Consider the following 108,120-nt stretch of genomic DNA (forward strand, 5'->3'; position numbering starts at 1 on the left):
ACCCCAGGAACATTTCTGTAGCCAAAGCATGGGCAGACCCCAGTACCAGTTCTGTAGCAAGAGTACAGGCGGACCCCAGTAACATTTCTGTAGCAAAAGTATAGGCAGACCCCTGTAACATTTCTGTAGCAAGAGTATAGCCAGACCCCAGTAATATTTCTGCAGCAAAAGTATAGGCGGACCCCAGTAACATTTCTGTAGCAAGAGTATAGCTAGACCCCAGTAACGTTTCTGTAGCAAAAGTATAGGCGAAACCCTTAAACCATTCAGTAGAAAACGTATAGGCAGACTCCAGTAACATTTCTGTAGCCAAAGTATAGGCAGACCCCAGTAACAGTTCTGTAGCAAAAGTTTAGGTGAACCCCAGTATGATTTCCTGTAGCAAGAGTATAGGCGAACCCCTCAAACCATTCAGTAGAAACTGTATAGGCAGACCCCAGTAACATTTCTGTAGCAAGAGTATAGGCGAACCCCTCAAACCATGCAGTAGAAACTGTATAGGCAGACCCCAGTAACATTTCTGTAGCAAGAGTATAGGCGGGCCCCTGTAACATTTCTGTAGCAAAAGTATAGGCAGACCCCTCAAACCATTCAATACAAAACGTATAGGCAGACCCCAGTAACAATTCTGTAGCCAAAGTATAGTTAGACCCTAGTAACATTTCTGTAGCAAGAGTATAGGCAGACCCCTGTAAAATTCCTGTAGCAAGAGTATAGGCAAACCCTTAAAACCATTCAGCAGAAACTGTATAGGCGGACCCCAGCAACATTTCTGTAGCAAGAGTATAGGCAGACCCCTGTAAAATTTCTGTAGCAAGAGTATAGGCGAACCCTTAAAACCATTCAGTAGAAACTGTACAGGCGGACCCCAGTAACATTTCTGTAGAAAAAGTATAGGCAGACCCCCGTAAATTTTCTGTAGCAAGAGTATAGGCGAACCCTTAAAACCACTGAGTAGAAACTGTATAGGCAGACCCCTGTAACATTTTTATAGCAAGAGTATAGGCGGACCCCAGTAACATTCCTGTATCAAAACTATAGGCGAACCCCTGTAACATTTCTGTAGCAAAAGTATAGCCGAACCCCTTAAACCATTCAGTAGAAAATGTATAGGCAGACCCCAGTAACATCTCTGTAGCAAAAGTATAGGCGGACCCCAGAAACATTTCTGTAGCAAAAGTATAGGCAGACCCCAGTAACATTTCTGTAGCAAAAGTATAGGCGAACCCCTCAAGCCATTCAGTAGCAACTGAATAGGCGGACCCCAGTAACATTTCTGTAGCAAAAGTATAGGCGAACCCCTGTAACATTTCTGTAGCAAGAGTATAGGCGAACACCTCTAACATTTCTGCAGCAAGAGTAAAGGTGGCAGCGAAAAGATTCTTTAGGATCCGCTGCTTTCCACCGGTGGAGAAGAGAAGTCTGGGGAAATCCAGCCTTTGTTCATGAGGGTAAGCATGTCGGCGCTGTCAGTGGACAGGCGGGTACGATTATCTGTGATGACTCCCCCAGCAGCACTAAACACCCTCTCTGACAAGCCACTAGCGGCAGGGCAAGCCAGCACCTCCAGGGTCTACAGCGCAAGTTTGTGCCTTGTGTCCAGCTTTGACACCCAATAGTTGTATGGAGCAGAGGCATCACGGAGGACGGTGGTACGATCGGCTACGTACTCCCTCATCGTCTTTTTACAGTGCTCCCTCCTTCTCAGCCTTAATTGGGGAGTGGTGACGCAGCCTTGCTGGGGAGCCATAAAGCTAGCACAGGCCTTGGAGAGGGTTCCCCTTCCTGCGCTTGACATGCTGCCTGATCCCCGCATCTCCCCTGCTTGTTGGCCCTCAGAACTGCGTCTTCTGCCACTAGCATTGTCAGATGGGAACTTTAGCATCACTTTTTCCACCAGGGCCCTGTGGTATTGCATCACTCTCGTTCCCCTTTCCTCTTTGGGAATGAGAGTGGAAAGGTTCTCCTTATACCGTGGGTTTAGAACGGTGTACACCCAGTAATCCGTGTTGGCCAGAATGCATCTAACGCGAGGGTCACAGGAAAGGCAGCCTAACATGAAGTCAGTCATGTGTGCCAGGGTTCCAGTATGCAACACATCACTATCCTCACTAGGAAGATGACTTTCAGGATCCTCCTCCTCCTCTTCAGCCCATACACGCTGAACAGATGAGAGGCAAGCAGCATAGGTACCCTCTGCAGTGTGGCCAGCTGTCTCTTCCCCCCCCCCCTCCTCCTCCTCCTCCTGTTCTTCCTCCTCCTCCTCCAAAGCAAGCTGAGATATAGACATGAGGGTGTTCTGGCTATCAAGCGACATACTGTCATCCCCCATCTCCTGTTTCAACCACAAAGCGTCGGCCTTTATGCTTCGCAGTGAACTTCTCAGCAGGCAAAGCAGCGGGGTGGTAACGCTAATGATTGCCGCATCGCCGCTCACCATCTGGGTAGACTCCTCAAAGTTTCCAAGGACCTGGCAGATATCTGCCATCCATGCCCACTCTTCAGTAAAGAATTGTGGAGGCTGACTACCACTCCTTTGCCCATGTTGCAGCTGGTATTCCACTATTGCTCTACACTGCTCATACAGCCTGGCCAACATAGAATTCCAGCGTGTGGGCACGTCGCACAGCAGTCGATGCTCTGGCAGCTGAAACCGATGTTGCAGGGTCCTCAGGGTGGCAGCATCCGTGGTGGACTTGCAGAAATGCGCGCAGACGCAGCGCACCTTGTCGAGTAGGTCAGAGAAGTGGGGGTAGTTTTTCAAAAAACGCTGAACCACCAGATTAAAGATGTGGGCCAGGCATGGCGCGTGTGCGAGGCTGGCGAGCTGCAGAGCCACCACCAGGTTACTGCCTTTGTCACACACGACCATGCCAGGTTGGAGGCTCAGCAGCGAAAGCCAGAGGTCGTTTTGCTCTATTAGACCCTGCAACAGCTCAGGGGCTGTGTGCCTCTTGTCGCCTAAGCTGATTAGTTTCAGCACGGCTTGCTGACGCTTGCCCACCATTGTGCTGCCATGCCGTGCGCTACCAACTGCTCGCACTTCTTAATAGAGAGGTGGAGGTGGCGGAGTAGGGGGAGGGATTGGTGGAGGTAACATAAAACGCCGCAGATACCAGCTCCGAGGTAGGACCCGCTATTCTGGGTGTGGGTAGGACGTGAGCGGACCCAGGCTCTGACTCGGTCCCAGCTTCCACCAAGTTCACCCAATGTGCCGTCAGGGAGATATAGTGGCCCGTCAGTACTTGTCTACGTGTCCGTGGTTAAGTGGACCTTCCCAGTAACCGCGTTGATGAGGGCAAGACTTATGTTGCAGGAGACGTGCTGGTGTAGGGCTGGGACGGCACACCGTGAAAAATAGTGGCGACTGGGGACCGAGCAGCCATCATGTTTTTGAAAGCCTCAATTTCCACAAGCCTGTACGGCAGCATCTCCAGGCTGATAAATTTGGCAATGTGCACGTTTAAAGATTGTGCATGCGGGTGGGTGGCGGCATATTTCCGCTTTCGCTCCAATGCTTGTATTAGCGACAGCTGAACACTGCACTAAGAGACATTGCTGGATGGAGTGGATGACCGTGGAGGTGAGGGTGTGGGTGTAGGCCAGAAGGCATTCGTGCCTGCAATCTGGGAGTGGGATTGGATCTGTGTGGAAGGTTGTGGCACAGGGGAAGAGAGAGTGGTGTGACCTGGAGGCAGTGAATGTCCTTCGTCCCACCTTGTGGGGTGTTTGGCCATCATATGCCTGCGCATGCTGGTGGTGGTCAGGCTGGTAGTGGTGGCTCCCCGGCTGATCTTGGTGCTGCACAGGCTGCACACCACTGTTAGTCAGTTGTCCACGCTCTCACTAAAAAAACATCCACAACTTTGAACACCTAGCCCTCTGCACAGAGGCTTGCCGCGAGGGGGTGCTTTGGGAAACAGTTGGGGGATTCTTCGCTCTGGGCCTGCCTCTACCCCTGGCCACTCCACTGCCTCTTCCAACCTGTCCTGCTGCTGCACTTGTCTCCCCCTCTGAAGCCCTGTCCTCAGTAGGCTTAGCAAACCAGGTGGGGTCAGTCACCCCATCGTACAGCTGCTCTTCCTGAGAATCCTCTGTGCGCTCCTCCCTCGGACTTACTCCCCTTACTACTACCTCACTGACAGACAACTGTGTCTCATCATCCTCATCCACAAAAAGCTCTTGAGACAATTGCCGGAAGTTCCCAGCCTCATCACCCAGACGCCGGGAACTTTCGAAATGTTGGGCATCGGTCACGACAAACTCCTCAGGTGAGAGAGGAACCATTTTGTCCCACTCAGGGCAAGGACCCAAGAACAGTTCCTGGGAGTCTGCCTACTCAGAGTATGTCATTTTCATGGAGTGAGGAGGCTGGGAGGAAGGAGGAGCAGCCGGAGGATTCAGTGTTGCAGTCCCTAGGGCAGGAGTAGGGGACTGCGTAGAAGACTGGGTGGTGGATACCTTGCTGGACGCATTTTCTGCCATCCACGACAGGACCTGCGAGCACTGCTCTTTTTGTAATAAAGGTCTACCACGCGGACCCGCAAATTGTAATATGAAGCTGGGGAGCCCAGAAACTTGCCTCTCTCCTAATCCCTCAGCAGCTGTCTGTGATTCACCCCGCCCAGGAACTTGGCCTGCGCCCACACCCTCACTTGGACGCCTGCATCCACGTCCTCGACCCTTACCCCTACTCCTCATCATGGCGGATTAAGGATAGAGCAGGGCCCAAATAAATTACCCCACTGGACAGTGCTGACAACTGTGGCTAATTCACCTCACACAATCTTGTAGATAGCGGGGGCTCTATGCTGTGACTTGAAAAAATTAACCCGCTGTCTTGCGCTGATACCTAGGGGTAATTTACCGCTCACAGAGACTTGTAGATAAGAGAGGCTGTATGGAGTGGAAGAAGACTCTAAAGCCAGTGGATAGTGCTGGTAACTGCGGCTATCTCAACCCCCCAAGGGAAGGGTATTGTGAGACACTCTGCACAGTGACAGAGCTGAAATAGTTTGCAGTGGCCCAGGAAATATTACAGTACTGTTTAGCAGTGAGACCTCTGTCTAATGCACTGCAAACTGAGAACGGTATAACTAAAAAACTTTGCAGTAGCCTAGGAATTATTACAGTACTGTTTAGCAATGAGACCTCTGTCTAATGCACTGCAGACATAGAACGGTATAAGTGAAAGGCTGATAACAAGCTTAGAAGCATAAGAAAAAAAATGGTGCACTACTGCTCCAAGCCAGCCACCACTATAATACACATGGTGATAAATAGCCCTAAAAGGACTGTTGGGGTACTTGTAGAGAGGATCACAACTGTAAAACTTTCCCTATATAAGCAGCTCTGTCTCTAAACTCTGCCTAATGCACTGCAGACTGAGAATACTATAGCTGAAATAGCCTGCACAGCCCCAGATGCTTAAAAAAAAATGGTGCATTACTGCTCCAAGCCAGCCACAACTATATGCACGTGGTGAGAAGTATCCCTAAAAAGGACCGCTGGGGTTCTTGTAGAGAGGATCACGTCTGTAAAACTTTCTCTATATAAGCAGCTCTGTCCCTAAACTCTGCCTTATGCACTGCAGACTGAGAATGCTATTGTTGAAATGGCCTGCACAGCCCTAGATGCTTAATAAAAAAAAAATTGGTGCACTCCTGGTCCCAGCCAGCCACTACAGTAATGCACACTATGAAGAGTAGACCTAAGAAGGGCCGTTGGAGCTCTTGAAGACAGGACCCTACTCTAACACTGTCCCTATATCAGCAGCAGCACTTTACCTAACCTCTGCTAGCATGAGTCTGAGGTGAGCCGCTGGCGGGACCAGTTTAAGTACTCGGCGGTCATCTGATCGGCCCAGCCACTAACTGCTGTTGGTGGGCAGAGGGCTGGCACGTCACAGCAGGAAGTGGTAATGCCTTCCCCGCATGTTTATTGGCTAGAAAATGGCACTAAACATGCGGGCAAGGTAAATGCAATTGACTCGAGTACCGCGTGGTGTTTGTCTCGAGTAACGAGCATCTCGAGTACCCCAAAACTTGAACGAGGCTCGGACGAGTATGGCTTGAATCAGGCTCGGACGAGTATGCTCGCTCATCTCTAGTCATAATGTTAAAGAACTAAGGAAACATCGTTTTATTCCTTCACAAGGTAGTCAAGAGAGAAAGTTTGCTTAAATGTGTTATTCTGTGAGAATTGTTTTGAAATGTATAGCTACAAAGGGGATGTCCAAAATGTCTGCCAGAAACTAAAAATTTTTTACTGTGCCACAGCTTCACAAAATGACTGGACCTTTGGAGATGAGCCGGAGATGGATTCAATGTAGCAAATGCCTGTTGAGGCCTGTGGTTCCCTCACTGCGGGACACAATGCTCCTTCTGCTAGTGGGAGAGCCACCACTGCCACTATTGACTATGCAGACGATCAAGGAGCAGGGGGTTTGCGTAAGCAAACTCCATCGGCCCTGCTAGGCCCTGCTGCCCCTGTTAATTCCACCACTAGTTGCCCCTGCTTCTCCAGGCCTCAGCCCTCCTGCTGCCATTTGGGCTGTTCTCTCAGCCGCAGATGCCACAGTCCCTGGCAAGCTCCTTGGCCCTGTTGCTGATCTAGATTCTCTAGGCCCTGTTGTGGATTGCACCATAATCAAGCTGCTGTGAGTTTGATGTACCACCAGAAACACTGCTATTATAAAGTCCTAATTATTACTAGTCTCTATATAAAAAAGGGGTGTGTGTATGTATGTGTGTATGTGCCACCATAGCTCATGAACGCCTGGAGCAATTTCAACCAAACTTGGCACATATATAACTCATGGGGACAAATTTGGTGGGGATAAGACAGCCCCACTACTCCTGGGGGGAGGGGAATGCCAGAATTGCACTTTATAAAAACACACACATATATTTAAATCCATTTTGTGTCTAAAAAAAAACTGCACGGGCAACACCAGGTAATCAACTGGTAAAGATATGATGTACATGTCAGTATCTGAATCTAAGGGCTTTTTTTGACGACCGTATATCGGCTCAGTTTTCACGCCGAGACGATATACGGTGTCTTTGTTTGCAGGGGGGGGAGGATGGAAGAGCCAGGAGCAGGAACTGAGCTCCCGCCCCCTCTCCGCCCCTTGCCACTATTTGCAATGGGAGGGGCGGGATGGGGGTGGAGCTAAGCGGCGGGACTTAGCTCCGCCCGTCTCACCCCCTCCTATTGCAAATAGTGGCTAGGCGGCGGAGAGGGGGCGGGAGCTCAGCCCCTGCTCCTGGCTCTTCTACCCCCTCCCCCTGCAGACAAGGACACTGTATATCGGCTCGGCGTGAAAACCGAGCCGATATATGGTCAACTAAATAAGCCCTAAAATTGTGGAAGTCAATGTAGGGTCGCCAGAATCAATAAATTGAGGGATGACTAACAGGTATGACTATTGATGACTAATAGTAAGCTTTAAGAAAATTTCCAGCCCAATCTTCTATTTCCACATTATCAACTACACTTTGCCCATCACATTCTGCTCATTGAGTGAGAGTCACGGCTTTTATCCTCCAGCATTTTTTTTCTATGCTGCGATATAACTGCATTTTTTTCTTTTTCTAATGTTAGAATTAGAGATGAGCGAGCACCAAAATGCTCGGGTGCTCGTTACTCGGGACGAAATTTTCGCGATACTTGAGGGTTCGTTTCGAGTAACAAACCCCATTGAAGTCAATGGGCGACTCAAGCATTTTTGTATTTCGCCGATGCTCGCTAAGGTTTCCATTTGTGAAAATCTGGGCAATTCAAGAAAGTGATGGGAACGACACAGCAACGGATAGGGCAGGCGAGGGGCTACATGTTGGGCTGCATCTCAAGTTCCCAGGTCCCACTATTAAGCCACAATAGCGGCAAGAGTGACCCCCCCCCCCTCCCAACAATTTTTACTTCTGAAAAACCCTCATTAGCAATGCATACCTTAGCTAAGCACCACACTACCTCCAACAAATTACAATCACTGCCTGCATGACACTCCGCTGCCACTTCTCCTGGGTTACATGCTGCCCAACCCCCCCCCCCCCCCCGCACGACCCAGTGTCCACAGCGCACAGCAAAGTATCCCTGCGCAGCCTTCATCTGCCCTTATGCCACACCACCCTCATGTCTATTTATAAGTGCGTCTGCCATGAGGAGGAACCGCAGGCACACACTGCAGAGGGTTGGCACGGCTAGGCAGCGACCCTCTTTAAAAGTGGCGGGGCGATAGCCCACAATGCTGTACAGAAGCAATGAGAAATATAATCCTGTGCCACCGCCATCAGGAGCTGCACACGTGGGCATAGCAATGGGGAACCTATGTGCCACACACTATTAATTCTGTCAAGGTGTCTGCATGCCCCAATCAGACCGTGTTTTTTTATAAATAGTCACAGGCAGGTACAACTCCGCAATGGGAATTCCGTGTGCACCCACAGCATGGGTGGCTCCCTGGAACCCACCCGCTGTACATAAATGTATCCCATTGCAGTGCCCTGGACAGCAGAGCTAACGTTAGATTAAATGCAGGTGGGCTTGGGCCCACACTGCATGCCCCAGTCACACTGGGGTTCTTTAGAAGTGGACACATGCAGTTACAACTCCGTGTGGACAGACAGCATGGGTGGCTCCCTGGAACCCACCGGCGGTACATAAAATATATCCCATTGCAGTGCCCAGCACAGCTGAGGTAATGTCAGGTTTTAATGCAGGTGGGCTAAAAATTAATAGGATTACACTGTTGGCGAGGGCCCAAAAAAATTGGTGTACCAACAGTACTAATGTACCTCAGAAAAATTGCCCATGCCCAACCAAGAGGGCAGGTGATCGCTTTGGTTAATGTGGCTTAATTTGTAACTAGGCCTGGAGGCAGCCCAGTTAAAATAAAAATTGGTTCAGGTGCAAGTTTCAACGCTTTAATGAGCATTGAAACGTATAAAAATTGTTTACAAAAATCATATGACTGAGCCTTGTGGGCCTAAGAAAAATTGCCCGTTCGGCGTGATTACGTGAGGTTTCAGGAGGAGGAGCAGGAGGAAGAGGATGAATATAATACACAGATTGATGAAGCTAAAAGGTCCCCGTTTTTGATGGTGATAGAGAACGATGCTTCCATCCGCGGGTGCAGCCTACGTATTGTTTAGGTATCGCTGCTGCCCGCTGGTGGAGAAGAGAAGTCTGGGGAAATCCAGGCTTTGTTCATCTTTATGAGTGTAAGCCTGTCGGCACTGTCGGTTGACAGGCGGGTACGCTTATCCGTGATGATTCCCCCAGCCGCACTAAACACCCTCTCTGACAAGACGCTAGCCGCAGGACAAGCAAGCACCTCCAGGACATACAACGCGAGTTCAGGCCACGTGTCCAGCTTCGACACCCAGTAGTTGTAGGGGGCAGAGGCAACATGGAGGACGGTCGTGCGATCGGCTACGCACTCCCTCACCATCCTTTTACAGTGCTCCCGCCGACTCAGCCTTGACTGGGGAGCGGTGACACAGTCTTGCTGGGGAGCCAGAAAGCTGTCAAAGGCCTTAGAGAGTGTTCCCCTGCCTGCGCTGTACATGCTGCCTGATCTCCGCGCCTCCCCTGCTACCTGGCCCTTGGAACTGTGCCTTCTGCCACTAGCGCTGTCGGATGGGAATTTTACCATCAACTTGTCCGCCAGGGTCCTGTGGTATAGCATCACTCTCGAACCCCTTTCCTCTTCGGGTATGAGAGTGGAAAGGTTCTCCTTATACCATGGTAGTAGACTCAGTAATCCGTAGTGGCCAGAATGCATGTAACGCGAGGGTCACGAGAAAGGCATCCTAACATGAAGTCAGCCATGTGTGCCAGGGTGCCTGTATGCAACACATGGCTGTCCTCACTAGGAAGATCACTTTCAGGATCCTCCTCCTCCTCAGGCCATACACGCTGAAAGGATGACAGGCAAGCAGCTTGGGTACCCTCAGCAGTGGGCCAAGCTGTCTCTTCCCCCTCCTCCTCATCCTCCTCATGCTCCTCCTCCTCCTCAACGCGCTGAGATATAGACATGAGGGTGCTCTGACTATCCAGCGACATACTGTCTTCCCCCGCCTCCGTTTCCGAGCGCAAAGCGTCTGCCTTTATGCTTTGCAGGGAACTTCTCAAGAGGCATAGCAGAGGAATGGTGACGCTAATGATTGCAGCATCCCCGCTCACCATCTGGGTAGACTCCTCAAAGTTTCCAAGGACCTGGCAGATGTCTGCCAACCAGTCGCACTCTTCTGTAAAGAATTGAGGAGGCTGACTCCCACTACGCCGCCCATGTTGGAGTTGGTATTCCACTATAGCTCTACGCTGCTCATACAGCCTGGCCAACATGTGGAGCGTAGAGTTCCACGGTGTGGGCACGTCGCACAGCAGTCGGTGCACTGGCAGATTAAACCGATGTTGCAGGGTGCGCAGGATGGCAGCGTCCATGTGGGTCTTGCGGAAATGTGCGCTGAGCCGGCGCACCTTTCTGAGCAGGTCTGACAAGCGTGGGTAGCTTTTCAGAAAGCGCTGAGCCACCAAATTAAAGACGTGGGCCAGGCATGGCACGTGCGTGAGGCTGCTGAGCTGCAGAGCCGCCACCAGGTTACGGCCATTGTCACACACAACCATGCCCGGTTGGAGGCTCAGTGGCGCAAGCCAGCGGTCAGTCTGCTCTGTCAGACCCTGCAGCAGTTCGTGGGCCGTGTGCCTCTTCTCTCCTAATCTCAGTAGTTTCAGCACGGCCTGCTGACGCTTGCCCACCACTGTGCTGCCACGCCGCGCGACACCAACTGCTGGCGACGTCCTGCTGCTGCTGACACATCTTGATTGCGAGACAGAGGTTGCGTTGGAGGAGGAGGAGGGTGGTTTAGTGGAGGAAGCATACACCGCCGCAGATACCAGCACCGAGCTAGGGCCCGCAATTCTGGGGGTGGGTAGGACGTGAGCGGTCCCAGGCTCTGACTCGGTCCCAGCCTCCACTAAATTCACCCAATGTGCCGTCAGGGAGATATAGTGGCCCTGCCCGTGTGTGCTTGTCCACGTGTCCGTTGTTAAGTGGACCTTGGCAGTAACCGCGTTGGTGAGGGCGAGTACAATGTTGCGGGAGATGTGGTCGTGCAGGGCTGGGACGGCACATCGGGAAAAGTAGTGGTGACTGGGAACCGAGTAGCGTAGGGCCGCCGCCACCATCATGCTTTTGAAAGCCTCCGTTTCCACAAGCCTATACGGCAGCATCTCCAGGCTGATCAATTTGGCTATGTGCACGTTTAACGCTTGAGCGTGCGGGTGCGTGGCGGCGTACTTGCGCTTGCGCTCAAACAGTTGCGCTAGCGACGGCTGGACGCTGCGCTGAGAGACATTGCTGGATGGGGCCGAGGACAGCGGAGGTGAGGGTGTGGGTGCAGGCCAGGAGACGGTAGTGCCTGTGTCCTGAGAGGGGGGTTGGATCTCAGTGGCAGGTTGGGGCACAGGGGGAGAGGCAGTGGTGCAAACCGGAGGCGGTGAACGGCCTTCATCCCACCTTGTGGGGTGCTTGGCCATCATATGTCTGCGCATGCTGGTGGTGGTGAGGCTGGTGGTGGTGGCTCCCCGGCTGATCTTGGTGCGACAAAGGTTGCACACCACTGTTCGTCGGTCGTCTGCACTCTCAGTGAAAAACTGCCAGACCATTGAGCACCTCGGCCTCTGCAGGGTGGCATGGCGCGAGGGGTCGCTTTGGGAAACAGTTGGTGGATTATTCGGTCTGGCCCTGCCTCTACCCCTGGCCACCACACTGCCTCTTCCAACCTGCCCTGCTACTGCACTTGCCTCCCCCTCTGAAGACCTGTCCTCAGTAGGCTTAGCAAACCAGGTGGGGTCAGTCACCTCATCGTCCTGCTGCTCTTCCTCCGAATCCTCTGTGCGCTCCTCCCTCGGACTTACTGCAATTACTACTACCTGAGTGATAGACAACTGTGTCTCATCGTCATCGTCCTCCTCACCCACTGAAAGCTCTTGAGACAGTTGCCGGAAGTCCACAGCCTCATCCCCCGGACCCAGGGAACTTTCCAAAGGTTGGGCATCGGTCACGACAAACTCCTCCGGTGGGAGAGGAACCATTGCTGCCCATTCTGGGCAGGGGCCCGAGAACAGTTCCTGGGAGTCTGCCTCCTCCTCAGAATGTGTCATTGTAATGGAGTGAGGAGGCTGGGAGGAAGGAGGAGCAGCAGCCAGAGGATTCAGAGTTGCAGCAATGGACGGCGTAAAACTCTGGGTGGTCGATAGATTGCTGGATGCACTTTCTGCCATCCACGACAGGACCTGCTCACACTGCTCATTTTCTAATAAAGGTCTACCGCGTGGACCCATTAATTGTGAGATTAATCTGGGGATGCCAGAAACGTGCCTCTCTCCTAATCCCGCAGCAGTCGGCTGCGAAACACCTGGATCTCGACCTGTGCCCACACCCTGACTTGGGCCTCCGCGTCCTCGGCCGCGTCCACGTCCTCTAGGCCTACCCCTACCCCTCAGCATGGTGTATTACGAGTAGAGCAGAAACAGAACGCTGTAATAAAATGTGTCGCTTATTGGCCTGTGCTTGGAGGCTGACTTCGCTTACGGAACGCACAGCAGAGCCAGGAAAGAATTTTGCACACGACTGTAGTGAGACGTAGGTGCGTATGACTGAGATAGTGGAATTCACAGCGCAGAAGCAGTCAAGTGGCCAAACGCCACTAGTAGGCCTTAAGTATTTTACTTCTATTTTTTGAACGGCAGAGCTGAGACAGTAGACAGATACTGTAGGCAGCGTATATATGTATACTGTTTCAATGTGGACAGGATGACGACAATGATGTAACGGGCACCGCAGAGCCAGGAAACACTTTTGCGCACGCCTGTAGTGAGACGTAGGTGCATATGACTGAGATAGTGGAATTCACAGCGCAGAAGCAGTCAAGTGGCCAAACGCCACTAGTAGGCCTTATAGGGGTTGTCCGCCGCCCAAACTGATTTTTTTTTTCCCCATGAATGCCCTGGGGAGTAGAAGCATCACACACAACAGCCTTTCCCATAAAAATAGATATTCTGCTCACCTTTTTATTCCTTTTCTTCCGTTTATAAAGTTTGTCTGAAGAATTTTCCAAAGATGGCGCCGCTGGCTAGTTCCCATGATGCACTGCTGCCTCTCTCTCCTCAGCGTGCGCGCTCCCGATGACACCGGTCACATGACTGGAGGATCGGCGTCATAATGCAAACGCACACTTCACTGCTTTGAATGGAGCCGGCAGCCGTCCGGTCCCATTCAGAGCAATGAGAGGGCAGGGAGAGCAGTGCGATCTCCTGCTAGAGCTCTGACAGCAGTAGCAGGAGATTCCTTCATCTCCCTGGCATGTCCCCTCATCACTGACAGCCCTGTCACAGTGTCCAGTAATGAGGGGACATGCTGAGGAGATGAAGGAATCTCCTTCTACACCTGTCAGAGCTCTAGCAGGAGGTCGTGATCTCCAGCAGCACTTTAATAGCAGAGAATCGCGATCCTCAGCTATTGAAAGTGAAAGTAGCACCAAGCATGACACACACACACACATGCCCCCTCCACACTGCCCCCACACACATGCACCCCACAGTGTCCCCCTCCAGTGCCTCCCCCCCCCCCGCAAGCCACCAGCTGACAGCTCCGACCAGCAGCCCCCGCTCTCCGCAAGCCACCAGCTGACAGCTCCGACCAGCAGCATGCTCCTCCCCCCCACTGGCTGACAGCTCCGACCAGCAGCCCCCGTTCCCCGCAAGCCACCAGCTGACAGCTCCGACCAGCAGCATGCTCCTCCCCCCCACTGGCTGACAGCTCCGACCAGCAGCTCCCCCACCTTCCCCCTCACCCCCATCCCGGGACTACTGACTGACAGGTCTGTCACCCCTACACCTCCCCACCCCCACCCCTGACTACTGACAGCTCACAGCACCCTTCCCCCGTGAGAGACCGGCACTCCACTCCCCCTCCTCCACTCCCCTTACCTGTCAGCTGAAGATCCCGCGGCCGTGTGTCCCCTGCAGGCAGACCAGAGCTTCCTGAAGCAGCCGGCAGAAGATCTACTACGCATGCGCGGAGTAGAAGAAGCGCGTCCCCGTGCAGAGAACACCTGGAGCTGACCCGACAAGAAGAGGACAAGAGACTTGTCGGAACCAATGGCAACCAAGGAGCAACACAGGGGGGGGGGGGGACGCCAAAAGGTAAGTGAATAACTTCTGTTTGCCTAATTTACAATGCACAATGTATATTACAAAGTGCATTGTATTGGGCAAACAGAAGTAATGAGATTCATTCTTTATGGCTGGACAACCCCTTTAAGTATTTTGTTTCTATTTTTTGAACGGCAAAGCTGAGACAGTAGACAGATACTGTAGGCAGCGTATATATGTATACTCTTTCAATGTGGACAGGATGACGGCGGTGATGTAACGGCACCGCAAAGCCAGGAAACACTTTTGCGCAAGCCTGCTGTAACGCTTAGCTACGTATTAATTAGGACTACTACCCCCAGCAGACACACAGTACACTGAGGACGCTCACAGGCAGCCCAAATATAGTTTTTTTCCCAAATTTGTTTGAAAAAGCCCACTGCCTATATAGACAGTATATCTCTTTCACCTTTGTCAATGTCCCTGCCTCACCAGTACTGGCCCTATACTATGTACAATGACTGCAGACTGAGGACGCAATGCTCTGCACGGCCGATATACAAAAAAAAAATGTGCAACACTGCTAAAAGCAGCCTCAACAGTACTGCACACGGTCAGATGTGGCCCTAAGAAGGACTGTTGGGGTTCGTCAAGCCTAAAATAACTCCTAACGCTCTCCCTATAGTAGCAGCACTTTCCCTGAGCTATGTCAGAATGCATCTGTGGCGAGCCGCGGGAGGGGCCGATTTATATACTCGGATGACACCTGATCTCGCCAGCCACTCACTGCAGGGGGGTGGTATAGGGCTTGAACGTCACAGGGGGAAGTTGTAATGCCTTCCCTGTCTTTCTATTGGCCAGAAAAGCGCGCTAATGTCTCAGAGATGAAAGTGAAAGTAACTCGAACATCGCGTGGTGCTCGCCTCGAGTAACGAGCATCTCGAACACCCTAATACTCGAACGAGCATCAAGCTCGGACAAGTACATTCGCTCATCTCTAGTTAGAATCGCATTGCACAAAAATTGGAAAGCACCAACTTGCAAAGCGTTTTTGACATTAGAAAGTCCCATTGACAATCGCGTTAAAAAATGTAGCAATATCGCAGCGTAAAGAAAACCGCAAGTGGGTGTTCACCCTTAGCGCACAGCATCAGAGGTCAGACAGAGACAGCAGGAGGAGGATTTGGGTCATGCTGTAATATTATCATGCAGCGCATGAGGTCAAACTACTATGCATGTGTATGCAAGGAAAATGTTTTAACACTCTATCAGTGGCGCAAGGTCACACAGAGCCAAAGGCCATAGAGGGGTCTTACAAGTAATGGCCACAGAGGGGGAGTCTAGTATGAATTTCAAGGCGTGGGTCATACCAGTAATTATTCCAGGGGGATTCCTACTGTAGAGGTGCACAACACAGAAGGGCCTGTAGAGGGCTGCAGACAGGGCTTCTGCTGTAAGGCCTCATGTCCACTAGCTAAATGGAATTGCGGATTCCTGCTGCGTAATCCACAGCAAATTTTGCCCATAGAGAATCATTGGCAATCCGCGGTCCATTAAATTGATTTTTGCACCCGCGGATGGTATTTTAAGTGATTTGCGTTTTTCATGCGTGGAAAAAAAAATGCAGCATGCTCCATTTTACAGCGGATTCCACGCGGATCGGCGCATTGATCTCTATGGGTGCGGATATCCGCGTTGCATCCGCAATTACATTTGCGGATGCAATGCGGATTTGTAGGTGGGGAAAAGTCTGGGAGGTGTGTGAAAGAACTGGGGGCGGGGAAATAGTAGAAAAACAACACCACCAGCGGCCATTTTGGAGAGAGATTTGCCAAAGCTCTTGTGGAAGAACGTGTGACACAGGGAAGCTCATCACCCTAAAAGAAGATTACCCATGCATATGGAACCCTGCTGATGAACAGTATAAGAATAAAGATAAGAGAGAAATGGCCTGGGAGGAACTGGCCCTGCTGCTCCACAATGCAGAGTGGACATCAGCAACCACAGACAAAAGAAGAACTATGTGTAAGTAATGTATTCCCCCTCTTCTAACAAGCATGCGTGCCTGCATGCGTGTGCGCAAATGTGTGCATGCTTGAATGCATGTTTGCCTGTGTGGATGTAGGTTTGTGCGCACACAATGCATGGTGTTTGCATAAATGCTGCATTGCATGCAAGTTTGCAATGTTGCATGCCGGCACGTGTGTTCGTGCTGCATGCATGGATGCTTGTTGGTGCTCTGGCGTGCATGCCATGGACACATGCTTGCGCTCATGCATGTGTGCACTTATGTTTCTTCTGAAGCATTCATGCAGCCATGTGTGCTGCATGCCTACATAGATGCATGGTTGTGCTGCTGCACGCATGGTTGCACAGATGCATGCATGCGTGCACTTATGTTTCTGCTGAAGCATCTATGCAGGCATGCGTGCTGCATGTCTGCATAGATGCATGGTTGTGCTACTGCATGCATGCATGCACACGTGGTTGCACAGATGCATGCATGTGTACATGCTTGCAATGCATGAATGTTTGCTTACATTTTTGGAAGCTTTATGATATGTAGTTTAAGAGCTAAGAAATAATTATACAATTAAGGGAGAGCTGGAGGAGCGCCAAAGATCAGTGGCGTAAGGAGCATTTTGCAGTACCAAAAAGTGGCGATGGGGGAAAGCAGAAAAGGCAGTATGTCCACTACATGGCGTTGTCCTACCTGCCCTGCACAGTGGAGATGCGACCGTAAGTAAACAATAGCACTGACACATCCAAAAAAGGGATGTTTTAGACGGGAGGATTATTGCTATTGTTGTTCACACTACAGGGCTGATGTGGTTTTTGGATCGCTGATTGTGCCATGTAAGATCTGGATTTTTATATCTTTATTTCATAATTTTTTATGTCTTCTCCGCAGGTCAAGCCATAACTTGCAAAATGTAGCGAGACCATCCGTGGTTGATAGCAGCCCCTTACCGGGATCTATAGACTCGCCAGCAACACCGTTATTGGAGGATGCGGGGGAGCAGCAACCGGAGAAAAGTAGCAGGTCTACTGCAAGCAATTGAAGGGGCAGGCCCTCGGGCGCACAGGCTGCCGCAGCCGCCGCGGCTGCTAAGGAGGAGTCGGCAAGTGCGAAAAAAAAAGGATACAACTAGAAGTGCTGGAGATGGTCCAAAAAATAAATAAACCACTAGATCCAATAGATGCCTATGGTCAATTTGTGGCCTCCTTTTTACGTGCAATGCCTGATGAGCTGAGGCTGAGCACTGAGGAGTTCTTGTCGTACCTCCTGCAAATGTCAACCCCGCCAAACTTGCCATTTGAGCTGCATGTGCACATTGCAGAAAGAAATCGGCATTGAAATCAATGTTTAACATGTAGATTTCAATGCGGGTTTGAAAATGGCTTAATTCTCCTGGGAATTACACCTCAAAGTCTGTACTTGGGGGTGTGGAATTTAGTGGGGAGTGTGAGCGCAGAATACTTCACAGCATATTGCGTCTTGTTTCACGGTGTGTGAAAGCGCCTTTCTTTCTTGCCCTATCGGAGGCATTATCTATCTGTTGTGTAGTTTTCAGTGTTGTTGTCTCTGTGGAAATGTTTTTGTTTCGGCGGGGGCCACTATAGATATGGCAGCATTGTTTATGAAATACAGTATCTGGGGCACCATGCCATGCAGCTGGTACAGTAATAGAGGGGGCAGTTGGGGCAGCAACAGGCACAGAATTGGAAGAAGCAGGATGTGGAGTTTATGTTGTTAGGTAATAGGTGTTAGAAAAGTGACGAGTCAGACCTGTTTGGGCAAGAAACCCTATAGAAACAACTTGTGGCTTGAAGAAGCCTGACTGAGAAAGTGAATAACTCAGGAGGTGACATTCTTGACAACTGGATAAACTGGTACTGTAACCATTTATATGGTCTGCATTAGCATCGAGCAAACTGAAACAGTCAAACCCTTTTTGGGGTCACACCCGATCTTGGGTGGTTCATTTCAGCAAATTCACTTTTTTCCCCTCTTTTTCCTCTTCTTATAGCGTTTCAAACACCATGCTAAATACTGTACAACGCCTCCATTGATATCAACCGGGTTTCTCAGACTAGTGTTCGAATGCGGTTAGTGCAGTATTTCTACCACCGCAATCTTTAAAGGGCTGTCAGTTCTATTCTCGGGCATTTAAGCACTTTTCAACATACCTCATCACCTATTACAATAAAAACCGCTGTAGAATGCGTTAGTAAACGCAGCTCAAAATCCCAGTAAAACGCAGCGTTTTCAAAAGCGGCGATTTGCTAATACCTGTATGAGAGTGGCCTCCTACTGCCCGCTGCTCACCCCTGATGCCCCACCCCTCCGAGCATGCTCGGACCAGTAAGCAGTTACTCGAGAAGAGCGATGCTCGCTTGAGTAACTGCTGTACTCGAGCGTGCTCGCTCATCTCTGGAATGAAACTATTATAATTAATTGGTTTCATAATCATGCGTTTTCACTCATTCACTCACACTCACAGTGTGAGAACATCACCCAATTTTCTTGCTAGTGGAAAGGCTCTGAACTAATCATAGCCAGTCAGTGAAAGGCTGCAATTGGTTCATCGAGTGTCATCTCTGATTGGCTGAGCCACAGCGCTCGTGATCCAATCACAGCAATGTTTTGCTGGACACGGGGTATTGAAACTCCGTTACCAGGAAGAGAATGCTCTGTCACTGCCGAGGACTACACTGAAGCCTGTCCGAGTGCCGCAGCTCAGTGGGAGGAACCAGAACGGTTTCTACACCGACATAGAAGGAAGAGCATTACTGTAAGGCCGTCTGCACAGAAAAGGATTGGATTCTGCGAACCCACAGAGGAATCTGACCCTGTGCCCAGTCAGCATCCGTGCGTACCTGCTGCTTGTCGTCTTTTCCTGTACTGCGGATAGTCCGCATGGCTCGCCATCAGACATGCGCAGTACAGTTTTTTTGTTTTTTCTTTCTGTTTTTTAGCCCCTGTTTTTCCTGCGCAATTGCTAGGCTATGACGCGGGTACCTGCGACCTTTCCACAATGTCTTTCTATTTAGTTCAATAGAAGCTGTCTATGCGCAGCCTGCACAAAAAAAAAAACATGGACCATGTTGCGATTTTTCTCTCTGCTAGTGGAAGCTGCAATTCATTTCCACTAGTGTGCAGGAAGCAGTGGTTTTACATAGGATATAGTGAATGGTAATTGCTGCAGATCCGGCGTGTGGACGCAAACAACAAATTCCGCAATGTATATCCATTCATTTATTGCTGGCCTAGGAGCAGTGAACTGTGGAACTCTGTCTGAGGATGTGGGGAGGGCGAATTTCATTAAAAAGTTTAAGAGGGATCTTGAAGCCTTTTTTGAGCTTTACAATATTATATGTTCTAGTCACTGATTAGTTCAGAAAGGTCGATGATCTGGGGGTTATTCCGATTGCCAGACTCGGAGTAGGGAAGGAATTTTTTTTCCTTTAAATGAGTAAAATTGGCTTCTACCTCATTGGGATACTTTTGCCTTCCTCTGGATCAACATTGTAGGGGTGGTAATAGGCTGAACTAGAAGGACATATGCCTTTTTTTCACCCAGATATATTATGCTACTATGTTTTATGATATCCCTACAAGCTGGATGGCTTTTGGCGTAGCATAATTGCCAGGAGATGTTTTTAGGGATGGATTTTCTGGAATGACTAGCAGGTTTTGTAAAGGGCCTGTCATTCTCTCCTAAACAGAGTTTTCCTGCAGCACACAATCGCGACACTCCTTGTAAATAAAGAAAAAAAAAATCAAGCCCCTCGAAGGAGTTGTCATTTTGCTGCAAAACTTTGCATACAATATGCAAAAGATTACAGTTGTGATGTGATTAGATGAATGGTGTCCTTTAAAAGTAACTCTATGAGATATGTCTCTACAATGCCATTCTAGAGGCACTTACCAGAGTTTGAGAGGGTGAGTGTTATTGGAATGCAAGAAGTTGGATGGTCATATCGATGAATTGTCTACCACCTAGCCCATTCTGACCAGACTGTTAAGAGGTGTTGGGACCACTGAATGGATGAGGGCATGCACACAAGATAACCAGGCTCAGGACACCCTCGACAGACCACTAGTAGAGAGAATCGGCTGATTGTCTGACAAGGGCCCTGTGTCTATCAGAATAATTTCGAAGCAATTGGCTGAATGACTTCGGTCCAATGGTGCGCATTCTGTGTACTGCCTTTTGAAACCCACCCACAGTGGCCTCCGTTTGCAGTGGTATCGAGGATGATAAAACTGGACTGCTAGAGAGTGGAACCAAGTTCTCTTCAGCAACGAATACGGGTTTAGTTTGCACACTGCTGATGGCCAGGTTTTGGGTCTGGAGACCTTGGGGTGCAGCCTCAATCCTGCCTTTGTTGTGGAGCGGCACACTGCTACCACCATGTGATGGTCTGGGGCCATTGAATATGACAGTGAGTCACCCCTAGTAGTGGTAGAAGGGACAATCACAGCTCGGTGACATGTTCAGGACATCCTGCAGCTACATGTTCCTCTCATGGTGGCTTCCAGGAGGCATTTTTCAGCAGAATGATGCTTAGCTGCGCACAGCAAGGGTATCACAGAAATGTCTCAATGACATTACCATACTGCTATAGCTGTCCACTTGTACAGATATATCACCAAAAGAGCATTTATAGGACCATCTGGGATACCAACTTCCTCATCCTACGAGTTTGGATGATCTAGAAGCCCAGTTACAGCAAATGTACACTGATATGCTGCAGGATTCCACACGGAATCTGTATACTTCCATGTCCGTATCACATCTTGTATCCATGCTAGAGGTAGCTCACCAGGGCACTAAAGCCTCCTTTCAAGTGTTTCCCACAATAAATTATCCTTTTCCTCCGATATTGCAATCACTTCTATTAATTCCTATCTGAATTGGCCCACGTAAAGTTCCTGTAAATGGGTGCCAATCTTCTTGATTGCCAATAATCTACCTGAAAAAAATGGATTACCTAAGGTCGATTACAATATGTACTGAGCCTAACATCATTAGGTATAGGTAATTGTCCATGAAAGCATAGAATCCATTAACCTGGTGACTATTCCATGGATAAATGACTGAGAATTCAGGAAAAACATGTTCTTGGCATGCAGTTGATGATCTACTTGAAGTCAAATTCCATATCTTCCATGTTTAGAACAATGGAGTCTCTGAACAAGATATTTGTTCTTTTGATAATCCAAGAGTCAAGTCTTCTACAATAAGAGTTAACACTTACTGATAACAGGGCTAGCAGTGGAAAACCATTGGTCTGTCCAAGGGTCATTCGTCATCAATTGGTTTTCAAATACATTTTATTCACTGCAAAAAGTGGAAATCGCCATGACTTTCTAAAAAGGCTGAGAATTAAATGAATAGAATATATGTACATGTATGGGGTATTAGTGTATCTTGACGCCACCAGAAGCTAGGGGGTTGACAGGAACGCTCCCGATAGGGTCAAGACTGTAAGGTCCTGGAAGCTGTGAAACCACATTTGTGTGAGGCGTGTATGCAGCTTTGGCCTCTAAACTGTATGCACTGTCAGCAGCAGCGATCAGAGGCAGTGCAGTGCGGTGCTGCCCTGTCCCTGGTGTCCTGCTGCTGTGCCGGAGTTGTCAGTCGTCCCCCATCCACTCCCTACCGCTGTGTCCTCTGTGCTGCCAAACATGGTGGGGAAAGCGCCTTCAGTGGCGCTTCTGGGCACTGTGCCGTCTATTATGCCGACGCAGCTCTGCTCTTGTACAGAGCGGGGTAGTGTATTCAAAGCAGACACGGCCAGGAACGGGTTTTCACTTTGCCCAATGTGCACGGACCCCACTCTGCTCTTAAACACAGAGCGGGGTGGTGTGTTCTGAATGGGCGACGGGGAATGGCCTTTCAGGTAGCCCAATGTGCACTTGCTGCGGGGTACATTAATGTAAAAGCTGCAGGCCCGCTTGCAAGCTAAGCTGTTCCACGTACAGCTTTAAGTTTGTGGGCTGCCAGGACCTGCTGGCAACTATGAAGCTCAGCCCGTCAGGTACAGGGAGCGTCACCCCTGCCCCTGTCAATCTTGACTCCACCAGGACTTCCTGGTGGCGTCAAGATACACTAATACCCATGTATGGAATGGTTTGTTGCTCATTAAATGCCAGTTTATCATTGATGTGGAATGAAAGCTACATCTGAATTGCCAATTCAAAAAAAAAAAAAATCACATGATAATTATTAAAAAGTACTGTTGCTCGCCATGATGAAAAAATTCTGAAGATTATTATGAGATCTGCTCTTCTGGAGCGGATATTTTTTCTTTTGCAAAAAGCAGCCAGATAATTGCTTTACAAATTGTGTGTTTTTGAATGTGGCTCAGTTTTTAGCAATGCTGCCTTTCAACTCCCATCACAGGTAACATCTGCATGAATTTTGAAAAACTCCGTCCACATATTGCCCTACGTCAGATTTGAACCTAAAATTCCAGGACGGCAATGTAGCAGTGCTAACAACTGAGCCACCATACCTTCTGGTATAGTAGGTGGTAATTTAATACTTTTTATTCTTTTTTCTTTTTTCCTCCCCACCACAGGTTCTGCTGAAGACATGTTTCCCCTCGATCCAGTCACAGTTCTTTTGTCCATTGTAATATGTATTTTCTTAGCAGCCATATTATACAAAGAGAAGGAAAACATTCATCTGCATTATCCTCCTGGTCCAAAGCCCTTGCCGATAATTGGAAATATTCTTAACTTGAATGTGCAAAAGCCTCACTTATCATTTCAAGAGGTACGCTCCAGAGATCAACGACATCTATAGCTTCTTCTGGTTTGATACATTCCCAGCCTGGGGATATCTACAAAGATGTTCTTACTTCAGATTATCTAGCAGTTGGTTGATTTAGCTCAAACTAGATTACTTGTAGAGATGAGCGAGCACTAGAGATGAGCGAGCGTACTCGTCCGAGCTTGATACTCGTTCGAGTATTAGCGTGTTCGAGATGCTCGTTACTCGAGACGAGTACCACGCGATGTTCGAGTTACTTTCACTTTCATCTCTGAGACATTTGCACGCTTTTCTGGCCAATAGAAGGACATGGAAGGCATTACAACTTCCTCCTGTGATGTTCCAGCCCTATACCACCCCCCTGCAGTGAGTGGCTGGGGAGATCACGTGTCACCCGAGTATTTAAATCTGCCCCTCCCGCGGCTCGCCACAGATGCATTCTGACATAGATCAGGGAAAGTGCTACTGATGCTGCTGCTGCAGCTATAGGGAGAGCGTTAGGAGTTATCTTAGGCTTGAAGAACCCCAACGGTCCTTCTTAGGGCCACATCTGACCATGTGCAGTACTGTTGAGGCTGCTTTTAGCAGTGTTGCACTTTTTTTTTTTTTTTTTGTATATCGGGCGTGCAGAGCATTGCGTCCTCAGTCTGCAGTAATTTTACATAGTATAGGGCCAGTACTAGTGAGGCAGGGACAGTGGGAAAGGTGAAAGAGATATACAGGCTATATAGGCAGTGGGCTTTTTCAAACAAATTGGGGAAAAATACAATATTTGGGCTGCCTGTGACCGTCTTCAGTCTACTGCTTGTCTGCTGGGGGTAGTAGTCCTAATTAATACACAGCTAAGTATTACAGCAGGCTTGCACAAAATTGTTTCCTGGCTCTGCTGTCTCCGTTACATCACCGCCGTCATAGCGCCAGAGGGAAACTGTATACATAATATACGCTGCCTACAGTATCTGTGTGCTGTATCAGCTCAGCATTTAAAAAAATAGAAGCAAAATACTTAAGGCCTACTAGTGGCCTTTGGCCACTTGACTGCTTCTTTATGTGAATTCCACTAGCTCAGTCATACGCACGTACGTCTCAGTGCAGGCGTGCGCAAAATTGTTTCCTTGCTCTGCGTTGCCCGTTACATCACCGCCGTCATCCTGTACAGAGGGAAACAGTATATATAATATACGCTGCCTACAGTATCTGTCTGCTGTATCAGCGCAGCATTTAAAAAAATAGAAGCAAAATACTTAGGGCCTACTAGTGGCCTTTGAACACTTGACTGCTTCTGCGCTGTGAATTCCACTAGCTCAGTCATACGCACCTACGTCTCACTACAGGCGTGCGCAAAATTGTTTCCTGGCTCTGCTGTGCCCGTTACATCACCGCCGTGATAGTGGCAGAGGGAAACAGTGCACATAATATACGCTGCATACAGTATCTGTCTGGTGTTTCAGCTCACCATTTAAAAAAAGGGAAGCCAAATACTTAAGGCGTACCACTGCCCTTTAGCGACTTGACTGCTTCTGCGCTGTGAATTCCACTAGCTCAGTGATACGCACCTACGTCTCACTACAGGCGTGCGCAAAATTGTTTCCTGGCTCTGCTGTGTGTTCCGTAAGGGAAGTCAGCCTCCAACTACAGGCCAATAAGCGGTACATTTAATCACAGCATTCTGTTTCTGCTCTACTCGTAATACACCATGCTGAGGGGTAGGGGTAGGCCTAGAGGACATGGATGCGAGCGAGAACGCGGAGGCCCAAGTCAGGGTGTGGGCACAGGCCGAGCTCCTGATCCAGGTGTATCGCAGCCGACTGCTGCGGGATTAGGAGAGAGGCACATTTCTGGTGTCCCCAGATTAATCTCACAATTAATGGGTCCACACGGTAGACCTTTATTAGAAAATGAGCAGTGGGAGCAGGTCCTGTCGTGGATGGCAGAAAGTGCATCCAGCAATCTATCGACCAGCCACAGTTCTACGCCGTCCACTGCTACAACTCTGAATCCTCTGGCTGCTGCTCCTCCTTCCTCCCAGCCTCCTCACTCCATTACAATGACACATTCTGAGGAGCAGGCAGACTCCCAGGAACTGTTCTCGGGCCCCTGCCCAGAATGGCAGCAATGGTTCCTCTCCCACCGGAGGAGTTTGTCTTGACCGATGCCCAACCTTTGGAAAGTTCCCGGGGTCCGGGGGATGAGGCTGGGGACTTCCGGCAACTGTCTCAAGAGCTTTCAGTGGGTGAGGAGGACGATGACGATGAGACACAGTTGTCTATCACTCAGGTAGTAGTAATTGCAGTAAGTCCGAGGGAGGAGCGCACAGAGGATTCGGAGGAAGAGCAGCTGGACGATGAGGTGACTGACCCCACCTGGTTTGCTAAGCCTACTGAGGACAGGTCTTCAGAGGGGGAGGCAAGGGCAGCAGCAGGGCAGGTTGGAAGAGGCAGTGCGGTGGCCAGGGGTAGAGGCAGGGCCAGACCGAATAATCCACCAACTGTTTCCCAAAGCGCCCCCTCGCGCCATGCCACCCTGCAGAGGCCGAGGTGCTCAAAGGTGTGGCAATTTTTCACTGAGAGTGCAGACGACCGACGAACTGTGGTATGCAAGGTTTGTCACGCCAAGATCATCCGTGGAGCCACCACCACCAGCCTCCCCACCACCAGCATGCGCAGACATATGATGGCCAAGCACCCCACAAGGTGGGACGAAGGCCGTTCACCGCCTCCGGTTTGCACCACTGCCTCTCCCCCTGTGCCCCAACCTGCCACTGAGATCCAACCCCCCTCTGAGGACACAGGCACAACCGTCTCCCGGCCTGCACCCACACCCTCACCTCCGCTGTCCTCGGCCCCATTCACCAATGTCTTCCAGCGCAACGTCCAGCCGTCACTAGCGCAACTGTTTGAGCGCAAGCACGCCGCCACGCACCTGCACGCTCAAGCGTTAAACGTGCACATAGCCAAATTGATCAGCCAGGAGATGCTGCCACATAGGGTTGTGGAAACGGAGGCTTTCAAAAACATGATGGCGGCGGCGGCCCCGCCCTACTCAGTTCCCAGTCGCCACTACTTTTCCCGATGTGCCGTCCCAGCCCTGCACGACCACGTCTCCCGCAACATTGTACGCGCGCTCACCAATGCGGTTACTGCCAAGGTCCACTTAACAACGGACACGTGGACAAGCACAGGCGGGCAGGGCCACTATATCTCCCTGACGGCACATTGGGTGAATTTAGTGGAGGCTGGGACCGAGTCAGAGCCTGGGACCGCTCACGTCCTACCCACCCCCAGAATTGCGGGCCCCAGCTCGGTGCTGGTATCTGCGGCGGTGTATGCTTCCTCCACTAAACCATCCTCCTCCTCCTCCTACGCAACCTCTGTCTCGCAATCAAAATGTGTCAGCAGCAGCACGTTGCCAGCAGTCGGTGTCGCGCGGCGCGGCAGCACAGCGGTGGGCAAGCGTCAGCAGGCCGTGCGGAAACTACTCAGCTTAGGAGAGAAGAGGCACATGGCCCACGAACTGCTGCAGGGTCTGACAGAGCAGACCGACTGCTGGCTTTCGCCGCTGAGCCTCCAACCGGGCATGGTCATGTGTGACAACGGCCATAACCTGGTGGCGGCTCTGCAGCTCGGCAGCCCCACACACGTGCCATGCCTGGCCCACGTCTTTAATTTGGTGGTTCAGCGGTTTCTGAAAAGCTACCCACGCTTGTCAGACCTGCTCAGAAAGGTGCGCCGGGTCAGCGCACATTTCCGCAAGTCCAACATGGATGCTGCTACCCTGCGGACCCTAAACATCGGTTTAATGTGCCAGTGCACTGACTGCTGTGCGATGTCCCCACACGGTGGAACTCTACGCTCCACATGTTGGCCAGGCTCTATGAGCAGCGTAGAGCTGTAGTGGAATACCAACTCCAATATGGGCGGAGTAGTGGGAGTCAGCCTCCTCAATTCGTTACAGAAGATTGGGCCTGCCTGGCAGACATCTGCCAGGTCCTTGGAAACTTTGAGGAGTCTACCCAGATGGTGAGCGGCGATGCTGCAATCATTAGCATCACCATTCCTCTGCTATGCCTCTTGAGAAGTTCCCTGCAAAGCATAAAGGCAGACGCTTTGCGCTCAGAAACGGAGGTTGGGGAAGACAGTATGTCGCTGGATAGTCAGAGCACCCTCATGTCTATATCTCAGCGCGTTGAGGAGGAGGAAGAGGAGGTGGAGGGGGAGGAGCCTGAGGAGGAGCAAGGGAAAGAGACAGCCGGGCCCACTGCTGAGGGTACCCGTGCTGCTTGCCTGTCATGCTTTCAGTGTGTATGGCCTGAGAAGGAGGAGGATCCTGAAAGTGATCTTCCTAGTGAGGACAGCCATGTGTTGTGTACAGGTACCCTGGCACACATGGCTGACTTCATGTTAGGATGCCTTTCTCGTGACCCTCGCGTTACACGCATTCTGGCCACTACGGATTACTGGGTGTACACACTGCTCAACCCACGGTATAAGGAGAACCTTTCCACTCTCATACCCGAAGAGGAAAGGGGTTCGAGAATGATGCTATATCACAGGACCCTGGTGGACAAACTGATGGTAAAATTCCCATCCGACAGCGCTAGTGGCAGAAGGCACAGTTTCGAGGGCCAGGTAGCAGGGGAGGCGCGGAGATCAGACAGCATGTACAGCACAGCAGGGGAACACTCTCCAAGGCCTGTGCCAGCTTTATGGCTCCCCAGCAAGACTGTGTCACCGCTCCCCAGTCAAGGCTGAGTCGGCGGGAGCACTGTAAAAGGATGGTGAGGGAGTACGTAGCCGATCGCACGACCGTCCTCCGTGACGCCTCTGCCCCCTACACCTACTGGGTGTCGAAGCTGGACACGTGGCCTGAACTCTCGCTGTATGCCCTGGAGGTGCTTGCTTGCCCGGCTAGCGTCTTGTCAGAGAGGGTGTTTAGTGCGGCTGGGGGAATCATCACGGATAAGCGTACCCGCCTGTCAACTGACAGTGCCGACAGGCTTACACTCATAAAGATGAACAAAGCCTGGATTTTCCCAGACTTCTCTTCTCCACCAGCGGACAGCAGCGGTACCTAAACAATACGTAGGCTGCACCCGCGGATGGAAGCATCGTTCTCTATCACCATAAAAAACGGGGACCTTTTAGCTTCATCAATCTGTGTATTATATTCATCCTCCTCCTCCTGCTCCTCCTCCTGAAACCTCACGTAATCACGCCGAACGGGCAATTTTTCTTAGGCCCACAAGGCTCAGTCATATTACTTTTGTATACGATGTTTATACGTTTCAATTCTCATTAAAGCGTTGAAACTTGCACCTGAACCAATTTTTATTTTAACTGGGCTGCCTCCAGGCCTAGTTACCAATTAAGCCACATTAACCAAAGCGATTAATGGGTTTCACCTGCCCTCTTGGTTGGGCATGGGCAATTTTTCTGAGGTACATTAGTACTGTTGGTACACCAATTTCTTGGGGCCCTCGCCTACAGTGTAATCCTAGTAATTTTTATGTGCTTCGCCTGCACTCATGCTACAGCAAGGTGTGTGGGGTTGGCCTACACTTTTGCTACATAAATGTAACTGGGGCCTTGTCTATACTGCAACTACTGAAGTGTGAAAGAGACTGTTATCTCCCTAAACTGCTGCAACGGGAATGTTACTGTGGCCTGTCTTGACTGCTACTACTACTGAAATGGAACTAATACTGTGCTCCCCCTATACTGCTGCTTCGGAATTGTTACTGGGGCCTGTCTTGACTGCTACTATTACTGAAATGGGCGATTGGGCAGCATGTTACCCAGGAGACGTGGCAGCGAAGTGTCATGCAGGCAGTGATTGTGCTTTGTTGGAGGTAGTGTGGCGCTTAGCTAAGGTATGCCTTGCTAATGAGGGTTTTTCAGAAGTAAGAATTGTTGGGGGGGGGGGGCACTCTTGCCGCTATTGTGGCTTAATAGTGGGACCTGGGAACTTGAGATGCAGCCCAACATGTAGCCCCTCGCCTGCCCTATCCGTTTCTGTGTCGTTCCCATCACTTTCTTGAATTTCCCAGATTTTCACAAATGAAAACCTTAGCGGAGCATAGGTCCCATACAAAAATGCTCGGGTCGCCCATTGACTTCAATGGGGTTCATTACTCGAAACGAACCCTCGAGCATCGCGGGAAGTTCGACTCGAGTAACGAGCACCCAAGCATTTTGGTGCTCGCTCATCTCTAGTTTTTAACATTGGAAACTCCTATTGACTTTCGCAATAATTTCATCACGGGCGGCAGAGATGCAATGCGAGATTATTCTCAGGAAAAAATATCGCTAATGCTAAAAAAATAACAGGAACAATGACACAAATTTGCCGTAAGTCTCTCGTGGCAAAATCATGATCACCTGTGTGAAACCAGCCTAAGTGTTTCAAGTTTCTTCATATTTGAATGAATCACTGTGTAGTTGCTACATACAGTATATATATTGGCTACCATCTCTATGCATATATAGTCTTACCTTGGCTTCCAAGTGCCTCAGCTTGCGAGCTTCTTGACTTGCGAGCAGTCTCTTTCCCAAATTCTTTACTGTTATAAGCTGCTGACCCGCAGTGCGCAAGCGTGCCGCGTCAGAGCCTAGCGGCTTCCTGATTAGTTCTGTAAATGATTTTTTTAAAGAGCATCTACAGCATCAGTACAGTACTGTACACTGTATTTACACCTCCTGTATCAATTCTACATTACAATACAAAGGGAGATTTTGCTATGCAACTCCGAGGACACTTTCCCCTTGGTGAAATACCTTATCACAAACTCAATATTATTCCTTGATTGTTTCCGTATTTAAAGAAATTGCTGTGTTTTGGGAGGTCCGGAACGGATTAATGGTGTTTGAATTCATTTCAATGGGGAAAATTGATTTGATGTAAGAGTGTTTTGAGTTAAGAGCGCTGTAACTGAACAAATTAAACTCTTAAGGGCTCCTGTCCATGGACGATAGTGCATTGCGTTACTCACGGCCATAATTCGTCTGTGAATAATGCAGTGCACGCTTTTCATAGTGTTGCTATGAAAAGCACAGCCTCCTGTTCACGAGCAGAGAATCATAGCGATTCTCCACTCGTAGGACTCAAATCGCATCAGATAGATTACTGCAGAGAACTGTCAGTTCTCACCCCTGCTCCTCGGAGGAGGAGTATCGCTAGCCATATTCCGCCTCACCCGTGGACAGGGGGCCTAAGCCAAGGCACCGCTGTATATCGTTTTCTCTCCATATGTTATGATTCTGATGTTTCTTTATTTATGCATCTTCTTATACAGTCTGGGGCCTTATTTAGATGTCCGTATATCGGCTCGGTTTTCGCGCCAAGCCGATATACGGTGTCCTTGTCTGCAGGGGGTGGGGGAGGGGGGGCATAAGCCCGAAACCGTGTAGCTGTACTTAGTGGGAACATCTGGCCTATTTCAATAAACCTAATAATTAAAAACCCCGGCGTGTGTCCAACTGGTTATTTAATGACTGGCCAGCTGAAAAACACAGCGGTAGTGACAGAGCCCAGAAGGGGAGGCAAGAAGCGCTCCTCTGCTGAACTGTTGGTCACCTCTGGAATGAAGATTGACCTGTTAGGTAACATCTTTCAGGGGTGTCCCAGGATTACTGCGCTTACTCCTCATAGCAGGCAGCAGCTACACAAGGAGCTCTTCTACGTGTGTATGTAGGTAAGGTTTTACATGGGACTGTAAGTTGGTGGGGAGTTAAATATTTTACATGGGGCTGTATAGTGGAGAAAATCGAGAAAGGAAAGTGAGGTGTTTACATGGGACTGCATGCTGGAAGGGGACTGAGTGATGGAAAGTGTTGTTTGTTTTTTTTTACATAGAAGTGTATGTTGCAAGTTATTGAAGGGAGAGGAGTGAGACTTTTGCATAGGACTGCATGTTTGTTTGTTTTTTCTTATATGGGATTGTTTTTTCCATGGAACTTTATGCAGCAGTGACTCTAGATTCTAAAGCTGACAGCAGCCGGCTGTTCAGGGTGCTTTCACACACGTGATTGTTCTCAGTAAGCAAGCTTTTGCATCTACTTGGGGTTCTTCCTCAGGCTTATGGAATAGATCTGATGAAACATGCATTTATATACACAACGCTCTACTCTGCAATATGCTGCAAAAATATTCCGTTATGTGAAAAAATCTGCATTGGAATTAATGTTTAACATGTAGATTTCAATGCAGGTTTGAAAATGGCTTAATTCTCCTGGGAATTACACCTCAAAGTCTGTACTTGGGGGTGTGGGATTTAGTGTGGAGTGTGACCACAGAATACTCCACAGCATATTGCGTCTTGTTCTGTTGTGTGTGAAAGCGCCTTTCTTTCTTGCCCTATCGGAGGCATTATCTATCTGTTGTGTAGTTTTCAGTGTTGTTGTCTCTGTGGAAATGTTTTTGTTTCGGTGGGGGCCACTATAGATATGGCAGCATTGTTTATGAAATACAGTATCTGGGGGCACCATGCCATGCAGCTGGTACATAATAGAGGGGGCAGTTGGGGCAGCAACAGGCACAGAATTGGAAGAAGCAGGATTTGGAGTTTATGTTGTTAGGTAAGATGTTAGAAAAGTGAAGAGTCAGACCTGTTTGAGCAAGAAACCCTATAGAAACAACTTGTGGCTTGAAGAAGCCTGACTGAGAAAGTGAATAACTCAGGAGGTGACATTCTTGACAACTGGATAAACTGGTACTGTAACCATTTGTATGGTCTGCATTAGCATGGAGCAAACTGAAACAGTCAAACCCTTTTTGGGGTCACATCCGGTCTTGTGTGGTCCATTTCAGCAAATTCATCCCTTTTTTTTCTCTTATGCCTCTTCTTATATCGTTCAGCGCAGCATTTCAAACACCACACCAAATGTTGTACAACGCCTCCACTGATTTCAACAGGGTTCCTCAAACTAGTTTTTGAATGAGGTTAGTGCGGTTTTTCTAACACTGTGATTTTCGAGGGCTGTCTGTTCTATTCTCGGGCATTTAAGTGCTTTTCAACGTACCTCATCAAATATTACAATAAAAAACGCTGTTGAACATTGTAGAATGTATTAGTAAACGCCTGTGTGCTGTTCCTAAGTATCATGAAAACAAAGGTTTGGTACTGTGTTAGCCAGAAGAGCAAAATGTGATTGTTCCCAGCAAGAGAAACCACATAATCTTGTAGATATGATACCTTTTAATGACTAACAAAAATACATGATGTAATAATAGCGAGCTACCGAACCAATGCAGGGTTCTTTCTCAGGCTTAAAATCAGCATATTCCGGCCAGGAAGATTGTCCATAGCCAGCAATGGAAGTGAGCAGGACAGAGCAGAGCTTAGCTCTGCCCCATCCTGCCCCCTCCCATTGCAAACGCAGGAGTGGAGGAGAGAGGCAGAGAGCCGGTGAGTGGGAGGGAAGGGGGGTCTGTTTAGACGGAAGCGATATACGCTCATGGGAATCAGCCCTAAGGGTAGCTTCACACAAGCGTGTTTTTGTGCGTGCATATGTGTGCACAAAAACACGCGTCTATTAGAAACAATGCATTCCCTATGGTGTGTTGCCATGTCCATGTTTTACAGGTGCATGCCTGTAAAGATAGGACATGCGTGCACCATAGGGAATGCACACATTGTCTTCAATGAGCCGCGGCTGCTGCCAGCTACTCCATTAAAGACAATGATCTGCCGGAACCCCTGAATTGTTTTTCAGGGAAGAGCTTTACATATAAGCTCTTGCCTGAAAAACAAGAATTTTAGTGTTAAAAAAATAAATAAATAAAATACTCACCTGTCTGCCGCTGCCATGTCCTTGCAGGGATGAAGAACACATCTGCCGTATACGGCAGATGTTTCCTTCATCCCTGTGAGGAAAAAGAATTCCCTGCTGCACCTGCCACATCTGTGACAGATGCAGCAAAGGAATTCTTCATCCCTGTGGGGAATAAAGAATTCCCTACCACAGCTGTCACAGATGACAGCTGTGGTAGAGGATCCAGCTGCCAGTATCCTGTAATTGTTTTTCAGGAAAGGGCTTAAATATAAGCGCTTTCCTAAAAAACATGAAAGAAAGGTGATTAAAAAAAAAAAAAAACATACTCACCTTTCTTCAGCTGCCGGGGCTCAGCCGCGTCCAGCCGTCTCTTCTCCTGCACTGCTGTTAGGAGTATTCAGCAGGAAGGGATTTAAAATCCCCGCCTGCTGAATGGGCTGCCTCTGATTTGCTGAGCACTGTTACCAATCAGAGGCAGCTCTCAGGTATTTAATGAGAGCTGCCTTTGACTGGTCCCTGCACTTAGCCAATCAGATCCAGCACTCATCCATTCATGTATATAAGTTGACCCCCCTACCACCCTTCCTCCTCTGAAGTGCTCCCAGTCCAGGAGCGTTGCCGTACAGATAACGTGGACTGTAGTACTGGTTTGCATCCTGTGTATCCTCCCTACCTCTGAGCTCTAGCCTGCTGTAACTTTAAAATAATTGTACCTGCATTGCTATTAGTAAGTAAAAGTTATACCGACCCTAACCGTTCCTGCGGACCCAATGTGCGATACACAATTCTGTGTTCTTTTCTTTTCTCCGCTGCATAGCATACCAGTGTGCGGGAACGGTGGTGTCACGCCTCAAACATGTTTCATCCGGCGGTGCTCTAGAAGTGTTGAACGGCTGTGGAGGAAGTCACAAATGTCCGCAGACTTTCTCCACTACAAATTCATGCTCAGAACCTACAACCTTGCCCTCTACCATGCCAAACAAGTCTACTTCACCTCTCTTGTCACTTTAATATCACGCAACACTAAGCGGCTCTTTGATACTTTTTACTCCCTTCTCAGCCCTATACCGCAGCCTCCAGTGATGGATCTCTCTACTTCAAAAAGAAAATTGATGATATCCATCAGGAAATAACTTCCAGATCCCAGAATAGCCCTGACCCTAGTCTTGTCAGCATGGCATCTTACTGCTGCTCACTCAGACCAACAACAGAGGAAGAAGTCTCCAAATTGCTTTCCTCTGCTCGCCCCACCACCTGTGCTAGTGACCCTCTCCCCTCACACCTCCTGCAATCTCTCTCCCCAGTGGTCATCTCCCATCTCACCACTAGATTCAACCTCTCTGGCATCTTTCCCTCTTCTTTCAAACATGCCATCATATCCCCACTGCTAAAGAAGCCGACTCTGGATGCGACTGATGCTGCCAACTACCGACCCAACTCTAATCTCCCCTTCATCTCTAAACTACTAGAACACCTAGTTTAGTCCTGCCTTGTAAGCTATCTATCAGAGAACTCTCTCCTAGATCCCCTACAGTCTGGCTTCCGACCCCAACACTCGAATGAAACTGCCCTTACAAGGGTATCAAATGACCTCCTGACAGCCAAATTGAGGGGTGATTACTCCCTACTGATCCTCCTCGACCTCTCCGCAGCTTTCGACACTGTTAACCACAAACTCCTCCTCAGTATGCTTCGCTCCATCGGCCTAAAGAACACTGCTCTCTCCTGGTTTTCCTCCTACCTATCTGACTGCTCATTCAGCAACTCCTTTGTTGGCTCCACCTCCCCTCCTCTTCCTCTTGCTGTTGGGCTCCACAAGGGTTTGGTCCTTAGCCCACTCCTTTTCTCTACATGCTTATTTTTGCCCTCATCCACTCTCTACTCAATTATTGCAGATCGTTGCTAATCGGCCTCCCCTGCACCAGACTCTACCCTCTCCAATCCATCCTGAATGCAGCAGCCAGGCTCCTCTTCCTGTCCAGACCCTACTTGGATGCCTCTGCCCTGTGCCAGTCACTGCACTGGCTGCCCGTTAAATACAGAATTCAATTTGAACTCCGTACTTGCATCCACAAAGCCCTCCACAGCACAGCGCCACCCTATATTGCCTCCCTCATCTCAATCCATCACCCAGCCCAGTCTCTCCGCTCTAACGAAACTAGACTGCATGCTCCTCTAATTTGAACTTCTCATTCCCGCCTCCAAGACTTCTCCAGAGCAGCATCGGTCCTCTGAAACGCACTACCAAAGGATTCCCGGGCAATCCAGGACTCTCAGAACTTCAAGCGTGCTCTAAAAACGCACCTCTTCAGGGAGGCATACTGCATTCTCTAAACAAATTCCTCTGTACGCCGCCTGATAACATGCTCCCTGACCTAATGAGTGCAATCCTTGCCAGCCACCATCAACTGCCCTTGCAGTCATACCGATTCTGCCATCACACAGCTAAATGTCTGACCCTTGTTTGTGTATAGCATCTGTGTCTGTGGTAATATACAAGTAATACTACCCCCATCAACCCGTTTATTGGCATTCCCTATCCTAGGGGTGTCAAAGGTGACCTGCGATCCTGCTCTGCTCTTGGCTACGTGATATCCCTCAGGTACCAGGGCCTGGTAAGTGCCGCGTGACAAGCCAACATTTATCCCTTCCAACTCTGCACAGTAGTCAAGTGTCTAGGGTCATCTCTCTGGAATGTTGCAGCTGCTGTCACAGTGTTCAGTGATGAGGGGACTCCCCACAGGGATAAAGGAATCCACTTCCGATGCTGTCACAGCAGCAGCAGATCGCAATGTTCTCCCTATCTATGTTTTCAATGGGACTGGCGCTGCTGCCGCCGGCCCTATTGAGGATAAGGTTAAACCCCTGGATCTTGCAGTGTCATATCCCTGCAAGGCAGAAGGAATCCCCTGCCACAACTGTGGCAGCTGCGGCTGGGGATCGCAACCTTCTCCCATTACTTTCAATCGGCCCAGGGCTGCTGCTGGCCCCATTGGAAACGATCGGTGATGTTGCAAAGAGAATGGGTATGCTGCAATTTTATTTTTTTATTTTTTCATGGAGCATCACCAGAGTGAAAATATTGCAAATGAGAATGAAACCATTGGAATTCATTGGTTTCATAATCATGCATTTTCACTCACTAACAGCATGAGAAAATCAACTGATTTTCTTGCCAGTGGGAAGGCTCTGAACCAATCACAGCCATTCAGTGAATGACGACATTGAATGGCTGCATTTAGTTCATCGAGCTCCGGCTCTGATTGGCTGAGCCATGGCGCCCGTGATCCAATCACAGCAATCTTTTGCTGGAGACGGAGTATTGAAGCCTTGCTACCAGGAAGAGAATGCTCTGTCACCGCCGAGGACTACACTGAAGCCTACCAGAGTGCTGCAGCCCAGCCCAGAGTGCTGCTACCATGACCCCTGCTTGTTTTTTGGGTGCGCAAGCAAATGTAACCTGTGGATATTTTTTATATGACATTCGGGTGGTGTCTATGTCTAGCAAGTGTGTCTCCTGGATACATACTATGTCTGCGTTACTGTGCTCTGCTTCCTTCCAAACGAATCTTCTCTTGCATGGAGAGTTTAGACCGTTGGCGTTCAGAGACAGTAATTTTGTAGCCATTTCGGTGGTGACAACGATCGGATCCGCTGAGCAGGAGAGAAGGAATAGTAAACGATGCCTAATAAAACAAAACTGCAAAAGAAACAAACAAAAGGCATGCTATATGTCTCTAACAAGTAGTGAGGTAAACCAGTTGGAGGAATCTCGCTACAGGAAAAATAGCAAGACTGTAGGGGAAAGCAGGACAAGCTAGTGCTTGTACTCTCGTTTGGGGTATGCAAGTTCGCTGGAGTGTGTAGACACTCTATTAAGCAGCATCTGTAATACAGCAGGACCAGAATGATATGGTCGTCAGCGTCTATTCGGGGTAAACTTATTTCTCTTTTCTTCCTTGGAATCCTTTTTTTTCCCTTCTCTTAGGTCTTTCTCTCTTGGGAGCCTTTGGGGCCAGCTCCAGCGCGGACAGGGGGAGAGTCTTGTATCTTTACTCCCCAGGTTTTTAGAATGTCCATTGCCGAAGCAGGATTATGAAAAACGTAGACTGCGTTTTCTTTTGTAGCAATGATTTTTGTTGGGAAACCCCATCTATAGGGTATGTTCGCCTCTCTCAGCGCTGAGGTTACCCAAGCAGAGCCGCGTCTCGCTTCCATGGTGGCTTGAGACAGATCAATAAATAGGCGAATGTCGGTGTAGGGGCTCGGGAGCCTTTTCAGCTTCCTTGCTTTGTTCATGAGAGTTTCCTTTGTGCTGTAATAATGGATACGCACTATAATGTCTCTAGGGCTATTTTCTTTAAGGAATCGTGGGAGAGGGAGTCTATGAGCCCTGTCAATTTTAAGTTCTTGGTCAGGAAGGTCCGGGAGGATTTTCCGTATGAGGCAGGTGACATAATCGGAGATTTCTGCGTTGGAGACTTTCTCGGGTACACCACGGATTTTAATATTATGCCTATCCCTGTCCTCGAGGTCTGTTAGCTTGTTTTGTAGTTTGGTGACCATCCCCTCCAACTCATAGTGCGCGTCTATAAGTTCGTTATGCGACTTGACTAGTTCTTCCATTTTGTTTTCTGTGTTGTTCAATCTGTTGTTAACCTCCAAAACAGAAGAGTTTACATGCTGTGTAAGGCTCTTTAAATCATTATAAATGGTGTTTTTTTAGAGCCATTATTGCTTCTTTAATGTAGGACTCTGAGGCTGGCTTATCAGATGCAGAGAGGCCAGCCAAACCTCCTTCACTCTCATTGTTGAGATCCAGCAGATCAGAGTCCTCCACCTCTGCATCTGCAGACAGCCTCTGTCTCTGTTTGGCTGGGCTGCTGACAATGGAGGAGCTTCCCTGCCTCGCAGTCGACGCCATCTTTTTCTCTGGATGCTGTGCTGTGGAGCCTCATGAAATCTGCAACGTCTCCCCCTCTGCTCCCTCTTCCTCCCGCTCGTCTCTGGTAAGTGTGCCCCGCTCACTGTGCTTATCATCATTCTCTAAGGGCATTAGATCAGGGGAGTCCCGATGTTCCCTTACCAGGAGCTCAGCTGCAGGTGCGTCCTCCGCCGCCATTACAGAGAGGGGGCCACACGGCACAAAGAACTCCTCCAGCCTTGTCGGGTTCGCTCTGGAAGCTCTCCTTCTAGCCATTTTTTTGGTCCTTGATGTTTTCCCCAGCTGTTTATCGGGCAGAAAGGGTCCGCTGGTCGCTGTGTCAGTCGCTGAGTGTCTTACCGAGCGGAGCCTAGAGAAACACGGCCATCTCGGTGTCTCTCCAAGCCACACCCCGATGGGCCAATGTAATTTCATCAAATTATATACCAAGAATGTTGCATTATTTAATGTAGTTAGAGTATTGATTATAGGTATGTATACCTCTAATAGTGAATGTATTTTGCATGCTGTTGCCATTTTTGGTTTCTGCTTCTACTGTATGTTGCAGCCATGGTTTAATGTGCACCTATATATTTCTATTGAGATATATTTCTATTGGGTAGTGCTGACCTATTTTATTCTTTTTTTGTACAATTGCTAAGCGAAGACGTGGGTACCTGCGACTTTTCCACAATGTCTTTGCATAAGGGCCACTATTGAGTTCAATGGAAGCTGTCTGTGCAGAGCCCGCACAAAAATAGAATATGTCGCTATTTTTCCTATGCTCGCGGAAACCACAACTGGTTTCTGCGAGTGAGCAGGAAGTAATTGTTTTACATAGGTTGTAGTGAACGGTATTTGCTGCAGGTCCACGGTGCAGACGCCATCTGTGGCTTCCGCAATGTAAATCCGTTCATATACAGCTGGCCTAAGAGCAGGGAACTGTGGAAGTCTGTGAGGATGTGGCGAAGGTGACTTTTATTAAAAAGTTCAAGAGTGATCTGGAAACCTTTTTTGAGTTTTACAAAATTACATGTTCTAGTCACGAATTAGTTCAGAAGGGTCGCTGATTCGGGGGTTATTCCGATTGCCAGACTTGGAGTCGGGAAGGAATTTTTTTTCCTTAAATGAGTAAAATTGGCTTCTACCTTATTGGGATACTTTTGCCTTCCTCTGGATCAACATTGTAGGGGTGGTAATAGGCTGAACTAGAAGGACAACATGTCTTTTTTCATTCGAATATATTATGCTGCTATGTTCTATGATCTCCAAGCAAACTGGATGGTTTTAGCAAAGCATAGTTGCTAGGGTATGATTTTTAGGGATGGATTTTCTAGAATGATAAGCAGGTTTTGTAAAGGGTCTGTCATTCTCTCCTAAACAGAGTTTCCCTGCAGCACACACTCGTGAAACTTTTTTTTTTCTTTACAATCAAGCACCTAGGAAAACTTGTTATTTTGCTGCACAACTTTGCATACAATTACATCGCAAACAAAATGCAAATGATTATAGTTGTGATGTGATTAGATGAATGGTGTTGCCACAAGTTACTAAAAGTAATTCTACGAGATATGGCTCTACAATGCAATTCTAGAGGCAGCTACCAGAGCTTGAGAGGGGGGGCGATATTGGAATGCATGAAGTTGGATGGTCATATCGATGAATTGTCTACCACCTAGCCCATTCTGACCAGACTGTTAAGGTGTGGGGCCACTGAATGTATGAGGGCACAGACATAAGATGACTGGGCTCAGGACACCCTCGGCAGACCTCCAGTAAAGAGAATCATCTGATTGTCTGGCAAGGTCCATGTGTCTATCAGATTAATTTCCAGGCAATTGGCTGAATGACTTTGGTCTCAAAGCGCACCTTACGTGTACTGCCTTTTGAAATCCACCCACAGTGGCCTCCGTTTGGAGTGGTGTCAGGGATGATAAAACTGGACTGCCAGAGAGTGGAACCAAGTTGTCTTCAGAAACGAATATAGGTTTAGTTTGGACACTGATGGCTGGGTTTGTGTCTGGAGACCTTGGGGTGCAGCCGCAATCCTGCCTTTGCTGTGGAGTGGCACACTGCTAATGTGATGGTCTGGGGCCATTGTATATGACAGTGAGTCACCCCTAGTAGTGTAAAAGGCACAATCACAGGTGAATGATATTTTCAGGACATCCTGCAGCCACATGTGTTCTTCTCATGGCAGCTTCCCAGAGGCATTTTCCAGCAGAATAATGCTTAGCTGCACACAGCAAGGGCATCACAGAAATGTCTCAATGATATTAGCATACTTATATGGCTGCCCACTTGATAGATTTATCACCAATACAGCATTTATGGGACCATCTGGGATACCAACTTTCTCATCCTACATTTAGATGATCTAGAAGCCCAGTTAAAGCAAATGTACACTGATAAGCTGCAGGATACCACACAGAATCTGTATAACTCCATGTCCCGTATCACATCCTGTATCCATGCTAGAGGTGGCTCAACAGGGCACTAAAGCCTCCTTTCAAGTGTTTCCCACAATAAATTATCCTTTTCCTCAGGAATTAATAGAAGTGATTGCAATATCAATCTGAATTGGACCATGTAAAGATCCCATGATATGTGCCGATTTTGTTGATCGACGATAATCAACCTGAGTAAATTGATTATCTATAAGGACCATTGCAATATGTACTGGACCAAACATTATTAGTAGAGATGAGCGAGCACCAAGATGCTCGGGTGCTCATTACTCGGGACGAAATTTTCGCGATGCTCGAGGGTTCGTTTCGAATAACGAACCCCATTGAAGTCAATGAGCGACCCGAGCATTTTTGTATATCGCCGATGCTCGCTAAGGTTTCCATTTGTGAAAATCTGGGCAATTCAAGAAAGTGATGGGAACGACACAGCAACGGATAGGGCAGGCGAGGGGCTACATGTTGGGCTGCATCTCAAGTTCCCAGGTCCCAATATTAAGCCACAATAGCGGAAAGAGTGGGCCCCCACACTCCCAACAATTTTTACTTCTGAAAAGCCCTCATTAGCAATGCATACCTTAGCTAAGCACCACACTACCTCCAACAAAGCACAATCATTGCCTACATGACACTCCGCTGCCACTTCTTCTGGGTTACATGCTGACCAAGCCCCCCCCCCCCCCGCACGACCCAGTGTCCACAGCGCACACCAAAGTGTCCCTGCGCAGCCTTCAGCTGCCCTCATGCCACACCACCCTCATGTCTATTTATAAGTGCGTCTGCCATGAGGAGGAACCGCTGGCACACACTGCAGAGGGTTGGCACGGCTAGGCAGCGACCCTCTTCAAAAGGGGGGGGGGGGGCGATAGCCCACAATGCTGTACAGAAGCAATGAGAAATATAATCCTGTGCCACCGCCATCAGGAGCTGCACACGTGGGCATAGCAATGGGGAACCTATGTGCCACACACTATTCATTCTGTCAAGGTGTCTGCATGCCCCAGTCAGACCGCGTTTTTTTTATAAATAGTCACAGGCAGGTACAACTCCGCAATGGGAATTCCGTGTGCACCCACAGCATGGGTGGCTCCCTGGAACCCACCAGCTGTACATAAATGTATCCCATTGCAGTGCCTTGGACAGCAGAGCTAACGTCAGATTAAATGCAGGTGGGCTTCGGCCCACACTGCATGCCCCAACCTGACCGGGGTTTTTAATTAATAGACACAGGCAGGTACAACTCCCTATTGTGAAGTCCCTGTGGACCCACAGCATGGGTGGGTGCCAGGAAGCCACCGGCGGTACATAAATATATCCCATTGCATTGCCCATCACAGCTGAGGTAATGTCATGTTTAATGCAGGTGGGCTTCGGCTCACACTGCATGTCCCAGTCAGACTGGGGTTCTTTAGAAGTGGACACATGCAGTTACAACTCCGTGTGGACCGACAGCATGGGTGGCTCCCTGAAACCCACTGGTTGTACATAAATGTATCCCATTGCAGTGCCCTGGACAGCAGAGCTAACGTCAGATTAAATAATGCAGGTGGGCTTCGGCCCACACTGCATGCCCCAGTCAGACTGGGGTTCTTTAGAAGTGGACACATGCAGTTACAACTCCGTGTGGGCCGACAGCATGGGTGGCTCCCTAGAACCCACCGGCGGTACATAAATATATCCCATTGCATTGCCCATCACAGCTGAGGTAATGTCATGTTTAATGCAGGTGGGCTTTGGCCCACACTGCATGCCCCAGTCAGACTGGGGTTCTTTAGAAGTGGACACATGCAGTTACAACTCCGTGTGGACCGACAGCATGGGTGGCTCCCTGAAACCCACTGGTTGTACATAAATATATCCCATTGCAGTGCCCAGCACAGCTGATGTAACGTCAGCTTTAATGCAGGTGGGCAAAAAATGAATTGGATTACACTGTAGGCGAGGGCCCCAAAAAACTGGTGTACCAACAGTACTAATGTACGTCAGAAAAATTGCCCATGCCCAACCAAGAGGGCAGGTGAAACCCATTAATCGCTTTGGTTAATGTGGCTTAATTTGTAACTAGGCCTGGAGGCAGCGCAGTTAAAATAAAAATTGGTTCAGGTGCAAGTTTCAACGCTTTAATGAGCATTGAAACGTATAAAAATTGTTTACAAAAATTATATGACTGAGCCTTGTGGGCCTAAGAAAAATTGCCCGTTCGGCGTGATTACGTCAGGTTTCAGGAGGAGGAGCAGGAGGAGGAGGATAAATATTATACACAGATTGATGAAGCTAAAAGGTCCACGTTTTTAATTCCAATGATTTTTTTTTTTTTTTTTAATTTAACTGTTGGCAAGTATCCACATTTACATTGTCAATAACATATTTCTAATCGGTACATATGGATATCTCTGTGCATCAAAACCTTATAATATGTATATATATATATATTTTTTTTTTTTCCTTTATGTTTAAACATATTTTGTGAACGTATGAAAGGGTAGGGAAGGTGGGGAGGGGGAGTTGACAGGGTTGGGGTGTATGGGTGGGTATCAGGCACAAAACAAATTTTATGTTTCTTCAATTTGTGTTCATGTATCTCTTGTTATCCAGGTTCTTCTTGGATTAGTATCCTAGTTACGTTTGATGCTGGTATGGCAGCAGTCCTTTTGTTATTCCGTCCAGCCAGGGTTTCCATGTCTCTCTGAAGTCATGCATTCTGTCTTGTTTAATCGCATACAATTTTTCAAGCGAACAGTGCTCAGTTACCATGTCGATAAGTTTATTTAAGGTGGGGATTTTTGTGGATTTCCACTCTCTGACTAACAATAGTTTGACACTAAGGAGTATATGTGCTATCAACTTTCTGTTATGGGGAGGCGTTTTTTCTAGTTCTAATAGTAGTATGGTTGTCTGTGGTCCAAGAGAGGATCTCAATCCTAGAAGTCGGTTAATCATTGCTAGTACTGACTGCCATAATGGCTGTATATGTGGGCATTCCCATAGTAGGTGTAGTAGAGATCCAGCTTTTCCACATCCTCTCCAGCAGAGTTCCGACACACTCGGAAAGAGTGATGCAAGTTTCAGCGGAGAGTAGTACCATCTCGTCAGTACCTTCTGATGGACCTCCAGAAGTCTGGAGCTCACTGTACTTTTGTAAGTTCTTCTACATGTTTTAGCCCAATATTCCATATCATAGGATATCTTCAAGTCTTTTTCCCAATTAAGTATGTGTATTTTTTTTTGTTTGTTCATGTCCCCCTTGGCTTCTCCATTTAGCACCTCATACCAGATTTTTAGTCTCGTTTTTGGGATTTCTCTGGCAAACAGGAATTTGTATAATTGTGTGGGTAATGATAGTGTTGGAACTTTATTGTCCGTCAGGTAGCTTTTGATTTGTCTGTATTGAAACAGGTTATCTCTATTTAAGTTCCTCTCTTTGCATAATCTGTCGAAGGGTATCAACTTGCTGTTCTTGTATATCTGCTATTAGTTCTATTCCTTTTTTTTTCCAGTCAGTAAGTGACAGGTTTGGGATTAGGAGTTCTAATATGTCAATAGGAAGAGGTATTTGGCTTCTTGGTTGGTGGGTCTTGGAGATTTTTAACGTGTATCTCCATGTTTCAATTGAAATTCTGATTGCTGAGTGTTTTGGGGTTCTTATTGTTGGGTCTATTGCACTTGCGAGTAGTAATGTACCCAAATTTCTACCGCCCCCTAGGTGTTTTTCTATTTCTGGCCAACTCGTGTTATTTTGGGGTTGGCACCATGATCTCAGCTGCTGGAGAATTGTTGCTCTGTGATAGGCTGTGAGGTTGGGAACTCCCACCCCCCCCCCTATCCCTTGAAGAGTATAATATTGCCGCCGCTACTCTTGGTTTTTTGTTTTGCCATATAAATGCCATCATTTGTTTTTGGAGGCTTTTGATTATTTTTTGGGGGAGGGGGAAAATCATAGTCCTAAAAATGTAAAGGACTTTTGGAAGTGCCATCATCTTATACAAAGTTATCCTTCCCAACCATGATGGTTCTGTTTTTTCAAATCTTTCCAGATCAGATTGGAGCGACTTAAGTAATGAGTTGATATTTATTTGAGGGGTGTCATTTAAAGGGGTAGTTAGTTTTAGTCCTAGGTATGGGATCTGTTTTTCTTCCCAGGAGAAGGGGAATTCTTTTTTAACTATTTCTTTGAGAGTTTTGGTTATTCCCACTCCCAGTAGTTGGGACTTATGTGAATTAATTTTGTAGTATGAGACTTGTCCGAATTTGTTAATGATTTTTATTATTGCCCTGAGTGAAGGTAGTGGGTTAGACATAAGTAGTGCGACATCATCCGCAAAAAGGCCGATTTTATGTTGGCGAAATGGCAGTGGGATTCCTTTTATTTCTGGGTCTGTTCTAATTGTTTCTGCAAACGGTTCCATTGTCAGAACGAACAACAGGGGTGACAATGGGCACCCCTGGCGGGTGCCGTTTGATATTTGGAATGGAGTTGAAAGTGTTCCGTTTATTAATACTCTAGCGGAGGGGACTGTATATAACGCCTGTATGGCCCTCAGTATTTCTCCTTTGAATCCAAATTTTTTAAGGACCGAGAAGGCGTACTCCCAATGGATCCTGTCGAACGCCTTCTCCGCATCCAGGGTTAGGAGCAGAGAAGGCGTTCGCATCTCCGTCATCTTCTCCATCAGTCCCAATATTCTCCTCGTCCCATCTGATGCTTGCCGGCCCTGGGTGAACCCCACCTGATCACTATGCACTAATTCTGGGATGATATCTTTCAGTCTTTGTGCTAGGATTTTTGAGTAGATTTTTATGTCACTATTCAGTAGTGAAATTGGTCTAAAATTTGTCGGAGAGGAGGGGTCTTTACCAGGTTTGGGAATAGCCACTATCGTAGCCTGGAGCATTTCTGCAGGCAGGGTTCCTGTTTTTTTTATTTCGTTGAATATTTTTGTAAGGCTTTTAATTAGCTCTATTTTATAGGTCTGATAGTACTCGTTAGAGTACCCATCCGGCCCTGGTGCTTTATCCTTTTTTAGATCGCTAATCGTCTTTAGAATTTCTTGTTCTGTTATTGGGGCATTCAATTTGTCTAATTGTTCCTTATTTATGGTTGGGAGGTTGATATTATCTAGGAATTCCCCAATGCTGTCTTTGTTAGGCTGGGTTACTGTCGGGTCGTCTTTCAAGTTGTAGAGTTTGGCGTAGAATTTTTTAAAAATCTCTGCTATGTCTTTTGGGTTATGTGTTTTGTTTTCAGATCCTATTTCTTTTATGTATGGAATTCTTGCTTTGATTCTTGCTTGTTTGACTCTGCGTGCCATATAGCTAGTGAACTTGTTATTTTCTGTGTAATAAGTTGTTTTATATGTTCTGATCTGTTTTTCATGTTGTAACAGTAGGAGGTCTCTTAATTGTTGTCTAGTGCTGAGGAGTTTTTTATGTAGCGTGTCCGTCGGTGTTTTTTGAATTTCTGTTTCTAGGTCTTTTAGTTGAGTAAGTAAATTGTCAAGGTTTTTTGTTTTTTCCTTTTTGTAGCGGGAGCCTTGCTGAATTAATATGCCCCTGATGACTGTCTTGTGTGCATTCCATAATACAAATGGGCTGGTTTCGGGGAGGTCATTAAATGTAAAATATTCCTTAATGGCTTCAGATATTTGTTTTTTGTACGGGTCAGCCTTCATCAAAAACAGATTATTTCTCCATATTTTTGGAGTGTTTGCTGACTGTGATAAGCTCATGGTTAGGAAAACCGGAGCGTGGTCCGACCAAGAGGTTATCCCAATTGAGGCATCTTTCACTTTTGGTAGTAGGAAGAAGTCCACCAGGATCATATCGATCCTGGTGAAGGTTCTGTGCCTAGAGGAGTAAAATGTATATTCCCTGGCATTTGCGTTGATGCATCTAAATGAATCATACATTTCTTCCTTTAGTAGCCAAGGTGCTAGCGTGGGTGATGCCATCCTTTTGTTATTGGTGTCAATACCTCGATCATGGATCAAGTTAAAATCACCACATAACAAAAGCTGACCCTTTTTGATTTTGTTAATTTTCCTCATCAGCCTGTTAAGGAAGTGTATCTGAGCACTGTTCGGTACATATACATTTACAAGTGTTACCAGCAAATCATTCAATTGACAGATCAGTATTACATATCTACCATTCACGTCCGATGTTGACTCGATCAGTTTGAAGTCCACAGAGTCCTTAATCGCAATTAGTACTCCTGCCTTCTTCTTTTCCGTACAAGACATGTAGACTTCGGGGAACTTTGGATGTGAGAATTTTGGATGTTTTTCTTTTATGAAGTGTGTCTCTTGCAGACAAATAATATCCGCCCCCTCAGCTAATGCATCCCTCCAGAGGGACGACCTTTTGTGTGGGGAGTTGAGGCCCTTTACATTATATGACATTATCTTCACCTTCATGATGGCGGGATGTTTAGATGCTTTGTTTTAAGTTTTGTAATCCTAGGATCTGGATCTCCCAAGTTATCCTTCTCGTTTAGTGGTTTCTCTATTCGTTCTGTTTTGTTGTATTCCTTTTGGTTTAGCTTTGCTTCTTCTATTGTATTGTGCCTTTGAGGTGGGTGGAGGTAATTGGGTAAAAACTGATCCCCTAACCAGGCGGGGAGAAAAACAAAAAACAAAATCAAAGTGAGAGATTCTCTCTTTCGGCTTTCAGGCGTCTTCAGAGAGAGCATCACTTGTTGTTGGGGGGAAATAAGTCCAGCCTGTGCGAGTGTCCAGGCCCTATTTTAACCTGTAATTGGATTTCGTCGAGGGTTCTTAGTTTCTTTCTGTGTTTTTTTTTTTTGTCAGGAAGCGAGGGGAGGGGGGCTCGTCGGCGGGTCTTTAGTTTTGCTTGTTTAAGGTGTCGCCTTCAGTCATTGGCTATTTCGTTCCATTCTGGGTCGAGACGTCTCGGGGTGTTGGGTCTTTCTGTATGTATATTCCATTTTTTTAAAGTTTGAATGCCTTCTTCTGGGTTTTGTATCAAGTAATTTTTTCCGTCTTTGTTTATTATCAGTTTGGGTGGGAATCCCCATTTGTAAAGAATCTTGTTCTCTCGGAGGGCTAGCGTGATCTCTCGGAATTTCTTCCTTGATTGTATCGTCGCTTGTGAGAGGTCTGTGAACAGCTTTATATGATTGTATGATGTTGGTAATGATGTATTTTTTCTCGTTTCATATAAGAGTCTCTCTTTAATATGAAAAAAGTGGATCCTCACAATAACGTCTCTGGGGAGGTGGTTTGGCACTGAGTTAGCCCGGGGCAGTCTATGTGCCCTGTCAATTATTCTTTCCTCCTCCGTCGAGTCAGGCAGTAAGCATTTTATAAATTGTTGGAGGTATCTTTTTAGTTCTGAGTTCGGGACCGTTTCCTCTATCCCCCTTATTTTCAGATTATTTCGTCTACTTCGGTCCTCCATATCTGCCACTTTCCTTTTTAGTGCTTCCAGCTCGTCTGCTACACTATAATGCGCGTCTATTAAGTCGTTGTGAGACGTCGTCATTTCTGCCATTTTCCCCTCCATGTGATCCACTCTGTTGCCCAGGTCTGTCACTGATGAGTTTAATGAGGCTGACATGGAGGACATGTCCCTTTGCAGGGACTCTCTCAGCGCTATTATCATATTTTTTATAAATTTTTCAGACGCTGGTTGTTCTGAGCATTGCATGTTCTGGATAGTGTCAGCAGAGTTAACTTCCACTGATTTTGTGTTGCCCTGTTTTTCTTGGGTCTGCACAATCAGGGGGTCCCGGGGGCTGTCATGTTCTGGGGGCTCTGTTGCTGTGTGTTCTGCTACTGCATGACTTAACTGCTGTGTTGGAGTAGCGGGGGGTCTGTTAGCCGGCCTCGTGTCAGGCGCCATCTTGGATGCTCCTGCCTGTGCCTGTTTTTCTTTCCCCAGCCCTGGGCTTCTTCTTAATGCTGTGGCTAGGGGTTTTGAGAGTAGGGGCACGGAAGAGGGTCCTTTACCTTTTTTCTGAGTGTTTCTCTGCTCCTCCGTTTCGTCCGCTCTCCCCCCGTCTCGTTCGCCGGCTGCCCGCTCCGCTGCCGCTCGCTCCGTCTCCTCTCCTCCGCTCGGCCGTGCTGCAAAAAAGTTGGTGAGCCGCTGCGGTCCCGTCTTAACCCTCCGTCTCGCTGCCATCTCCGGTGAGTGTTAGCGCTGTTTTTCTCCTCTTTGAGTGGCGTTTTCAGTCGCTTTAAGGGCCGGTTCTCGCTGAGCTCAGAGGCTTGCGACTACTCCGGTCTCCATCCAGGCCACGCCCCAAAGGTCCACGTTTTTGATGGTGATAGAGAACAATGCTTCCATCCGCGGGTGCAGCCTATGTATTGCTTAGGTATCGCTGCTGTCCGCTGGTGGAGAAGAGAAGTCTGGGGAAATCCAGGCTTTGTTCATCTTGATGAGTGTAAGCCTGTCGGCACTGTCGGTTGACAGGCGGGTACACTTATCTGTGATGATTCCCCCAGCCGCACTAAACACCCTCTCTGACAAGACGCTAGCCGCAGGACAAGCAAGCACCTCCAGGGCATACAGCGCGAGTTCAGGCCACGTGTCCAGCTTCGACACCCAGTAGTTGTAGGGGGCAGAGGCGTCACGGAGGACGGTCGTGCGATCGGCTACGTACTCCCTCACCATCCTTTTACAGTGCTCCCGCCGACTCAGCCTTGACTGGGGAGCGGTGACACAGTCTTGCTGGGGAGCCAGAAAGCTGTCAAAGGCCTTAGAGACTGTTCCCCTGCCTGTGCTGTACATGCTGCCTGATCTCCGCGCCTCCCCTGCTACCTGGCCCTCGGAACTGCGCCTTCGGCCACTAGCGCTGTCGGATGGGAATTTTACCATCAGCTTGTCCGTCAGGGTCCTGTGGTATAGCATCACTCTCGAACCCCTTTCCTCCTCGGGTATGAGAGTGGAAAGGTTCTCCTTATACCGTGGGTCAAGCAGTGTGTACACCCAGTAATCCGTAGTGGCCAGAATGCGTGTAACGCAAGGGTCACGAGAAAGGCATCTTAACATGAAGTCAGCCATGTGTGCCAGGGTACCTGTACGCAACACATGGCTGTCCTCACTAGGAAGATCACTTTCAGGATCCTCCTCCTCCTCAGGCCATACACGCTGAAAGCGTGACAGGCAAGCAGCATGGGTACCCTCAGCAGTGGGCCCGGCTGTCTCTTTCCCTTGCTCCTCCTCAGGCTCCTCCCCCTCCACCTCCTCTTCCTCCTCCTCAACGCGCTGAGATATAGACAGGAGGGTGCTCTGACTATCCAGCAACATACTGTCTTCCCCCGCCTCCGTTTCCGAGCGCAAAGCGTCTGCCTTTATGCTTTGCAGGGAACTTCTCAAGAGGCATAGCAGAGGAATGGTGATGCTAATGATTGCAGCATCGCCGCTCACCATCTGGGTAGACTCCTCAAAGTTTCCAAGGACCTGGCAGATGTCTGCCAACCAGGCCCACTCTTCTGTAAAGAATTGAGGAGGCTGACTCCCACTGCACCGCCCATGTTTGAGTTGGTATTCCACTATAGCTCTACGCTGCTCATAGAGCCTGGCCAACATGTGGAGCGTAGAGTTCCACCGTGTGGGCACGTCGCACAGCAGTCGGTGCACTGGCAGATATAACCGATGTTGCAGGGTGCGCAGGGTGGCAGCGTCCGTGTGGGTCTTGCGGAAATGTGCGCAGAGCCGGCGCACCTTTCCGAGCAGGTCTGACAAGCGTGGGTAGCTTTTCAGAAAGCGCTGAACCACCAAATTAAAGACGTGGGCCAGGCATGGCACATGCGTGGGGCTGCCGAGCTGCAGAGCCGCCACCAGGTTACGGCCGTTGTCACACACGACCATGCCCGGTTGGAGGCTCAGCGGCGCAAGCCAGCGGTCGGTCTGCTCTGTCAGACCCTGCAGCAGTTCGTGGGCCGTGTGCCTCTTCCCTCCTAAGCTCAGTAGTTTCAGCACGGCCTGCTGACGCTTGCCCACCGCTGTGCTGACGTGCTGCTGCTGACACATCTTGATTGCGAGACAGAGGTTGCGGAGGAGGAGGAGGGTGGTTTAGCGGAGGAAGCATACACCGCCGCAGATACCACCACCGAGCTGGGGCCCGCAATTCTGGGGGTGGGTAGGACGTGAGCGGTCCCAGGCTCTGACTCTGTCCCAGCCTCCACTAAATTCACCCAATGTGCCGTCAGGGAGATATAGTGGCCCTGCCCGCCTGTGCTTGTCCACGTGTCCGTTGTTAAGTGGACCTTGGCAGTAACTGCGTTGGTGAGGGCGCGTACAATGTTGCGGGAGACGTGGTCGTGCAGGGCTGGGACGGCACATCGGGAAAAGTAGTGGCGACTGGGAACTGAGTGGCACGGGGCCGCCGCCGCCATCATACCTTTGAAAGCCTCCGTTTCCACAACCCTATACGGCAGCATCTCCAGGCTGATAAATTTGGCTATCTGCACGTTTAACACTTGAGCGTGCGGGTGCGTGGCGGCGTACTTGCGCTTGCGCTCCAACACTTGCGCTAGCAACGGCTGGACAGTGCGCTGAGAGACATTGGTAGATGGGGCCGAGGACAGGGGAGGTGAGGGTGTGGGTGCAGGCCAGGAGACTGTAGTGCCTGTGTCCAGAGAGGGGGGTTGGATCTCAGTGGCAGGTTGGGGCACAGGGGGAGAGGCAGCGGTGCAAACCGGAGGCGGTGAACGGCCTTCGTCCCACCTTGTGGGGTGCTTGGCCATCATATGTCTGCGCATGCTGGTGGTGGTGAGGCTGGTGGTGGTGGCTCCCCGGCTGATCTTGGCGCGACAAAGGTTGCACACCACTGTTTGTCGGGCGTCTGCACTCTCAGTGAAAAACTGCCAGACCTTAGAGCACTTCGGCCTCTGCAGGGTGGCATGGCGCGAGGGGGCGCTTTGGGAAACAGTTGGTGGATTATTCGGTCTGGCCCTGCCTCTTCCCCTGGCCACCGCACTGCCTCTTCCAACCTGCCTTGCTGCTGCACTTGCCTCCCCCTCTGAAGACCTGTCCTCAGTAGGCTTAGCAAACCAGGTGGCGTCAGTCACCTCATCGTCCATCTGCTCTTCCTCTGAATCCTTTGTGCGCTCCTCCCTCGGACTTACTCCAATTACTACTACCTGAGTGATAGACAACTGTGTCTCATCATCATCGTCCTCCTCACCCACTGAAAGGTCTTGAGACAGTTGCTGGAAGTCCCCAGCCTCATCCCCCGGACCCCGGGAACTTTCCAAAGGTTGGGCATCGGTCACGACAAACTCCTCCAGTGGGAGAGGATTCGGAACCATTGCTGTCCATTCTGGGCAGGGGCCCGAGAACAGTTCCTGGGAGTCTGCCTGCTCCTCAGAATGTGTCATTCTAATGGAGTGAGGAGGCTGGGAGGAAGGAGGAGCAGCAGCCAGAGGATTCAGAGTTGCAGCAGTGGACGGCGCAGAACTCTGGGTGGTCGATAGATTGCTGGATGCACTTTCTGCCATCCACGACAGGACCTGCTCACACTGCTCATTTTCTAATAAAGGTCTACCGCGTGGACCCATTAATTGTGAGATGAATGTGGGGACGCCAGAAACGTGCCTCTCTCCTAATCCCGCAGCAGTCGGCTGCGATACACCTGGATCAGGAGCTCGGCCTGTGCCCACACCCTGACTTGGGCCTCCGCGTCCTCGCCCGCATCCACGTCCTCTAGGCCTACCCCTACCCCTCAGCATGCTGTATTACAGTAGTGCAGAAACAGAACGCTGTAATTAAATGTGCCGCTTATTGGCCTGTGGTTGGAGGCTGACTTCACTTACGGAACGCACAGCAGAGGCAGAAAAGAATTTTGCGCAAGCCTGCTGTAACACTTAGCTGGCTGCGTATGAATTAGGACAACTACCCCCAGCAGAGAAGCAGTACACTGAGGACGGTCACAGGCAGCCCAAATAGATTTTTTTTCCCCACATTTTTTAGGAAAAGCCCACTGCCTATATAGACTGTATATGTCTTTCACTGTCCCTGCCTCACCAGTACTGGCCCTGGACTATGTAAAATTACTGCAGACTGTTTCACTCTGGACAGGATGACAGCGGTGATGTAAGAGGCAATGCAGAGCCAGGAAAGAATTTTGCGCAAGCCTGCTGTAACACTTAGCTGGCTGCGTATGAATTAGGACAACTACCCCCAGCAGAGATGCAGTACAGTCAGGACGGTCACAGGCAGCCCAAACAGATTTTTGTCCACTGCCTATATAGACTGTACATGTCTTTCACTGTCCCTGCCTCACCACCACTACTGGCCCTGGACTATGTAAAATTACTGCAGGACGCAATGCTCTGGACGCAATGCTCTGCACGGCCGATATACAAAAAAAAAAAAATGTGCAACACTGCAAAAAGCAGCCTCAGGAGTACTGCACATGGTCAGATGTGGCTCTAAGAAGGACCGTTGGGGTTCTTGAAGCCTAAAATCAATCCTAACACTCTCCCTATAGCAGCTCCGGCATCAGCAGCACTTTCCCTGATCTCTGTCAGAATGCATCTGTGGCGAGCCATGGGAGGCGCCGATTTATATACTCGGGTGACACCTGATCTCGCCAGCCACTCACTGCAGGGGGGTGGTATAGGGCTTGAATGTCGCAGGGGGAAGTTGTAATGCCTTCCCTGTCTTTCTATTGGCCAGAAAAGCGCGCTAACATCTCAGAGATGAAAGTGAAAGTAACTCAAACATCGCGTGGTGCTCGCCTCTAGTAACGAGCATCTCCAACACGCTAATACTCGAACGAGTATCAAGCTCGGACGAGTACGTTCGCTCATCTCTAATTATTAGGCATATGTAATTGTCCATAAAAACATAGAATCCATTAACCTGGTGACTATTCCATACATGAATTACTGAGAAGGAGCATAAAACAAGTTCTTGGCATACATTTGATGTTCTACTTGGTGTCACATTCCACATCTTCTATGTTTAGAAAAATGGAATCGCAGAACAAGATATTCCTTCTTTTGTTAATCCAAGAGTCAACTTTTCTATAAGAAGCCTTAACACTTACTGATTACTGTGAGCTGGAATATGGTTTTCTCCAGCAGGTTTCAGGGTATTTTGTAGCTTCCAAATTGTATAGTGTGCACACATCATCGACCAGATCAGACACAAGTTATTAGTCTCATATCCAAAATGGCTCTGTGGGCAGGAACGTCCAAACAGCCTCTTTTATTACAAGACATAACACCTGCCCTTTAATGGGCGTGCAACAGATTACATCAGTAACATATAGGATTCTCATTTGTCGGATCATATAGAATCCCCCACCACTCTCCGAAGTCCACTGTGTGTCTCATTTGTCCTTTGTTCTTATCAACGTGTGCTCAAAACTGAAACTGAAAGTAAGTATCTCTTTGTTGAAGAAGATTCTGTGTGGGGGGCAGGGCTGGGGAAACATCCAAGATGAACACAAGCAATAACATATAACACTGTGATTTAACTCTTTCCTTTTGCAGCAGAGTTCCACATTAGGCTGAAGTCACAAAACACACATCTTTTCACCATGCCATTGTCCAGCAATTACTATAATGAAATTATGCAGTCATTAGCCTCAAAGAGTTAAAGTCACTACAGCTGCGTAATACATCTAGTTTGGTACCAATTAGTGATGAGCGAACGTACTCGTCCGAGCTTGATGCTCGGGCGAATATTAGGGTGTTCGGGATACTCGTTACTCTTAACGAGCACCACGCGGTGTTCGGGTTACTTTCACTTTCCTCTGTGAGACGTTAGCGCGCTTTTCTGGCCAATTGAAAGACAGGGAAGGCATTACAACTTCCCCCTGTGACGTTCAAGCCCTATACCACCCCCCTGCTGTGAGTGGCTGGGGAGATCAGATGTCACCCGAGTATAAAAGTCGGCCCCTCCCGCGGCTCGCCTCAGATGCCTTGTGAGTTAGCTGAGGGAAAGTGCTGCTGCTGGTGCTGCTGTAGGGAGAGTGTTAGGAGTGAGTGTAGGCTTCAAGAACCCCAACGGTCCTTCTCAGGGCCACATCTATCAGTGTGCAGTACTGTGGAGGGTGCTGTTAGCAGTGTTACACAATTTTTATTTTTTTCAAAATCGGCTGTCTGCAGAGCATTGCGCCCTGCAGTAATAGTCCAGGGACAGAAGTGGTGGTTAGGCAGGGAGAGTGTTAGGAGTGAGTGTAGGCTTCAAGAACCCCAACGGTCCTTCTTAGGGCCACATTTAACCGTGTGCAGTACTGTGCAGGCCGCTGTTAGCAGTGTTGCATTTTTTTTTTCAAAATCGGCTGTGCAGAGCATTGCGTCCTGCAGTAATACTACAGGGAGAGAATTGTGTAGGCAGGGCCAGAAGACATATATTATTGATTGAATATAGTCAGTGGGCCTTTTCTTTAAAAAAAAAAAGGGAAAAATTCTATGTGGCCTGCCTCTGTCAGTCCTCAGCGTTCTGTGTACGTGTGTGGTGGGTGGAGATAGTAAAAAAATCATACGCAGCCAGCTACGTTTAACAGCAGTCTTGCGCCAATTTATTTCCTGCCTTCCTGGGAAAAATCACCGCTCTGCTGCACTTCATATAACTGCATTTCTGTGGAACAGATTTCTTATCTGATTGAATATAGTCAGTGGGCCTTTTCTTTTAAAAAAAAGGGAAAAATTCTATGTGGCCTGCCTCTGTCAGTCCTCAGCGTTCTGTGTACGTGTGTGGTGGGTGGAGATAGTAAAAAAATCATAAGCAGCCAGCTACGTTTAACAGCAGTCTTGCGCCAATTTTTTTCCTGCCTTCCTGGGAAAAATCACCGCTCTGCTGCACTTCATATAACTGCATTTCTGTGGAACAGATTTCTTATTTGATTGAATATAGTCAGTGGGCCGGCCTTCCCTTTAAAAAAAAAAGGGAAAAATTCTATTTGTCCTGCAGGCTTGCGCCAATTTATTTCCTGCCTGGGAAATCACTGGTAATACAGCATGCTGAGGGGTAGGGGTAGGCCTAGAGTACGTGGACGTGGCGGAGGACGCGTAGGCCCAAGTAAGGGTGTGGGCACAGGCCGAGCTCCTGATCCAGGTGTATCGCAGCCGACTGCTGCGCGATTAGGAGAGAGGCACGTTTCTGGCGTCCCCACATTCATCGCCCAATTAATGGGTCCATGCGGGAGACCTTTATTAGAAAATGAGCAGTGTGAGCAGGTCCTGTCCTGGATGGCAGAAAGTGCTTCGAGCAAGCTATCATCCACCCACAGTTCTGCGCCGTCCAGTGCTGCAAATCCGAATCCTCTGGCTGCTGCTCCTCCTTCCTCCCAGCCTCCTCACTCCACTACAATGACACATGCTCAGGAGCGGGAAGACTCCCAGGAACTGTTCTCGGGCCCCTGCTCAGATTGGGCAGCAGTGGTTCCTCTCCCACCAGAGGAGTTTATTGTCACTGATGCCCAACCATTGGAAAGTTCCCGGGGTCCGGGGGATGAGGCTGGGGACTTCCAGCAACTGTCTCAAGACCTTTCAGTGGGTGAGGAGGACGATGACGATGAGACAAAGTTGTCTATCACTCAGGTAGTAGTAAGGGCAGTAAGTCCGAGGGAGGAGCACACAGAGGATTCGGAGGAAGAGCAGCAGGACGATGAGGTGACTGACCCCACCTGGTTTGCAACGCCTACTGAGGACAGGTCTTCAGAGGGGGAGGCAAGGGCAGCAGCAGGGCAGGTTGCAAGAGGCAGTGCGGTGGCCAGGGGTAGAGGCAGGGCCAGACCGAATAATCCACCAACTGTTTCCCAAAGCGCACCCTCGCGCCATGCCACCCTGCAGAGGCCAAGGTGCTCTAAGGTCTGGCAGTTTTTTACAGAGATGCCTGACGACCGACGAACAGTGGTGTGCAACCTTTGTCGCGCCAAGATCAGCCGGGGAGCCACCACCAACAGCCTCCCCACCACCAGCATGCGCAGACATATGATGGCCAAGCACCCCACAAGGTGGGACGAAGGCCGTTCACCGCCTCCGGTTTGCACCGCTGCCTCTCCCCCTGTGCCCCAACCTGCCACTGAGATCCAACCCCGCTCTGAGGACACAGGCACTACCGTCTCCTGGCCTGCACCCACACCCTCACCTCCGCTGTCCTCGGCCCAATCCAGCAATGTCTCGCACCGCACCGTCCAGCCGTCGCTACCGCAAGTGTTTGAGCGCAAGCGCAAGTACGCCACCATGCACCCGTACGCTCAAGCGTTAACCGTCCACATTTATCAGCCTTGAGATGCTGCCGTATAGGGTTGTGGAAACGGAGTCCTTCAAAAGTATGATGGCGGAGGCGGCCCCGCGCTACTCAGTTCCCAGTCGCCACTACTTTTCCCGATGTGCCGTCCTAGCCCTGCACGACCACGTCTCCCGCAACATTGTACGCGCCCTCACCAACGCGGTTACTGCCAAGGTCCACTTAACAACGGACACGTGGACAAGCACAGGCGGACAGGGCCACTATATCTCCCTGACGGCACATTGGGTGAATTTAGTGGAGGCTGGGACAGAGTCAGAGCCTGGGACCGCTCACGTCCTACCCACCCCCAGAATTGCGGGCCCCAGCTCGGTGGTGGTATCTGCGGCGGTGTATGCTTCCTCCACTAAACCACCCTCCTCCTCCTCCTCCTCTAACGCAACCTCTGTCTCGCAATCAAGATGTGTCAGCAGCAGCAGCGCGTCGCCAGCAGTCGGTGTCGCGCGTCATGGCAGCACAGCGGTGGGCAAGCGTCAGCAGGCCGTGCAGAAACTACTCAGCTTAGGAAATAAGAGGCACACGGCCCACGAACTACTGCAGGGTCTGACAGAGCAGACCGACCGCTGGCTTGCGCCGCTGAGCCTCCAACCGGGCATGGTCGTGTGTGACAACGGCCGTAACCTGGTGGCGGCTCTGCAGCTCGGCAGCCTCACGCACGTGCCATGCCTGGCCCACGTCTTTAATTTGGTGGTTCAGCGCTTTCTGAAAAGCTACCCACGCTTGTCAGACCTGCTCGTAAAGGTGCGCCGGCTCTGCGCACATTTCCGCAAGTCCCACACGCACGCTGCCACCCTGCGGACCCTGCAACATCGGTTTACTCTGCCAGTGCACCGACTGCTGTGCGACGTGCCCACACGGTGGAACTCTACGCTCCACATGTTGGCCAGGCTCTATGAGCAGCGTAGAGCTATAGTGGAATACCAACTCCAACATGGGCGGCGCAGTGGGAGTCAGCCTCCTCAATTATTTTCAGAAGAGTGGGCCTGGTTGGCAGACATCTGCCAGGTCCTTCGAAACTTTGAGCAGTCTACCCAGGTGGTGAGCGGCGATGCTGCCATCATTAGCGTCAACATTCCTCTGCTATGCATCTTGAGAAGTTCCCTGCAAAGCATAAAGGCAGACGCTTTGCGCTCGGAAACAGAGTCGGGGGAAGACAGTATGTCGCTGGATAGTCAGAGCACCCTCCTGTCTATATCTCAGCGTGTTCAGGAGGAGGAGGAGGAGGATGAGGAGGATGAGGAGGAGGGGGAAAAGACAGCCGGGCCCACTGCTGACGGTACCCATGCTGCTTGCCTGTCATCCTTTCAGCGTGTATGGCCTGAGGAGGAGGAGGATGATCCTGAAAGTGATCTTCCTAGTGAAGACAGCGATGTGTTGCGTACAGCTACCCGGGCACACATGGCTGACTTCATGTTAGGATGCCTTTCACGTGACCCTCGCGTTACACGCATTCTGGCCACTACGGATTACTGGGTGTACACACTGCTCAACCCACGGTATAAGGAGAACCTTTCCACTCTCATTCCCGAAGAGGAAAGGGGTTCGAGAGTGTTGCTATACCACAGGACCCTGGCGGACAAGCTGATGGTAAAATTCCCATCCGACAGCGCTAGTGGCAGAAGGCGCAGTTCCGAGGGCCAGGTAGCAGGGGAGGTGCGGAGATCGAGCAGCATGTACAGCACAGGCAGTACAACAGTCTTTAAAGGAGATGTCCCGCGCCGAAACGGGTTTTTTTTTTTTTAAACCCCCCCCCCGTTCGGCGCGAGACAACCCCGATGCAGGGGTTAAAAAAACCACCCGCACAGCGCTTACCTGAATCCCGGCGGTCCGGTGACTTCAATACTTACCGCTGAAGATGGCCGCCGGGATCCTCTATCTTCGTGGACCGCAGCTCTTCTGTGCGGTCCACTGCCGATTCCAGCCTCCTGATTGGCTGGAATCGGCACGTGACGGGGCGGAGCTACACGGAGCTACACGGAGCCCCATAGAGAACAGCAGAAGACCCGGACTGCGCAAGCGCGGCTAATTTGGCCATCGGAGGCCAAAAATTAGTCGGCACCATGGAGACCAGGACGCTAGCAACGGAGCAGGTAAGTAAAAAACTTTTTATAACTTCTGTATGGCTCATAATTAATGCACAATGTATATTACAAAGTGCATTATTATGGCCATACAGAAGTGTATAACCCCACTTGCTGCCTCGGGACATCTCCTTTAAGGCCCTGGACAGCTTTATGGCTCCCCAGCAAGACTGTGTCACCGCTCCCCAGTCAAGGCTGAGTCGGCGGGAGCACTGTAAAAGGATGGTGAGCGAGGAAGTAGCCGATCGCACGACCGTCCTCCCTGACGCCTCTGCCACCTACAACTACTGGGTGTCGAAGCTGGACACGTGGCCTGAACTCGCGCTGTATGCCCTGGAGGTGCTTGCTTGTCCTGCGGCTAGCGTCCTGTCAGAGAGGGTGTTTAGTGCGGCTGGGGGAATCATCACAGATAAGCGTACCCGCCTGTCAACCGACAGTGCCGACAGGCTTACACTCATCAAGATGAACAAAGCCTGGATTTCCCCAGACTTCTCTTCTCCACCAGCGGACAGCAGCGATACCTAAGCAATACGTAGGCTGCACCCGCGGATGGAAGCATCGTTCTCTCTCACCATCCAAAACGGGGACATTTCTGCTTCATCAATCTGTGTATAATAGTCCTCCTCCTCCTCCTCCTCCTGCTCCTCCTCCTGAAACCTCACGTAATCACGCTGAACGGGCAATTTTTCTTAGGCCCACAAGGCTCAGTCATATAATTTTTGTAAACAATTTTTATACGTTTCAATGCTCATTAAAGCGTTGAAACTTGCACCTGAACCAATTTTTATTTTAACTGGGCTGCCTCCAGGCCTAGTTACCACTTAAGCCACATTAACCAAAGCGATTAATGGGTTTCACCTGCCCTCTTGGCTGGCCATGGCCAATTTTTCTGATGTACATTAGTACTGTTGATACAGCAATTTTTGTGGGCCCTCGCCTACAGTGTAATCAAATTAATTTTTAGCCCACCTGCATTACAGCTGACGTTACATCCGCTGTGTTGGGCAATGCAATGGGATATTTTTATGTACCGCCGGTGGGTTCCAGGGAGCCACCCATGCTGTGGGTCCACAGGGAATTATAAATGCATCTGTTTCCACTTCTAAAGAACCCCAGTCTGACTGGGGCATGCAGTGTGGGCCGAAGCCCACCTGCATTAAGCACGACATTACTACCTCAGCTGTGTTGGGCAATGCAATGGGATATTTTTATGTACCGCCGGTGTGTTCCAGGGAGCCACCCATGCTGTCGGTCCACAGGGACTTCACAATAGGGAGTTGTACCTGCCTGTGTCTATGAATTAAAAACCGCGGTCTGACTGGGGCATGCAGACACCTTGACAGAATGAATAGTGTGTGGCACATAGGTTCCCCATTGCTATGCCCACGTGTGCAGCTCCTGATGGCGGTGGCACAGGATTATATTTCTCATTGCTTTTGTACAGCATTGTGGGCTATCGCCCCGCCCCTTTTAAAGAGGGTCGCTGCCTAGCCGTGCCAACCCTCTGCAGTGTGTGCCTGCGGTTCCTTGTCATGGCAGACGCACTTATAAATAGACATGAGGGTGGCGTGGCATGAGGGCAGCTGAAGGCTGGGCAGGGACAATTTGGTGTGCGCTGTGGACACTGGGTCGTGCGGGGGGGGGGGGGGTTGGGCAGCATGTAACCCAGGAGAAGTGGCAGCGGAGTGTCATGCAGGCAGTGATTGTGCTTTGTTTGAGGCAGTGTGGTGCTTAGCTAAGGTATCCATTGCTAATTAGGGCTTTTCTGAAGTAAAAGTTGTTGGGAGGGGGGGGGCCCACTCTTGCCGGTATTGTGGCTTAATAGTGGGACCTGTGAACTTGAGATGCAGCCCAACATGTAGCCCCTCACCTGCCCTATCCGTTGCTGTGTCGTTCCCATCACTTTCTTGAATTGCCCAGATTTTCACACATGAAAACCTTAGCGAGCATCGGCGAAATACAAAAATGCTCGGGTCGCCCATTGACTTCAATGGGGTTCGTTATTCGAAACGAACCCTCGAGCATCGCGATAATTTCGTCCCGAGTAACGAGCACCCGAGCATTTTGGTGCTCACTCATCTCTAGTACCAATCAATAGACATTTTACACTGACTAATCATCATGTGTATCACAACTGAGCTAGCAGTGGAAACCCAACGGTCTGTCCAAGGGTCATACGTCATCAATTGTTTTCTTTAAATACATTTTATTCACTGACTTTCTAAAGTTTTAGAATTGAACAAGTAGAATATATGTTCATGTATGGAATGGTTTGTTGCTCATTGAACGTCAATTTACTACTGATGCATGTGGAATGAAAGCTACATCTACATATATTCTTAGTGCTTTACATAATCAGGTGCACTGAGTACGCGTTTCAGCTCAACAGAACCTTGTTCACCTCACACCTAACGTCACTACCTGCTCATTTAAATATAAAATCAATTAAAACTAACTGATCATTAACCCTTTATTAACTGGTGACTAACTGCTGTATCGTTCCCTTTGAAACAGCCATGTTCTCTCATTACACAGTGAAATACAAATTTGCCATAAACCTTCATATATTATAATTACTCTTAGATGTTCAGATTTTATGCATAAAAAATATATGCGTTCCATATAAATACTATTCTTTAATGCCGGCTGCACACGGCCGTGATGGGCTCCGCCGCGGGACTCCGCGGCGAAGCCCGTCACGGCGCCCCCCCCAGGAGACTCCAAACTTACCTGCGGATCCAAGGTCCTCGCTCCTGCATGACGCTTCCCCGCCCACCTCCGCCGCATCATTTGACACGCCCACCACGTCACATGACGTGGCGGTGGTGGGCGGGGAAGCGGTTTCACGCTATCTTCCGCTGTGCTACAGCGGAAGATGGCATGAACGGATGGCTTCCATTGACTGTAATGGAAGCCGTCCGCGTTTACACCCGCAGCAAATAGAGCATGCTGTGGGTGAGGACGGGAGATTTCACAGTGCGGAATTCCGTGGTGGAATTCCTCACCATGAGCCCTGAGCTATTAGGTTCTATAGAACCTAATAGCAGGGGGCAACAAAGCGGATTTCCGCCGCAAATTACGTGGCGGAAATCCATCCGTGTGCAGGGGGCCTAAATATATGCGAACAGAATATAAGCAAACCATATAGTCTAAATAAATGAATATTGTTCAGTATATCTCATATGGAACCAGATATAATCTATTTTATAAATCATTAATAAATACATATTAAATAAATCAAGTTTGTATTAAATTTCTATAAACATCCTAAATTACTGACATGATCATTTATTATATTCATTATATTACACATTATTTACATAATTAATATAGGACCTTGTATAATTTTCTGCATATAGCTGGATCGCATATTTTCCATAATAAATATAGGACCTTGTATAATTTTCTGCATATGGCCGATTTGCATAAATTTAAGCAATGTTTCTGTATATGTTAATAATAGAATAAATATTTAATAAATATTAGGGATGAGCGAGTATACTCGCTAAGGCACTACTCGCTCGAGTAATGTGCCTTAGCCGAGTATCTCTCTGCTCGTCCCTAAAGATTCGGGGGCCGCCGCAGCAGACAGGTGAGTTGCGGCGGGGAGCAGGGGAGAGCGGGCGGGAGAGAGGGAGAGAGAGATCTCCTCTCCGTTCCTCACTGCTCTCCCCTGCAGCTCCCCCCCCCCCCCCCCCACCCACCGGCCCCCGAATCTTTCGGGACGAGCGGGGAGATACTCGACTAAGGGACATTACTCGAGCGAGTAGTGCCTTAGCGAGTATACTCGCTCATCCCTAGTAAATATATAATGTGTTTTGATGTTTAAAACCTTTGGAAATCTTGTATCCAGTGCCAAGATCCAGAAAGCTTCCCGTTTTAGAACCGTTGTGCGGTTCACATTCATTTTTATTTTATTTTTCACCCTTTCGATGCCAAAATAAATTAGGCTGTCAATTTTACCTCTGTGTTCCTCTAAAAAATGTTTCACTGCTCCTGAGTGACCAGCATTGCCATTGTTGATAGATCTCACATGTTCTGCTATGCGGGTTCTCAATTTTCTTATGGTACAACCCACATAGCATTTCTCACAAGCAGTGCATGAGATTATGTAAACAACTGATGATCAGGTGGTTTTAATTGATTTTATTTTTAAATGAGCAGGTAGTGTCGTTCGGTATGAGGTGAACAAGGCTCTGTTGAGCTGGAATGCGAACTCCATGCACCTGATTATGTAAAGCACTAAGAATAATAAAGAAGATTTTTTTTCACTGCATGTCCGTGTTCCCGATATCTGTTATTTGTTTAAACCCCCGGATCGAGTGGTCCCAGATGTAAATGTCTTATCAGGATCTACAAACAAATGGGTAACAATGGACTTAGAAGGTGAGATCATTCTTATATTAAGTCATCCAGATATTGCCCTGGGTCATATTTGAACCTATAATTCCAGGACGGCAATGCAGCAGTGCTAACTGAGCCACCATACTTTCTGGTATAGTAGGTGGTAACTTAATCCTTTTTAATGTTGTTTTTTTTCCCTCCCCACCACAGGTTTTGCTGAAGACATGTTTCCCCTCGATCAAGTCACAGTTCTTTTGTCCATTGTAATATGTATTTTCTTAGCACTCGTTTTATACAAACAGAAGGAAAATGTTCATCCGAATTATCCTCCTGGTCCAAAGCCCTTGCCAATAATCGGAAATATTCTCAACTTGAATGTGCAAAAGCCTCACTTATCATTTCTAGAGGTACGCTCCAGAGATCAATGACTTCTATATCTTCATGGTTTATTGATAGCTTCCCAGCCTAGGATATCTACAAAGATGTTCTTACTCCAGTAGTTGGTTGATTTAGCTCAAACTAGATTACTTGCTTGACTATCTAGCATGAATATAATACTAGGAAGGAACTTGTACCGGTCATCTTATATGTATCTTTAGGATTTCTCAAAAGACATCTTGAAGTTTAATCAGTTTTAATCCTTAAACAGTATCAGACTTACATCTCATCCACATCATGCCTGACAATCTAGCACCACCTTACTATTGTTCTACATGTACAACAAATTAATTCTAGAATGTGTCTACTTCTCTTCCTGCAGCTTTCCTTAGTGTGGTAGTTGATCCTGTCTAGCGACCACATTTCTGGCTACTACTATTGAAGTACTTTCGTACTCCCCAACATTTGAATCCGAAAACCCAAAACAGTTGTAAAACTCTGCCTTATTTTGCTTGGGAATGACCCAAATTTAACAAATGTTGCTTTTAATAAAAAAGAAGCTGATGTACTTGTAGTTGCCTGTACTGAAGTGGTGAGAGGAACTCCTGTCTGCTTTACAGTGGACTGCATATCCAAAGTACACAAGACTTGTTTTATAAATGACCTATTTGGTAGTAGGAAAAAAACAACCAAGAGGGGGATAAATGTGCAGAAAATAAGATAAATGTGCCTTCTGTGTACTGCGATGGAGGCTTGGGAAAGTCATTATATGTAATGAGAAGCTTTATACTCTTATTATGGTTTGCATTTTGCAGCTTGCTAAGAAGTATGGCCCAGTGTTCAGTATAAAGCTAGGCACCGAGAAGATGGTGGTGCTGTGCGGATATGACACGGTGAAAGAAGCTCTTGTCAATCGTGCAGAGGAGTTTTTAGACAGACCAATGACGCCAGCTTTTATGGATTTAACAGGAGGATATGGTAACATTTCTATGTGATGTCATGGAACATTTTATGCCTCTGGTTATTCAGGTAACAAATAGGTAGAGATGAGCTTTTCTTGGTTTCAATGGATTTTGCTTCTATTAAGGAACCATATTTTTGTCATTGAAAGTAGACTCACCATCATTCAATCTATCAATATAGTTGTGTCCGACTCTTATGCTAAATTAAAGGCAGTGTTGTCTGTGGCAGAACCCCTTTAACCCCTTGACTGGCACGCCAATAAATTTTCCGGGACGAGCTCCACTGCCCATAGCGATATGTATTACTATGGGAGCTGCAGAGCACAATGCCACAAGCTGTGGCATTGTGCTCTGCCTGCACAGTCCCACAGAGAACGAGTGCAGGACTTTGAAAAACAGAAGCAGGAAGATATTGCCAATCTGCCGGCAATTACCCGCTTCCGAATTCAAACTTCTGCACTAGTTTGTTTACAAGTTGCAATAGAGACTATCGGCTTGTCAGAAGCAAGCTGATGGTCTCTGTGGCAGGGAGAGCTGGTGCTTGGCTGTCAGAGGACAGCCAGGCACCAGCTCTTAGAGCAGAGATCAGAGAAAACCTCCAATCTTTGCTGTGTTAACCCTTTAAATGACAGTCTATCTGTCACCATCGAACCCCCGAATGTTATCAGGGGTCCTGATGGGTCTCTGTTGAAGTCCTCTAAAGGGACAAAAAAAAAGTTTAAAAAAAGTGAAAAAACAAAAACACTTGTCTCCCTTTACTTTGTAAACAATTAAAAAGAAAATTACACATGCGGTATCCCTGCATCATAATGACCCAGAGAAGGTTAGTACATTATTTAACCCACTAATGACACGGCCCCACCTTTTTCTTTAATCTTTCCCCCATTTCTTCTCCTCCCCCCCACCCCATTTAAAAAATCATAACTCCTTTATTTATCCATCAACGTCGCTGTTTGAGGGCTTGTTTTTTGCGGGACAAGTTGTATTTTTCAATGGTGTTATTTAAAGTACCATATAATGTACTGAAAAACTTTTACAAAATTCTAAATGGAGTAAAATAAGAAAAAAAAATGACATTCCACCATATTTCAGTGCGTCTTGTTTTTACGGCACACAAACTGCAACAAAAATGATATGATAGCTTTATTCTACGGGTCGGTGCAATTACTACGATGCCTTGTATTTTTTTTCAAAGACATTTAATTTTTTTAAATAATTTTCTGCTGCATCTTCTGCGCGCATTAACTTTTTAAATTTTCCGTCGACTTACTGTTAGTGTTACTGTTAGTGTTACTGTTGGCCCGCTGTTAGTGTAAGCTGGATGTCGTCTGGGTTAAAATCAATAGGATTAAAGCTGCCTGTTGCACTTCTGGATCTGACCCCTTATGACGCCTGCCTCCACCGCTCAAACATGAGGCTGTTTGAGCAGATGATTGGCGGGGATCCTGAGCAGTGGACCCTGCTGATCAACTATTGATGACCAATCTTGAGGGTAGGTCATCATTAATAAATGCCTGAAAAAACCTTTGCTGAATATCACCAGCTTCTATGTAGTTCATTGTGGGATTTTATAAAGTGAGTAGAGAATAAAAACACACAATTTCATTATTCGTCTATTTCTCAGGTATTGCATTCCTTAATGGAAATAACTGGAAAATCATGAGACACTTTACTGTTTCTACATTACGTGATTTTGGGATGGGGAAAAGAAGCCTAGAAGAGAAGATTAACGAGGAATCTAATTGTTTAGTGGAGAGGTTTAAATGCTACAAAGGTAGTAAATGAATCCCAATACTCTGAAGCTTATTGTATGTGTGTATGGTGCTGAGTAGTATATGCTAATCAGGACACATGAAGGCTGAACCACCTGCTAAGTAAGAGTGCTTCTACACTGGGTGATTTATCATTTGAGCAGATGATGACCGTTCACTCGTGTAGCCGGTTTGTACAGATAAATACTTCACGCGCAAATAATTCAGTTGTGTATTTACTGAACCAGTAAATGAAAATGACTGAATGATTGGCACTTAAATTAAATGATTAGTTGACATTTTGGCCAAATACGTGAGCCCACAACTCACATCACGGGTCCTCGATTACTGTGGGTCCCTACACTGAAATTAGTATCAAACAGACAAAAAAAACCACCGCAGCCATATCCTTACTGATACAAGAGGGCAGTTACATAAACCACTTATCCCTCAACATGCAGACAGCAAGACTGCTATATGTGAATGACTATGATGAAACAGCCAATCCCCCCCCCCCCCACACACCACCACCACCACCACCACCAACCTTCTATTGAGAGGGGTGGCTGTTTAGTGTTTAGTCCTATACAAAAGTGTAGATAGAGGGTTTTAGACCACATGGTACATGTAGTGCACCATGTAGGCTTACAGCCTACTAGTGACGCCATATCTGAATCTATCGTGTTGCCCTGCACCCTAGAGGTACTGCTCTAATAAGCCCCCTATGTAAAAAAATATACAGAAACTACTACAAACCTTCATGCTTCATTTTTAATGCAATGCCCATATTCTCTTGTTGTGGTTATGAACCTATTTCTGTTCTGTATGTATCTGTAGGCTGTGGAATAATTCAGGCTATTCGCTTCCTTAATATTCTATTACTTTTTGCTCACATTATTTAGGTGAACCCTTTGACAACACCATGGCAATCCATGCAGCCGTCGCTAATATCATTGTATCTATAACACTTGGCCGTCGCTTTGACTATGATGATCCAAAACTTCAGAGGACTATAGACATAATAAATAATAATGTCAGGATTGTTGGTAGCCCCATGGCCATGGTGAGTTCATTGTAAGCACATTGTTTTAATAAAGGGGGAGCTACTGGCATCATAGCAAAGTGAAATACTGTGTATTCCAAAAGTCATGATGGTTTTTAAATGTTTTTGTTGCAGAACTGCGCAACATGGCCTCAAGTTAAAATCTAACTCCCTATTTTTTTGAGAGTATTCCAGGTTTTTACAGCTGTGGGAGAGGGGAGCACTATAACTAATGGGATCACGGAGGAGGCACTATAGCTAGGAGCCACAGAAGGGGCACTACTTCAAGTGCCTCAGATATATGGCTCTAATCACTGTGTTAAAAAGAAAAGCATGTGATGACACATATAGCTATTTAGTCATTCAAATAGAGTAATACAGGAAGACATAATTTTTTTTATTCACTCTGGTATAAATATAGCTACACACATTTTGGTTTGTGGCTTTTTTAGTTTCTTCATGATCAGCTTAGTCTGAGTATAATTTTGTTTCTGGCAGTTATATCTCAGTAAACATTAGTGAGTAGGATTTTTAATGTCTTTAAAAACTGCCAGGGCTCATTTTGTAACTTAAGGATTTCTAAGGGATGTGTATAATATAGCAATTTTTTCCTTATTCCTTAAGTGCATCTAAAATTAAAAAAAAGGTTAAGAGTAGAGATGAGCAAGCACACTCGTCTGAGCTTGATGCTCGCTCGAGCATTAGAGTGCTCGAGAAGTTCGTTACTCGAGACGAGCACCACGTGGTTCTCGAGTCAATTCCATTTCCTTCCCTGCATGTTAAGCGCCATTTTCTAGCTAATAGACATGCAGGGAAGGCATTACAACTTCCTCTTGTGATGTTCCAGCCCTATCCCACCCCCCTGCAGTGAGTGGCTGGTGAGATCAAGTGACCGCCGAGTATTTAAAGCAGTCCCGCCCGCGGCTCGCCTCAGACACACGCTGGCAGAAATTAGGGAGAGTGCTGTTCCTGCTATAGGGAGAGTGTTAGGCTACTGTTAGTGTCTTTAAGAACCCCAAAGGTCCTTCTTAGGGCCACATCTGACCTTGTGCATTTTACAGCGTGGCTGCTGGGAGTTGTAGTGGCTCACTATTACCCAGCTATGCCTTTTTGCAGCCTTGCGGATAATTTTTTTCGGACTGCAGTGTGCGTTACATAACCGCTGTCAGCCTCCAACTGCAGGCCAATAATTGCCTAATTTTTTTCACCGCTCTGTGTGTGCCGTCAACTTCACGCACAGTGTGCGGCGACAGCCCCTGATGGAAAGACATATACACGCTATATAGGCTGTTTGCTTTTTAAAAAAAAAATTGAAAAAAAGCTCCTTCTTAGGGCTACCTGTGACCGTGTGCATTTTACTGCGTGGCTGCTGGGAGTTGTAGTGGCTCACTATTACCCAGCTAGGCCTTTTTGCAGCCTAGCGTATAATTTTTTTGGACTGCAGTGTGCGTTACATACCCGCTGTGAGCCTCCAACTGCACGCCAATAATTGCATAATTATTCAGAACGCTCTGTGTCTGCTCTATTCGTAATACACCATGATGAGGGGTAGGGGTAGCCCTAGAGGACCTGGATGCAGATGCGGGCGAGGACGCAGAGGTCCAAGTGAGGGTGTGGGCACAGGCCGAGTTCCTGGTCCAGGTGAATTGCAGCCGGCTGCTGTGGGATTAGGAAAGAGGCAAGTTTCAGGGGTCCCCAGCTTCATATCACAATGTTTGGGTCCACTTGGTAGACCTTTATTACAAACTGAGCAGTGTGAGCAGGTCCTGTCGTGTATGGCAGAAAATGCATCCAGCAATGTATCGACCACCCAGTCTTCTACGCTGCCCACTGCTGCAACTCTGATTCCTCTCGCTGCTGCTCCTCCTTCCTCCCAGCTTCCTCACTCCATGAAAATGATATATTCTGATGAGCAGGCAGACTCCCAGGAACTGTTCTCGGGTCCCTGCCTTGAATGATAAAAAATGCTTCCACTCCCACCTGAGGAGTTTGTCGTGACCGATGCCCAACCTTTGGAAAGTTCCCGGGGTCTGGGTGATGAGGCTGGGGACTTCTGGCAACTGTCTCAAGAGCTTTCAGTGGGTGAGGAGGTCGATGATGATGAGACACAGTTGTCTATCAGTGAGGTAGTAGTAAGGGGAGTAAGTCTGAGGGAGGAGCGCACAGAAGATTTGGAGGAAGAGCCGCTGGACGATAAGGTGACTGACCCCACCTGGTTTGCTAAGCCTACTGAGGACAGGTCTTCAGAGGGGGTGGCAAGTGAAGCGGCAGGACAGGTTGGAAGGGGCAGTGTGGTGGCCAGGGGTAAAGGCAGGGCCAGAGCAAAGACTCCCCCAACTGTTTCCCAAACCACCCCCTTGCGCCAAGTCACCGTGCAGAGGCCTAGGTCTTCAAAGGCGTGGATTTTTTTTCAGTGAGAATGCGGATGACCGACGAACACTGGTGTGCAACCTGTGTCACGCCAAGATCAGCTGGGGAGCCACCAGTATCAGCCTCACCACCACCAGCATGCGCAGGCATATGATGGCCAAGCACCCCACAAGGTGGGACGAAGGCCGTTCACCGCCTCCGGGTCGCACCACTGCCTCTCCCCCTGTGCCCCAACCTGCCACTCAGATCCATACTCCCTCTCAGGACACAGGCACGAGTGCCTCCCGGCCTGCACCCACACCCTCACCTCCGCTGTCCCCGGCCCCATCCAGCAATGTCTCACAGTGCAGCGTCCAGCTGTCGCTAGCGCAAGCGTTGGAGCGCAAGCGCAAATACGCCACCAACCACCCACTCGCTCAAGCATTAAACATGCACATTGCCAAATTGATCAGCCTGGGGATGCTGCCATACAGGCTTGTGGATATAATAAGAAAGACGTCAGGCAGCAGGTTTGGTGCGGTTGTATTTTATGCATTCATGAGAATACACAGATAGTAATGCCTCCTCAACACACAAGATGGCGACGTTTCGACTCTAAAGCATGAGTCTTTGTCAAGCTAGTTACACGTTAACACAACCTATGCTCTTATACGCCCCTTCACCAATCACATAATAATCATTAAAAAGATAAAGTGGAACAGGTGTGTTTCTTACCTCAGAGCTGGATTCCCACAGGCTTGTGGAAACGGAGGCTTTCAAAAACATGATGGCGGCGGCGGTCCCGCGCTACTCGGTCCCCAGTCGCCACTATTTTTCCCGGTGTGCCGTCCCAGCCCTACACCAGCACGTCTCCCGCAACATAAATCGTGCCCTCACCAAAGCGGTTAATGGGAAGGTCGACTTAACCACAGAGACGTGGACAAGTACTGGCGGGCAGGGCCACTATATCTCCCTGACGGCACATTGGGTGAACTTGGTGAAGGCTGGGACCGAGTCAGAGGCTGGGACCGCACGCGTCCTACCCACACCCAGAATTGCGGGTCCTTCCTTGGTTCTGGTATCTGTGGTGGTCTATGCCACCTCCTCTAAACCCTCCCCCTCCTCCTCCTCCTACGCAACCTCTACTTCTCAATTAAGAACTGTGAGGAGCACGTCGCCAGCAGTCAGAGTGGCACGGCAGCACAGCGGTGGGCAAGTGTCAGCAGGCCGTGCTGAAGCTACTCAGACTAGGTGACAAGAGCACACGGCCCCTGAGCTGTTGCAGGGTCTGACTGAGCAGACCAACCTCTGGCTTTCGCCGCTGAGCCTCCAACTGGGCATGGTCCTGTGTGACAACGGCCGTAACCTGGTGGCGGCTTTGCAGCTCGGCAGCCTCACACACGTGCCATCCCTGGCCCACGTCTTCAATCTGGTGGTTCAGCGGTTTCTGAAAAACTTCCTGCACTTGTCAGACCTGCTCGGCAAGGTGCACCGCGTCTGCGCACATTTCCGCAAGACCACCACGGACGCTGCCACCCTGCGGACCCTGCAACATCGGTTTAATCTGCCAGAGCACCGGCTGCTGTGCGACGTTCCCACACTGTGGAATTCTACGCTCCACATGTTGGCCAGGCTCTATGAGCAGCGTAGAGCGATAGTGGAATACCAACTCCAACATGGGCGGCGTAGTGGGAGTCAGCCTCCCCAATTCTTTACCGAGGAGTGGGCCTGGATGGCAGACATCTGCCAGGTCTCTGGAAACTTTGAGGAGCCTACCCAGATGGTGAGCGGCGATGCTGCAATCATTAGCGTCACCATTCCTCTGCTATGCCTGCTAAGAAGTTCGCTGCAAAGCATAAAGTCTGACGCTTTGCGGTCGGAACAGGAGATGGGGGGAGAGAGTATGTTGCTTGATAGTCAGAGCACCCTCATGTCTATATCTCAGCGCATTTTGGAGAAGGAGAAGGAGGAAGAGGAGGGGGAGGAGCAGGAGGAGGAGGGGGAAGAGACAGCTGGGCCCACTGCAGAGGGTACCCATGCTGCTTGCCTCCCATCTGTTCAGTGTGTATGGCCTGTGGACGACGAGGACGAGGAGGAGGAGGAGGATCCTGAAATTGATATTCCTAGCGAGGACAGTGATGTGTTGCGTACTGGTACCCTGGCACACATGGCTGACTTCATGTTAGCCTGCTTTTCTCGTGACCCTCGCGTTAGACGCATTCTGGACACTACAGATTACTGGGTGTATACCCTTCTCGACCCCTGGTATAAGGAGAACCTTTCCACTCTCATTCCCAAAGAGGAAATGGGTTCAAGAGTGATGCAATACCACAGGGCCCTGGTGGACAAACTGATGGTAGACTTCCCATCTGACAGCTCTAGCGGCAGAAGGCGCAGTTCCAAGGGCCAAGTAACAGGAGAGGCGCGGAGATAAGGCAGCATGTTCATTGCAGGCAGGGGAACACTCCAAGGCCTTTGCCAGCTTTATGGCTCCACAGCAAGACTGTGTCAGCACTTCCCAGTCAAGGCGGAGTCAGAGGGAGCACTGTAAAAAGATGGCGAGGGAGTATGTAGCAGATCGTACGACCGTCCTCCGTGATGCCTCAGCTCCATACAACTATTGGGTGTCAAAGCTGGACACGTGGCACGAACTTGCGCTGTATGCCCTGGAGGTGCTTGCTTGCCCTGCCGCTAGTGTCTTGTCCGAAAGGGTGTTTAGTGCAGCTGGGGGGAATCATCACGGACAAGCGTACCCATCTGTCAACTGACAGTGCCGACATGCTTACACTCATAAAAATGAACAAAGCCTGGATTTCCCCAGACTTCTCTTCTCCACCGGCGGAGAGCAGCGGAACCTAAAGATTCTTTTCACTGCAACCGCAGATAAAAGCACTCTTCTCTATCACCGGAAAAACCGGGGCATTTTACCTTGTCAATCTGTATCCGAGATTAGTCCTCCTCCTGCTACTCCTCCTCCAGAAGCAACATGTCATCACGCTGAACGGTCAATTTTTCTACGGCCAAAAAGGCTCATCTACATCTACCAATGTTTTAGAATTTTTCAAAGTTTAAAAAGTATTGAGACTGTAACATGAACCAATTTTTTTCAACAGGGCTGCCTCCAGGCTCTGTTACAAATTAAGCACCAGCGAGCTGCATCTTTAAAAAAGGTTTCTGGGTTTCACCTGCCCTCTCGGTTGATACATTTTTCAGAGGTACACTTGTACTCTTGGTACACTAATTTTTGGGGTCCACGCCTACACTCTTATCCACCTAATTTTTCCGGCCTTCGCCTACGCTCATGGTATCCCAATGTTTCAGAGGTTAGCCTATACTATTACTACAGAAATTTTACTGGGGTATGCCTGCCTGCCTATACTTCTGCTACAAGAAAGTTACAGGGGTCTGCCTATACTGCTGCCACTTACATGTTACAGGGGTCTGCCTATACTGCTGCCACTTGAATGTTACAGGGGTCTGCCTATACTTCTGCCACGTAAATCGTACAGGGGTCTTCCTATACTGCTGCCACAAGGATGTTACTGGGGTCTGCTTATACTGCTGCCCCATTAATTTTACAGGGCTTTGCCTATACTAATGCCACAAAGATGTTACTGGGGTCTGCCAATACTGCTGCCCCGTAAATGTTACAGGGGTCTGCCTATACTTCTGCTACAGAAATGTTACTGGGATCTGTCTATAGTGTTACTTGAGAAATCTTACAGTGGTCTGCATATACTTCTGCTACAGAAATGTTACTGGGGTCTGCCTATACTGCTGCCACGTAAATTTTACAGGGGTCTGCCTATACTTCTACTACAGAAATGGTGCTTGGGTCTGCCTATACTGCTGCTACAGAACTGATACTGGAGTCTGCCTATACTGCTGCTACATAAATGTTACTGGGTCTGCCTATACTACTGCCACATAAATGTTACAGGGGTCTGCCTATACTGCTGCTACATAAATGTTATTGGGGTCTGCCTATACTTCTGCTACAAGAATGTTACTGGGGTCTGCCTATACTTCTGCTACAAAAAATGGTACTGGGGTCTGCCTATGCTTCTGCTACAGAAATGTTACTGGGCGTATGCTTATACTGCTGCTACAGAAATGTTACTGGGCTCTGCTTATACTGTTACTACAGAAATGTTACTGGGGTCTGTCTATACTGTTACAACTGAAATGTTACAAATACTGGGCTCTGCCTGTACTGCTGCTACTGAAATATTAAAGGGGTTTGCATATACTGCTGCTACTGATAGGTTACAGGGGTCTGCCAATACTGCTGCTACATAAATGTTACTAGGGGGTCTGCGTATACTTCTGCTACTAAAATGTTACTGGGGTTCTGCCTATACTTCTGCTAATGAAATGTTACTGGGGTCTGTCTATACTGTTACTACAGAAATGTTACTGGGGTCTCCCTAGACTTCTGCAACATATCTGTTACTGGGGTCAGCTTATACCTTTGCTTTAGGAATATTACAGGGGTCTGTGTATACTATGGGTGCATTAAGTCTTCCCATCGCGATGTTCTACCTATCTGGCCCCCCAAAAAACCCCGACTGACTAGGGCATGGCTTGTGGGCCGAGGCCAACATGCATTTTCTCTCACGTTACCACAGCTATCCGGGACACTGCAATGGGATTTCTTTATGTACCGTCTGTGGGTTCCTGCTAGCCACCCATGCTGCGGGTGCACACAGACTTCCCATAGAGGTGTTTTACCTGTCTGTCCCCAAAACACTGACAGACTTGGGTAGGGTGCAGAGTGCAGATGGTTTACCCCTTGCGTTGTCGATGAGGTATCCGACACCCGAACAGAATGAGTAGTGTGTGGACACATGGAGTCCCCATTGCTATGTTACTCGCAGCACCTTGGGCCACACAAGGTATTTGCTGGGACAGAGGCTGACCCAGGGCCCGCTCACATACTTCCCACACCGAGTATTGCTGCATTGTAGAGATGTGTAGAAGTGCTGGGCTGGCAGCGGACTCCCCTTTATGCCCACGTTTGCAGCTCCTAACGGAGGTGGCACAGGATTGGAATGAAGATGGAACGTCAATCTTTTCAATTCTCAACAGCATTGTGGGCTATCGCCCCCCCTCTTTCGAAGAGGGTCACTGCCTGGCCTTGCCAACCCTCTGCAGTGTGTGCCTCTGGTTCCTCCTCATAACAGACGAATGTGGAAATAGACATGAGGGTGGTGTAGCTATGAAGCGAGCGTGTGGCATGAGGGCAGCTGAAGGCTGCGCAGGTAAACTATTGTGTGCGCTGTGGACGCAGGGTCGTGCGGGGGGTTGGGGAGCATGTATCCCAGGAGAAGAGGCAGTGGTGTGACCCACAGTGATTGTGCTTGGTTGCAGGTAGTGTGGTGCTTAGCTAAGGTGTGCCTTGCTAATGAGGGTTTGTCCGAAGTAAAAATTGTTAGGGGGGGCCACTCTTGCCACTATTGTGGCTTTATAGTGAGACCTGGGAACCTGAGATGCAGCCCTGCATTTTGCCCCTCGCCTGCCCTATCCGTTTCAGTGTCGTTTCCATCACTTTCGTAGGTTTTCCAGATTTTCACAAATGAAAACCTAAGCGAGCATGGGTCATATACAAAAATGCTCGAGTCGGCCATTGACTTCAATGGGGTTCGTTACTCGAAACGAACTCTCGAGCATCGCGGAAAGCTCGACTCGTGCAACGAGCACCCGAGCATTTTGGTGCTCGCTCATCTTTAGTTAAGAGCTCAAATTACCGTATAAGCCGAGGTTTTCAGGACAAAAAAAGTGCTGAAAAAGCCCCCTTCGGCTTATACTTGAGTGAGGTGCAAAAAAAAAAAAAAACAAGAACCACAATAATCACTCCTCTGCCGGCATCTCTGTCCCCAGCGGTGTGGCAAAGTGCTTCAGATTTCTCCCTGGCTCTGTTTTGAATTCCCCCACCACCAGCGCTGTGTAATAAAGTGTTATTGTCTTTGATTTATCACAAAGGTTCTACTACGTGTTATTTCCACCATGCAATTCACATATGCCAGTAAACTGGAGTTCACATCATGTCTTCGCCAAGCATTAAATGTTTTACATGTTTTACTGCAATAAATGTTTTATAAATGTTTCATACATGTTTTAATGCAATAAAAAATTATTTTGACTAAATTTCACCCTTTTTTATATTCTAGAAGTTAAACTTATACAATTTTTGGTCTGACATGCTTAATGTTTAACGATAAAACGTTATGCACAAGAGATTGAGTGAAAAACATTTGTTGGATTTATGTAAAAACTAGCTGATATACGCGGCTTCGCCCGAGTTAATTTGGCACTGGTGTTTATCTGGTGTTCACACGGAAAATCTTATGAAGTCGTAGTTACTTTAGAGATACTGAGGAAAAAAAATCTGTTCACCATTTTGCATAGTTCTCTGCGTTACCCAGGAAATACCACGGGGAGACAACCATGCAACATTTCCTTTATATAAAATGACATCAGGAAGTGAGAGAATTGGATTTCATACGTAAACTTTGGACGCTAATTCTTTTGCGCCTAGAATTGAATAATCGAGTTGGGACCTATTAACTTTTCCTATTTATGACATAATCAATGTTCGTGCCAAATTTCACGTTTCTATGACACCGGAAAGTGAGAAAAATGCATTCCGCACGTAAAATTTGGACGCTAATTTTTTTGCGGATAGAATTGAATAATCGAGTTGGGACCCATTAGCTTTTCCTATTTATGACATAATCAATGCTCGTGCCAAATTTTGCGTTTCTATGACACCGGAAAGTGAGAAAATTACATTCCATGCGTAAAATTTGGACGCTAATTCTTTTGCGCATAGAATTGAAAAATCGAGTTGGGACCTATTAGGTTTTCCTATTTATGATATAATCAATGCTCGTGCCAAATTTCACGTTTCTATGACACCGGAAAGTGAGAAAATTACATTCCGTACGTAAAATTTGGACGCTAATTCTTTTGCGCATAAAATGGAATAATCGAGTTGGGACCCATTAGCTTTTCCTATTTATGACATAATCAATGCCCGTGCCAAATTTGCACGTTTCTATGACATTGGGAAGTGAGAGATTTAGATTCCGTACGCAAAATTTTGATGCCAATTCTTTTGCGCTAGAATTAAATAGTCGAGTTGGGACCCATTAGCTTTTCCTATTTTGGAGATAATCTATGCTTGTGCAAATTTCATGTTTCTTCGACATTGGGAAGTTGGAGAACTTTTGGCGAGTCTGTCAGTGAGTGAGTCAGTCAGTGAATGAGTCAGTGAGGGCTTTCGTCTTTATATATATAGATGGACACACACGTGTGAACACATGGTTTCATGTGCAAAAAAACTTCTCCATGTATACTTTAATTGTATATACTTACTTACAGTTTTTTCAAGCATGTTTAACCATTATGGTAAATGAACATTAAATAGATGATGTGATGTAAACAGACCCTTACATACATGTCTTTGTTTATACTTCCCTCCACAGTTGTACAACGCATTTCCATCTGTGATGCGCTGGATTCCAGGAAGTCACCAAAGTATCCGAAAAAACACCAATGAACTACATTCATTTATTCGAGAGATCTTCATGAAGCAGAGGGATCAACTGGATATCAATGACCAGAGGAGTCTTATAGATTGTTTCCTGGTCAAACAGAAGCAGGTGAGGTTATAAAACTGGGTGATAGTGGTAGGTAAGGAGGGTTCCCTTCTGGAATAATGCAGACTTCTTTGTTATACTTTAGCTGCTTATTTTATTGAGCAGCCTGCGACCAACTCTGAGCGGTCCTTACACTTCATGGTGCAGGTATCACTGCATATACAGAAGGGTCAGGTTTCTCTTTCTAGAGTACAAAGTAGTCCTAAGGAGACCTATAGACCATGCAATGCTCTTCTGGAAAAAGCTTTTTTATAAGTCAATATTTGACTTTCTAGCAGGATTTGCAACAGTACTAAGGATATAAGCAAAACTACAGTCTCATCCATAAGGTGCTTGCTCCTCGTCGGTATACTTTAGGTTTTCTGTTGGGCTGGGTAAGAGGACTTTGATGTGGGTTGGGAGGTGGGAGTGAAGATAATTACAATTCCTGAGGAGCACTGCGTAGATTATGTTTCTTTATACTTACCTGGCACTTTCCACAAGGAGAAACGGTACCCCCCCCCCCCCCTTCCCCAACCAACATCACCACCCTCTTACACATCTAACCAAAATCTTACTATGTACTGATCAGGTGCAAAATCCCTAAACAACTCTCTGTATATAGTTATTTTTTTTCTGGTTACTTAAACTCTAGTTTGCCTTATATATTTTTTTAAATCAATGTTTATTGAAATTTTCACAGGATATGATAGGAAAAGAATTATACAAAGTACTGTACATGTAGAGAGCTGTAGATAAGAATAAACATATGAATTAGCAATCTGCTATATCCAGGTATTTCAGCGGAGCATGTACAGTATCTCTGGGTTAAGGAAGGGAGACGGGGGAGAAACGGTCCCCCTAGACGAAACAATAAGGTCCTAACCAAGGCTACTGTTGTGAACAATTGTTGTAAGGACCTGTACGAACAAGACATACTGTGGAAAGGGGGAGGGGGGAGGGTTACGAAAGGATGGGTGGGGGGGAGAGAAAGGGAGGGTAGGTGAGAGTGAGCGCTAGAAGAGGGAAAGGCCTTCGCTGTCATTGGGGCTCTTCTCAACTACAACCCCAACAACGTCCCCAATGACAGCTTCAGTTTATGACAAAAGGGGAGGAGGGGGGGTTAAGTGTGAGGCCCCCGCTCGAGCTAGTAGGGCTGGGGTAGGGCCGGAGCTGTGAGCAATAGTGAAACTGACTCTGTCCTGTGGGGAGAGAGAGACGGGGATGTATAGGCCATCGAAAGATTCCTGTCTCAGACCGATTGCTACATATTGCCGGCAATGGGCAACTCCTGTTACCATGCAGGGCGGCGCAGGGTCCCGCGGTCAGCACGCGCCGCTCCGGCTTCCGCTCCGGCGTCCTGGAGCTCTGAAGTCGGGGCTCTCCCGGCGACGTGGGGCAGCCGGTGTGCGGCGGCGTGGGCGTGTCCGCCCGTAGGGTGCCGCCCGCACTCCTCCACCTTTCTTATGCAGCAGGGGGGAGTTGGCTCCTCCAACTCTTCACCCCTGGGCAGAGTCTTGCAGTTATAAGGCTGGCAGTGACCTGAGCTCACTGCCAGTTATTGGTTCTGTCAGCTGCTAGTCAGTTCTGTCTGCAGCCTGTCTCAGTCAGTTCCTAGTTTGCTAGTCAGCATCTGTTCCAGCATGCCTGTAGCGCAGTCCTTTTCTGTTTGGTCATTCCATCTGCCTTTTCTGTCGGCACTCTGTCCCCCGTCAGTTAGTTACATCTTTGCAGTCTCCAGGTCCCTAGCCAGGGTAGGGACCGCCGTCCAGTTGTCCGCCTGGGGTTAGCCAGGGTCGAGGCAAGTAGGTAGGGACAGTGGGGTGCGGGAAGTTCAGGGCACCCCACCTGGCGCTCGGGGGGTCAGAGTGCCGTAACATAATAACTGGCCCTTTAAACTGTTTTCCATGGAGGTGATCAGCTCCCTCGCGAACCAGCTGCAAGCCCTAGTGCCGGTGATCCAGGATTTATCCGCTTGCATGGCGGCCCAGGAACAGCGGGGGTTGTCGCAGGGGTCGGATGCCTCAACCAGTCCAGAACCCAAGTGCCCTCTTCCCGAGGTGTTTTCTGGGGAGAGGAACAAGTTTTTTGTTTTCCGACAGGCGTGTCGCCTATTTTTTCGGATGCGTCCCTGTTCTTCTGGGTCGGAGGCTCAGAGGGTCGGGCTGATAATGTTCCTGCTGCGGGGCTTTTTCCATCCCCGAGGGTTCCCCCTGCCTGCAGTCCGTGGACTCATTTTTTCAGGAACTCGGGGGTATCTTCGAAGAACCGGACCGAGCGGGGTTGGCGGTTTCCCAGCTGTTGGCGTTGCATCAGGGGGTCGCTTTGTGTGGAGGATTATTGCTCCAACTTTAGACGCTATGCGGGTGATACGGCATGGAACGACAGCGCTCTGAAAGACGTTTTTCTGCAGGGCCTATCGGACGCGGTAAAAGACCTGTTGATTTCCCATCCCGTTCCCGGGTCTTTAAAGGAGACTATGGAGCTAGCGGTGAAGGCAGATAGGAGGCTCAGGTCTAGGAAGCAAGATAGACAGGCCCGTAGAGTCCGGGAGGTCGTTTGTCCTGTTCCCTCTTCTTCCGTACCAGTCTCTGCTCCCGAGCCAATAGAGGTGGACCCGCTGGACCCCAAAGAGCGACGCCGGATTCGATTGTTGCATCATCTCTGCCTCTACTGCGGGAAAGCTGGACATCGGGTGATAACCTGCCCCCTGAGGCTTCAGCGCTCGCAGCCTGAAGCGGCGGACAACTCCGAGTCCTAGGCAATTGTAGGGAGGATCGCCTAGGACTTCAGGTACTTCCTAAGCTTCTGGTACCTTGTCAGGTTAGATTCCGGAATTTTTCCTGACTAGGGCAGGCGTTTACTGATTCCGGAGCAGCCGCTAACCTGATAAGCATGTGTTTCGTTAGACCCCTGATAGCTGAATTGGTGGCGCTGAAGACGCCAATTCGTTTTACTAGTATTGATGCTACCCCTCTCTCTACGGGCCTAGTACGATGGAGGACCCCAGTGTTACAGTTCACGGTGGGGATTCTCCACTTGGAAGAACTATCATTCCTGGTGATGGAGAAAATGTCGGTAGACATGGTACTAGGGATGCCGTGGTTGGCGTTGCACAACCCCCAATTCAATTGGACCACCCAGGAACTGACTCATTGGGGACCATCCTGCCATAGCCATCTAGCTCCCCTTCCTCTCTGCTCAGTAGATACCGCACTCATTCCGGAATACCTGTCTGACTTCCGGGATGTGTTTTCTAAAAGACTGTCAGAGAGCCTGCCTCCCCACAGAGAGTGGGATTGTGGGATAGACCTTATTCCAAATAAGCCCATCCCTAAGGGAGACATTTTTAACTTATCCAGGCGGGAGCACGAAGCTCTCAAGGTCTATATTACGGAGTCCCTGGCCAAACATCATATTAGGCCAGCCCGTTCCCCTGCTGGGGCGGGTCTCTTCTTTGTCGAGAAGAAGGATGGGACATTGAGGTCTTTTGTAGATTATTGGGCCTTGAATCAGATCACAGTTAAGAACCAGTGCCCTCTGCCTCTGATTCCTGACCTCCTGAATCAGGTGGTGGGAGCCCACTGGTTTTCTAAACTAGATTTAAGAGGGTCTTATAATTTGATCCGTATCCGCGAGGGGGATGAGTGGAAGACAGCTTTCAATACCCCGTTGGGACACTTTGAATGTCTGGTGATGCCATTTGGCCTGTGTAATGCCCCTGCTGTCTTCCAGGGGTTTATGAATGCGGTCTTTCACAATGTCTTGGGGGTGTTTTTAGTCATCTACCTCGACGACATCCTGGTATATTCTCCTGACTGGGACTCTCATGTGCAGCACCTTAGGTTGGTACTAACCCGGTTACGTGAGTACCAGTTGTTTGTCAAATTGGAGAAATGTCTGTTTGGCACTCAACAAGTGTCCTTTCTGGGGTACGTAATTTCTGCGACTTCCGTGCAAATGGAGTCGGACAAGGTGGCAGCTATCTCCCAGTGGGTCCGACCCGGTAATCTGAAAACACTCCAACGGTTCTTAGGTTTTGCGAATTTCTATCGCAAGTTCATTAGAAACTACTCAGTCATCGCTCAACCGTTGACCGATCTTACCAGGAAGGGGGCTGACTTGGTAAGATGGTCACCTGAGGCCCTGGAGGTGTTCGATCGTCTCAAAAGGGCGTTCTCGGCCGCCCCGGTGCTCGTCCAACCTGACCCGCAACACCCCTTCTTCGTGGAGGTTGATGCGTCTGAGGTGGGGGCTGGCTCTGCGTTGTCTCAGGCGGTTAGCGGGAGGGCAGGCTACAGTCCATGTGCATTCTTCTCACGAAAGTTCAGTTCGGCAGAGCGTAATTACGATGTAGGCAATCGAGAGCTATTGGCAATCAAGTGGACCTTAGAAGAGTGGCATCACCATCTTGAGGGCGCTCGACATCCCGTCACGGTGTACACTGATCATAAGAACCTGGTATATCTCGCCAACACTAAGCGACTCACTGCACGTCAGGCCAGGTGGGCTTTGTTCTTTTCTAGATTTAACCTCGTAGTGACGTATCTCCCGGGGGCTAAGAATGTCAAGGCTGATGCTCTATCGTGGAGTTTTGGGGTGCCAGAATGTGAGTCGCTGCCTCCCAAAAATATCCTGGAACCTGGGGTTGTGGTTGCGGCTGTGAACTCTGGTCTTATTCCCCACCTTCAGAGTGCTCAGCAGGACGCTGCACCAGGGGTGCGAGAGGGCAGATGGTTTGTGCCAGAATCATTACGCCTCACGATTATTGAAGAATCCCACTCGTCAGCTTTCGCGGGTCATCCGGGAGTGCAAGGGACTCTGGATCTCTGCTCCAGGCTCTACTGGTGGCTTGGTATGTCTCGTCAGATACGTGACTTCGTAAGGGGGTGCTCTATTTGCGCTCGCGGCAAGAATCGCCGACGGAGTCCGGAGGGTCCTCTGAGACCGTTGCCTGTGCCGTCGCGCCCCTGGTCCCTCCTTTCGGTAGATTTTGTTACCGACTTGCCAGAGTCACAAGAGTTCACCACCGTTTTGGTGGTGGTGGACCGTTTCTCTAAGATGGCCTATTTTGTGGCGTTAGAGAAACTTCCTTCGGCGATTGAGTTTGCCCAGGTCTTCGTTAAAGAAATTGTTCGCCTCCATAGAGTTCCTGAGAACATTGTGTCCGATCGCGGGTTTCAGTTCGTGGCACAATTTTGGTGGGCTTTCTGCAGAAATCTTGGGACTTCGCTTTCATTCTCTTCAGCATTCCACCCGCAGACTAATGGTCAAACTGAGCGGAAGAACCAGGATTTGGTGCAATATTTAACCCTTCCCAATCCACTGTCTGACCTCTGAAGACATTATGATTTAAGGCTGTACAGCTCAGATGTTGGAAGACGTCCGTTGGGGTTCTCTTACTGTATATTGTCAGCCTCTCTGCTGTCGGAGCCTATCCAACGTGTCACCTCATGCAGTACTGGCTTTAGCCAGCATATAGCGCCGTTGTATAACGACAGAAAAAGAGTAAGCCCCCAAGGAAAACTAGGATATAAATAGGATTGGAAAGAGTTAAGGCTGTTTGCAAGCGAGAAGGCTCATTGGTGGGCTGAATTTCTGCCGTTGGCTGAGTTTGCGCTGAACAACCGTACCAGTTCTTCCACTGGGGTTTCTCCATTTTTGTGCGTTTATGGCCAGCATCCCCGATTCCTGATTTCTCTTCCTACCCCGTCTGCCTATCCTGCAGCTGATGTCGCCACTGATGTGCTGCAGGGGGTATGGAAGGAAGTGCAGAAGAATCTAGAGGTAGTGGGGTCTCGCATGCAGCTGCGCAGTGGGAGAAGCCTCTCAGTTTCTGAACCTTACAGGGTGGGTCAGAAGGTGTATCTGTCCTCCAGGAACCTAAGATTGAAGGTCCCGTCCTTAAAGCTTGTGCCGCGCTTTGTAGGGCCTTTTACCATCACGCGTGTAATTAACCCGCTCGCTTACGAACTTGAGTTGCCAGCCACGTGGAAAGTGCATAGAGTTTTCCACAAGTCCTTGTTGAAACCCTTTGTCCCTTCGGTAAGCCTGGTCGGGTTTCCGGGGGCCCGGAGGTCCCCCGTCAGAGGGGGGGTAATGTTACCATGCAGGGCGGTACAGGGTCCCGCGGTCAGCGCTCGCCGCTCCGGCTTCGGCTCCTGGAGCTCTGAAGTCGGGGCTCTCCCGGCGACGTGGGGCGGCCGGTGTGCGGCGGCGTGGGCGTGTCCGCCCGTAGGGTGCCGCCCGCACTCCTCCACCTTTCTTATGCAGCAGGGGGGGAGTTGGCTCCTCCCACTCTTTGCCCCTGGGCGGAGTCTTGTAGTTATAAGGCTGGCAGTGACCTGAGCTCACTGCCAGTTATTGGTTCTGTCAGCCACTAGTCAGTTCTGTCTGCAGCCTGTCTCAGTCAGTTCCTAGTTTGCTAGTCAGCATCCGTTCCAGCATGCCTGTAGCGCAGTCCTTTTCTGTTTGGTCATTCCATCTGCCTTTTCTGTCGGCACTCTGTCCCCCGTCAGTTAGTTACATCTTTGCAGTCGCCAGGTCCCTAGCCAGGGTAGGGACCGCCGTCCAGTTGTCCGCCTGGGGTTAGCCAGGGTCGAGGCAAGTAGGTAGGGACAGTGGGGTGCGGGAAGTTCTGGGCACCCCACCTGGCGCTCGGGGGGTCAGAGTCCCGTAACAACTCCCCAACAATGTCGCCCCCTAATGGCGCGCCATAAGCTCCAAGTTTTTAGAAAATTATTGTGTGTCCCCTTTGGACCAACTGGAGAGCTCTTCGAGATTCGCTAAAAGATTTGCTCTGTCCCTCCAGAGAGTCAGAGTAGCAGCATCTTGCTGCTTCCACATCAGGGGGATCAGAGCTTTAGCTGTATCGAGCAAGAAAGCAATCCGTTTGTGTTTACGAGGATGAAAGGTAGGGGATGGCCTCCACAGAAGAACCACCTCAGGGGAGAGAACCAAATTAGGGAAGAGTTTTTTCAGCACCACCCCCACGTCCCTCCAGAAAGAAGCTATGACAGGGCATTCCCACCATATATGTAGAAATGAGCCAGTGACGGATTCACATCTCCAGCACCTGTCCTGCAAGGCCAGCTTATGGTCAAACAGTCACAGCGGGGTCCTGTACCACCTCACCAGGAGTTTATAGTGGGATTCCTGTGAGGTGACACATGGGGACAGGGCGAACGCATAGTTGAAGATGAGCTTGGTTTCATCTCTGGAGAGAGATATGTGAAGCTCACTCTCCCAAGAAATAAGGAAGGCAGGTTTCGATATGAGCGGAGGAGAGATGAACTGTTTGCGAATATGAGCTATTCTCCTAGAGGCTAAGGAAGATCCATTGATTGCGGATTCAAAAGGGGTCAGAGGCCTGGTTGATTTGTGTACACCGAGAAAGTCCCTGAAGACTTTTGTTATGAGTCACTACGAGAAAAGGTAAGTTCCGGTTTGGAAGGAAGTCTTCCAATAAGGAGGAAGGAGGTTTATGGGAAAGAAAGAAGATATCTTGAAAGCATTTACCTTCGAGGATCTTCCAAGCTCCAGCAGAACATGAGTCAAGGGTTAGGCCCATGAATTTGTAGAGCGCACATAGGGGGGCGCTAGGGGAGGGACTGGGTGCCAGGGTCTCTCTCAGAGCCTCCCATGTTTCAAATGGGCCTCTTAATAGGGGGTTGACTCCACGGCCCCTGTGATTATTCCTGCCAGGGAACCACAGATCCTCTATGAAAGAAGGGCCATACGATTTTCTAGCTAATGTCTGGTTAAGCGGATCTCTGCTCGGACAGGAAAGTTCCATCCAATAATTCAATTGGTTGGCAAGGTAGAACTCCCGAACACAGGGGAGATCCACTCCTCCCTCACAATTCCCGTCTGACCAGAAGACAGTGGGCCAAACTCGGTATCCTCCTCATCCACAAGTATCTAGAGAAGATTGATCCGAGAGTCTTAAAAAAGGAGGTTGGGATGAAAATCGGAAGGAGTATTATCCTATATAAGATAATGGGGATGACATAGGATTATAGAATGGTTTTTCCTGCCTAGCCAGGAAATAAAAGGCAACTCACAGGAGCGTAATAAGTTTTTAATCTTAGTTATTAGAGGGAGAAAGTTTGCCGTGAAGAGGTCCTCTGCTTTTTTGGTGAAACTTATGCCCAGAAAATCAATGCTTGAATTGGACCAGGAGAAAGGGGAGTTACTACTAAGGGCTCTGTAGCTAGAGGGAGAAATGGAGATGTTGAGGACGGTAGATTTACTGAAGTTGATTTTAAAATTAGAGAGGACTCCAAATTCCTCTAAGAGTAACATGAGTCTGGGAGGCCCTGTTCAGGATTCGTGATGAGAAAGACCATGTCATCGGCATATGCTGCCGCAGACAAGGTCTCTCTGCCAATTTTCAGTCCCAGAATGGAGGGGTCCCTCCTAGAGATGAGCGAGCACCAAAATGCTTGGGTGCTCGTTACTCGGGACAAAAACTTTGCGATGCTCGAGGGTTCGTTTCGAATAACGAACCCCATTGAAGTCAATGGGCGACCCGAGCATTTTTGTATATCGCCGATGCTCGCTAAGGTTTCCATTTGTGAAAATCTCGGCAATTCAAGAAAGTGATGGGAACGACACAGCAACGGATAGGGCAGGCGAGGGGCTACATGTTGGGTTGCATCTCAAGTTCACAGGTCCCACTATTAAGCCACAATAGCGGCAAGAGTGCCCCCCCCCTCCCAACAATTTTTACTTCTGAAAAGCCCTCAGCAGCAAGGCATAGCTCAGCTAAGCACCACACTACCTCCAACAAAGTACAATCACTGCCTGCATGACACTCCGCTGCCACTTCTCCTGGATTACATGCTGCCCCCCCCCCCCCCCCCGCACGACCCAGTGTCCACAGCGCACACCAAATTGTCCCTGCGTAGCCTTCAGCTGCCCTCATGCCACACGCTGGCCTCATGCCACACCACCCTCATGTCTATTTATAAGTGCGTCTGCCATGAGGAGGAACCGCAGGCACACGCTGCAGACGGTTGGGCACGGCTAGGCAGCGACCCTCTTTAAAAGGGGTGGGGTGATAGCCCACAATGCTGTACAGAAGCAATGAGAAATATAATCCTGTGCCACCGCCATCAGGAGCTGCACACGTGGGCATAGCAATGGGGAACCTATGTGCCACACACTATTCATTCTGTCAAGGTGTCTGCATGCCCCACTCAGACCGCGGTTTTTTATAGTCACAGGCAGGTACAACTCCGCAATGGGAATTCCATGTGCACCCACACCATGGGTGGCTCCCTGGAACCCACCGGCTGTACATAAATGTATCCCATTGCAGTGCCCTGGACAGCAGAGCTAACGTCAGATTAAATGCAGGTGGGCTTCGGCCCACACTGCATGCCCCAACCAGACCGGGCTTTTTAATTCATAGACACAGGCAGGTACAACTCCCTATTGTGAAGTCCCTGTGGACCGATAGCATGGGTGGGTGCCAGGAAGCCACCGGCGGTACATAAATATATCCCATTGCATTGCCCATCACAGCTGAGGTAATGTGATGTTTAATGCAGGTGGGCTTCGGCCCACACTGCATGCCCCAGTCTGACTGGGGTTCTTTAGAAGTGGACACATGTAGTTACAACTGCGTGTGGACCGACAGCATGGGTGGGTGCCAGGAACCCGCCGGCGGTACATAAATATATCCCATTGCAGTGCCCATCACAGCTGAGGTAACGTCAGCTGTAATGCAGGTGGGCAAAAAATTAATTGGATTACACTGTAGGCGAGGTCCCCCAAAAATTGGTGTACCAACAGTACTAATGTACCTCAGAAAAATTGCCCATGCCCAACCAAGAGGGCAGGTGAAACCCATCAATCGCTTTGGTTAATGTGGCTTAATTGGTAACTAGGCCTGGAGGCAGCCTAGTTTAAATAAAAATTGGTTCAGGTGCAAGTTTCAACGCTGTAATGAGCATTGAAACGTTTAAAAATTGTTTAGAAAAATTTTATGACTGAGCCTTGTGGCCCTAAGAAAAATTGCCCGTTCGGCGTGAATACGTGAGGTTTGAGGAGGAGGAGCAGGAGGAGGAGGATGAATAGAATACACAGATTGATGAAACAAAAATGTCCCTGTTTTTGATAGTGATAGAGAACGATGCTTCCATCCGCGGGTGCAGCCTACATATTGCTTAGGTATCGTTGCTGTCCGCTGGTGAAGAAGAGAATTCTGGGGAAATCCAGGCTTTGTTCATCTTGATGAGTGTAAGCCTGTCGGCACTGTCGGTTGACAGGCGGGTATGCTTATCTGTGATGATTCCCCCAGCCGCACTAAACACCCTCTCCGACAAGACGCTAGCCGCAGGACAAGCAAGCACCTCCAGGGCATACAGCGCGAGTTCAGGCCACGTGTCCAGCTTCGACAACCAGTAGTTGTAGGGGGCAGAGGCGTCATGGAGGACGGTCGTGCGATCGGCTACGTACTCCCTCACCATCCTTTTACAGTGCTCCCGCTGACTCAGCCTTGACTGGGGAGCGGTGACACAGTCTTGCTGGGGAGCCATAAAGCTGTCAAAGGCCTTAGAGAGTGTACCCCTGCCTGTGCTGTACATGCTGCCTGATCTCCGTGCCTCCCCTGCTACCTGGCCCTCGGAACTGCGCCTTCTGCCACTAGCGCTGTCGGATGGGAATTTTACCATCAACTTGTCCGCCAGGGTCCTGTGGTATAGCATCACTCTCGAACCCCTTTCCTCTTCTGGTATCAGAGTGGAAAGGTTCTCCTTATACCGTGGGTCGAGCAATGTGTACACCCAGTAATCCGTAGTGGCCAGAATGCATGTAACGCGAGGGTCACGAGAAAGGCATCCTAACATGAAGTCCGCCATGTGTGCCAGAGTCCCTTAACGCAACACATGGCTGTCCTCACTAGGAAGATCACTTTCAGCATCCTCCTCCTCCTCCTCCTCCTCAGGCCATACACGCTGAAAGGATGACAGGCAAGCAGCATGGGTACCCTCAGCAGTGGGCCAAGCTGTCTCTTCCCCCTCCTCCTCATGTTCCTCCTCCTCCTGAACACGCTGAGATATAGACAGGAGGGTGCTCTGACTATCCAGCGACATACTGTCTTCCCCCGGCTCTGTTTCCGAGCGCAAAGCGTCTGCCTTTATGCTTTGCAGGGAACTTCTCAAGAGGCATAGCAGAGGATTGGTGACGCTAATGATTGCAGCATCGCCACTCACCATCTGGGTAGACTCCTCAAAGCTTCCAAGGACCTGGCAGATGTCTGCCAACCAGGCCCACTCTTCTGTAAAGAATTGAGGAGGCTGACTCTCACTGCGCCACCCATGTTGGAGTTGGTATTCCACTACAGCTCTATGCTGCTCATAGAGCCTGGCCAACATGTGGAGCGTAGAGTTCCACCGTGTGGGCACGTCGCACAGCAGTCGGTGCACTGGCAGATGAAACCGATGTTGCAGGGTGCGCAGGGTGGCAGCGTCCGTGTGGGACTTGCGGAAATGTGCGCATAGCCGGCGCACCTTTCCGAGCAGGTCTGACAAGCGTGGGTAGCTTTTCAGAAAGCGCTGAACCACCAAATTAAAGACGTAGGCCAGGCATGGCACGCACGTGAGGCTGCCGAGCTGCAGAGCTGCCACCAGGTTACGGCCGTTGTCACACATGACCATGCCCGGTTGGAGGCTCAGCGGCGTAAGCCAGCGGTCGGTCTGCTCTGTCAGACCCTGCAGCAGTTCGTAGGCCGTGTGCCTCTTATCTCCTAAGCTGAGTAGTTTCAGCACGGCCTGCTGACGCTTGCCCACCGCTGTGCTGCCACGCCGCGCGACACCGACTGCTGGTGACGTGCTGCTGCTGCTGACACGTTTTGATTGCGAGACAGAGGTTACGTAGGAGGAGAAGGAGGAGTGTGGTTTAGTGGAGGAAGCATACACTGCCGCAGATACCACCACCGAGCTGGGGCCCGCAATTCTGGGGGTGGGTAGGACGTGAGCCGTCCCAGGCTCTGACTCTGTCCCAGCCTCCACTAAATTCACCCAATGTGCCGTCAGGGAGATATAGTGGCCCTGCCCGCCTGTGCTTGTCCACGTGTCCGTTGTTAGGTGGACCTTGGCAGTAACCGCGTTGGTGAGGGCGCGTACAATGTTGCGGGAGATGTGGTCGTGCAGGGCTGGGACGGCACATCGGGAAAAGTAGTAGCGACTGGGAACCGAGTAGCGCGGGGCCGCCGCCGCCATCATGCTTTTGAAAGCCTCCGTTTCCACAAGCCTATACGGCAGCATCTCCAGGCGGATCAATTTGGCTATGTGCACGTTTAACGCTTGAGCGTGCGGGTGCGTGGCGGCGTACTTGCACTTGCGCTCCAACACTTGCGCTAGCGACAGCTGGACGGTGCGCTGAGAGACATTGCTGGATGGGGCCTAGGATAGCGGAGGTGAGGGTGTGGGTGCAGGCCAGGAGACGGTAGTGCCTGTGTCCTGAGAGGGGTGTTGGATCTCAGTGGCAGGTTGGGGCACAGGGGGAGAGGCAGTGGTGCAAACCGGAGGCGGTGAACAGCCTTCGTCCCACCTTGTGGGGTGCTTGGCCATCATATGTCTGTGCATGCTGGTGGTGGTGAGGCTGGTGGTGGTGGCTCCCCGGCTGATCTTGGCGCGACAAAGGTTGCATACCACTGTTCGTCGGTCATCTGCACTCTCAGTGAAAAACTGCCAGACCTTTGAGCACCTCAGCCTCTGCAGGGTGGCAAGGCGCGAGGGGGCGCTTTGGGAAACAGTTGGTGGATTATTCGGTCTGGCCCTGCCTCTACCCCTGGCCACCGCACCGGCTCTTCCAACCTGCCCTGCTGCTGCACTTGCCTCCCCCTCTGAAGACCTGTCCTCAGTAGGCTTAGCAAACCAGGTGGGTTCAGTCACCTCATCGTCCTGCTGCTCTTCCTCCGAATCCTCTGTGCGCTCCTCCCTCGGACTTACTCCAATTACTACTACCTGAGTGATAGACAACTGTGTCCCATCGTCATCGTCCTCCTCACCCACTGAAAGCTCTTGAGACAGTTGCCCGAAGTCCCCAGCCTCATCCCCCGGACCCCGGGAACTTTCCAAAGGTTGGGCATCGGTAACGACAAACTCCTCCGGTGGGAGAGGAACCATTGCTGCCCATTCTGGGCAGGGGCCCGAGAACAGTTCCTGGGAGTCTGCCTGCTCCTCAGAATGTGTCATTGTAATGGAGTGAGGAGGCTGGGAGGAAGGAGGAGCAGCAGCCAGAGGATTCAGAGTTGCAGCAGTGGACGGCGCAGAAGTCTGGGTGGTCGATAGGTTGCTGGATGCACTTTCTGCCATCCACGACAGGACCTGCTCACACTGCTCATTTTCTAATAATGGTCTACCGCGTGGACCCATTAATTGTGAGATGAATGTGGGGACACCAGAAATGTGCCACTCTCCTAATCCCGCAGCAGTCAGCTGCGATACACCTGGATCAGGAGCTCGGCCTGTGCCCACACCCTGACTTGGGCCTCCGCGTCCTCGCCCGCGTCCACGTCCTCTAGGCCTACCCCTACCCCTCAGCATGGTGTATTAGCAGTAGTGCAGAAACAGAACGCTGTAATTAAATGTGCTGCTTATTGGCCTGTGGTTGGAGGCTGACTCCGCTTATGGAACACACAGCAGAGCCAGGAAAGAATTTTGCGCAAGCCTGCTGTAACATTTAGCTGGCTGCGTATTAATTAGGACTACTACCCCCAGCAGAGACGCAGTACACTGAGGACGGTAACAGGCAGCCCAAATAGATTTTTTTTTCCCAAATTTTTTTAGAAAAGCCCACTGCCTATATAGACAGTATATCTCTTTCACCTTTTTCACTGTCCCTGCCTCACCACTACTGGCCCTAGACTATGTAAAATTACTGCAGACTGAGGACGCAATGCTCTGCACGGCCGATATAAAAAAAAAAAATTAAAAAAAGTGCAACCCTGCAAAAAGCAGCCTCAACAGTACTGCACACGGTCAGATGTGGCCCTAAGAAGGACCGTTGGGGTTCTTGAAGCCTAAAATCACTCCTAACACTCTCCCTATAGCAGCTCCAGCATCAGCAGCACTTTCCCTGAGCTATGTCAGTATGCATCTGTGGCGAGCCGCGGGAGGGGCCGATTTTTATACTCGGGTGACACCTGATCTCGCCAGCCACTCACTGCAGGGGGGTGGTATAGGGTTTGAACGTCGCAGGGGGAAGTTGTAATGCCTTCCCTGTCTTTCTATTGGCCAGAAAAGCGCGCTAACGTCTCAGAGATGAAAGTGAAAGTAACTCGAACATCGCGTTGTGCTCGTTTCGAATAACGAGCATCCCGAACACGCTAATACTCGAATGAGCATCAAGCCCGGACGAGTACGTTCGCTCATCTCTAATAAATACTAAACTTATCAATCAAAACTCACCACTAGCATAAAGTATGATATGTCACTGAAAAAAAACTGCCTCAGAATAGCTTTTAGTGCAAAAACTGGCTTAAAACTAAATCCGTACTATAATGTTAGACTGGACAGTCTAAAGATGCACAAGATTCTTCATCCAGAATGAGCCACTGTGATAAATCTGGAAAATTGTAAGACTGTCCTGTCTGATTTTGCGCTGTCTACCTGGTAAACAATATTAGTAAATCTTAAAATAACTCACCAAAGCTTCTTACATTTCAATGTCACAAACTATAATAATCATAAAACAAAAATCCTGCAGTTGACACTTCTGACACTACTTATTCTTAGCAGTCATCTCATTATCCTCACAGGCAGGATTACAATGAAAGGTGACACCTATAGATAACATAGGATCCACCATTAATAACAGGTGATGGTCACAGCTCATCTTCTCCCACCTCCAGGTCATGCAGATCACAGTGCATGCCCACAACACTTTCCCATTAAAGTCAATGTGTCCCCTCCCGTTTATTGTGTATGTGGCTCATATAACTGCTGTAAAGCACATCTCTAAATGCTGTTAAATGTATCTCAGGCAAAATTGTTGTCCCTGTAGTCAACAGAATAAAAAATCTACAGTAGAAAAAAACCGATTAGAATAAATTAATGTTTCACCATCTGGTTTTAATTAATAGAAAAAACACAGGTGATTCATTACTCTTAAGTGGCAGCTTTCACCAATTTCTACAGTACCACTATATGGGTCTTGGTGTGGCTACTTCTTGGTACTGTCTCCAGTCCTTGTGAGATTCTACCCATGGGTTTCCACCAGATCCTCCTGAGCCTTCAGGGTTCCAACACAGTCTCAGTCTAAGGGCGCCCACCCACTGGCGTTTTTTTGTTCCCTGCGAAATTCGCAGCATTTTTTTTCTCCTGGGGTCTATGGGACTTGTAATGTTAAAATCGCGATCGCGCAAAATCGCAATTTACCGCGAATCGCGGTAAATTGCGATTTTGCGCGATCACGATTTTAACATTACAAGTCCCATAGACCCCTGCAGAAAAAAAATGCTGCGAATTTCGCAGGGAAAAAAAAAACGCCAGTGTGTGGGCGCCCTAATTCTTTGTGAAGAAGTATTTCTGTAAAAGGAACTTGTTCCCTATGGCTCCCATGGTGCAGGCAGTACAGTACAGTGATACATGCGCTAATTTCAGCACTCTTTGTTCTATCGATCTACTCAGTAGTTTTGCAGCACTGCAAGTCAATTCCCATAGGGAAGAAGTTCCTTACCATGATGATGGTATTTGTTTTTAAGGTAGAGAGTTACTTTGATCCAGTTTCCTTTTTTACCCCCTAAACTGTTTCCATAATGTGCCCCAATAGTCCATATTTTGTGCATTGCAGGAGAAACCAAATCCAGAGCGATATTTCCATGATGAAAATTTAACATCTCTTGTAAGGGACTTGTTCATTGGTGGCATGGAAACCACTGGTAGCACATTGAGGTGGAGCCTTCTACTAATGATGAAGTACCCGGAAATCCAAAGTAAGGAGATTTCACTTTTTGTGTGAATATATAACCACAATTTATCATATATTGATGTAGGTACATACTCTGAATGGTCACTATATGAGACCATTATTTGTAGTAGCATATTGGACCTCCTTTGGTCTTCATAATCACACCAATTTGACATAGCATAGGTTCCACTAGATGTTGAAGCACCTATGAATATCACCTGACTTAAACCTTATAAACAAATCTTTGGTGGGATGTGACCAAGGCAGTTACTGCATGCAGTCCCAGGAATATTAGTGAACTGGAGGCCCATACCCATGAGGAATTGGCTGAACCTTCAGGAACACTGCCAGAAGCTTGGGTCCGCCCCTACGTCCCATTTGCAGCAGGTCATAACAGCAGATGGGTGCTCTACTATGTACAACTTGTCATTAAGGGGTTGAATACTTCTGAAACTGCAGTAGTCAGAAAATAAACTGTCTCTGATATCACATTATTAGCAGGATTTGAGATTTATTTAATTAAGATTTATGGACATTAAAGGGGTTGTCTCGCGAAAGCAAGTGGGGTTAAGTACTTCTGTGTGGCCATATTAATGCACTTTGTAATATACATCATGCATTAAATATGAGCCATACAGAAGTTATTCACTTACCTGCTCCGTTGCTGGCGTCCCCGTCTCCATGGCTCCGTCTAATTTCGGTGTCTTCTTGCTTTTTTAGACGCGCTTGCGCAGATGGGTCTTCTCCCTTAAGCTCGGCAGCAGCTGCGTTTTGGCTCCGCCCCTTGTACGCGTCATCACGTAGCTCCGCCCCATCACATGTGCCGATTCCAGCCTCCTGATTGGCTGGAATCGGCACATGTGGCGGGGGCGGAGCTACACGATGATGCGTACAAAGGGGCGGAGCCAAAACGCCGCTGCTGCCGAGCCGAAGGGAGAAGATCCATCTGCGCAAGCGCGTCTAAAAAAGCAAGAAGACACCGAAATTAGACGGAGCCATGGAGACGGGGACGCCAGCAACGGAGCAGGTAAGTGAATAACTTCTGTATGGCTCATATTTAATGGACGATGTATATTACAAAGTGCATTAATATGGCCATACAGAAATACTTAACCCCACTTGCTTTCGCGAGACAACCCCTTTAAGGATAATTTTTACTTCATTCACAGAAACTGTTCAGAAAGAAATTGAAAAAGTCATTGGTTTGGCTGAGCCTCAGATGGCACATCGGCAACAAATGCCGTACACAGACGCCGTTATCCATGAGATTCAGAGGTTCACTGATATTGTGCCAAACAATCTGCCACGTTCAACTACTCAAGATGTCATCTTGAAGGGCTGCTTCCTACCAAAAGTAAGCTTGTAAAAAAAAAAAACTGGCATTGTCTTGATTTCTGGAAATTTGTACTTCTGTTGTCTTATGACCTATTGAAACGTTTTGAAAAATGGAAAGTTTTGGCTATTCTGCCAAGTTGAAGAAATACAAAAATAAGGGTTTAAGAAATAAATAAGGACACAGAATGCAGGTAAATCTAGACCAAATCATACTCCCGATTTTTACGTAGTGTTTGTGGATCCACTGCCTTCCTGCCGAGTGGAACCCCCTGGCAGAATAGTCAGCTAACACCCGGGTGAAGACTGAGCAAATGCGGGTACTTGGTACACAGAATGCAAATGGGCCTTACTCTGACCTCAGATGGACTAGATAACCCTATCCTAGAGATACTCCTGGTGGGGGAAAGATCCAGGCTGCCTTTCCTAGCCCTGACTCCTAGACCTCCCTACCTACCTGGTGGAGATGGGAATCCAGAGTAAGATGTACCAAAATGTGATTATCTCAGCAAGAGAAACCATGTAATCGTGTAGATATGATACCAAGACACGCAGATATGCAGGAGTGGATGTAAGATGGAAACTGGAGCCCATCCTGCGCAGAGATCACAGATACAGGGAACAGAAAGACAAACAGAATCCAGCAGCAAAGCACACAGGGAACTAGGAACACAAAGACACAATATAAACTAGTAAAAGATACACAAAGAACTGTATACAGACATATAGCTGCACCAACAGCTTGTGTGCAATCATCCAGGAAATGAACAGCAACACCAATCATTGTCAATGTTCAAGCTATTACAGAGCCTTGAAACACAACTCCATTTATCAAGGATTTTGCCAAATTCTTGCCACGCTTTAAAAAGTTGTCATAGTTAATCGGGTGGTAAGCACTACCATCAGATGAGCAAACTTATTATATATTTTCTCACACACAGGCAATTTATTAAGATGCGCATAATTAAATAAACACATCTTACTCCGACAGCTCTTAATAAATCTCCCTCAATTTCTGATCACTCACATGGCATATACTAACAACTGAGTGTTCATGACCCATATAATTTTCCTGGCTTCTGACTTTGAAATCCTTTCCAAACCCTTCCACTCTGCTCTTGTTTGATAGATCTGTCATTCTCCTGCCTCATACTACGCCCTGAGGCCTTTTTCCCTTGAGCAAAGCTCCCGCCCTGTCCCTGGCGCTTGTTCACAGCCAGCAATTGGAGGAGGTGGGATGGGGTGGCACTTAGCCCCACCCCCTCCTATTGGAATCAGATGGAGGGAAGGAGAGAAGAGGTGATCCGGCAAGTGGGAGGGAAGAGGAAGGCTCAACGGCTTGGTAGCCTCATCGTATATGCGCCGGGGCCCATGCAGTGTGAGCAGGCACACAAACATTACATTTGCGCACCCATTCACAAGCTTTTACGCCCCAGATGGTAGTGTATATCGTCCGGCTGTGAAAATATCAGCCGATATACACACGTGGGAATGAAACTTAAGCAGTTGGAAACTGCTAGAGTAGAGTAGAGCGAAAGAGGGTTTGAAACCTAGAAGTCAGGTTTCTGCTTTAGAAATGCCTTGCTGGTAAAGGCTCTGACTCAGGCTAAATCACAGCTAGAAACACAAGCTTGGTCTGGTGTTTAAGCCAAGAACTGCAAACTAGGCATTGGCTAAAACCTAAAGTGGGAGCTGTATATACTTTAAGTTCTCACTTCAGTACATGCTACTAAAATCATAATTTTATATTCAGCCCACTGAAGCTTTCACTCAAGATCAGAGAGGGTGGGTTATGAAGAGTTTGTAGAGAGAAAAGGTCTTATTAGAGTAAGAGAGAGACCCCCCCCCCCCCCCTCCCAAGCACGCTCTGGCAAGAATGCAGTTACTCTACTAATTACCATATGGTTTGTGTTTTAAAAAAAATATTTTTTCTTAGTTTTCTAGCAGTATGTTCAGAAACATATAGTAGGTCCAGAGGAATCAAATTAACGCTTATCTATTTAGTGGTGTTGGCAGTTTTCACCACACTAAACTGCTAACAGATTCCCATTGATAGAAAACCATCGACTTACTAGATTTGCAACAAGGTGCCCCTTTTTCAACTACAGCAAGAGAGAGGGATACAGCAAGAGAGAGACCTTATTCTATTTTTAAACTTTTTTTTTTCTTCTTGGCTTGACATGATTTATAATTTTAACACCCTTCCACTCCAGTGGTGGTGATGTGAATTACAGCCTGTTGAGTGTTTGGGAGATATGGAACTCCTTAACTAAACTCTTTACATTAAGGATTGACATCTGTAAGGCCTCCCTCACAGAGGCATTTGCAGTAAATGCAGCGTTTTTCAATGCTGGCATGCATTATGCAAGCGTTTTGACTGAGTTTTCAGCACAGCTGATAACGCAGCCAGAGAGGCTGAAAAAAAATTAAATACTCACCTAGTAGGTGCCAGCCGCCATTCCTGCGGCTTACAGGCACTTGTCTGTGCCTGCAGAGCATCTCTAGCTGGTAATGCGGTTTCAAAACCACGCCTCCAGCAAGAGATTGTTCTGATTGAATGGCTGTGACTGGTACATCCAGTGCTGGCTGTGATTGGTACTGGATCTGCCAATTGGAGCAATATCTTGCTGGAGGTGGGGTCTTCAAACCCTGTCACTTGCAAAAGATCCTCTGACAAGTGCCTGGAGCCCCGGAGAGCAGCGCCAGGGACCGAGACAGTGGCAGCTAGGTGAGTATAACTTTTTTTTTTTTGCTAGCGCTGCCCAAAATGTGGCACTAAGTTGTGTCATGTCTTTAGCAGCACTGCTAACGATGCCCATTCATTTCAATGAGTGACACAGAGCTGAAAATGGCTAAAGATAGGACATGCATCGCTATCAAAGCACAGTGTTGAAGTTGCTGCAATTTGGCGCTTGTGTGAACAGCCCAATTGAAAGGAATAGGAGCCTTGTACAGGATGCAGCACTGAAAAGGCAGCGCTAAACACTGTAAAAAAAAAAAAAAAAAAACCTGTGTGAGAGAGGTCTAAGTGTAAATGCACAAACGTAGACTAGTATTCTTCCCTACTCCCCTAGACACACTAAATATATATCATGGGCCTGAGAAGCTGCATTAAGAGTGTATTATTTCCTTTCATTTTTGTTTTGGCTATCGATAGAATCATTCCTTAATCTTTTCAGGGGACTTACATAATTCCATCGCTGACATCTGTCCTACGAGATGCCAAGTACTTCAAGAAACCTGACGAGTTTTACCCTCAACACTTTCTGGATGCCGATGGAAACTTTGTCAAAATTCAGGCCTTTATACCATTTTCTGTTGGTAAGTAATAGAGATGAGCGAGCACCAAAATGCTCGGGTGCTCGTTACTCGGGACGAAAATTTTGCGATGCTCGAGGGTTCGTTTCGAATAGCGAACCCCATTGAAGTCAATGGGCGACTCGAGCATTTTTGTATTTCGCCGATGCTCGCTAAGGTTTCTATTTGTGAAAATCTGGGCAATTCAAGAAAGTGATGGGAACGACACAGCAACGGATAGGGCAGGCGAGGGGCTACATGTTGGGCTCATCTCAAGTTTCCAGGTCCCACTATTAAGCCACAATAGCAGCAAGAGTGCCCCCCCCTCCCAACAATTTTTACTTCTGAAAAGCCCTCATTAGCAATGCATACCTTAGCTAAGCACCAAACTACCTCCAACAAAGCACAATCACTGCCTGCTGGACACTCCGCTGCCACTTCTCCTGGGTTACATGCTGCCCAACCCCCCCGCACGACCCAGTGTCCACAGCGCACAATAAATTGTCCCTGCGCAGCCTTCAGCTGCCCTCATGCCACACCACACTCATTTCTATTTATAAGTGCGTCTGCCATGAGGAGGAACCGCAGGCACACACTGCAGAGCGTTGGCACGGCCAGGCAGCGACCCTCTTTAAAAGGGGCGGGGCGATAGCCCACAATGCTGTACAGAAGCAATGAGAAATAAAATCCTGTGCCACCGCCATCAGGAGCTGCACACGTGGGCATAGCAATGGGGAACCTATGTGCCACACACTATTCATTCAGTCAAGGTGTCTGCATGCCCCAGTCAGACCGCGGTTTTTTATAAATAGTCACAGGCAGGTACAACTCCGCAATGGGAATTCCGTGTGCACCCACAGCATGGGTGGCTCCCTGGAACCCACCGGCTGTACATCAATGTATCCCATTGCAGTGACCTGGTCAGCAGAGCTAACGTCAGATTAAACGCAGGTGGGCTTCGGCCCACACTGCATGCCCCAACCTGACCGGGGTTTTTAATTCATAGACACAGGCAGGTACAACTCCCTATTGTGAAGTCCGTGTGGATCCACAGCATGGGTGGCTCCCTGGAACCCACCGGCGGTACATAAATATATCCCATTGCATTGCCCAGCACAGCTGAGATAATGTCATGTTTAATGCAGGTGGGCTTCGGCCCACACTACATGCCCCAGTCAGACTGGGGTTCTTTAGAAGTGGACACATGCAGTTACAACTCCGTGTGGACCGACAGCATGGGTGGGTCCCAGGAAGCCACCGGCGGTACATCAATATATCCCATTGCAGTGCCCTGGACAGCAAAGCTAACGTCAGGTTTAATGCAGGTGGGCTTCGGCCCACACTGCATGCCCCAGTTAGACTGGGGTTCTTTAGAAGTGGACACATGCAGTTACAACTCCGTGTGGACCGACAGCATGGGTGGCTCCCTGGAACCCACCGGAGGTACATAAATATATCCCATTGCAGTGCCCAGCACAACTGAGGTAATGTCATGTTTAATGCAGGTGGGCTAAAAATTAATAGGATTACACTGTAGGCGAGGGCCCCAAAAAATTGGTGTACCAACAGTACTAATGTACCTCAGAAAAATTGCCCATGCCCAACCAAGAGGGCAGCTGAAACCTATTAATCGCTTTGGTTAATGTGGCTTAATTTGTAACTAGGCCTGGAGGCAGCCCAGTTAAAATAAAAATTGGTTCAGGTGCAAGTTTCAACGCTTTAATGAGCATTGAAACGTATAAAAATTGTTTACAAAAATTATATGACTGAGCCTTGTGGGCCTAAGAAAAATTGCCCGTTCGGCGTGATTACGTGAGGTTTCAGGAGGAGGAGCAGGAGGAGGAGGATGAATATTATACACAGATTGATGAAGCTAAAAGGTCCCCGTTTTTTATGGTGATAGAGAACGATTCTTCCATCCGAGGGTGCAGCCTACGTATTGTTTAGGTACCGCTGCTGTCCGCTGGTGGAGAAGAGAAGTCTGGGGAAATCCAGGCTTTGTTCATCTTTATGAGTGTAAGCCTGTCGGCACTGTCGGTTGACAGGCGGGTACGCTTATCCGTGATGATTCCCCCAGCCGCACTAAACACCCTCTCTGCCAAGACGCTAGCCGCAGGACAAGCAAGCACCTCCAGGGCATACAGCGCGAGTTCAGGCCACGTGTCCAGCTTCGACACCAAGTAGTTGTAGGGGGCAGAAGCGTCACGGAGGACGGTCGTGCGATCGCCTACGTACTCCCTCACCATCCTTTTACAGTGCTCCCGCCGAATCAGCCTTGACTGGGGAGCGGTGACACAGTCTTGCTGGGGAGCCAGAAAGCTGTCAAAGGCCTTAGAGAGTGTTCCCCTGCCTGTGCTGTACATGCTGCCTGATCTCCGCGTCTCCCCTGCTACCTGGCCTTCAGAACTGCGCCTTCTGCCAGAAAGGTTCTCCTTATATCGTGGGTCGAGCAGTGTGTACACCCAGTAATCCGTAGTGGCCAGAATGCGTGTAACGCGAGGGTCACGAGAAAGGCATCCTAACATGAAGTCAGCCATGTGTGCCAGGGTACCTGTACGCAACACATGGCTGTCATCACTAGGAAGATCACTTTCAGGATCCTCCTCCTCCTCCTCAGGCCATACACGCTGAAAGGATGACAGGCAAGCAGCATGGGTACCCTCAGCAGTAGGCCAAGCTGTCTCTTCCCCCTAATCCTCATGCTCCTCCTCCTCCTCTTCAACTTGCTGAGATATAGACATGAGGGTGCTCTGACTATCCAGCAACATACTGTCTTCCCCCGGCTCTGTTTCCGAGCGCAAAGCGTCAGCCTTTATGCTTTGCAGTGAACTTCTCAAGAGGCATAGCAGAGGAATGGTGACGCTAATGATTGCAGCATTGCCGCTCACCATCTGTGTAGACTCCTCAAAGTTTCCAAGGACCTGGCAGATGTCTGCCAACCAGGCCCACTCTTCTGTAAAGAATTGAGGAGGCTGACTCCCACTACGCCGCCCATGTTGGAGTTGGTATTCCACTATAGCTCTACGCTGCTCATAGAGCCTGGCCAACATGTGGAGCGTAGAGTTCCACCATGTGGGCACGTCGCACAGCAGTCGGTGCACTGGCAGATTAAACCGATGTTGCAGGGTCCGTAGGGTGGCAGTGTCCGTGTGGGACTTGCGGAAATGTGTGCTGAGCCGGCGCACCTTTCCGAGCAGGTCTGACAAGCATGGGTAGCTTTTCAGAAAGCGCTGAACCACCAAATTAAAGACGTGGGCCAGGCATGGCACATGCGTGAGGCTGCCGAGCTGCAGAGCCGCCAACAGGTTACGGCCGTTGTCACACATGACCATGCCCAGTTGGGGGCTCAGCGGCGCAAGCCAGCGGTCGGTCTGCTCTGTCAGACCCTGCAGCAGTTCGTGCGCCGTGTGCCTCTTCTCTCCTAAGCTGAGTAGTTTCAGCACGGCCTGCTGACGCTTGCCCACCGCTGTGATGCCACGGCGTGCGACACCGACTGCTGGCGACGTGCTGCTGCTGAGAGACAGAGGTTGCGTAGGAGGAGGAGGGTGGTTTAGTGGAGGTGCCATACACCGCCGCAGATACCACCACCGATCTGGGGCCCGCAATTCTGGGGGTGGGTAGGACGTGAGCGGTCCCAGGCTCTGACTCTGTCCCAGCCTCCACTAAATTCACCCAATGTGCCGTCAGGGAGATATAGTGGTCCTGCCCGCCTGTGCTTGTCCACGTGTCCGTTGTTAAGTGGACCTTGGCAGTAACCGCGTTGGTGAGGGCGCGTACAATGTTGCGGGAGACGTGGTCGTGCAGGGCTGGGACGGCACATCGGGAAAAGTAGTGGCGACTGGGAACCGAGTGGCGCGGGGCCGCCGCCACCATCATGCTTTTGAAAGCCTCCGTTTCCACAAGCCTATACGGCAGCATCTCCAGGCTGATCAATTTGGCTATGTGCACGTTTAACGTTTGAGCGTGCGGGTGCGTGGCGGAGTACTTGCGCTTGTGCTCAAACACTTGTGCTAGCGACGGCTGGACGGTGTGCTGAGAGAAATTGGTGGATGGGGCCGAGGACAGCGGAGGTGAGGGTGTGGGTGCAGGCCAGGAGACGGTAGTGCCTGTGTCCTGAGAGGGGTGTTGGATCTCAGTGGCAGGTTGGGGCACAGGGGGAGAGGCAGTGGTGCAAACCGGAGGCGCTGAACGGCCTTCGTCCCACCTTGTGGGGTGCTTGGCCATCATATGTCTGCGCATGCTGGTGGTGGTGGCTCCCCGGCTGATCTTGGCGCGACAAAGGTTGCACACCACTGTTCGTCGGTCGTCTGCACTCTCAGTAAAAAACTGCCAGACCTTTGAGCACCTCGGCCTCTGCAGGGTGGCATGGCGCGAGGGGGCGCTTTGGGAAACAGTTGGTGGATTATTCGGTCTGGCCCTGCCTCTACCCCTGGCCCCGCACTGCCTCTTCCAACCTGCCCTGCTGCTGCACTTGCCTCCCCCTCTGAAGACCTGTCCTCAGTAGGCTTAGCAAACCAGGTGGGGTCAGTCACCTCATCGTCGAGCTGCTCTTCCTCCGAATCTTCTGTGCGCTCCTCCCTCGGACTTACTGCCCTTACTACTACCTCACTGATAGACAACTGTGTCTCATCGTCATCGTCCTCCTCACCCACTGAAAGCTCTTGAGACAGTTGCCGGAAGTCCCCAGCCTCATCCCCCGGACCCCGGGAACTTTCCACGGGTTGGGCATCGGTCATGACAAACACCTCCAGTGGGATAGGAACCATTGCTGCCCATTCTGGGCAGGGGCCCGAGAACAGTTCCTGGGAGTCTGCCTGCTCCTCAGAATGTGTCATTTTCATGGAGTGAGGAGGCTGGGAGGAAGGAGGAGCAGCAGCCAGAGGATTCAGAATTGCAGCAGTGGACGGCGTAGAACTCTGGGTGGTCGATAGATTGCTGGATGCACTTTCTGCCATTCATGACAGGACCTGCTCACACTGCTCATTTTCTAATAAAGGTCTACCGCGTGGACCCATTAATTGTGAGATTAATATGGGGACGCCAGAAACATGCCTCTCTCGTAATCCCACAGCAGTCGGCTGCGAAACACCTGGATCAGGAGCTCTGTCTGTGCCCACACCCTGACTTGGGCCTCCGCGTCCTCGCCCGCGTCCACGTCCTCTAGGCGTACCCGTCAGCATGATGTATTTCCAGTAGAGCAGAAACAGAACACTGTAATAAAATGTGCCGCTTATTGGCCTGTGGTTGGAGGCTGACTTCGCTTACGGAACGCACAGCAGAGCCAGGAAAGAATTTTGCGCACGCCTGTGGTGAGACGTAGGTGCGTATGACTGAGATAGTGGAATTCACAGTGCAGAAGCAGTCAATTGGTCAGATGCCACTAGTAGGCCTTAAGTATTCTGCTTCTATTTTTTGAACGGCAGAGCTGAGACAGTAGACAGATACTGTAGGCAGCGTATATATGTATACTGTTTCAATCTGGACAGGATGACGACGGTGATGTTACGGGCACCGCAGAGCCAGTAAACACTTTTGCGCACGCCTGTAGTGAGACGTAGGTGCGTATGACTGAGATAGTGGAATTCACAGCGCAGAAGCAGTCAAGTGGCCAAACGCCACTAGTAGGCCTTAAGCATTTTGCTTCTATTTTTTGAAAGGCTGAGCTGAGACAGCAGACAGATACTGTAGGCAGCGTATATATGTATACTGTTTCACTGTGGACGGGATGACGGCGGTGATGTAACGGGCAACGCAGAGCCAGGAAACACTTTTGCGCAAGCCTGCTGTAACACTTAGCTGCGTATTAATTAGGACTACTACCCCAGCAGACATGCAGTACACTGAGGACGGTCACAGGCAGCCCAAATATATTTTTTTTCCCCAAATTTGTTTGAAAAAGCCCACTGCCTATATAGACAGTATATCTTTCACCTTTCCCACTGTCCCTGCCTCACCAGTACTGGCCCTATACTATGTACAATGACTGCAGACTGAGGACGCAATGCTCTGCACGGCCGATATACAAAAAAAAAAAATGTGCAACACTGCTAAAAGCAGCCTCAACAGTACTGCACACGGTCAGATGTGGCCCTAAGAAGGACCGTTGGGGTTCTTGAAGCCTAAAATAACTCCTAACACTCTCCCTATAGCAGCTCCAGCATCAGCAGCACTTTCCCTGATCTATGTCAGAATGCATCTGTGGCGAGCCGCGGGAGGGCCGATTTAAATACTCGAGTGACACCTGATCTCGCCAGCCAGTCACTGCAGGGGGGTGGTATAGGGCTTGAACGTCGCAGGGGGAAGTTGTAATGCCTTCCCTGTATTTCTATTGGCCAGAAAAGCGCGCTAACGTCTCAGAGATGAAAGTGAAAGTAACTCGAACATCGCGTGGTGTTCGTCTTGAGTAACGAGCATCTCGAACACGCTAATACTCGAACGAGTATCAAGCTCAGACGAGTACGTTCGCTCATCTCTAGTAAGTAACACTAAAGTAAAGAGGGTGAACACCTCAACCATTTAGAGGGACTGTCTGCTATCAGACTCACTCATGGACTAATAATCTTATATGTTCTTGCTCTAGGGAAGAGAAGTTGCGCTGGAGCAAACTTGGCTAAAATGGAGCTTTTCCTCTTCTTTACAAAGCTGCTACAGAATTTCACCTTTAAGGTTCCTCCAGGGGCAAAGCTGGATCTCAATGCTGCTGTTGGTTATGTTTCTGCCCCACACAAACATGAGATCTGTGCAATTTTTCGTAATAATGAATAGCATGGCGATTTTTGAATTCCTGGTGGTTGTCCCATGTACTGCTCTCTCTTTTGGTTGTGTTTCCAATCTGTAAAAACTGGTCAATAAGACACAAATCTTCTTTGCTTGATATGTATAGTTTACTGAGCAATCCATGAACTTCAAGGTTCACATAGCAGATATAATGCAGAGCGATGACCTCTTTGACCAACACATGTCTTCCTATACACAACTCTTCTGCAAAGTGACAATTTGCACACATAATTAGGGAGCTGCCTACTTCCATGTTTTGGCCAAAATTAAAGTTGTGGTGGAGTGTTTATGAATGCTATGTACACACTTGTTTTTACATCAATGTACTTTTGGTAATAAAGACTTTTTGTAATTGTTTGTTTTTCATTAACAATTTCAGATTTTATTTTTTTTTTTTTTTCTATTCCTGTATTACTTTCCAAATCACTGCAGACTAGAGGACTGAAATAAAAGCGGATTTTGTCAGTGACAGTAAACTGACACAACCTCTCACCTTGCCTTTCCTGCTGTGAACTTGCCATTACTGCCTTTCCACTGAGATATTAGAGAGAGAAATATGACTACACCGGGAAATAGTGGAGGAGATCAGGAGGCAAAAGAGCCGAGAAAGCTACAATTACAGAGGGCTATAATTTATTTTGGATGAAATTTTTGTTGTTATCAGTTATGAGGAGGAATGGGAGTAGCAGCTAATCAGAGAAGATGAGATAGCTGTGTAGTTATGCTACACAACCTCTCGAAGAGGAGATGATAAAGACCAGCCAAAAATGACCCCCACACCACCACCCCTACTCAGAAATTTGAATGTAGGAGATACTGCAAGCTGACTATAAGGCTTGATAAATACATACAAAAAAAAGTTAGGCGCATATTTTTTTTTTCTGAAAATTTTTATGTTGAAAACGCCTTGTAACACTTTAGGGAAACCTCGCCTAGCATTGCACTGAATTTTCTTTACACAGGAAGAAGCGGATATCTTCAAATTCAGACATCGCATGCTCAGAAGCCTGTAACATAAAACAGATAGATGCTTCCAAGGATGTTGTATAGTCTTATGAGGAGAGGAAGGTGGAAAGGCAAAAATTGATTGAGTAACCCGAAAATGGTGCCTAAGGGCTAGTAAGGCTAACACAGAGCCGGAAAGAGGTGATGTGATAATGTTATGGAACAGTCTAGAGATGCTGTCCAACCAGGTGAATGTAGGCATGCAAAGGCAAGGAATAGCAACTGAGAAAAAGTGATCTATGGCATCACCTTCTAGTATAGAACGCTGGTTTTAATGGTGTAAAGCAGCCAAAAAAATGTGTTCTGAGGCAACAGGCCTCTTCTTCAGTAATGTTAGGACATACTGTGGTGTGGCTATAGATCCAGAAATTGAAAAAAAGGAGGGGTTTGGGAAATGATAAAACAAAAGCAAAGAACAAAATTGAAGGAAGGGAACTCGTATGCTTCAGTGTTGATAGAGAAAGGCACACCTCTCAGTGTGCTGAACCTTTTCAATGAATGGACCTATGGCTAAAGCTTCTCAAAAATCTTATACTGAGAAGCAAAATTGTCGCTATAGTGAGTATGCTGTTTTATTCTGAGGAAAATAGAACCACCAATGTGGCAATCTGTTTTCCTGCAGTGTGATTGAGTTAGAGCTTCTATAATTTTACTGGGACCCCCACAGGCCCCTGACAGTACCAATCAGTAACCTTGTATTATACGCTGCTGTACTGTGATGCTGCTTGCTCCTTATATTTTGCTCTGCACTTACAGTGCTTTACTATACTCCCACCTGCCCCTGATTGTGTTGATCACTGCCCTCGTAATAATCAGCTATACTTTGCCATGCTTCCTCTACAGTATACAATGCACTTTCAGTAAAGTCTGAGCCCATAATGTACAATACAGCAGTTGTCACTAGCCTGGGAGGGGGATTAGAGCTGTGTGGCAGGTTGTGGCACAGGGGAAGAGGCAGTGGTGTGCATGCTGGTGGTGGTGAGGCTGGTAGTGGTGGCTCTCCGGCTGATCGTGGCGCGACACAGGTTGCACACCACTGTTCATCGGTCGTCCGCGCTCTCACTGAAAAACATTCACACCTTTGAACACCTAGGCCTCTGCAGGGTGGCTTGGCATGAGGGGCTGCTTTGGATAGTGCTGTAACTGCGGCTATCTCAACACCACCAAGGAAAGGGTATTGTGAGATGCTCTGCACAGCAGCAGAGCTGAAATACTTTGCAGTGGCCCAGGTAATATTACAGTACTGTTTAGCGGTGAGACCTCTGTCTAATGCACTGCAGACACAGAATGATATAACTGATCTAGATTGCAGTAGGCTAGGAAATGTTAGAGTGCAGTTTCGCTGTGAGAGCTGATTGTCTGGCACTGCAGGCTGAGAACGCTATTACTGAAAGGCTGGAAACAGGCCTACATGCGTAATACAAAAATTGATGCACTACTACTCCCAGCCAGCCACAACTATAATGCACACTGTCAGATGTAGCCCTAAGAAGGACCGTTGGACACCTTTCAATGTGTTGAAGGACCTTTTCAATGAAAGGGCCTATGTCTAATGTCTCTAGAATCCTCTACTGAGAGGCAAAATTGTCTCTATAGTGAGTATGCTGTTTTATTCTGAGGAAAATAGAACCACCAATGTGGCAATCTGTTTTTCTGCAATGTGATTAAGTTTGAGCTTCAATAATTTTACTGGTACCCCCACAGACCCCCCTGACAGCGCCGATCAATACCCTTGTATTATACGCTGCTGTACTGTGATGCTGCCTGCTCCCTATTATATGCTATGCACTTACAGTGCTTTACTATACTCCCACCTGCCCCTGATGGTGTTAATTAGAGATGAGTGAGCACCAAAATGCTCGGGTGCTCGTTGCTCGAGTCGAACTTTCCGCGATGCTCGAGGGTTCGTTTCGAGTAACGAATCCCATTGAAGTCAATGGACGACTCGAGCATTTTTGTATATCACCCATGCTCCGCTAAGGTTTTCATTGGTGAAAATCTGGAAAACCCAAGAAAGTGATGGAAACGACACAGAAACGGATAGGGCAGGCGAGGGGCAACATGCTGGGCTGTATCTCAGGTTCCCAGGTCCCACTATTAAGCCACAATAGCGTCAAGAGTGCCCCCACCCCAACATTTTTTACTTCGGACAAACCCTCCTTAGTAAGCCACACCTTAGCTAAGCACCACACTACCTCTAAGCACAAGCACTGCCTGCGGGACACACCACCGCCTCTTCTCCTGGGTTACATGCTGCCCAACCCCCCCGCACGACTCAATGTCCACAGCGCACACAAAAGTGTCCCTGCGCAGCCATCAGCTGCCCTCATGCCACACGCTGGCCTCATAGCCACACCACCCTCATGTCTATTTATAAGTGCGTCTGCCATGAGGAGGAACCGGAGGCACACACTGCAGAGGGTTGGCAGGGCCAGGCAGCGACCCTCTTTAAAAGGGGTGGGGCGATAGCCCACAATGCTGTACAGAAGCAATCAGAAATCCAATCCTGTGCCACCTCCGTCTGGGCATAGCAATGGGGAATCCATGTGCCACACAGTATTCATTCTGTCAAGGTGTCGCATAGCTCAATCGACACTGCAAGGGGAAAGCCATCTGCGCTCTGCCCCTTACCCAAGTCAGTCGGTGTCTTTGTGCCAGACAGGTCAAACACCGCGATGGGAACTAAGTTTGCACCAACAGCATACGTGGGTCCTAGGAAACAGAAGACATGAACAAAAAATTTATCTGAGCGGTCAAACATGGCAGACTTGCACCGCGCCCATGACATAGGCCTCGGCCCACAGCTTCAGCAATCCTAGGCAGGAAGCAGACTTTCACTGCACCCAGGACATAGGCCTCTGCACAAACCATCAGCAATTGCGGGACTACAGCGGACTCCTATG

The 108,120-nt window shown here is 48.7% G+C and overlaps 1 protein-coding gene across 4 annotated transcripts; it reads left to right on the forward strand.

Annotated features, from left to right (window-relative positions):
* The first annotated feature begins 30,536 nt into the window (after positions 1–30,536).
* On the forward strand, positions 30,537–104,569 carry LOC136620743 (cytochrome P450 2C5-like). Of its 4 annotated transcripts, none has more exons than XM_066595711.1 (10): positions 30,537–30,639; positions 62,974–63,170; positions 63,957–64,119; positions 65,728–65,877; positions 66,757–66,917; positions 76,733–76,909; positions 92,690–92,831; positions 93,976–94,160; positions 97,318–97,459; positions 104,016–104,569. In XM_066595711.1, the coding sequence occupies exons 2-10, from the start codon at positions 62,988–62,990 to the stop codon at positions 104,198–104,200; spliced, it is 1,488 nt and encodes a 495-aa protein (XP_066451808.1). In that variant the 5' UTR covers positions 30,537–30,639; positions 62,974–62,987; the 3' UTR covers positions 104,201–104,569. The 4 variants fall into 4 exon arrangements, with proteins under 4 accessions (XP_066451808.1, XP_066451817.1, XP_066451798.1 ...); XM_066595720.1 differs by lacking the exon at positions 30,537–30,639 and adding an exon at positions 31,868–31,886; XM_066595701.1 differs by lacking the exon at positions 30,537–30,639 and adding an exon at positions 36,583–36,654.
* Positions 104,570–108,120: the final 3,551 nt, after the last annotated feature.

This window comes from Eleutherodactylus coqui, chromosome 1, assembly GCF_035609145.1.
Source record: "Eleutherodactylus coqui strain aEleCoq1 chromosome 1, aEleCoq1.hap1, whole genome shotgun sequence".
Taxonomy (NCBI): Eukaryota; Metazoa; Chordata; class Amphibia; order Anura; family Eleutherodactylidae; genus Eleutherodactylus; species Eleutherodactylus coqui.

Excerpts from the sequence above, each read along its gene's own strand:
- LOC136620743 (XM_066595701.1), top strand. The coding sequence starts at position 36,627 with ATGATATGGTCGTCAGCGTCTATTCGGG. Across the intron at positions 66,918-76,732 it reads TTGGTAGCCCCATGGCCATG|TTGTACAACGCATTTCCATC; the intron begins GTGAGTTCATTG and ends TTCCCTCCACAG. Across the intron at positions 97,460-104,015 it reads CTTTATACCATTTTCTGTTG|GGAAGAGAAGTTGCGCTGGA; the intron begins GTAAGTAATAGA and ends TTCTTGCTCTAG.